This window comes from Scyliorhinus canicula, chromosome 4 (assembly GCF_902713615.1).
Source record: "Scyliorhinus canicula chromosome 4, sScyCan1.1, whole genome shotgun sequence".
Lineage (NCBI taxonomy): Eukaryota > Metazoa > Chordata > Chondrichthyes > Carcharhiniformes > Scyliorhinidae > Scyliorhinus > Scyliorhinus canicula.
The window spans coordinates 185,935,118-186,079,296 of record NC_052149.1 but is presented as its reverse complement, the minus strand read 5'-3'; the positions used below and the strand labels follow the sequence as shown (position 1 = coordinate 186,079,296).

Below are 144,179 nucleotides of genomic sequence, written 5' to 3'. Positions count from 1 at the left end.
TCCATGTGGGCCTCGTGAAGGTTATTACACACCTCTCTGCCGCCCACCCCCCCCCGGCCCCCGCCCCCCTCAAGTCCAGAAGTTTCTCTCCAGTGGCCAGTTGAGAGGGGCCTTCTTCGCTGCTTTTCGCATGGTTGCACCTCTGCCAGTGCTGAGGCTGGGTTGGGGGGTGTGTATCGACTCGTTAGCGGCGAATGACAGAGGGTCACTGCTGGGAGCTCAGTCCCAGTCGCAATGCTGTCCATAAGTGCGGATGCTTCTCTGTCCATTTCTGAGGTTCAGTCATTGTCGTGCTGTCAGTCTGCATGCTAGTTCACGGTAAGTTGTGCCTCTTGACTGTGTGGTGGTAGCAAAGGTGAAGGAGGCACTGATGTGCCTGACATGGCTTCTTCTGAAGTAAGTTCCATGCCCTTGAGGTGGTTTGTATGTTGCCATGGGTTCTGACCTTGCACGAAATGGGCCTTGTTTTTTCCTACACGACTCCAGGGGCCCAAATGGATGGCGTCACCAAACCTCCGGATGCACATGACGACTCCGGGTTTAAAGCCTCTCCCAGCCATCCGGTGGTCGTGGTACTTCCTTTAACTGTCCTGCTTTGACTCTACTCTCCTGCCTGACATGGGAATGTCTTGCTGAGGCGGATTTGGAGGGGCGGCTCATTGATATCTCCACTGGTGTTACCCCTGTTGTAACATGAGGCATAGTCCTGTAATGGAACGGGAACCTTCTCAGCCTCATATCAATGGAGCCCATAGTCTGTTTCTGCATGCCTTGTTTGAATGTTTGAACTACCTGCTCTTCCAAACCATTCAAGAACGGTTGGTACATGGCAGTACAGATGTGCCTTAACACATGGGTATGTAGAGATACTTGGAACTCCTTACTGGTAAACAGGGTTCCGTTGTCTGTGACCAATACTTCTGGTATCCTGTGGGTACTAAAGGAGTGGCGTAATTTCTCCCTGGTAGTTCTCGAGCTGGTGGTGGGCATCCTGTGCACATCTAGCCACTTGGCGTCTATGAGGACCAGGAACATGAACCCCATGAAAGGCCCTGCAAAGTGGCGTGCAACTGGATTCAGGGGTGGCCTGGCCATTCCTCGGGATGGAGCGAGGCCAGCGAAGGGAGCTTCTAGTGTTCCTGGCATGCTGGGCACTATTTTATCACCCTCTCAATGTCGCTATCAATTCCAGATCACAACACATAGTTCCTTGCAGGGATCTTCATCTTTGAGGCAATAGGCTGTCCACTATGCAGGTCCAGCAGGAACGTCTCTTGATCCGGCCATGGGATGCCCACGCAAGCTCTCCAAGGAGGATACTATGCTCCACACTAAGTTCCTGCTGCTTCATGATGTTGGGCACTGCCATGGGGGCTTCTCTGTAACCCACCGTGCAGGATCTTGTGGCGTAATCTCATCTGGGTCCATGCACAAATCTGGGTCCAAGTACAATCTGCGCAGCCATCACTGACAGAGTATCCACGAAGTTCAGCATTGTCACATCCTCGTCCATTATTGGTGGAGAGGAGGGTCTCACAGGCAGAGGGAGTTGACTGAGAGTGTTAACGTTGCTATCTGTACACCCGGGCGATGCTCAAACCTATACCCATATGCCGCTAAATAACAAGGTCCAGCGCTGGATCCAGGCTGAAATTGTGGGGGTTTCCCCTTGTCTCCCTTGAGGAGGCCCAGCAGGGGCTTATGGTCAGTGATGATGAAGAGGTGGCGCCAGCAAACGAACTGATGAAAAATTTCCACCACTGCTATGGCCAACCGTTCTTTCTCTATCTGGGCTTACTGGCGCTCCGCTTCTACCAGGGTCCTAGAAGCTTACGCTGTTGAGCGTTGCGTGCTATCATCCCAGTCATGGGACAGCACTACTCTGATGCCGTATGGAGGGGTGTCACACATGAGAATGAGCTGTCTTCAAGGATCGTAATGTGTCTACAGCTGAGAAGACAGTAGCTGCCTCTTTACCCTAGCAAATTCTTCCTGTTGTGGCACACCCCATACCTACCTTTTATTCTTCTCCAGCAGCACATGAAAAGGTGCCACAGTAGCTCAATTTGGGATAAGCCTCCTACAATAGTTAACAAGCCCCAAAATTACCTCAGTTCGGTCGTATCTTCAGGTGTCGGAGCTCCCTTTCTGGCCTCGACTTTTTCCTGCACTGGATGCAAGTCATCCTGTCCATGCGGTATCCCAGATATGTGGCCGCCTTCGACGGAAACACACACTTGCCTCACTTCAGGTGGAGGCCCGCTTGGGAGAACTGCCTGACAACTTCTTCCGAAGTATCCAAGTGTCTCTTCGCGGTGTACCCCGTCATGAGCACGTCATCCAGGTATATCACCACTTTGAATAGCCACTGGAGGGTGCCTTCCATCACTCTCTGGAATATCGCACACTCAGATGAGACACCAATGGGGAGCCGAGTATTATCGTACAAACCCCTGTGGGTATTGATGCTCACATACTTTCGAGATGCTGTGTCTAGCTCTAGTTAGTGATATGCGTGGCTCATGTCTAGTTTTGTGAATGAATGGCCCCCAGCTCGCTTCACGTACAATCCTCCACATGTGGAAAGGGATATCGGTCCTGTTCACTGACAATTTATAATTGCCGCAGCGGCGAACCGACTTATCCAGTTTCAACACTGGGACCACTTGTTAAGCCCACTCTGCAAATCAGACGTTGGATTCCCAAGTTTTCTAAGGCCGTAATTCGGTTTCCACCTTCGTGAGCAAGGTGTAGGGGACCAGTTGTGCTCTGAGGTGTTTGGGCTGGGCCTCCAAGTCGACTCATTTCTTACCCTGGCCCCTTTTATTTCACCTCCGACTCCTGGAAACCTCTGGATAATTCCCGACGACTTCGGACAGGCTGCCGGTTCTCATCCAGAAGATTTGCTGACAATCCAAATGAAATGTTCGCAGCCAATCACAGCCCAGCAAGTTGGGTTCCGGCCCTGTGCCACTATTACTGGCAGCCTGACTGTCTGCTACCCATTGGTGCTTGGGGTCACGGTGGTCCCTATAATGTTCAGCAGCTTCCCAATATATGTCACTAACCGGCTTTGGTATCGCCTGAGCTCAAGGGCAGATGCCCACGCAAAAACAAAGGAAGATTTGTTGACCGATGATGGAGACGACAACCCTCGTGTTGATCTCCATTACTAGGCGCCGACCATTGACTTGAAATTTATCCAAATCAGTCCCACTTTCAGGTCCGTGATGCAATTCAGCTGCTTCAGGTAATCTTCCTCAGGTTGGGACATGTGCAAAGCACTGGCTTTATGCAACCTTGCCATTTGCCTAGGACGGTGCATTCTTTGCCGATTCTGGCAGCCTTGTTTGCCACGCGTTCTGTGGTTGCTGACCTGGCAATGTCACTGGCACTCCTCGCCATCCTCCAGGGAGGTGTCACATTGTCTGTGGTGGCCGTTGACCATTGGGTCCGGATGCAACATTGTGTAGTTGGTTGGCAATCTGGTCATGCAAGCACTGCCCAGAGGGTGCACTGCACTTCTGTATGGGGGTGTCCAATGCTATGGATGTTGTAGTCAACGGAACCCTGGAGTTTCTGAATCCCCTTTCCAATAAAGGGGCAATTTAGCATGGCCAATCCACCTGCACATTTTTGAGTTGTGGGTTTCAGACCCACACAGACATGGGAGAATGTGCAAACTCCACACGAAAAGTGACCCGAGGCGGGATCGAACCTGGGTCCTCGGTGCCGTGAGGCAGCAGGACTAACCACTGTCACCCTAATCTTCCATCGATTTTCTCCACTGAATCTTTTCGCCTGGCTGAAGCACCGCATTCGCTCAGCGTATTGGCCCCATCCCTCCAGGCCTGCATCGAAGGCCTCTCATTTCCCAAAGAGCTGCATTTTCAAACTCTATCGAACACGTTGCTCCGTGGAATTATCCCAATACAGCGGAGATGTCCAGAAATGTAATTTCTGCGTTAACCTCGTCACCAGTATGAAGACCCAGGAGGCCCGAGTAGGTAAGTAAACAGTAGTTCATTTAGATCAAAGGAAATATCTTCTACGGCAGCATACACACGTAATAAGTCCCCGTCGGAACTACCAGAATGCCAGTCCCTGTTTGGGCCCGATTTTATATAGTCTAATAACGAGCCCCAGCTGGGTGGGCCTCTGAGATGACTTCCAGCTAATGTCTTTCTGAAGTTCAGATTTTCATTTTGGTATTTCTTCCTTCTAGGCTTGAGATGGTTTTCTCTGGCAAGGTTGTCTGCTTTCTCTAGATTCAGGATCATTTCAGTTCACAGTAAAGATGTGCCAGGCACTTGATGTGTTGGGTATGTTGGGTCTGCGAGGACTACGTTCACCAGAGCAGTGAGAGAGACAGGTGACCAACACTTGTAGAAGTAAACTCTATTTTATTTAACTATGAGCTGTCAAACATACTTGTACTGTGGGTTGACACTATGTTAGGTTGACTGGAGACCTGAGGCTAACCTGACCAGACTATACTGCTAGCACATGGTAGATGTTTGTGTGGCTGACTACGGGCTCTGGCTGTCTCAGAGGCTGCATCCCGAAAGAGCGGGAAAACTAGTGCCCTCTGGCTTTATTGTGGCCGTGTCCTGTCTGGTGATTGGCTGCTGTGTTCTGTGTGTTGATTGGTCTTTCAGTGTGTCAGTCAGTGTCTGTCTATGCACCATCACATACTTGAAAAAAAGTATGTGTACGTGGCAATAAATAGTGTGGTATGTGAATGTGCCTGACAATGTGGAGAGCATGTGAGCATATTTACATGACTATATACAAAAATTCTATCATATCTACAAGGGACGGTGTCTAGTGCAGATAGATAGTATGTAACAAAACAGATATAAATAACAGTATGTACAAACGAGTGAACGAAGAACCAGGGTAACAAAACAATCAGTCCATGAATTTAGTCAGTTCATAAATTCAGGCAGTTCATAAATTCAGTCTCTGTGGTGGGCGACGAATTCTGGTTGACCGCCTCAAGGGTGGGTCGGGGGCCGCCTGCTCCGGAACGGGAGGGATTCTGTCAGTCGCAGAGGGTGGCAACAGAAGAGGTAGATCTGCGAGCTCTTGGAAGGGCATGTCCTGAGGGTGAGGCAGGGCATCACGATCTGGCAGCGAGCGTGGAAGCAGCCGCAGTGCCCACCTATTACGGCGTAGAAAAGAGCCATCCTGCATACGAACCAGAAACGACCTGGGGGCCACTTGCTTGATTACCACAGCGGCGGCAGACCAGCCACCTTCAGGAAGCTGAACATGAACGTGGTCATCAGGGATGAGAGCAGGGAGATCTGTGGTGCGGGTGTCACACGCCGACTTGTGGTGGGCCCAAGACAGTTGCATTCTTCGCAGGACCGGAAGGTTGTTCAGGTCTGGGAAGTGTATTGCAGGCACCGTCGTCCTCAATGCGCGATTCATTAACAATTGTGCTGGTGACAGGCCAGTGGACAAAGGAGTTGACCTGTAGGCAAGTAGCATGATGTAAAAGTCGGATCCCGCATCAGCCGCTTTGCACAGGAGTTGTTTGACAATGTGCACCCCCTTTTCAGCTTTGCCATTCGACTGGGGGTAGTGGGGACTTGAGGTGACATGCGTGAAATTATACCGCTGGGCAAAGTTGGACCACTCCTGACTAGCAAACCACGGGCCATTATCGGACATGACCGTGAGTGGAATGCCAATGCAAGCAAAAGTCTCCTTGCACACACGGATGACCGCTTTCGATGTGAGGTCATGCAGCCTAACTACCTCTGGGTATTTAGAGAAGTAATCCACAATGAGGACATAGTCCCGGCCGAGTGCATGGAAAAGATCAATGCCAACCTTGGTCCATGGGGACGACACCAGTTCATGTGGCTGCAAGGTCTCTTTTGGGTGAGCTGGCTGGAACCGTTGGCATGTCGGGCAGTTGGAATGGCGTTGGCGATGTCCTGGTTGATGCCAGGCCAGTACACTGCCTCATGGGCCCGCCGTCAGCACTTTTCCACCCCCAGGTGACCCTCATGGAGCTGCTCAAGGACGAGCTCCCGCATGCTGTGCGGAATGACAATCCTGTCCAACTTTAACAGAATTCCATCTACCACTGCCAGGTCATCCTTGATGTTGTAGAATTGCGGGCATTAGCCCTTGAGCCATCCGTCTGTAAGATGGCGCATGACGCGTTGGAGCAAAGGATCCTTCGCTGTTTCACGACAAATCTGGATGAGTCGTTCGTCCGTGGCGGGCAAGTTAGATGCGCAGAACTCAACATGAGCGTCAATTTGGCATACGAAGCCGGACGGTTCGCAGGGCGTAGTGACGGAACGGGAGAGTGCATCGGCGACGATGAGCTCCTTACCCAGGGTGTAAACCAATTCAAAGTCATACCGCCTGAGCTTAAGGAGGATGCGTTGCAGGCGCGGCGTCATATCGTTGAGGTCCTTCTGTATAATGTTGACCAGTGGCCTGTGGTCTGTTTCGACCGTAAATTTGGGGACTCCATATACGTAGTCATGGAATTTGACAATTCTTGTGAGAAGGCCCAGGCACGCTTTTTCGATTTGCGCATAGCGTTGCTCGGTGGGCGTGATTGCACGAGATGCATATGCGACTGGAGCCCATGAGGAGGAGTCGTCGCGTTGAAGGAGCACTGCTCCAATGCTGGACTGGCTCGCATCAGTGGAGATCTTCGTCTCCTTGGCAGGGTCGAAGAATGCCAATACCGGGGCCTTGGTGAGTTTCGCCCTGAATTCACGCCATTCTTGCTGGTGAGCGGGGAGCCACTGGAATTTGTTGGTTTTCTTCACTAGATCGCGGAGAGCCGTGGTGTGAGATGCGAGGTTGGGAATAAACTTCCCCAGGAAGTTGACCATTCCCAGGAAGCGGAGGACCGCCTTTTTTGTCCTCCGGTGTCTTCATGGCATTGATTGCCGACGCCTTGTCAGCATCCGGCTGCACACCAAACTGTGATATGTGGTCGCCGAGGAATTTTATGGCTGTTTGACCAAAGGAGCATTTGGCTCTGTTGAGGCGGAGGCCATGCTCGTGGATTCTCCGGAAGACGCGTTGGAGGCGATCAATGTGTTCCTGAGGGGTGGTACATTTGCTCCATTATTCGGTGGAACACCTCCGAGGCTGAGATAATGCCAAACGGCATCCGGTTGTAACAATACCGGCCAAATGGGGTGTTAAAGGTGCAGAGCTTCTGACTGAATGTGTCAAGTTGTATCTGCCAGAACCCTTTGGAGGCGTCCAGCTTTGTTCAAAATTTAGCGCAAGCCATCTCGCAGGTGAGTTCTTCGCGCTTTGAGATAGGGTAGTGTTCCCTCATAATGTTGCGGTTCAGATCTTTGGGGTCGATGCAAATGCGTAGTTCTCCTGATGGTTTCTTAACACACACCATGGAGCTGACCCAGTCGGTTGGTTCCGTTACTTTAGATATGTCGCCCTGGTCCTGGAGGTCCTGCAGCTGCTGCGTGAAGCGGTCCTTGAGGGGCGCCGTCACCCGGTGGGGTGCATGAACCACAGGCGTGGCATTTGGTTTTAAAATAATTTTGTACGTGTATGGGAGTGTGCCCATGCCCTGGAAAACGCTGTGGTATCGAGTAATGATGTTCTCCAGTTGTATCTGAAAGTTGGCGTCCGGCGACGCTGAAGGTTCAGCGGGTGATATGGAGTGAACCCTTTGCACGCCTGAGCACCGAGCAGGGAAGCTTTGGTGGACCCTACAATTTTGAAGGGCAGGGTGGCCTTTAAGGAACAGTGCGACACCACAAGCTGGCATGAGCCGCTGGCAGCAATGACATTGCCATTGTAGTTGAGAAGCTGGCAGGCAGATGGAAGGATGGTCGGCTTAACGTGGAGGCTGTCCAGGTCACGCGCTATGAGGTTGGCTGAAGCGCCGGTGTCCAGCCTGAATGAGATGCAAGATTTGTTGACCATAAGGGTGGCACACCACTCATCGTCCGGATCAATGCTCATCACTGGGAAGGACTTGGCCTTTTTCTTTTGAAGCACCGTGTGCTTGGTGATGATGCCCACCCGGTATGGGGATTTGAGATCCTCGGTGTCAGGGTGTGGAACCATGTCGGAGTCGGAATCTGTGACCTGTTGTTGGACGGTTCGGACGTCCCTGCGCTGCTGGTGGGAGCGACGGGAGGCAGGTGTTTGAGCAGACCTGCACAGGGCTGTGTAGTGGCCAAGCTTGCCACACTGGAGACAGCGTCAAGATTTCACGGGACATTGCCGCTTTAAGTGGGAGGAGCCATAGTTGTTGCACATCGTGACGTCAGAACGCTCAGTGCGCCACCACGCATGCGCGGTGCGGTTGTAGGTAGTGCACACCTGCGCAGTTCGGTCTTCGGCCTTGCCATCCCCTCGGTCATTGTGCGCATGCGCGGGAGCCCGGGAAAAGCGCACAAAATGGCTGCCCTCATCCAGGCTCAGGCCCTGGAGCTGTTTTACGGCCTGCACCCCGCTCCGCATCGTGGGGGCCTTGCCGCGCCATCTCTGCCGCTTAAATGTGCGAGTATCGGTGAGTGGCGTGCTCATGCAGAACGCAGGTGTCGATGGCTGTCGCGAGAGTGAGCTGTTTCGCGTTGAGGAGCTGCTGGCGTAGGGGCTCCGAGTGCACACCGAAAACGATCTGGTCGCGGATCATTGAATCGGAGGTGGAGCCATAATTGCTGGATTGCGCGAGGATGCGAAGATGGGTTAGGAAAGATTGAAAAGGTTCATCCTTACCCTGCAGACGCTGTTGAAAGACGTAGCGTTCAAAACTTTTGTTGACTTCAATGTCACAGTGACTGTCGAATTTGAGCAGGACTGTCTTGAACTTGGACCTGTCCTCACCCTCAGCGAATGTGAGGGAGTTAAAAATGTGGATGGCGTGGTCCCCGACCGTGGAGAGAAAGAGAGCAATCTTTCTGGCATCTGAGGCAGCTTCCAGGTCAGTGGCTTCAAGGTACAGTTGAAACTTCTGTTTAAAAATCTTCCAGTAACCGAGATTGCCGGTGATGCGGAGCGGCGGGGGAGGGCGGATGCTGTCCATACTACCGGATGGCTGATTGCTGGTCAAAGGCAGATTATCTCAGGGTAGGTCCATCAAACTCTAATATCACGTACTGGTACTATGATGTGTTGGGTATGCTGGGTCTGTGAGGACTGCATTTACCAGAGCAGTGAGAGAGACAGGCTACCAACACTTGTAAAAGTACAACTCTATTTTATTTAACTATGTGCTGCTAAACATACTTGCACTGTGTGTTGACACTATGTTAGGTTGACTGGAGACCTGAGACTAACCTGACCAGACTATACTGCTAGCACATGGTAGATGTTCGTGTTGCTGACTACGGGCTCTGGCTGTCTCAGCGGCTGCATCCTGAGAGAGTGGGAAAACTAGTGCCCTCTGGCTTTATAGTGGCCGTGTCCTGTCTGGTGATTGGCTGCTGTGTTCTGTGTGTTGATTGGTCCTTCAGTGTGTCAGTCAGTGTATGTCTATGCACCATCACATACTTGTGTGTATATTATGACAGCACTCACTGGTTTTCGAACAATAAAGTAGTTCTTTACTTCAGCAGTGAGAAAGAGAGAAACCTCTCCATTTCCTTCCAAGGTTTAAACACTTCCCAGTTCTCTCTGAAAGCATCATGTAGGAATACCTCACTGACTGTTGTCAGGCAGAACAACGTCTCGGGCCAACCCATCTGTTGCCAGTTAACCAATTGAATCAACTTCTTCCAAAACCGGTTCCTAAGATTCACTCGGTGCCAAAGAGTCTGGGGCGAAATTCTCCGACCCCCAGCAGGGTCGGAGAATCGCCTGGGACCGCCGAAAATCCGGCCCCCACCGTAGCAGAGATTCTGCGCCACCCGGGAAGTGGCGGTGGCAGGAATCACGCCACTCCGATCGGTGTGGCCCCTGCGGCGAGTCTCCGGCCCGGATGGACCGAAGTCCCGCCGTTGGGAGGCTTCTCCCGCCGCCGAGGTTTGAACCACCTCCGGTGGCGGTGGGATCGGCGGCGCGAGCAGACCCCCGGTGCATGCGCTGACCGGCGAAAGCCTTTCAACCAGCCCCGCTGCCGGGGGCGCCGGTTTGTTGCGCCAGTCTTCTGGTGCCAACCGCTCCGGCGCGGGGCTAGCCCCCAAAGGTGCGGAGAATTCCCCACCTTTGGGGAGGCCCGACCCCGGAGTGGTTGGCGCCACTCCCCTACGCCGGGACCCCCCGTCACGCCGGGTAGGGGAGGATCCCGCCCCTGATTTCTCTTCTCCAAAATACAAAACCTGGGAACGCACTGTCCTGGCAAGCACTCTTCTGCAGATTCTGATTATGGGTCCTGTCATAATATACACCAGTATATCATGGTGCAGACACACACTGATGGACATACACTAGGACAAATCAACATGCACAAACACCACAGCCAATCACCAGTTAGAACACACGCACTATAAAGGCAGAGGGCATCACTTTTCCCGCTCATTCTGGATGCTGCCTCTCAGAAGCACAAGAGCTCATCAAGTTTAGCACAGACTCAGACCACGTGCTGAGAGATTCAACTGGTTCGGACAGGCACAGGTCTCTAGTTTAACGAGCATCGTTTAAACCCACAGTTATAGTATGTCTAGCATTTTATAAGAGTTAATAAAATAGTGTTAAACCATCTTCAGTGTTGGTGGCATATGTCTGCTTCACGAGTCCATAGTGCCCAACATTTCAGGTCCATGGACCAAAAATAGGAAAATAAAAGAAATGGAAACAAAGGAAATAAACAGGAAAAACTCTTGCATTGTAAAAGGCTGGGCGGTATTCTCTCCCCCCCCCCCCCCCCCCCCCGCTGGGTGGGAGAATCGCTGGGGCGCCACGTGAATCGCGCCACGCCGCCCCAACCCCCGCAAACGATTCTCCCACCCCACCGACACCAGCGGCGCGCAAATCGCACCAGGCCGCTCGCAGAATTGCCGCGAACGGCGATTCTCCAGCTCAGATGGGCCGAGTGGCCGCTCTGACACGACAGGGTCCCGCCGGCGCCCGTCCACCCCTGGTTGCTGCCGGCGGGAACACAGGGGGGGGCGGCCTGTGGGGGGGCTTCTTCACTGAGGGGGGGGGGGGGGCCTCCGAAGGGGTCTGGCCCACGATCAGGGCCCACCGATGGGCAGGCTGGCCTCTCCCCCCCCCGAACGCGCCGGCCCCTGAACACCCGCGCCAAATTGCGTCAGGGCCGGCGCGCATAAGAAGTTCCCTGCGCATGTGTGGCTTGGCACAGCGCCCATTTGGCACCACGTACAGAGGCTGGAGCGGCGTGAACCACTCCAGCGCCATGCTGGCCCTCTTATGAGGTGAGGTGTGGTGGCAGGGGAGTGGGGGAGGATTCGATGATCCCCTTATTGATGAGTTGAAGTGTTCAGTGATCCGGAGGCTGCAGCGGGGGTGGCAGGGCGGGGTGGGGGGGGGGGGGGGGGTGGGGCGGGAGGAAGCGGGGGGGGGGGCAGCGATCAGGGTGCCATTTTAAAATGAGAAATGGAATTAAATGCAGCCTCGGAGGGGCATTCATCGCCAAGGCCCAGAAATGAAGCTGGGCCGCTGTTTTTTCCAGGATAGAAGCGACCAGTCGTGTCTTTTAAAAACACAAATTCTTCCAGAATGGCTGTAGTCCTTGAAGATTAACCATTTTCCATGATTAAAGCATTTGTGACAGAATGCAGGTGAAAGCAGCAAGGCACTACAGCAATTTCCATGCGCCCAGCTGAGGTAGTGATGGAAATAGTCCAGGCAATTTCAGTGTAGCTTTAAACTATCCTGACTACAGAAAATGGGGCAGGTAATGAATGGTGATGTTGGTTCCACCGAAGATCTACGGCATTGCAGTGACGAGTAAAATCCAAATCAGTGTCCTTTTGGTTGATTGAAAATAACTTGTTTAAATGAGGGAGCTTTATTTTCTAGATAAGCCACACCTTCCTTCCACCCCCATTTACAGCAAATCTCAGTGGTCCCATATTCAAGATAAATTAATGTTAATATGTCTAACTTTCCATACTCTATTAAATATCAATTGAAGCAGACTAATATTAAACTGCCTTTTGTTTTTCCACTCTTGTCCTCCCCTCTCATGAAGGCAGCAACTGATGCTGGAGTACGGCTCCACAGGTGCTGACAGCCTTCCAGTATCACCCACGAGACTATTCTTAATGCATGAGCTTAGAGACTGATTGCTGCGATGGTCATTCAAGCATGGAGCATCTCAGCTGAAGCTTAATCATTCATTGCCAACACACAGACACACAAACTTTCCAGCAGGAATCACCTGATAACAATCAGGAGTGGCAATCCCGACGAATATTTTTCCTCCCTCGTCACAGAGAAGCTGGTGCTATTTGTTCCCATTGCTGACTGTTTCAAATCAGTCCACAGTATAGACCAGGTGGATATGAGATTAGGACCTTATTGTTCCACATCAGGTTTGTATTTGTCTCTGGAATTATGACAGTTTAAAAACAAAAATCACGCAGCTAATCAGTAAATCTGTGTTTATTGTCACATTATGAATTCACAGACATAATAATATTTAAAATGTAAAACAGAATTTTAAAAACCAGAATGATTTATGGTCACTAAAGTAAGGGGCGTGATTTAGCCGGGTGTTTCTTCTGCTTCATTTCTGGGCCTTGGCAATTAATGCCCATCCAAGGCTGCACTTAGTTTCATTTCCTATTTTTAAATGGCGCCCTGATCGCTAGACCCCCGCTTCCTCTCCCCCCCACAACCCCACTGCAGCCTCCGGATCCACTGAGCACCTCAACTTATCAATAAGGGGATCATCGAGTCCCCCCCACTCCCCCGCCACCGCACTCATAAGGGCAGGGCACCTTCGGGCCTGATTCCCAGCATGGGCATGACGCCACGGGCACCTTGGAACTTCCATCCTGGCACCCTGACAGTGCCACTGCCATTCTGGCAGTACCCACTTGGGCACCCTGACACTGCCAAGGTGGTGCCCAGCAGCACTGCCAGGATGCAGGAATGACACTGCCAGGGTGGTGCCCAGCAGCACTGCCAGGATGCAGGAGTGACACTGCCAGGGTGGTGCCCAGCAGCACTGCCAGGATGCAGGAGTGACACTGCCAGGGTGGTGCCCAGCAGCACTGCCAGGATGCAGGAGTGACACTGCCAGGGTGGTGCCCAGCAGCACTGCCAGGATGCAGGAGTGACACTGCCAGGGTGGTGCCCAGCAGCACTGCCAGGATGCAGGAGTGACACTGCCAAGGTGGTGCCCAGCAGCACTGCCAGGATGCAGGAGTGGCACTGCCAGGGTGCCAGGCTGGCAGCCTCACAGTGCCCAGGTGGCATTGGGGGTGCTAGGTACCACCCTGCCCAGAGCTCAACTCCCCAGGGGCCCCCAATCGTTGAAAGACCCCACTAAGTGCCGGTACACCAGCTCCATGTTTGTGGAAACCAATGCTCAACAGCGTCTGCACGGGGTCTCCAGGGTGAGGTCGTTAGGTCCCGGGGACTGGATAGATTTAACATAGACATATTCAAGTGAGACGATCTTGAATATGTAAATCTGGGTCCTGACCTCAATTGGTGGGATCCAGATCATGATGCTTCGTGAGATCTAATGAGACGTCTTGCAAGATTTAACGGCCCTGTTACATCTCGAGTTGGGTGTGGCAAGGCCGATAGATCATGCCCAAGGTTTCAATGCTCCTCTACTCAGTTGGTAACATGCTTGCCTTTGAGTCACAAGGTTGTGTGTTCCAATCCCACACCAGGGCTTGAGCACAAAATCTAAACTTACATTCAAGTGCAGCACCTCGGGAATACTGTCTGTCAGAGATGCTGACATTTGCTGAAAAATTATCCCTGGTCTCGTCTTCCCTCTCAGTTGAACAAAAATATTCCACATCACTATATTGGTGAAAAGCAGTACCATGGACGATATTTATCCCTCAATTAATATCACAAAAACAGACTACCTGTTTTATCACATTGTTATCTGTGGGAAGTTGCTATGTATCCTACTTTAAAACAGTGCCTATCCAGAGCATTGTTGCTTTTATCTTCTTAGATTCAGGGACTGCTTGTTAACCGGATGAGACTGCGCTATATTTATCTCTTCCCTCGGGTCAAGTTGGTCCTTTCTCATGAGATGGGTCTCCTTTTCTGACTGTTTTCATTGCTGCCGGAACTTTACTGAGGACAATAGTGGCCCTGAATATCACTTATTGGATGGTAGTTCTGTGATCTGGCTGGGTATTGCCTATCCCCCCTCTTCTTCTCTCTCCCATATGAGGTGTGTGGTGTTGGTTCCGGTGTTGGCTCGGCCTAGTGGAGTGATGGGGAGGGTGCCTGTTAGTGTCAGGGGGATGGCACTGGCCCTCCATCCCAGAGTGACCACAATGTGGGTGTCTTGACAGTTCATTTTCCTTGGTTCTGGCATTCCCCAGTGGTTAGGGCCATTTTATACATCCCTTCTTCCTGGGTGGGGGGAGAAGTGCCTTGTCCTGATTAGGACTGGGCCGGTGCAACCTCGATGGGGGTGTAAGGGTTAGGATTATGTGGAGGTTCCTGGGGTCAGATTCTCTTGAGTCTTTTGTGATGGTGCTGGGCTAGGCCGGGCCTGGCATTGTGTATCCTGTTGTCCCCAAGGTAATGGGGATATCCTCCATCAGGGTGCCCATAACTGCAGCCCAATGTGGCTGATCTGTCAGTGAGGTGAGCAATGACTTTGGGACAGATTGAGTTTTGTACCCAAGGGCTATCCTTTTTTTCTTTTTCCCCAGGGTAGAAGTGAGTTCAATTAGTTGCCTCTTATCCATGTTTGAATGAATTGGGCATTAGCTTGGGCAGCTCTGCCATCTGAATGACTCGTTCTGATGTTTATTGCTCTTTCTCTTTCTATTTTTCTTCCCAGGGTTGCTCAGTGTTCCCCCTTTCCAGCTGGGATCTGTATATTTTCTTCTTGGCCTCAAGCATTCTGGCTATTCTGGTGCACCCTGAGGGGATGTGTCCAGTGGTCCAGTGGCACAGTAGTTAGCACTGCTGCCTCAAAACGCCAGGGACCTGGGTTCGATTCCAACTTCGGGCGACTGTCTGTTTGGAGTTTGCACTTTCTCCCTGTGTCAGCGTGGGTTTCCTCCGGGTGCTCCGGTTTCTTCCCACATTCCAAAGATGTGCACGTTTGGTGGATTGGCCCTTAGAGTGGGGTTACAGGAATAGGGTAGGGTTTGAACCTAGGTAGGGCGGTCTTTCAAAGGGTTGGTGCAGTCTCGATGGACCAAATGGCCTCCTTCTGCACTGTAAGGATTCTATGATATGATCTATGATTTGACCTATTCCTTCCTTGAATCTGAGACCGGTGGATGGGGTTGTAAGAAGACCCAGAACGCCGAGTAGTTGAGTAAATGGTGATTTATTCAAGGTCAAAGGAAATGGCTGCTACAGTGGCATGGACACACAGTTGGGACTATCAGGATGCCAGTCCCTGTCCAGGCCAGCTTTTATACAATCTAATTTGAACCCCAGCTGGACAGGCCTCCGCCCACCAGCAGCGAAGCTAACATTCCACGTGTCCCACAGAGAAACTGATGTGTATATCCTCATGGACATGATGAATGTTATTACACACCCCTCCACAGTTTGAAGGTTCCCCTCCAGTGGCCAGCTGAGGGGGTCTTCTTTGCCACGTTGTACATGGTTCTGCTTATGCTTGTGGTAGGGCTTGGTTGGGGAAGTGTAGCAACTCGTTGATCGCTTTTTTCATGACGAGTGACAGAAGGACACTGCTAGGGGTTCAGCTCCAGGCGCGGAGCCATCCATAAGTGCAGATGCTTCCATGTCCATATCTGAGGCCAAGTTGTCGTTATCCTGACGTTGTGCCTCTTGACTATGTGCTGGTACCAGAGGCAGTGGAGGTACCAATGTGCGTGGCACGGCTTCCTCCGAGGCGCGCTGTCTGCCCTCGAGGTGGTCCTCATATTTCTGCACCGTCTTCTCTCAGATTCTGAGCTAGTACGATCCGGGCCCTGTTTTCTCCAACACGACCCGAGAGAGCCAATGGGCGCCATCACCAAAATTCCAGACATATATGGCATCACCCGATTTTAAAGCTTCTTCCAAGCATCCAGTGGTCCTGGTATTTCTTTTGAATGTCCTGCTTTGATCTATATTCACAGTGTAAATATTTTTTTTGTTTTTAATATTTGACGTTGATGATAGTTCTATCAATGTACAAATGATTAAGCATTTCCAATGACTCGTTATGAAATATTCAGCATGTATTAAATGTATTTAACCTCATTCATGGGGTCATGGTTAGTGAACAAGCCTGATTTCAATCTTGCGGCCCACAGTGCTGAAGGAGGACCTCTCAAGCTGCTCACTCACGAGCCTAGGTTGCCCATCACTGTGTTATACAAATGCAATTCTTTGTTTTTACTGCCCCAAATTGAATAGTCTTGCAGACAAAAATGTAGAAAAGTCAGGCAGGTAGGCCATCTTCACATACTTTCTCCCTTACCAAAGAGAGCTTTGCTGCCCAAACCCATGTAGTCCCATTGCCAGATAAGTGCCAGATATCAGCAGCATGGACACTCTCGGAGCATTGTTCATTGAAATGAATCTCACTATGGTAAACTGGACCAATCAGGATCACAGTTCTGAGCTGGTAGAAAAAGGAAAGCAGCCCAATCAATAGTCAACAACACCGACAGAGCAAGTAATTGCAAACAGTGAACAACATTCAGTCATGTTTTGGATGGCAACCTTGAACAGATTTAATATGTTTTATAAATCAACATATTTAGCAATCACCCTGAAATAAAAGTACCAATTGGAACTGGTAATACATAAACCCAGACCAAAAGCAAAATACTGTATGTACAGAAAATCTGGTAATATGGTTTGGCATATTGTTGTTATTTTGCCAAGAGTTTTAACAACATTTTTTCACAGGATGTGGGCATTGCTGGCTAGGCCAACATTTATTGCCCATCACAAATGTAATTGTTCTTTAGAGAATGGTGATAACTCGCCTTCTTGTACTGCTGTAGTCTATGTGATCTAGATACACTCACAGTGCTATTAAGAAGGAGTTCCAGGATTTTGATCCAGCAACAGTGAATGGAAAGTAATAGAGTTCCAAGTCAACATGGTGCGTAGCTTGGAGGGCGAATATTTAGGTGGTGGTGTTCCCATGCATCTGCTATCCTCTGGGTGTTAGAGGTTGCGGATTTTGAAGGTGCTGTTGAAGGAGCCTTGCTGAATCGCCAAGACATTGTGTAAGCAGCACCACCCCCCCCCCCCCCCACCCCCCTCCCCGAAACCAGGCCCCAAGTAAACTTCTACCCTGACTCTTCTAACAACCTGAACTTTTGCTTTTGCATACAACTGCATGTTAAATAAAAGTGCAACATTATATTTTATCTCTGCTTGGATGTGAAAGTTATGCAGAAGTGTTACTCAATCATATGGATTCCATTGCCCATATCTCTGGAGAACCAACATTCCATCACATATTTTCCTAAATAGAACTCTTATCATATTTGACTTCAGAATGTCATGATACACATCGAGATTGTTAATGTTTAAAGAGAAATTCAAATTTCCAGTTAATGGCTGAAAAAGATGATGTAGCAAGATATCACAATTTAAGATTTTTACTGTAACAAATGGCTAAAACACTACCAACTAAACATGATTTTTGTAGACAATTTGTACTTGAAACTACAGAAAGGTATAAACCCCTTTTGTAGTTATTACGTATTACGCTCTCCATGGAATTACAGTCTTATTGCAAACAGTTCGCATTGCTCCCAACTTCCAATGGTTTCACCTTTTCTTGTGTCGCCAAATAGTAACTTCAAGTGATGACCTCTGGGAGCTTCCCTTCGTTTTTAGAAAGTTTCCTAAATCCACCACCAGCAGTAACTTTGTCCCCATTGTTCTTACCCTCAGGCCACGCCAAGCCAAATATCCCAAATCTTTAGATGACTACAGGATGCAAATCTTTGACTGTCATGTCTGGCTGTGGTAAGCAAAGATAAAGAGCCTTTTCTCTCTGCTGACCACATGAAGTTGCTTCCGGTGATATTTATTGATTTGTAGGAAAGCATGTAACCTGATCTCAAAAATGGCTTCCTCTGAACTCTTCCCAACATATCAGACCTGTATCCACATAGAAATGCTGATGAGTTATTCTTGACCCCAATGATCTTTCATCTTAAAAATGAAGGGAAAGTTCACAATATAACTGTTTCAACACCTTTCTGGGACTTTGAGAGATGTCAAAATCTACCTGTTGTGAACTCAGAGACTGTAAGATTGGGTGACCCTGCCTGCAGGATCAATGGTAGGAAGGGGTAGGGGGGAGTGGAGAATTCAGCAGGAGGCTCAAAACCAGTTACAAGCTGGTGCTAATTTGCAGCAAAGTCTTTCGATGGTGTCCACATGGTGGCTGGTGTGAAACCAATTTGCATCCCACTAATGAGATTGTTACGGCCCCATTACCATCCGCAACCATACCAAAAGAACAAATACAAAACAGATGTACCCACATTGTCAGCTCGCACAGAATAGATGAAGGAAGTCAATCAGTTGATAATAGTCATGCTCGTCAAGAAAGTTGAGAGGGGAAAAAGATAGCATAGGAACCCAGAGAGAGATTGAGCAGATTTAGGAGACAAAACCTGGATAAAGTTAAGAACAGAAAACAGATAGGGGGCAAAACAACAAACAAAAACTTGGGTGCATTGAACCAACCTCTACGAGGCTGTCAGATTAGGATACATCTGATCAAACAAGGCAAAACTAATCTGAAAAATATATGCACCCCTGGGGGCCAGCCGCTTCTTCTTTGGTGACAGACGTCGAGGTTGAAGGGGGTCACAGGTCAAGGAGTTTTGGCGGGAGTGTACAACTTCTGAGAGTCCTGTGTGAATGAGCCAGGGGTGTGCAGCTGTTTCTCCTTCCTTCGGGTGCTTGAGGGTCCCAGCACAACTTATTCAGGGACAGTAGCACCTAGAGAAACATCGAGACATATTATAAATGTGGCACCCAGATATGATTGTGGGACGCGTGCCATCAGGCCTTCAAAGATGGCGTGATGCATAATTAATTACATTGGGGCGAGAAGATATGGCTAGGCTTTCCTGTTGGCCTCTGCAGCAGGAAACACTTCCCGTCTCCATCCTCATCACGGGACTTACTCCTGGATGGGATGATTCCACATTGTCTCAAACTGTGAACACCGTACATCATTGTCGCAGTAACTCACTCTTGGCCTCTCTTTAAGCCTTGAACTACCCCAGGCCTGTAGCTGTGCAGACCACACAACCCTGTCTGTTTTATCTTAAACTACAGTTCCAAACATAACAATATGATGAACCTCAGAAATGTAACAAGAATGAAAACATCAGGCTCAGTCCTGCAAACCATATATTGATACATATGATTTTCCGTCAGTGGTTGCATACTATTTGCCTGCTGATGGATAAATATTTCACTCCTACCTCGGAATGGTGCAGAATTTCTGGTAGGTCCATGAATAGTTACATCATACAATCATACAATCAATAACATCCTGTTCTTTGTGAAAATCATCACTAATTGTATCTTGGCACATCTACAGCAAAAAAGGATTTCTGTTGTGCTCTTAATGCAGTAATGGAGAATACAATGACTGATTCCTGCAATATCCTTGTGGATGCCTGACAGGTCCCTCTTAGATAAATGTTACCAGCAGTGGTGACTTTCACTAGATTGCTCAAAATTGGTAGTCGGCTGGTCCTGTACGTTTCATAGACCAAGTGCACACTTCTGTCACAGCCTCCTCGTTTCAACTCTATTAAGCAATGCTCCTCCATAATAGTCTTTGATGGGTAGCTATACCGCTGCTTGTGGTATTTGATTTGGCGAGTTATGTGTCACCTATTTCTGACCAGGGTGAAGACAACGGGATAGGGGGGTGGAGCTTGGGTGGGGAGCAAAGGAAGACTGGAAATGGGTGGGAGCGATGAGACAGAAGGTGAGACAGGGGACTGGTGTCTGGGGTGACGATTCAGGAATGTGGAGAGGAAAATTAATAATCATGGAAGCTTGGGAAAGAGATAGGGAGACTGGAGAAGGAACCCAATATTTCCTACAGAACTGGAAGCCCCAACCATAATGTGGTGAATGAGAACAGTGTAGACAGTGGAGCCATTAAATGGGTGATTGAAACCTGGGGATGTTACCTGCAAATAAGGGATGGTGACTGAGAATTCTCAATGGACGGACGAGAAAGGAAGGAATAAGGATGGGTTCTGCACTGAGCACACTTATGGGATGCTAACCGCAAGTGGCTATTGGGGCAGAGATTAGAATGCTATCTAAAAAGGAGGGGATAAGTATTTGAAATGGATCAATATAACTAAATCTGGGAGAAAATGGACTTACAGGAGAGTGATTTTGAAATGTTGGTACTTGGCAGAGTTTAGGGTGATGTGCCCTGGAGAGGTTGGCCAAACACAAACGTCCCCAGTCCTTTGTGTGATCTTTCAGCTTATTTTTGGTGGGTCTGTGTCTGCTGGTTTTGATGTATGAAGTTCAAATATGGATGGATTCTGATTGATTCCCAGTTCAGACTCATCACCTTCACATGGAACTTCAGTCCAAGCCAGAGTCCGAGGTGACAAGGAGAAAGATCAGGCCTGTTAAAAGTTGCATGGACTGGGGAGCATAACTGAACCTTGTGCAGTACAGGGAGATTCTGGCTGTAGCTTCAGGGTTAATATTCACGTGTTATAGAATTACTGCTAGTTACAAGTAGGATGTCAAGGTTTTACAACTATTGCTATCAATTACAAATGATCAATGAGTTCATAGAATGAGCACAGAAGGAGAGCATTAAGCGCATCTTTGGTTGGGCTATCCAAATAGTCCCACTCTTCCACACTTTCCGCATAGTCCTGCAACGTTTTCCCTTTAGTATTTACCTAATTCTCTTTAGAAAGTTATGACTGAACCTGCTTCCACCTCTTTTCAGGAAGTATATTTCAGATCATAAAAACTTGCTGTGAAAAAAAAATGTATCCTCATGCCGCTCTTGATCTTTTGCCAATCAACATAAATCTGTGTCTTCTGGTTACCATCCATTCTGCACCTGGAAACACTTTCTCTTTACTTCTTGCATCAAAATCCTTTATGAATTTTACACTCTACTAAATCTCGTCTTAACCTTTTTATCTCCAGGAAGAACGCTAGCTTCCCACATAACTGAATCCCCTTATCCCTCTCACCATTTTAGTATATTTCTTCTATCTCTTCTCCAAAGCCTTAACATCTTGCTTAAAGTGTGATGTCCGGAATTTAACACAATATCCAGCCGAGGCTCAAGCAGTGTTTTATAAAGGTTCAGCAATTGTCCTTTGGTTTTCTTGGCTTGCCCCAATATAACCCCATCCCTCCCACACAGGACCACCTGTCCCTTGTTTTTGAGTGTTGCTTCTGTTGAGCGCTGACCTTTGATCTCCTATTACCACATTCAGAGTGAATTCAGTGCGAATGAAAAACTGGTGTGAGAATGGAAGAAGAAATCTAACACGAAGAAGATGCCCAAAGCTGAATGTGCCACTGATCTGATCTTGAGAAACATGTACCAAAATGGGTCCTTGAAAATTGATCAATGAATCATTGCTAGAAATGAAATGCGTATATGCACATTTAAGTGGGCTAAATCAAACCCTGAATCCAGCAAATACTTCAGAGAAACAGTTGGTGTAGGCACTTTATGGAACGAAAATATCTCGTCTTGTGGCAGATGAACACCATCACTCAGCTATACTAGCAAAAGACCTCAATGCCAAAATTTGACGTTTTTATTTTAGTAACATTTTGATTATGGTTAACGGTATGGTTGTAAAACAAATTCATTCAATAAAACATGTCACATTGATGCAATTTGAACTAATGGTGTTTTAAAAAAAATCATATTTCAAATTGGCAACCAAGTACATCAACACTGGCATAAAAGTTGGCCCCCACCTTTGTGAAGGATTTTTTGATGCTTCAAAGGTCATCTTATGCTCAATGATCTATGGTATCTGTCATCATCCTACTTTTTCCGTCTTATCTTAATCACCGTATCCTTTTCCATACAGGAAACTTTAGCTTTGAATGCTCTTTATTTCCCCCTAGTGGGAATTTGTCTATTCTGTATCCAAACCATTATTGTTTTGAAGGCCTCCAATTGTTAATAACTGTTTTGTCTCCTAATTTTTGATTCCAGTTCCTGAGCCGGATCTCTTTTTAATCATTAATGTTTGCCCTTCTCCAATGTTTATACTTGTTTGTCCCTTGTTCCTTTCCCTAACTATTCTAAATCTGTATAATGTGATCACTGTTTCCCAAATGCTCCCCCATTGTATCATGTTTCACTTAATTCCCCAAAACCACATCCAACATTTCTTCCTTTCTTCCTATGAAAACACAATGGGCTGGATTCTCCGATTTTCAGGCTATGTCCTGACACCGGAGTGGGAACAGTGGTGTTTTACAACCGAAAAATCAGCGTCAAACTGCTACCGATCCTCTGTTTGGTGGGGGGGGGGGGGGGCTAGCAGGCAGGCAGCGTAGACCACCCGGTTCTAGCTGCCGATACAGCTGGAGAATTTCCAAGTCTATTGCTGCACATGCACATGGCGGCAGCCTGCAGTGGCTGCGTCGTGTAACATGGCGCCTGCCGCACACGGACCCAGCCTGCCAAATAGTGCCCCCCCCTTTGGCCAGGCTCGCGATCCCTGGACAACCCCCCAATAGTGCCCCTAGCTCCTGCCAAAGCCTCCCATGCCCGCACTTCGGCTCTCCCTCAAGTGTGGCACTACTGGACTGAGCCACAGCCACCATGCCGGACGTTCCCAACAAAAAGTAGCAAATGCGACCGACGCCGTCAGAAACTCGGCTCGTCGGGGATGGATCATCAAGGGGAGGGTATCAGGTAACGTCCTGAGGCCATCGATATGGCGAGTGGCATACTGCTAGAGTATGCTGCTTTGGAGGGGGCTGAGCATTGCGAAAGTGGCGCCGCCCCCGATTTCATCACAAACGGGGCTTTTCCGGCCGATCGGCGAACACGATTTCAGCATTGGAGACTGGAGAATCCCGCCCAATGAATCAAAGACGTCCTTGGCTGGAATTCTCTGGCCATTCACTAGTGGCGGGATTCTCTGGTTGCGCCGGCAGAACACCCCCACCCGTGGTTTTTCCAGTGGTGCGGGGTGACTTCAATGGGAACTCCCATTGACAGCGGCAGGAGCAGAATATCCTGCCACCGGCAAATGGCACTCCGCCTCCTGCCACCGAGAAACACACAGCTGGGAGGTCGGAGAATCCCGCCCACTGTGTACAGACATGAAGGGCCAAATGTCCTTTAATCATTCTATGATTTGCAGATGTCATGTGATCAAATGCCTCATAGTTGCATCATCATCATGGTCAGAATGTTACATGATAAGGCCTCCAGCCAGAGTTGGCAACTCAAAGTCACCATTTGCCACAGATCTGTGCTACTGGTGCCCCGAGTGGATCTGGCCCCCAAAAGCAAACCTTTGCTCACGCATGTTGTAACACAAGCTCATGTTCTGCTGAACTCAGCTATTGGAGGTGCTTCCTCTCTGCTTGGTAGAATTCAATGTAGATGACATTGCCTGAGGATTCACACGATAAAGGTCACACCAATGTGAAACTGTAATTGACTTTTGCCAGTAGAAATTGTGTATTGTAATTGGTATGCCAAACTAACACTTGACTGGATATTGCGAATGGGATGGTGATCACTGATAATTATTGCAATGTTTCAGATATAATTTATTGAGATGCTAGTGTACAGGACAACCATTCTGATATTCCCTCTTTAAAAAAGATCAGATAATATAAGATGCTGTCAAGCTCTCTTATCCTTTCACTGTCCTGAGGGCTTAGTTCTCCCATTTTCTGCTGATCTCATGCATCACAAAATCAAACCTATCCATAAACCTTGGATTTGCATTTTCACTTACATTAAGTCCTTTACACCCCAGTCCCACTGGTTCCCGTATCCTGGAAAAGTGACTTCAAGATTCTTATCCTTGCCAAATCCTTCTCCAGCCTTCCTCTCTGCTATCACAGCATTTTTAGTGCACCTCATGTAGGCACTTTTCACTGATTTAGTAGTCACTCCTTGCACCCTCCATCTGACATTGGAACTGTTCTTTCAGTCACTCAGGAAACTATAGGTCATTTAGCTTGATGTCTGTTGGGGTAAGGTATTAATATTGATCATTAAGAAGGCTATAGCTGGGCACCTAGGAAAACTGAAGGTAATCGGGATGGTTTTGTGAAAAGGAAATCATGATTTATTAGAATTCTTTGACGGGGTAACATGCGCTGTGGATAAAGTGGAGCCTGTAGACATACTGTACATGGAAAACAAGAAGACATTTGATAAGGTGCCACCTCAAAGATAATTGTGGAAAATAAAAGCGCATAATGTGGGGGGAAGCATATAAGAATGGATAGAAGACTTGGCTGGTTGGCAGAAAACAAAGAGTAGGCACAAATGGGTATTTTTCTGATCATCAGGATGTGATGAGTGGAGTCCCACAGGGGTCTGTGCTGGGGCATCAATGTTAGATTTAGATGTGATGAGTGAAGACATGGTAGCTAAATTGGCAGATGACGCAAAGATAGATAGGAAGGTATGTTGGGAAGAGGAAATAAGCAGGTTGCAGACGGATATAGATAGTTTGAGTTCACGTGCAAAAATCTGGCAGATAGCGTATAATTTAGGAAATTGGGAAGTTATTCACTTTGTTTGGAATAAAAAAAAAGCAGAGTATTACTTAAATGGAGAATGACTGCAAAATTCCGAGGTACTGAGGACCCAGGTGTTCTCTGCCAAAGAAGGCAGTGGCGACAGGATCATTGAATACTTTTAAGAGGGGGGTATATAGATTTGTGTTAGACAAGGGAATCAAAGGCTATCAGGGATAGAAGGGAATGTGGAATTCAAAACACAAACAAATCACCAATTATCTTATTGATGGTGGAGTAGGCTTGAGGGGCAGAATTGCCTACTTCTGCTCCAATTTTTTATGTTTGTATTTTCATATGTTCAGCCTTTCAATCCAAAGATGTGAAGGTTAGTGGTTAATGGTTAGCATTATTAGTGATTAGCATTGATGCTTCGCGGTGCCAGGAACTCGTGTCCAATTTAGACCTTGGGTAACAGTGTGGAGTTTGCACATTCTCCCCGTGTTTGTATGGGTTTCCTCCGGGTGTTCCAGTTTCCTCCCACAGTCCAAAGGTGTGCAGATTAGGTGGATTGGCCAGGCTAAATTACCTCTTAGTTTCCATAGGCTGGGTGGGGTTACAGGGATAGGTCGGGGGTGTGGGCCTTGGTAGGGTGCTCTTTCAGAGGATTGATGCAGACTCGATGGGTTAAATCGCCTCCTTCTGCACTGTAGGGGTTGTATTCTATTCAGGTTCGGGGAGTGGCCATGCTAAAGTGCCCCTAAGTGTCCAAAAGGTTAAATGAAGTTACTGAGTTACGAAGATAGGATGGGGGAAGTGCATGTCGGTAGGATGCTCTTTCAGAGCGTCAATGCAGACTCGATGGGCTCAATGGCCCCCTTCTGCACTGTTGGGATTCTTGTCTTTGTGTGCTCTTTCAAAACTGCTCCAACTTCCCAGCTCCCTTTCTGCCTTGAAAAACGACCGAAATATTGTTTCAACTTTAATTATGCCAGCAACATTGTGTACCTCATGTTTTTCCCATTTCCAATTCCCATATTTCATAACGTGCCTTTATAGAACATAGAACAGTACAGCACAGAACAGGCCCTTCGGCCCTCGATGTTGTGCTGAACAATGATCACCCCACTTAAACCCACGTAACCCGTATACCCGTAACCCAACAATTTAGCATGGCAATTTAGCATGGCCAATCCACCTAACCCGCACATCTTTGGACTTTCTATAGGACTCATAATAAAAATTCTCATAGAGAGTTTAACTTAGGGCAAAAAAGTGGAAACTGAAATAACCTGGTAGGGACTAGGGGGATAACTGAGTTTTTGTAATAAAATTCTTAGTTAATCTGGATTTCTCACTGAAAGTCAAAGATTTTTGAATTGAGTTTACTGTACAAACCAACTGTATTTCTAGCATTTCTCTTGGCTCACAGTAGCAGCAGTGTGTACCATCTACAAGGTGCACTGCAGGAACGCACCAAGGCTCCTTAGACAGCAGCTTCCAACCCCACACCCATTACTGAATAGAAGGTCAAGGGTAGCAGCTATCTGGGAACACCACCATCTAGAAGCCACCCTGACTTGAAAATATACTGTTGTTCCTTCACTGCCGCTGGGTAAAATCCTGGAACGCCCTGCCGAACAGCACAGAGGGTGTACCTGCACCATATGGATGGCAGCGGTTCAAGGGGGTTACTCACCACCACCTTCTCAAGGGCAATTAGGGATGGGCAATAAATGTTGGCCGAGCCAGCGAGGCCCACATCCGGTGAATAAATAAACTAAATGAGAGGTCAATTTTTTGAACACCCCTGGATAATGAGTGTTGGTAGGTATTCAACTACAATGAGTTGGGAGACTGAACTAGCCACAGCCCAACAATGATCACTAGATAAGAGCTCAAGGCGCAAATCGGCAGTAGGACCCTGCAACCTGTGAAATTCCGCAAGGCCCTGCAAACGGATTCTGTAAATCTTTTGTATTGCCCAGTAAAATAAAGAGATCCCAAACCAAACCTGTGCACGTGGGGCCCCACAAAGGAAACTCCAACCTGATCCCATGTATAAATTTCGTAAATAGAGATCCAGTAAAAATGATTGTCTGGGGAGATTTCAGCCCAGTGATGGAAGCAGTTCATACATTCCTGACCAGGAATTCAGTTAACAAAACTAATCACATCCTAGTTGCACAGTGGCTAGTAGCCCTAAGGAAATTTAAAGCAGTTCACAATGAAAAGACAGTGCACTGAATCATTCTGACAGGCCTGTCAAAACTATCTTAGCAATAAACTGAGACAAACACAGTGAAAAAGCAAGGAGGCTGTTCTCACAACAGGAACCTGTTTTACTCATGGGCAGAATGGCATTCAATAAAGAAAATCTGCTTTTAGAAATAAAGATTAAAATGTAGAAGCAAGTATTACAGATCCAAGTTTATCACATACTTGTAAGTCAAAGGAGGTGACAATTCTGTATGTTGGTGCCAAGCAATTTTGTACAAAACCTATCAGGCTATAAATGGGAGCGGGAGGGCAGGATCTTTCATTTCATGTTGGGATCTTGACGTTAGGGGCATATGCAGGTCTGGAAACTACATCACGTCCAGAAAAGTAACCCAAAATTGATTTTTGCAGGATTGACGAAGTAGTGGCTATAGTACACTCATCAGCCAATTACGAAGCTCTCCAGAATTGAAGGAGGCTTTGGCGTAGTGGTCTAGTGTCGCTGGACTAGTGACCTTGGGTAATGCACTGGGGGCTCAGGTTCAAATCCCATCAGACAGTCGGTAAAATTTTAATTCGTTAAATAAAACACCTGGAATTACAGGTATTGACAGGCAGAGGGATATGGTCAAGAAAACATACGGAATGCTTGTCTTCATCAGGTAGGGCATTGAGTATAAAAATTGCTGCAGGTGGTAGAAGCTAGTACAATAGTGACGTTTAAGGGACGTCTTGACAAAGACATGAATAGGATGGGACTAGAGGGACACAGACCCCAAAAGTTTAGAAGGTCTTAGGTTAGACAGACAGCATGGTTGGTGCAGGCTTGGAGGGCTATAGGGCCTGTTCCTGTGCTGCACTTTTCTTTGTTCTTTGTACAGCATGATGAGCATTAAACCATTGTCAGAAAACCATCTGGTTCACTAATGCCCTTTAAGGAAGGAAATATGCCAGAGCTTACCTTGTATGGCCTACACGTGACTCCATACCCACATTGGTCAACTCTTCCACTCCGACAGACCCGGGCTGTAACTATCTTTGATAACATACACCTGGTCCAGGACCAATCCACTGATGTGTTGGGTACTCTGGATCCGTGGAGACTGCGTCTACCTCAGCAGTAACACATACAGGCTACCAACACTTGAAATAGTACAACACTATTTTGTTAAGCTAAAAACTGTTGAATATACTTTCACTGTGGGTCGACACTATGTTAGATTAAACTAAAGACCTATGCCTATCCTAACCAGTCTATGCACTCAGCACATGGTGAAGATCTGTGCTATAAGCTGTAAGCTCAGTCCTTCTGAGAGGCTGCATCCCGAATGAGCGGGAAAACTGATGCCCTCTGTCTTTATAGTGAGTGCTCTAACTGGTGATTGGCTGCGGTGTTGTGTGTGTTAATTGGTCTTGCTGTCTGTCAATCAGTGTGTGTGTCTGCACCATGATATACTGGTGTATATTATGACATCCACCACTCCCAGAGGGCTGGTCTGTTGAGCAACTTCCTGTCCCCTAACCAAGAAGAGGCATTCAACAGGATGAATCACAAATACCTATTCGAAACTCTGCAGGCATTCGGGTTCAGGAAGCACTTTGTTGCCCAGATCCGACTTCTGTACGTCATTTCAGAGGTAAGTTTACCGGGTCCCTGGTGGCGGCCCTTTGCTTTGGAAGAGGCGGGGAGGATGGAGGACTGTGTCCCTGGGGTGGTGGCAGAAGATCAAACAGGCTTTGTGAAGGGCAGGCAGCTCGCGAGTAATATAAGACAGCTGTTGAATGTGGTGATGAATCCATCGAGGGCTCTGGTACCAGAGGTGGTGGCGTCCATGGACGTGGAGAAGGCATTTGATCAGGTGGAGTGGCGGTACTTGTTCGAGGTGTTGGGAAAGTTTGGGTTTGGGCCACGATTTGTAGCATGGTTGCTGACCTAGGGAGAGAGTGAGGATGAATGATATGCGCTCATGAAGCTTTGGCTTACACAGGGGTACGAGGCAGGAGTGTCCGCTGTCACCGCTGCTGTTTGTGCTGGCCATAGAGCTATTGGCGATCAGTCTCAGGGGGTCGGCAGAGTGGCGAGGGATTATGAGGGGACAGAAGGAGCATCGTGTGTCGCTCTATGCCAATGACCTCTTTCTGTATGTTTCGGATCCGTCGGAGAGTATGGGGAGGTTTGGAGGGTTCTCAGGGTACAAGCTGAATGTAGGAAAAAGCGAGGTATTCCCGGTGAATGAGCTGGCACAGTGGGCTAATTTAGGGGATGCCATTTACAGTGGCGAGTGATAGATTTAGGTATTTGGGGGTTCAAGTAGCCAGGGAATTGATGGGGCTCCATAAGTGGAATTTAATGAAGCTGTTGGAGGAGGTCAGGGAGGATCTTAAGGGCTGGAATACTATACACTTAATGCTGGCGGGGAAGGTCCAAGTGGTGAAAATGAATATTCTGCCGAGGTTCTTATTTATCTTTCAAGCTCTCCCGATCTTTATACCAAAGGCCTTTTTTCGGAAGTGGACACAATCATTTCTAACTTTGTATGGGCGGGGAAGATGCTGAGGGTGGGGAGGACCCTGCTACAGAGGCAGAGGCAGCAGGGGGTGGTTGGCGTTGCCGAACTTGCTTCATTATTATTGGGCGGCGAATGTGGACAAGGTGCGGTGGTGGTGGGAAGGAGGAGTAGAGTAGATTAGGATGGAGGAGGAATCTTGTAAGGGGTCTAGTTTGAGGGCTATGGTGAAGGCAGTATTGCTGATGGCTCCGAGTAGGTATTCAAGGAGCCCGGTGGTGCAGTGAAGATGTGGAATCAGTTGAGGAGGCATTTTAGGGTGGAAAGGAAGTCAGTGCTAATGCCGCTGTGCGCGAATCATAGGTTTGAGCTGGGGGGATGGATAGTGCATACAGGAGGTGAAGGGAAGTGGGGCTGGTCAAGCTGAGTGATCTGTATTTGGAGGAAGGGGCCGCCAGTCTGGAGGAGCTAAGGGAGAGAGTAGAGCTGCCGAGGGGGAGTGAGTTTGAGTATCTGCAGATTAGGGACTTTGCACAAAAGGTCTGGAGGGGGTTCCCTCAGTTACTGGGATACACCCTGCTGGAGCAACTGCTGCTTCCGGATGTGGAAGGGGAGGGAACAATTGGGAATAGATACAAGTGGTTGGGGTAGCAGGGAGGTGAGCGGGTGGTGAAGATCAAGGAGAAATTGGAGAAATTTGGGCAGCACGGTAGCACAAGTGGATAGCATTGTGGCTTCACAGTGCGAGGGTTCCAGATTCTATTCCCCACTGGGTCACTGTCTGAGCGGAGTCTGCACGTTCACCCCGTGGCTGCGTGGGTTTCCTCCGGGTGCTCCGGTTTCCTCCCACACTCCAAAGATGTGCAGGTTAGGTGGATTGGCCATGATAAATTGCCCTTAGTGACCAAAAAAAGGTTAGGAGGGTTATTGGGTTATGGAGATCGGGTGGAAGGGAGGGCTTAAGTGGATCGGTGCAGACTCGATGGGCCGAATGGCCTCCTTCTGCACTGTATGTTCTGTGTTCTAAATGGGAAGTGGAGTTGGGAGGGGAGATCAATTGGAGAGTATGGAGTGAGGCACTGCGTAGGGTAAACTGGACCTCCTCTTATGCAAGGATGAGCCTAATACAGTTTAACGTGGAGCACAGGGTGCATATGACTCAGGCGAGAATGAATGGGTTCTTTCAGGGGATAGCAGATGAGTGTGAGAGGTTGGGGCGGGGGCCAGCGAATCACGTGCATATATTTTGGGGGGGTTGTGAAAAATTGGGGAGATTCTGGGCGGGAGTGTTCATGGTCTTAGCCAGGATAGTGGAGGAGGGAGTGGACCTGGACCCTTTGGTGGCGATATTTGGGATTTCAGAGAATCAAGAGCTCATGGAGAGGGGGAAGGCTGATGTCGTGGCCTTTGCCTCTATGATTACACGGTGGTGAATTTTGCTGGAATGGCGGTCAACATCACCACCAGGGGTAGCAGCTTGTTTGGGTGGCCTGAACGACTTCCTGCAATTAGAGAAGATACAGTATGAGTTAAGGGGCTCTTCAGGTGGGTTTGAGGAAAGGTGCGGGATGTTTGGAGTATGTGGAGTTGAATCAGAATGGGAAGGTATCAGTGGGCATTTTTTGAGAAGCACTGAAGGCAGTGGTCCGGGGGGAAATTATTTTGTGAAAGTCTCGTGCAGATAGGAAAAGGAGGGAGGAACATGACCGTCTAGTGAGCAAGATAGTGGAGATGGGCAGGGAACATTTGAGGGAGCCCACCGTGGAGGTATTGGCGAGGAGGAAAAAGTTGCAGGGGCAGTTTGACAGGTTGAGAACAGGGAGGACGGTAGGGCAACTGCATTGGGCAAGGAGGGTGCAATATGAGTATGGGGAGAAGGCGAGCCGCATGCTAGCACACCAGCTGCAGAGGCAGGCTGCATCCAGGGAAATATTGAAAATACAGACTGGGGCTAGGGATGTGGTGTCAGAGCCAGGCATGATAAATGAGGCATTTAGGGAGTACTACCATGGACTTTATGAGACAGACCCGGGAGGAGATGAGGGGACATGGGGTGGTTTCTGGACAAGCTGGAATTTCCCCAGCTGTTTAGCCCACAATGCTAAACCAGCCCTGGAACATGGTCACCTCACGCTGCAGGTATCCCCTGTCTGGAGTAGTGACTGTCATCAGGGAGTCACTATTCACGAATCCACACCTCCACCAAAATCATTTCCAGTGGCTGGTGGAGGGATGGGCTGTGGCTGCCAGAATGACTAGGATCGGCGACAGGTGGCAGAGGAGTGGGCTGGATAATACCTCACGAATTAACACATTGTGAGATTGTTTGTGTCCAACCCATGGCCAATGCCATCCATTACCTCAAAACAGCAAATGAGGATTTAAGGATGCCCTGGTGTGCGGTGGACTACTGCCTGAGTGCACCCCTGCTCGGACAGAATTTCACATGGGCCCTTATCTCTGAAACCTCTCTCGGGAACCAGTACCCCACAGTCCGAACTGTTCACAGAGGTGTCCACTGGTACTGTTGAGGCCTTCAATGCCCGGTCGTCACTGGGGACTGGGGTCTTTATTGACATCTTCATCATGTTTTGGTTTAATGTTTTAAGTTTCATTTGTGATTTGTTTTTTGGTTCAGGCAGTATCCCGTTAAGGGGCTGCCCTTTTAATTTGTCCCTCAGTTTGTTTGATTTATATTAATTGGTTATTTGATTTGCCATAAAATAGGGTAACAACACTGAACAAGTGATCCAGAGGCTCAGGTTTCAGGACACGGGTTCAAATGGTGGAATTTAAATTCAATTTATAAATCTGGAATTAAAAACTAACCTCAGTCTGCCGTCCTTACCTGGTCTAGTCTACATGTGACTGCAGACCCACAGCAATGTGGTTGACTCTCAAATGCCCTTGAAATGGCCTAGCAAGCTGCTCAATTGGGGCTCCAAAGTCTGAAATGAATGAAACCAGACAGACCACCCAACATCGACCTGGGTACACCGACAGGACATACACCAGAGGTGGCGGCACAGTGGTATATAGTTGGGAAGGAGTTGCCCTGGGAGTCCTTAACATCGACTCTGGACCCCATGAAGTCTCATGGCTTCAGGTTAAACATAGGCAAGGAAATCCCCTGCTGATTAAAACCTACTGTATCTCCTCAGCTGATGAATCAGTACTCCTCCATGTTAACAGCACTTGGAGGAAACACTGAGGATGGCAAAAGTGCAGAATGTACTCTGAGTGTGGGACTTCAATGTTCACTTCCAAGAGTGGCTCGGTAGAACCACTATTGACCGAGCACTAAAGGACATAACTGCTAGACTGGGTCTGTGGCAGGTGGTGAGGGAACCAGCAAGAGGGAAAAACCTACATGACTGCACCCTTGCAATCTTCCTTCCAAAGATGCAGCTGTCCGTGACAGTGTTGGTAGGAGTGACCACAGCATATTTGGTGTGAAGACAAAATCCCATCTGCACATTGAGAATAACCTTCCATCATGTGGTGTGGCACTAGGGGCGGGATTCTCCTCTACCTGGCGGGGCGGGATGTACCGGCGCAGAGGAGTGGCGTGAATCACTCCGGCGTCGGGCCGCCAGGAAGGTGCGGAGGATTCAGGGGCTAGGCCGGCGCCGGTGGGGTTGGTGCCACGCCAGCTGGCGCCGAAGCGTGAGTTGCCGCATGCGCGGGGGAATTCTTCTCCACGCCGGCCATGGCGGATGTTGACAGCAGCTGGCACGGAGGGAAAGAGTGCCCCCACGGCACAAGCCCACCGACCAATCGGTGGGCCCCGATCACGGGCCAGGCCACCGTGGGAGCACTCCCCGGGGCCTGATTCCACCTGCCCCCCCCCCGAGGACTCTGCAGGCCACCCGCGGGACCGGCCGAAAACGGGCAGCCGCTCGGCCCATCGCAGGGTGGAGAATCGCCGACCGGTGCGGTGCGATTCCCGCCCCCTCCAAAATCCTGGCGCCAGAGAATTCGGCAGCCGGCGTCGGGGCGGGATTCACACTGCCCCTCGGCGATTCTCTGGCCCAGTGGGGGGTCGGAGAATCACGTCCTAGTTTCGTGCTAAATGAAATAGTTCTTGAAAAGAACTAACAACTCATCCATGAGGCACTGTGTGCCATCAACAGCAGCAGAATTATACTCAATCACAAACTGTCACATCATGCACTGAATATCCTCCACTTACCATTATCATCTAGCCAGGATATGAACCGTGGTTCTGGAGGGCATGCCAGGAGTAGCATCAAAAGTAGTACTGAAAAATAAGGTGATAAACCTGTGGATCTACAACACAGGACTAATTGCATGCCAAATAGCAGAAGCAAAGTGATCCCACAACCAATGAATCAAGTCTAAGCTCTGCAGCCCTACCACCATCCCGTCGTGAATGGTGATGGACAGTTAAACAACTAACTGGAGGAGGAGGCTTTAGAAATATCCTTATTATCAATTATGGGGGGGGGGGGGGGGAGCCCAGCACATTAGTGCAAAGAACAAGGCTGAAGCATTTGCTTCATCCAGAAGTGCTGAGTGGATTATCCATCTTGGTCTCCTCCGGAGGTCCCCAGCATCACAGAGGTCAGTCTTCAGCCAATTCGATTCACCCCACATGATATCAAGAAATGGCTGAAGGCATTGGAGACTGTGAAGGCTATGGGCCCTAATATTATTCTGGCAATAGTACTGAAAAATAGTACTAGCTCCAGAACTAATTACAGCCCTAGCCAATCTGTTCCAGTACAGTTATAACACTGGCATCTACTCAAAAATGTGGAAAATTGTCCAGGTATGTCCTGTCCACAAAAAGCAGGACAAATTTAACACAGCCAGTTGCTGCCCCATATCAGCAAACTGATGGAAAATGTCATTGATAATGCTATCAAGTGCATTTACTCAGCAGTGATGTGCTCACTGCAGCACTGTTGCTAAAGGAACTGGAGAGCTACTTCATCCCTTCTATCGTAAGGTCAGAATTGGGGATGTTTGCAGATGATTGCCCAATCTTCAGCACCATTCCTGACTCCTCAGATAATGAAGCAGTCCATGTCCAAATGCAGCAAGACCTGGACGATATCTAGACTTGGGCTTACAAATGGCATTACGCCACACAAGTGCCAGGCAATTACCATCTCCTACAAGAAAGTATCTAACCATCGCCCCTTGACATTCAATGGCATTACCATCGCTGAATCCCCCACAATCAACATTGTGGGGGTTACCACTGATTAGAAACTGAACTAGGACTAGCCTTATTAATACTGTGGCAGGTCGAACGCCAGGAATTGCACGGCAGGGAGGCACGTGATGCAATGGTTAGCACTGGAACTACGACGCTGAGGACCCGAGTTCAAATCCCGGCCCTGGGTCACTGTCCGTGTGGATTTTGCACATTCTCCCCATGTCTGCGTGGGTTTCACTCCCCCAACCCAAAGATGTGCAGGGTAGGTGGATTGGCCACGCTAAGTTGCCCCTTAATTGAAAAAAATAATAATTGGGCACTATAGATTTATTTAAAAAAAGGAATCGCATGGTGAATAACTCACCTGCTGGCTCCCAGAGCCTGTTCACTATCTACAAGGCACAAGTCAGGAGTGTAATGGAATACTCTTCACTTGCCTGGATGAGTGCAGCTCCAACAACACTCAAGAAGCTTCACACCATCCACCACAAAGCAGCAGCTTGATTGCTCCCCCTTCCACAAAAATGCAAACCTTCCACCACCGATGAACAGTGGCAGCCATGTTTACCATCTACAGGATGCACTGCAGTAACTCACCAAGGTTCTTTGGGCAGAACCTTCCAAACCCATGACCATCTAGAAGGACAGGAGCAGCAGATACCTGGGAACCCCACCACCTGGATGTTACCCTCCAAGTCACTCACCACCTTGACTTGGAAATATATTCCTTCACTATTGCTGAGTGCCAATCCCGGGACTTCCTTCCTAATAGCACAGTGGGTGTACCTACACCCCATGGACCACAGCAGTTCAAGAAGGCAACTCACCACCACCTTCTGAAGGGCAACTAGGGATGGTTTAACCATCAACGCCCACATCCCGCAGATATTTAAAAAACATCTTCTACAAGTTAATTATGGATGTGCATGAAATTCAGGCCTAGCCAGCGATGCCCCATCCCATGAATGAAAATATTTTAAAAAACACCCTTGGAAGTGAGGGAGAGAGAGGGGTGCCTCCATCTTGAGGGACCCTCACAAAACTTTTAGCATATTTGAAATAAAAATGGCCACCAATGTGGAGGAGGAGGCCTTCAAATGGCAGTCTGTGGCTGCAGCTATAGCCAGGTAGCCAGCCAATCCTCTCCCAACCTCCCAACCCAGCCTCCAGGAAATGGCTGTGAATGTAGACCATGGCAGGGAACTAGCAAGCTGACAAGCATCAGAAAATTCCATACCATCCTACCTCCATTCCCACTCCCACATCAGGGCCAAAGTCCTGCCCCTCCCTGTCCCCCACTCCACCCCGGTAATATTTAAACTGCAGGTGTCAATTAAATCCCACCAGTTGACATCTGTCCTATTCCAAGGCACAAAGTGGCAGAAAATGACATGGCCTGGAAGATACCTATCAGTAGCAGATAATTGATGATATCAGATGTCGGGTCATGTCGTTTGACGGCGTGGGGGGGGGGGGGGGGGGGGGGGGTGGTGGTCACTATAACCTGGAAAGAGGAGAGGGCCATGCAAAGGAGGCCACAGTTCTGTGAGCACTCTCCTGTTCCTTTGACCTCGTAACTAAAAATAAATTGACTTCTTTGGATCTCTTTTGGATCCAATCCATTTGGTTGCTGGATTGCCCTGGAAGAAAGTTCCTGCTGCTTCTAGCTGAGAACACCGCATAAAAATTAGTGTGGTTGCAATGACATCCTCGGGACCCAATATGAAAACGCAAATAAAAAAAGGACTCACGAGCTTTGGTCGGGCTTTCTTGCTTTAGCAGCTTAATTTAACAGTTTAAAATTGAAGCTTGCAGCAGCTCCAGGTAGGTAAAGTTAAAATCACACCTTTGATTGGGTGCCCAGGAAGGTAAGAAGCATGTGATTTCAATGCACTTACCTCTCTCAAGGTAAGCATGTGATTGCATTGCAAATTGATTGGAATCCACTTATCTGTTTGATGTGGTTGATGTTTGTAAACATTTGAGTTTCAGCACTTATAGTGTCACTTACCCATGAAAGGAGATGAATGAATCAAGACTACAGCACTTTTGTGGAAGCTGTCAATCACAGCCCACTACTAGAAATGGCTCACAGCTACAGGATGAGGGGTTTAAACAGAGGTCAGAGCTGTTTTCTTTCCAGGAATGGACACATTCCAGGTGAGAATTACAACTAAATTCTATCCCTGTCTGGACTGCTCTCTAGCTTGTTTGTCGGGGGGGGGGGGGGGGGGGGGGGGGGGGCGTCCCTATTAAGGGGTTCCCTGTGGGGGAATCCCTCTGGTAGGGGGCCACCGGGTAGAGGAGGGCAGCTGGTCAGATCACCCCCATCAAAGACCTCATAGACAAGAAGAAGAAAGCTTGTCACGCCTTGCAAGGCAAGGAGGAGAACTCATCAAACAGCAAAGGCGGATATACAAAGAAGAATAAGGGAAATCAAGAACCAATGGCGACTGAGAAAGCTAAGGAGCTGCAACTCCTCACTGACATGCACAACACATGAGCCTTCTTCAGTGCCACCAAGTCAACTTATGGGCCAAACACACTAGGCCTCAAACCCGTGTAGAGTAAGGAATTCAAACTCTTGAGAGACAGAGAAAACATCAGCCTTTGATAGAGATAACACTTGAAAGAGCTCCTAAATCCCGATACAATCATAGATGTGCAGGTTAGAAGTACAGGTCCAAAGCTGTGCAGGTTAGGTGGATTGGCCATGCTAAATTGTCCCTTAGTGTCCAAAAGGTTAGGTGGGGTTACTGGGATAGGGTGGAAGCATGGGCCTAGATAGAGTGATCTTTCCAAGCATCAGTGCAGATTCAATGAGCCAAATGGCATCTTTCTCCACTGTAGGGATTCTATGAGATGAGGACACGTTCGAGGAAATTCCACAACCCCCCAGCAAAGATGATCTTGCACTCCCACCAAGCATGGATGAAGCATCAACTGTCAGTTCAGCGAGCGTGACCAGGGGGATTGGCACCCATTGTGTAAGATGATCAGTGACCTCCACCTGGCGGCACACGTGTGTTGGCACCAGATCCCTGAACCACCCCCATGAGAATGCACCTGGCATCGCCCCCGTCCCGTTCTGTTCCCCAGCCCACCATTGTCCAGCAATGCTGCCCACACTGCCCCCCCACAACCCATCCTACTTTCCATCTCCCCATACTCCCGCGCCCTCTATACTCCTAATTCCCCCCCCCCCATGCGGCCCATCTCCCCAACTTCCCCCAGCCGAAACCCTCCTCACCAGCTCCCCACCTCCCGCGATGAACGATGCACGCGGCTAACTGTGCACTCTCTGTGTCCCTGCAGGACAAGCTGGCCCAGATGGGCTTGGGGGAGGTTCCGAACATGAGAGTCCTCACCCCCTACAAGGAATGGTCCCTGGAGATCGCAGGTTGGCCAAGGACAGATCTGTAACCAACGTAGAGGTCAGTGTACAGCACAGGGGTGAGGGTCCACCGGCCACCACCCAGGTGAACTGTAACACGTGAATTGTTAATACCATGGAGAATGACCCACCCCTCCCACTGACCATGTGTCCATTCTTCCTCAGGATCCCCATCCGACAGTTCTGCCCATCTGGGGTTTTCCCTCTCACCCCCGCCTCACATCAGAACATCTTGGAGGAGAGCACTGAGGATACCACCGTCGATGCGTCACAGCTGTCATCCTCACCCTCTACTACTGCAGAGGCACACACACCGGTGAGCAACGTTAGTGGACAGACCTCTGGGACACATTCTGGTGAGCACCACACACTTGCTGATGCAAGGGAAGGCAGCAGTTGGAGGTCTGCTGGGTCCCATTCAGACGCTGATCCTCTGGACCACAGAGCTGGTGAGATTCAGGGGGGAATGTCAGCAATCCTCCAGCAGGCCCATAGCCGATTGGAGGAGTCCCAGAGGCTACGGACGCAGGAGATGGTGCCGGCAATGCATGACACTGAGGTGTCCATCGCAGTGGAGAGCCTGGTGTATGACGTTGGCAGCATGAGTGGAGATGTCAAAGTGTAGCTCAGTCGGTGATGGCCATGGCTGAGCACCTCAACAGCGTGTCCAAGTTGCTGGGGGATGTGGCCTAGTACCAGGCAGACCTTGATTAGGCATGTCCCAGTCTCAGGTGGGCATACCTGAACTGCTGCAGAGCATGCCCCGGTCACTGGGGGACATGTCCCAGTCACAGATGGGCATTGTCGGGGCACTCCAGAGCATGTCCCAGTCACTGAGAGCCTCGCTGAGGGCATCACCACTGTGCTGCATACATTGGGGAGTCCCCAGGGCTGGTAGAGCCAAATGATGCAGGAACCTCCAGGGTTCGATCCAGCTGCCCATCCGTGCCGAGGTGAATCCCAAGACCGACCGGGAGGTATCGCTGGGTGCCAACCTGGAGTCACCATATGGAGTGGCGGTGGTGGCTAACCGCACCCCCGAGACCTACCCCACTGACAAGGATGCATCACGAGTCAGCGCCCGGAACAAGGTGGCACGGCAAATGTGCTGGGACCCTCCGACCCCTCAGAGGACACCCGTCACGGGCACTGAAGGCTGCGGAAGCCGTAAGCAGGGGGCTGCCCACAGGTCTAATGTGCATCCTGGGGATTCACCTAGACGCAGCAGTAGAGCACAGAAGGCTAAGCAGGTGAAGGATCACTGAGAGGGCACTGGGGTGGCCGGGGGGGGGAGTGTCTGGGAGAGGTGGGGAGGGTGATGTGGCTCCATCGGGAGATTGGGGCAGTTGGGGGACACATGTAAATTATTAAAAATTGTTGACCTTGGCCTCTGTGATCCCATTCCCCATCTCCCCAGACATGGAGGTCCTGGATTCCTTCCCCCACCGTCACTGCGCCCCTTCCACCCCAGCACACCACATGCAGGTAATGGGGGTGAACGAGCACTCCGCAGACAGGCAGGAATCAGACTATGGCATGGAATAAGGAGCACAGGCGCTCAGCTCTCAGCGCGTTATCATCACCCACCCCCCCTGCCCTCGACAGAAACCTGTTGACAGTGCCGACACAGACCCATCAACCCGCAGTGATGTTACACAGACCTTGGAAGGGTGGGAACTGGTGGGGGTGGGAGGTAAGGATGAAGGGGGGGTGGAATGGGGAGGGGAGGGGGAAAGCTGAGGGACGGGAAGGGGGGAAAATGATAAACGAGGCCACGTCCTATGTGAAGCGGGTGAGGATGAGGGCTTCCCTGGCCTTCCGGGCTTGTTGGACCCTCAGTGCAGCTGTGGGTCCTCCCCGGGCTCGTCCTTCAGCCCCTCCTGGTCCAGCGCCTCCTTGGCCACATGTTCCTCACCTCCACATCGTCCCGCTGCTGTGCCAGGTTGTGGAGGACCCAGCACACCACCACAAAGCAGGTGACCCTCTGGGAGTGTACTGCAGTGCACTACCAAAGTGGTTGAGGAATCGGAACCACATCTTGAAGAGACCAAGGTACCGCTCAATGACAGCCTGGGTGGCCACATAGGTCTCATTGTATTGGGGCTCCGCTTCAGTCACCAGCCTCCATACTGGCATCATTAGCTTGTCCTAATTCCCCTTATTCCCAAGAGCAAACCGGCCATCCTAGGGTGGTCCTCGAAGAGGCTGGGGATATCCGATTGCCCCAGGACGTAGCTGTCGTGCACATACACCCTGGAATGCGTGCACACACATGCATGACCTTCATGTGGTGGTTGAACATGAGCTGGATGTTCAGGGAGTGGAACCCCTTCCTGTTGATGTAGGGCACTCCCAGACGACCCAGTGAGTGCAAGGCGACATGCGAGCCATCTATTAGCCCCTGGATCTGGGGGCATCCTGTCGATGGCAGATATTCCTGCTGCCCATGCATCGTGTTGGGCTTGTTCCATGTCAAATTTTCTGTAGTCGGTTGCCTGGAAAAACAGGGCATCCATGACTTCACAGGTGCACTTGTGGGCTATAGTTTGTGATATGCTACACAAATCCCTGCTAAAGCCCTGGAATGAGCCTGAGGCCTAGAAGTTCAGGGCTGCGGTGACCTTGATGGCCATAGGGACTGGGTATCCTCCTCCACATAGTGGCAAGTCTGTGAGGACATGGCACAAGTACCGCACCGTCCCCTTCTTGAGGCGGAGCCTCCTGCAGCTGTCTGTCATTTGTTCAAAAGACCAGTGACACCGGTACACCTTGGGCCGTTGCAGGCCTCCCCCTCGATGAGTCTCACCCAGACCTGTTGGGAGCCCACCCATGGTATAGGGCGGGGCTCTGCACATGGGCTGCCGCCTCGAGTCTCTGTTGACGCTGCTGCTGCCATCTTGTCTGCTGTCTGACTGCCTGGCCTGCCAGCACCATTAGGGCGGATTCCGCAGGGTCCAAGATATCGTCCATACCGTTTAATATCTGTACTGAATTGGGAGAGGGTGTGAGACTGACAAGCAGCGTGTCTTCCATCCTGGGATCCTCCAATCCCTCCACTGTTCCCCCCCCCCCCCCCACAACCCAGCATGCCCTATCCATGTACCCCCAACTGCAGCGGGCAAACTTGCTCACTGGACCCCAGGTCCTATACCCCAGCCACCCACATGTGACATCACCTGAACTGGGCACTGGTCCTCTCTCCGGTGCATACACCCACCCTCCAGTTGGGGAAATGTCCCTGGTGCTGGGGACCAGCCCCTGGGTGTTCAGATGTTGGTTGCTGCATCCGTGGTGTTGCTTCCTGCCGTGCTCAGGCACTGTGCTTAAGCATCACAATCTGACTTGGATGCTAGGCAATAACCCCCACATGCTTCATGGCACTCCTATTCAAGGGGATCCACTTGGGATTTGTGAAGTGCTCACTTAAATACGATTGCCAATTCCATATTAGCAGTAGCCTATAGCCGCATGGCCTGAGGCCTCCACGGTCAGTGGGAGTTATGGGTGGTCGGTGCGACAGCCGGGCTGGGGTTGCCCCCGGAACAGGACCACATGTCCAAGGGTTGGCCTGGAGGACCCACGGGTGCTGAGACACCCATTCCCTCCCCCATCTGCCAGCCCAGCCCAGGCTATGGGTGGCCACCATCCTTACTCCACAACGTCCAACCGAGGTTGGCCCCCCTAGTGGCTCCCACATGCTCCCACTGAGCACAGAGGCAGCAACTGCAGTGCCCCCGGGCTCTTTGCCTGTGAACAAAGATGGCTACTCACTTCCTCAGGTCCCCAAAACAGCCCTTCGCAGTTTCACGTTTTTAAAAAGTACTAATCGGCGACCACGTGACCATTTGCTGGGGAGGCCGTTAGATCATGGAGGGCCATAGATAGGGGGTCGCTCCTATTAATTGTATGGAGATTGGGCTTAAGTGGTGATTATTAATTTCCGCCATGCTACGACCAACAGAATTCACCACCAGAAACGGGCCGGATCAATCGCAAACAGATTGGCGCCCGGAGCGGTTCTCAATTTCGGCCTCTCCCATGATTTAACGGCCTCATCGTGCTCTCGCTTAAGCGCAATTAATTCGCGCCCAATATCTCCGTATGTGGCTTGGTGTCATATTTTGTTCTATCAGACCCCTGTGAAGTACTTTCGGATGTCTTGTCAAATATTCCCGTACCAGCCTCCCCGAACAGGTGCCGAAATGTGGCGACTAGGGGCTTTTCACAGTAACTTCATTTGAAGCCTACTTGTGACAATAAGCGATTTTCATTTCATTTCATATAAATTGCCAGATAAATAAGACATTGTGGTAAAAGTAATTATTTATGACAAACCTATTGTCATCTGTTTCAACAAAGTTCACCAAGTTACAACTTATAAATATATAAAGAAACATTTTTCAAGTAAAATTAGGTTTCAAAACACTGCCCAGTTAATTTACTTCACAACAGACCTTGCATTCAGTGGTACACAAGTGAGTTTGAATGGAAACTCAACAGGAAAAGAAAATACTTTAAAAGAGGTGAAATTGTGCCTTTAATTTTCAGCAGAATCAGCCAAGTGCAAACTCAAGAACATCCTAAAGAAAGAGAACTAGAGAGGGAGAGAAGTGTATGGAAGGAATTCTCGAGTTTAGCACTCAAACAATTGAAGGATCTGCTGCCAATGGCGAATCAATTAAAATTGGTGACACACAAGAGGCAGATTTGGGGGGTGCAGAGATGGATGGAAGGTTGGAAGTGTAACAGATATAGGGAGAGGTAAGGGCATGAACGAGTTTGAAAGCAAGGATGAGGATCCTGTAGTCATGTGGCCTGACCACGAGTCAGTGAGCACAGAAATAATGGGTGACAATCTAAAGTGAAAATTATCCCCACTGAAACTGCAGTTTGAAAGAAGTCAGAAAAGTATATTGGTTTTATTATAATCAATTATTCAAAGATTATTTGCTGTATAACTTTTGTTCAAGAATGGCAATTATATTGTTATCCATCTTTGACCACCAGAGAATAAAGTTATGTTTGTTGAGTAAGAAAATGACAGAAAGTAATGGCAATTGATCCTGTTGTATTAGAAGCCCTTATTTCAAATTTGAAAACGGATGTTTAATTGGAAACATTCATAACGTAAGACCTTTACAGAACTGCAAACAATATTTCATGCCTCAGGAGAACATAACTGTAGGAACAAACATCTCAGTCACCAGTTGCTCCCCAGAGTTGAAACAACCATAACAAGATCACTGCCAGACAGAAAATCGCAGCTATTTTCATGGACATGGCAGTTCATACTGAACTTGATGGTTATTTGTTACTTATTGCCAGTATTTGGCTCGTTCCCACTCTTAATATTCCATTCATATACTTTTAAGTGCTGAATTTAAAACAATATAAAAGCTAAAATGATTAAAAATGAGAAGCTTACATTTTACAGTACTTATTTTATTTGTATACAGAATCGCTACAGACAAGACACCATATTGCTGATGCATATAATTTGTTCCATTTTCTTCTGCTGTTTTTGCTTTAGACATACCAAACAAATCTTAAGACCAGTTTACAACACTGAAATGAATTACAGAATTGGAAAAAAAAACATATCCAAATATTCTGTGTGTTTCTTTGCAAATCATTTGCATTGTTATTTCACAATATCTGGAGGGCATTTTTTAGAATTAACAGAAAAAAGAAATCAGTGCTCAAGCTGAGACAGAACAGCCAAAGGCCCTAAAACAGTGATTATTTCAAAGTAGCTCAAATTCTGGCCATCTAGCTACAGATTCTTGCACAGTGTCATATGATTCACCCTGAACCAGTATTGACTCATACAAATCATTGAAAAACATGTACATTCTTTAGAATCTATGCATCATAACAGCCATTCTTTTCTTTTTTTTTTGTCTTGCTTATTTATGAGAACTTTAAAACATTTATGTTTTCGGGAAACAAAGAATTTTCACCATATTTTGGTGTCCAATATGATATAAAAGTAAAACGAAAGTAAACTCAGATGTGGCACAGCGACAGTACTGAAATCATCACATTAATTGTTTCTGGACCTTGGTTCTTCTCAAAACTAATTTTCACCAGTGCAGCTTAGCAGTCATTTGTAATGCCTGTCAGACAGAGATGTGTTTTTACTTTAAAAATATCAAACAAAGGTGACTAACGTCATCCATGTGGTCTCCCTGGGGATGCAATTTTTCTTGGGAGAGTGATCAAAATGGATGATGGCATATCTGTTTTACACTCTGCCTGATTTTAATTTCCAATCTATTTGCTATTGCCCACTTTGTGTTACTTTCCAAATGGATTTTCACCCCCCCCCCCCCCCCCCCCCCTCCCCCAACCAGTGTTTCAATAGAAGATGTTTACTGAGATCCATGCTTTTTCAAGAAGAAATTTTGGCTCTTTTGTTTTTAAATAGCACAAATGCATGCATTAAAGGGTGCGTTTACATCGTGCACACTTGTCCACAATTCCTGTTTACATTGCTTGGCTTCTGCCTGGCTGGAACTTCAACTGTCCTCTATAAGAGAGCTGTGCGTGTCTGAATAGACACATATCCAGAGTTCTTCCACAAGCACTAGTAATTTGAGTGCCAAGAAAGCAAGGAGGGGAAACTCTCTTTAACCTTTTTACTGAGGTAAAATAAGTTTACAAAGCACCCAGGCAATGGTGAATTTACACTCCATATGGTGTCAAGTGTGATACTGCCCAATCCACAGAATTTCGCTCCACCAGGTTGTACCGTCTCTGGATTTACACTTAAACAGGGCAGCGGTATGAAGCTTAAATCAGGTCACATGGTCCTACACTTCGGCAGAGTAAATACAGGTTAAACCATATCATCTAAAATTCCGTTTTATGCATGTGATTTTATTATATACTTTTGGGTGGAGAGGAATGATAATACATAGAGGTTCAGTGCTCAATTTGGTGAGATGCGAATAGCTGGCTACTATTATTACAGCCAGGGTGTGCATCATTTGTTTCAAAGTACTGCAGTTCTTTCTCATTTCCACAAAACTTATAGAAACATAAATACCCATTCTCTGCTTCATTAATAAATCAACAAATTTCAATTTATCTGGCAAGAAAAGTATTTGATTGCTGAAAAAAAATTCCTTCTCAAGTATGGAACCTTGATTCCTTGGTCACCTTCAAAGCATTTCCATAATATCCTGTGTCCCTAAAATGACATGCTTTTGTGATTCAACAGCTGTGAGGTTTCAAAGATTTCACAAACATGGGATTCTAGTGATCCATCATGCCTAGATATAACTGGGGCACTGATTTTCTTTTGCAGGTAATTAAAACAACTGTATTAAGTGTATCTTTATACCAGCAGCAACATAACGTTTGCTAGATTATGATGAAAAGCTAATCTCCCAAATTGGCATTTCCAGGAATCAGTTTGCCCATGACAAGAGATGCCAAGTTCCACATGCAAGGTTATGAGCTGCACATTGAAATTTGACAGACAGAAAAAAAACAAACACTAATTTTTTTACACAAAACAGCCAAAAACAGCCAAATCAATACAAAATGCACCATGCAATAGGTGTGAAGCTGGTGATTTTACATAAAAACCAGTGGCTTAATGACCACCACAGAAGTGATGTTACTTCAGCAATTTACAAAAATGATGTTTATAAACAAAATTATGAAAATTATATCCTAGTGTCTACTTAAGTGTCCAAGACTACAATGTCAAGAGGTGCCATGATACAACGATCAACCCAATGACAGCTGGGGAAATATGCAATAAAATATAGAATAAAGGTAGATTGGAAAAGGCATGTGATTTAACCATTGTGCTATGTCTAGAACAGTGTGTTCAGTCAACTAGTCTTAAAAGATATCTGTAAAATTAACTTCCTAAACACTCCTAGCACTTTCCAATATACGCAACAGACATTAACATCAAACAAATAAAATCTGATTGTCCATACTGTGCCCATTTTGTCTTGGTACTGCATTTTACAGATTTGTTGTAATAGCACTGACACATTGTACAATGACTAAAGATATTCATTCTTACAACATAAAATTCACCTCCATAAAAATTGGAATGAAAGTTGCAGAAAGAGAGTTTTGGTTCTAAGAAAACACAGGGTGCGTCCATTTACTTCAGCCGACAATGTTTGCCTGAGACAATACAAGCAAGCAGACACATTGCACTTAATGACACAACTCTGGGAATTGCGTGCTCACATCTATTGGAACCATCGAAATGCTGCTCCTGAAGGAAGAATCACCTTCTGAAAACAGAAAAAAAAGAAAACGATAATAATGGCTTAATACAAGAAATAAACAGTAATAACTGCCGACTCACAATATTCTTAGTGCTGCAAAGTGAAATCCTGCCATGTTCAATAGCTTAAGGACAAGTGGTTTTAAGAAAACTGGTCTGTGACGAAGCTACTTCTGAGTAACCACCCAGATTTCACATTAAAAAAATTAGTACATTGGATACTCTTACTCCAGAAGGAGCAGCAAAGAATAATCATTTACATTTTCAGTAGCTAATCCGCCATTGCCAAATAGATGGATTTCTTCCTTTGCATCACACTTTCACTTATTTTCCAAAGTTTGACCTCCACCACAATAAAAACAGATGCTAATTCTGCCCATTTTCCTTTCTGAGTTGTTGCTTAAAGTGCCTACTTGTTCATCAGTTGCACAATGATCAATTTCTATCTGGCCACTGCTAATGTCCCCCAGTGGGGACAGATCATGCATCAGCCCTTCCACCAACTTATACTTTATTGATAAGCATTCCTTCTTTCAAAACTCCCAAGGACTGGAGTGGGAGAAATAGGGCTAGATCTTCCATTCTGGAGACTCAGTGCTCCCACCACTCCTGGTGTATAATCACTCCTGGGCTAGATTCTCTATCGGCGGGATGCTCCGTTTTGCCGGCAGCCCAGGGTTTTCCCAACGGCGTGGGGCTGTCCGATAATGGGAAACCCCATTGACTAGCCGGCGTAACGGAGCATCCCACCGGTGGGGATAACAGAAATGTGGCAGGGAACGGCCGAGAATCCAGCCCCTGGTCTCCGCTGGATGGTGCCCAGGGGCGATACCCTCACCTTCTTCATGCAAATTTATTTCCTCACAAATCTTCACAATCAGCAGCTGTGTCTTATATCAGGGAGAGGTGCGTGTTTGATTGAAGAAGAGAAATCTACACCTTGTCAAAGTGGTGATTTTTCATGTAAGAGCTTAGTTTGTGGAGCAATCACACAGTTAACTCGCTGCCACCATCGCACCTTCCTGCTCCCGCACACTTGAATCCAGTAACCATTCTCCACCCGCCCCCTCCCCATACACACACACACACACTTCAATCCAAAATCACTGATAAGCAGACAAGAATCCAGGCTAATATTCCTGCCCATATTCTAGGGGTGCCAAGCTAACCACAGCAAAATGGCTAAATGAGCACAGTTCCACACAGAGCAACTATAACAGCTTCTTTAAAAATCAGGCGTGTAATAATAATAATAATAATCTATATTAGTGTCACAAATAGGCTTACATTAACACGACAATGAAGTTACTGTGAAAAGCCCCCCTAGTTGCCACATTCCGGCACCTGTTAGGTTACGCTGAGGGAGAATTCAGAATGTCCAATTCACCTAACAGCACGTCTTTCAGGACTTTTGGAAGGAAACCGGAGCACCCGGAGGAAACCCACGCAGACACGGGGAGAACCCATGAAGACTCCGCACAGTGACCCAAGCCGGGAATCGAACCCGGGTCCCTAGCACTGTGAAACAACAGTGCTAACCGCTGTGCTATCTATATAGGATATATATATATATGTATGCATGTTGTTTCATCTGTAGTTGGTTTCACCAATAATAATCCTCGTTGTTTGTAGTCTGCATGTTCAAGAAGTGATTTACCTATCTACGTCAGTCCTGAAAAATTGATATAAATTGTCTAACTATCAAACATGCTTCCAACCCAAATTAATGTTGTTCAATCTTAAATTCACCCAGGAACATAGAACAAATGTTTGACAGATCTTTATTTAAATATAAAAGAAGAAAAACAGTGAGTAACCCACTTCTCTTCTTCTACCGAGGTGTTCCCCGCATTTGAGGAGTGGCTATGGAACAACAAAATTGTACTTACCCAAGAGAAAACCTGTCATGGTGATCCCTCCATGGGGTGGGGGGGGGGGGGGGGGCACACATGTAAAGACATTTATCTTCTGCGGTGGGCACTAAATTCCAAAGCTAAATTGGTCCCAATCAGGAACTTTTGTTCAAATAGACCATTAAAAGCATGCTGAATAACTAGTGTTGCAGATTGCTGAGTGATACTAATATCACTTTGGTCAAGGACACAGCTAGGATTTTGGCAGGATAGCCTTCCATTGCCTCAATTGTGAATTTGTTCTTTAGACAACAGCAGAGTAATGAATATCAATAGTCATCTATAAACTGCGTGCTGAAATAGATTGGCCTATTTCTCCCTCTTTGTTGACGATGAATTGACTCCGAGATCGGAGTCCAGATTATCGATAAGCAGAAGAATAGAACTAACTCTAATATCAGGCTGTACTCGAGTTTTGTTTGGAACATTATACCCATTTTCTGTCATGCTGTGTCCTCAAACTACTGAATAAGCCTCAATTTAAAGCTGAAGAGTTAGTGATCTATATCCAGTGTGTTATAAAAATAATCTCTAATTAATTAATTCAGGCTTCAGCATCCCTCACTGTAAATGGAATCAGCTGATCCTGCTGGAGCCTGCATGGAAAACGTTCTCCATCTATAAAAAAGAGCCAGAATCACTATTTTCACCTCTAGCTCCTGGAACAGTCTATTGTGAAGTTACTATTAAACATTGCAAAGTTAGCCACAAAGGAAAGCTCTGTGGCTTGATTCTTCGTTCATGAAACTACGTGTTGACGCTGGGGCAGGATTCGTGGAGTTCCACGACAGCTAAACTGGCGCCGCACCTGGACCGATTCAGCTACTGTTAAGGAGCTAGCATTGGGACCACGTGGAACACAATCGATTCCAATGAGAAACTGTGTGGGATTCGCCGGTTTCACGATTGACACTCAGAAGGCTGACAAGCTGCAGCTGCAGATACACACTTCGCAGCCCACATAGACCATCCCAGCAAAAAGATGGCAGCCAGACGTGCGGCCCCATGATTCACCGACGCCGAGCTGGATACCCTCCTGGATGTCGTGGAGGAGAGGCGAGTCACCCTTGCAGTCGGCCCGGGAAGGGGGCTGCCAGCCGCCGCCATTCGCTGTCCCTGCAGGTGGCAGAGATGGTCAGAGTCACCAGCAACACCATCTGGACTGGCCTGCAGTGCCGTCAGCAACTGCACAACGTCCTCAGGGTAGCCAGGGTGAGTAGGCACCACTGTGGCCCTGGTACCTACCCCCCTCACACACCCATAGCCTCAACCCTCCCCCATCGCACCAGGACAGCCGAACCCCAACCGTGCAGCACTTGCCGGCACCATACCAGTCGCCATGGCTGAGTGCCCTGGCTGCTGAAGCCACCAGCTGCCCAACCCCTGGGCTGCATGTGTCAGACTGTCTAACGCCGCCCCCTGAAGGAGAAGGCCGCTCATAACTGCAGGGAGTGGGGGAAACCTGGAGGGGGACCACCAGACCTGCGGCCACTCATCGCGGCAGAGTACGGGCCCAGGACGTGGTCAATGGTCCCGAGGAAAGGGCGGTTGCCTGGGTGCAGATCGGCCTCGGATAAGGAACTGAGACCTGCTGTGTTTCGGTTCCCCGTGCTTTAGCACCCCCTCCAACACCACCCTCACCGCCCCACACCACCCTCACCTCCACCACCTTCCCGGTCCCACGACCCCCCCGGTCCGCGATCTAATCATGCATCTTGACTTGTGTTTTGCAGGACCCGGCGGTGGGGGAGCCGACCGTTCTGGTGTTCCCCAGCCACAGCCACAGCCCGAATCCCGGGAGACAAGTAGCGAAGACAACACTGACACGAGTTGACTTGTATGTCCGAAACCCAGGCCACCCCGGAGCTCGAGTCTGAGGACGATACGGATCACAGCTCTCTCCAACACCCTCCACCATCCAAAATCGCTCACCTCGGTTGGCACTTTAGCAAAGAGGCTCATGGGACACTATCTGGTGCGTACCACACAAAAAGATGGAAGTAGGAACACCCGAGGAGGCGGATAGTCGGAGGGCAGGCCGTCCCCAGTGACCAGCTGCCATCCAGATGGGTTTCGGGCTTCAGGAACGGACAGTCCCATCGATTGTGGAGTCGCAGAAACAGGGACAAGTTGAAGGGGATGTCGGCAAACATCCAGCACCTGCAGGTGGAGGAGTCCAACTGAGTGCAAGAGCAGGAGGTGGAGCCAGCCATGCGTGCCACCCAGGCTAACACCTCACAGGTGGCGTCCACGCTGGAGGCCTTGGGAGTGAGGGTCACAGCTATGCATCAGCATGCCCAAGGCCTGGGGCATTCTGTGCAGATGGTGGCCGTGGCTCGGGGCAGAGCTACCCTCTTAAAAGGCAGCCATGTGCCAGAGCTACTTCGACAATGCAGCGGCGCTCCTGAGCCTGGTCCAGTCACAGCGGGCCATGGCTGAGTGCGTTGGCAGTATTACCCAGGCACTGACCGACATGGCACAGACACAGAGAGAGGTGGCCCAGTGCCAGAGGGAGCTGGCGCAGTCACTGGTTGATGTGGCATAGATCCGGAAGGTGGTGGCACAGTCACAGCGTGATGTGACGCAGTCCTAGACGGAGGTTTTCCAGTCCTTGTGCTCCATGAGTACGAGTATGCAGACCCTGGCCAAGACAAGGACGGGCCTCCAGGACTTGCCGTGGCAGGAAAGCCTCAAGGGATAGCTCCGCTTGCACGTCCCTCCCTTGGAATAGCCAGGTGCCATCCGGGATAGGGGGGTGGGTGACGGTATCCGTGCCCCTGGCCAGTTCCTCCCCCATAGTCGGTGAATCTCGGGGCGATCGGACCGTCCCGTATGCATTGGCCCCATATCGTGTCCATCCTCCTCCTCCCCCGCATCCTCCTCATTGGAGGAGGCATCCGTTCATCCTCCTCCTCTAGCACATCATCCCTCTGCTGCGTGATGTTGTGGAGGACGCAGCAGGCCGCCACGATAGGGTCAATCCTCCCAGTGTCATATTGGAGAGCTCCTCCAGAGTGACCCAGGCACTCGAACTGCATCTTCAGGATGCCAAAGCACCACTCGATCATGTCCTGGTCGCAGCATGGGCATCGTTGTAGCTGATCTTCTTGTCGATCTGTAGCCATCAGATAGGTCATCAGTCATGACAGCAACGGATAACCACTGTCGCCCAGGAGCCAACCCCCCAGCCGGGGCTTCGCCTCAAAGAGACCGGGAATCGTTGACTGTACCAGGATGAAGGCGTCGTGCATACTGCCCGGGTATAGGGCGCAGACGTGCCTGATGCACATCTAATGGTCACATACCAGCTGCACGTTCAAGTGGAACCCCTTTCGGATTGTGTACATCGATCTGTAATCTGCAGGTGCTCGTAGGGCACCAGTAATCCTGTCAATCATCCCCTGGACCCGAGGCATGTTGGCGATGGTGGCAAACCCTGTTGCTCGGGCACCCATGTGGGCTCGGTCCACATTGAAATGGGATGTATTGTGTAATATGGGCGCAGATGCACCTGTGCACCGAGCTCTGTGAGATCCCGCACAGGTCCCCACTCGATGCCTGGAGGGAGCCCGTGGCATAAAGATTCAGGGCGACCATAACCTTGAGATGGCCACCGGGAGCAGGTGTCCTCTCCCATTCCCTCCCGGTGCCAGGTGAACCATGATCTGGCAAATACGTCGCACTGTCCCCCTGCTCAGCCGGAGTCTTCGACAGCATGTCCAGTCTGACAGGTCCTCGAATGTTCGACACAGCCGGTTCATGCAAGGCCTCATGCTGTGCCCCCTTTGCACCACCTGCTCCTTGGCCAGTTGGGTAGCCGGAACTCCATCCTCAGCGGCTGCCTCCTCCTGTTGTGGTGCTGCATGTTAGCTGCTGCTCGCTCTACTGCTGCAGCTTCCTCCTCCTCAAGAAGCTGCTGCTCGTATGACCACAGGGCATCCCACAGGACTGCGGCGACTAGGAGGAAGGCTGATATTGCTGGTTGAATTCCAAAATCCATTGTCTGCAAGGGGTGAAATACCGACATGTTAGCAGGTGCGTACCCCCGTGCCCAAGCAGGTCCAATAGGCTACATGGTGGCCCCGGTTGGCACTGCGGACTCTGCCCCAACATGTCCCCCACCCCACCCCCCATCTTCTGCGCACCCCTGACCCCACTGGTGCCCAGCACCGTGGGAGCCTCTGGCCCTGGCGCTCGACCCTGTTGCCAGGGGTAAAGTCAGCTGCAGCTGTCCTTGGCAGCAGTATGCTCCGCGACCTCCATCTGGCACCCCCTATAGGCAGTACTGTGGGCATTGTCCTTGGGTGGGTCACATGATACCCTGCCGGTGGGTTCCGGCTGGTCGGGGTTGTTGGCTGGAGGGTGGGGGCAGTGTGGTGAGGGCATCAATACGGCCGGTGTCACTCTGCAGAACCAGGGGCCAAGGTGGGTGGTCAGTGGGACGTGCAGGAAGGCTGCCTTGCAGGCCATGGCAATGACGGTCCATGCCTGGACAATGCCCCAGTGCCACGAGGATCACCCCGGCCCCATGGCCCTTCCCCCATCACCTCCCCACTGAGCCAGCACGGCCTGTGTAAAACCTGGCAGCCCACACTCACGCCTCTCCATGTTCTACCTCCCCTCTCTCCCTCATCAGACACGGTGCCAGTTGCATGATTTTTTAAAAGCACAAGTGAACCTCGCTGTCAGAATTTTCCCCGGTGGAGGCGGAGAATCGCGGAGTCCCCGGAAAATACCAGGTCAGGCCGGCTAACGGTATGCCAATGGCGTTTACTGTAGGTGCGGAGTAGAACGCATTGACACCGCTGTCATGGCACCGGAAAATTGTGATTTGGCGTTAAACCAGCGTCCGATTTCAGCTTCAAAACCAATTCTCTGCTCAATCGCATTTCCTGTTTCCAGTGTAAGCAACGGAGAATCCCAACCCTTATGTATTTGATATCTATGTTTGCTGCCTGTACTTCTAAAGTTTTCCTTATAATTGCAATGTAAAAGATAGTAAAGATGTAATAAACAATGCGATAAGGCTTTTGAGGCACGGATTGTCCCATACCATTGAAAAGGTTCCTCCCTGTGACAGTGGGCTGGATTCTTCACCGTCCGCAGCCGAGTTCTCGATGCGGCGGAGAATCCAGTATCCGGCAAAAAACGGGATTGGGGCCGTTCTGATACTCCGGTTCGCCCCTGGTGGTGATATCAAAATTTGTGCCCTGCACTAGCTGGTGGACTGGGCATGTGATTCTCCGGTCCTCTAGGCCGGGATTCACATGGGCGAGAATTGGTGCAGATATTCACCAGCATGGTCCTGACAGGGTGGGCCAAAGGGATAACTGTTAAAGGGAGTCCCCCCCCAAAGTCCATCGGAGGACCAGCCTCACCACAAAAAATGTAAATCCTGCCCACCCCATCCCCACCAGAAATACCCCCCATTACAGCTACCCCCACCAGAAACGCCCCCATAAGAGACCCCACCAGAAATCCCCCCATAAGGGAGATCCCTGCCTGGAAGCCTCCGATAAGATAGACTATCTATGATTGGCAGCTGTTGGACCAGTGAAAGCCAGTAAATTGCTCTCACTTCATATTTTTCTCTGCAGAAAGCACTCAATGGTCTCGCAATCCCAATCTTGCAATCCCAACAGAGTTTAGATTTCCTGTCTCTTACCCAAGGGTGTTGGGAGTTAACTGTAGTACACTCACGGACATCAGCTGAAGCTGACTCAGCACAGAATAAGGATTGTTCCCAGCTTCTTTGTGGTATTCTTTTACAGCCCTTCCTGCAGGTGGGATTTTCTGTCCTACCAAAGTCAATAGATATTTGAAAGGCTCATCACAGATTCTGGCCACCCCCCTGCCACAATGGGGCAATAAATATTCTGTCCTTTGTATCGTGTACCATCTGAGCCATTAGCAACAACAAAAGTACTAAAGTAAAGAAAATATGAAATGAGACTTGTCACGGCCAAAATACTCCCTCATTTAAAAAAAAATTTAGAGTAGTCAATTATTTTTATTTTCCAATTAAGGGGCAATATAGCATGGCCAATCCACCTACCCTGCACATCTCTGGGCTGTAGGGGTGAAACGCACGCAGACACGGGGAGAATGTGCAAACTCCACAGGGACAGTGACCCAGGGCCAGGATTCGAACCCGGGTCCTCAGCGCCGTAGGTAGCAATGCTAACCACTGCGCCACATGCCCCCCTCACTACCTCATTTATAGTTAACAAGAGGTAAAATTAGAGAGGGAAGGCTTTGTTTGTGGAAGTAATCTATTTTCTAAGAATGCATGATGCAATTTTCAATTTAGACATTTATTGGATAATATTCTTATTCTCATACAGAGCAGTATCATGAATTATTTGTAAATCATTGATAACATCCAGTTGCTGCATGTGACAATTGCTCTACTTTCTTATACATACTTTACAACAACCAAGTTTCACCATTCTTTAACATGTCAAGTAGGCTGGGTTCAATGACACAGTAACAATCATTCACTTTTGTTACCACAAGTACCATGGAGTATGAAACCGGGGCATACACACAGCTCTAAGTAAATATTTGCGGATTTGTCACAGCAATAGTCTATATAAATTGGTCAGTACTTCCCTTAAATCAAGTATAGCAGTGTCAGGGAAATTAATAAATATAATTGTCAGACTACTTTTGTTCAAAATTACGATAAAGTCCATTATAACCATTGCATTTAAACAGCTCATTTTAAATTTTGGTCTCAAAAATCTGGATGAACGTGTCATAACTATGCTAATCCATGGCTCCCACTAAATTTCCAGTGATCAGGACCTGGAGCTTCTTGTGATGCTGCCCCAACGGAATTCATCCAATCAACCAAAATAGTTCAAACATTATGGAACTTCAAACATAAATGATGTTAGGTGTAAATCAAATTCTGTGAACTTTTTGCGCTGGCTTAAAAAACACTGCGCCAGAGACCAGCCCTGCCCACAAAACCAGCACATCTCCAAGTTGAATTAATCGAGATTGGTAATTCCCACTAAATGCATATGTTTACGAACCTTTGAAGAGGCTTTTAAAAGTAAACTGGCAAGTGTTTGAATATATATCTTTAAAATTGACAAGGAAACTGACTACAGTACAGATTACAACTAGCAAATGATTCTGTCTAGTTTTCTTGAAAACCATTCTCACTTATTTAAAAACTGGTTGCTCAGAAGTTGTGACTAGACATTGATTAAAAATAATAATTATTATTCGTGGTGAGCACATATGCAGCTCTATCAAATCAACTTAACAAGTTACCACTTAAAAATATCAAGAAATGAAAGAAAATCACTTATTGTCACAAGTAGGCTTCAAATGAAGATACTGTGAAAAGCCCCTAGTCGCCACATTCCGGCGCCTGTTCGGGGAGGCTGGTACAGGAATCGAACCGTGCTGCTGGCCTGCCTTGGTCTGCTTTAAAAGCCAGCGATTTAGCCCAGTGCTAGTCTTAAAGCATTTTTAAAAATTAAATTCGGAATACTTCCTGACTGTGCGGATTGAAGGCAGATTTTACATTTGGTGATAAGCAAAATGAGCTTGAATGGAAATTGGAGGAAAAATAAACTTCTCTGAACTGGCACAAGTTTGAGCACAACTTTCACCCAGATCACCGATTGCAGCCAAACAGAGACCCTACCCCTAAATATTATTGTTTAATTGCAGTCAATATAATATATATGAATAATTTTCCTCAAACTCACTGAAAACAAAATAATTATATAGAATTTGATGCACAATGCAAAACAATGTTATGAACCAACATTTCTGTTCATATGAGTAAATATTAAAACATATACAGATTTGTTTACACTTCTATTTGTCACACTACATTGCTAACTGAATGCACGGGCACATGTATAATAATCAACTTCTGCACCTTTACTACTGTGGCAGTTCAATTTTCCCTTTCTGGCAATTCTGCTACATTTGATATCTCTACAGGTGGCCTGACTGAGATCACTATATGGGAGAATTATCAGGAATCCTTGTCCTAACACTGCAGTGTTGCATGCCATCACATCAATGTGTTGTGCCACCATGACCACACAGCACTAACATAAACCACAATATCATGTGCTTTCATTTCCTTGTACAAATTACCTTACTCCAGAAGCTATGCTAGTAAACTTGTGCAATAATATCTGCAAAAGAGTGAATATAAATTGGCAAATGCGGGGCGACGTGGTGGTGGTGCAGTGGTTAGCTCTGCTGCCTACAGCGCTGAGGACCTGGGTTCGATCCCGGCCCCAGGTCACTGCCTGTGTGGAGTTTGCACATTATCCCTGTGTCTGCATGTGTTTCATCCCCACAAACCAAAGATGTGCAGGTTAGGTGGATTGGCCACACTAAATTGCCCCTTAATTGGATAAAAATAATTGGGTACTCTAAATTTAAAAAAAAAATTTAATAAATAAATTGGCAAATGTACAACACATCCTACTTGTTCCAGGATCAAGGATCATGAACCAGGGCACTACATTTGTCTCTGAGAATGATCAGTTTCTTGGAGGCAGTATGATTTTTATTCATTCATAGAATCTGGGATTGGCTGGCAAGACCAGCATTAATTGTCCATCCTTAATTACCCTCAAGAAGGTGGTGGTTAGCCGCCTTCTTGTGTCGTGTAGTGAGTTCCAGAATTTTGATTCAGCAATGGTGAATGAACAAGGATATATTTCTAAGCCAACGTGGAGTGTAACTTGGAGAGGAGCACATAGGTGTTCCTTTGCATTCGCTGTTTTTATCTTTCTAGGTAGCAGGGGTCACCGATTTGGGAGATGTTGCAGGAGAAACTATGACAAATTGCTGCAGTGTTGTGGAGGGAAGGAGGGGATAAGGTGGTGGATTGGGTGTTGATCAAATAAGCTGCTTTGTCCTGGGTGACGTTTAATTTCTTGAGGGCTGCTGGAGCTTAACTCATCTAGGCAACTGGAGGGGATTGCATCACACTCAAGACTTATGCCTCTGGGGAAGGCTTTGGGGAGTCAGGTGGTGAGTTACTCACTGCAGAATTCCCAACCTTTGACCTGTTCTTGTGACCACTGACCTAAGTGGCAGGTCAAGTTATGTTTTAGTGGATGGTAACACCTGCAATATTGGTGGTGGGGAATTTAATAATGGCAATGCCACAGAATATAAAAGGAGAAGTGGCTTGACTCTCTCTTTTACTGGCTAAGATTGAAATTTACCCAGGTCTTGTTGCATGCCAACATCATAGATATCATAGAATTTACAGTGCAGAAGGAGGCCATTCGGCCCATCGAGTCTGCACCGGCTCTTGGAAAGAGCACCCTACCCAAGGTCAACACCTCCACCCTATCCCCACAACCCAGTAACCCCACCCAACACTAAAGGCAATTTTGGACACTAAGGGCAATTTATCATGGCCAATCCACCTAACCTGCACATCTTTGGACTGTGGGAGGAAACCGGAGCACCCGGAGGAAACCCACGCACACACGGGGAGGATGTGCAGACTCGACACAGACAGTGACCCAAGCCGGAATCAAACCTGGGACCCTGGAGCTGTGAAGCAATTGTGCTATCCACAATGCTACCGTGCTGCCTAGAAGTGCTTCATTGTTCATTGAGGTGTTTGCAATAGAACCAAACACTGTGCAGTCATCAACGAACCTTCAGATCGAATGGCAGAGGGAAGGTCAGTGTTGAAGAAATTGAAGGTGGTTGGATCCATGATAACAGCCTGAGGAACTCCTGCAGCAAGTCATTGGATTGAGTTGATTGGTCTCCAGCAACCTCAACCATCTTCCTTTGTGTTACTAGTGACTCCAAACATCTTCCCTAATTACTATTAACTTAAATTTTACTCAGGCTCCTTGACGCCACATTTGCCCAAATGCTACCTTGGTGTCAAGGGGAGTCACTCTCACATCATTGCTGGAATTCAGCTCTTTTGTCCACTTTTGGACTAAGTCTGTCATGAGATCTGGAGCTGAGTGGCCCTTGGCGGAAACCAAGCTGAGCATGAGTAAGCAGGCTGTTGGTAAATCAGTGTCACTTGATTGTCAATAATCCCTTCCATCACTTTGTTGATAATTGGAAATCGGCTAATGGAGTGGTAATTGGTAGGATTAGATTAGTCCTGTTTTTTGTTGGCAAGACAGCTGGGTAATCTTCTACTTTGTCAACAGGTAGATCCCAGTGTTGTAGCTGTACTGGAAAACCTTGGCTAGAGGCGTGGTTAGTTCTGGAGTTCATGACTTGAGCACTACAGCCAGGATCTATTCAAGGACCACAGCAGTTGATGTATCCAGTACACTCACCTATTTTCCTGTTTTCAGGTGGAGTGAATTGAATTGGTTGAAAACTGTTTTTTGTGAGGAGGAGGCAAAGTTAGATCATCCACTTGGCACTTATGGCTGAAGATAGTTGCAATCCCTTCAGTTTTGTCTTTTGCACTCACATGATGGGCTCCACCATCATTAAGGAATGTTCACAGAGTCTCCTCTTCCTGTTAATTGTTTAGTTGTTCACTACTCTTCACAACTAGTTGTGGCAGGATTTAGAGCTTTGATCTGATTCAACGGCTGGGAGATCACTTAGCTTAGTCTATGACATGCTGCTTCAGCTGTTTAGCGCATATGTAATTGTGCCTTGTACCTTCAGCAGATTGGCACCTCATCTTAAGGTATGGTAGGTGACATGTTATTTTACACTCCTTACTGATCTCCTAGCTTGATGATAATGGTAGGGCGAAGGATATGTTGGGCCATGTGGTTACAGATTGCAGTGTAACATAGTTGCCTCATGGCTATTATATCTGGTCTGCATCTATTATATTTTGCGTCGTGTTAGTGTCAAACAACACAATGGAGGGTGTCTTCAGTGTGAAAATAGGATTTGGTCTCCTACCAATACTGTTGTGGACAGATGCATCTGTGATGGGTAGGTGGGTGAGGATGAGGTGAAGTAGGTTTTTTCCCTCTGGTATTGGTTCACTCACAACTGCTGCAGGCCCCGTTTTTCCCTTCAAACCCAGCCAGTTTGGCCAGTAGTGGTGTACCAAGTACCAAGCTACTCTTGATAATGGACATTCTGTGCCCTTCCTGTCATCAGTGCTTCTTCCAAGTGGTTTGTAACATGGTGGAATATTGATGCATCAGCTGAGGGAAGGGAGTAATCAGCGAGTTTCCTTTCCCATGTTTGACCTGATGCATTGAAACCTCATAAGGTGTAGAGCTAAAGCTGGGGGCTCCCAGAGCGACACCCTCACGATGGTATGCCACCGTACCTTCAACTCTGGTGAGCCTGTCTTGCCGATGACACAGGACAGACCCAGAGATGGTCATGGAGGAGAAAGAGCATTGTGTGAGGCTGTCACACAGGAGATCTGACAGCATGTGAGGAGAGAGAAACGCAGAGTTAATGTTTTATTTCTATGACTTTTCATCATGAAAAGTCATTGACTTGAAAAATTAATTCTGTTTCTTTCTCCATAGATGCTACCTGATCTGCGTTTCTGAAGTATTTTCTGGGTTAAATTTTCAGATTTCCAGCACCCCCAGTACCTTGCTTTCGTCTGTCAAGCTTGATATATCTATGGGACAGCGCGCTCAATTTTGGCACAGATCCCCATATGTTAGTGAAGAGAACTTCATACGGTTGACTGGTTTGAGTAAAAGCAAATTACTGTGGATGCTGGATTCTGAAACCAAAAGAGAAAATGCTGGAAAATCTCAGCAGGTTTGGCAGCATCTGCAGGGAGAGAAAACAGCTAATGTTTCGAGTCCAGATGATCCTCTGTCCAATGGGTCATTCGGACTCAAAATGTTAGCTGTTTTCTCTCCCTGCAGATGCTGCTAGACCTGCTGAGATTTTCCAGCATTTTCTCTTTTGGTGACTGGTTTGAGTGTTCCATTGTTTTATCTGAATCAGATGCCCAGGGTGAAGTCTAATGATCTGTCCTGTTTTATTCATATTATGCTTTTCTGGTAGTGGTTTGGCACAACAAACTAACTTGTTGTGGCATTTCAGATGACAGTTAAGAGTCTAGCATAGTGCTGTGGCACAGGAGTCACATATAGGTTAGATTAGGCAAGGATGATTAAATATTAGTGGACCAGATAGCATTGAGTACCAGTGAAAAAGGGTGCTATTTGATTGGTCCCCCATTATACATCTCTCTCAGTTTTCAACTCCACTGACTTCAATCCTGACCAATGGATAATGGGCGGGATCCTCCCAAATCCGCGCGATGGCCTGATGCCGGCGTAAAAAGCGACGCGAATCACTCCGACGTCAGGCCGACCGGAAGTTGCGAAATCCTCCGCACGTCCGGGGGCTAGGCCGACACCAGAGGGGTTGGCGCCACGCCAACCGGCGGCGAAGGGCCGGTGCGGGTTAGCGCTTGCGCAGAACCAGCTGCCGTATTCTAGCGCATGCTCAGGGGGGTGACTTCTCCGCGCCGGCCTTGGCGGAGCCCTACAGAGGCCGGCGTGGAAGGAAGGAGTGCCCCCATGGCAGATGCCTGCCCGCAGATCGGTGGGCCCCGATCTCGGGCCAGGCCACTGTGGGCGTCCCCTGCCCCCCCCCCCCCCCGAGGACCGCACCAGTCGGCCGACCATTCAGGTCCCGCCATGTGGGACCATGTCCAATCCACGCCGGCGGGACTGGCCGGAAACTGATGGCTGCTCGGCCCATCGTGGCCCGGAGAATTGCCGGAGGGGCCCCCAACCGGCGTGATGTGATCCCCATCCCCGCACGAAAACCGGCGTTGGAGAATACGGCAGCCAGCGTCGGAGCGGCAGGACGGGATTCACGCCGCCCCCCCGGGGATTCTCCGACGAGGCGGGGGTTCGGAGAATCCTGCCCAGGATGTTACAATATCACTTGATAGACACCAAAGTTCAAATTATTCCATTGTGATTTGAAGCCAGATGAGAACATATCAGCAGAAGATACGAAATAAACATCAAAATATAAAGTTAGAGAATGTAACAGAAGCTTGAATTTAAAAAAAGGAAGGGTACAGGATCCTGTGTAGTAAGAGTGGTTACAAGACTGGAAGATAGGGGGCGGGATTCTCCCGTATTCAGCAGGGCGGAAGGTCCCGGCAGGACGGAGTGGCCTGCCCCGAAGTGGTTGGCGCCCCACCGGGCAGCGGGATAGGGGCTTGGCGCCACGCCAACTGGCGCCGAAGGGCCTCCGCCGGCTGGTGCGAGTCACCGCATGCGCGGGAGGGTTCGACTCCGCATCGGCCATCGCAGAGGACCACAGCGGCCGATGCAGAGAAGTGCCCCCACGGCACAGGCCCGCCCATGTATCAGTGGGCCCTAACCGCGGGCCACGCCACCGTGGGGGCACCTCCCGGGGCCATAACCCCCCGCGACTGCCCTGGAGCCCGCCCGCGCCGCCAGGTCCCTCCGGTAAGGTACCTACTCTGATTTAGGTCGGCGGGACCGGCTACAGACGGGCGGGACTTCGGCCCAAAGGGGGCCAGAGAATTTGGGCGGCCCCGACGCCCATTGAGTCTCGCCGGACCCCGCCATTCTCCGAGGCGCGCAGCGCGACCCACACCGGGCAGTTTTTGGGGGGGGGTGGGGGGGGGCAGGAGAATTGGGAGGATGGCGGGGGCGGGATTCACGCCGACCCCTGGCGATTCTCCCACCCGACGGGGGGGTCGGAGACTCCCACCCAGGGTTTGATAGCTGTTAACATTTTAAAAATCACTTGTGTGTATATTATAATTTTCTCAATAACAGGTGCCTTTCCCCCAACATGTGCATGGGTGCAATTTTCCCCAATGAAGACTAAGCGCACCCACAGCAGAAAAAAATGAGTGATTTCCGCTGGTGCTAGGTGAAAACCTGGGGCCGGGTGGGAGAATTGCGGGAGGGCCGCTCTGGCACCCCCCGTGATTCTCCCACCCCCCCCCCCCCCCCCCCAAATGTTTGCGACACGCTGCTCGGAGAATCGTGGGCCACCGTTTTTGACGGCGGCCCGCGATTCTCTGACCCAGATGGGCCGAGCGGCCTGCCGTTCCCAACCGGTTCATGCCGGCGGCAACCACACCTGGCCGCTGCCGGCGTGGGGGACGGAGAGGGGAGTGAGCACCACGATCGTGCTCGGGAGGGGCTGGCCCGCGATCGGTGCCCACCGATCGTCGGGCCGGCGTCTCAAAGGGACGCTCTCTATCCCCTCCGCCAGCCGGCAAGATCAAGCCGCCACGCATGCGCGGGTTTGAGCCTTCAGCCGGCGTGACATCAGCTGCGCATGCGTGGGTTGGAGCAGGCCAACCTGTGCATGCGCGGCTGACATCATTAGACGCGCTGGCTGCGTCATTCTCGGCGGCCGAGATTTACGGCACGGCCCTCCTAGCCCCCGGGGGGGGGGGGGGGGGGGGAAGAGAATGGGGGGGGCCAGGTGCGGCCTCCAATGCCGTCGTGAACCTCTCCGGGTTTCACGACGGCGTCGGGCCTTGCGGAGAATTCCGCCCCTGATGTGCCATTCAGTGGCACACAGGGGTTCTCGCTGGACATGAGAGGGGTGGGTCCTAATCTCGCTGACAAGTTCTGCTTCTATGAGACCGAGGTACCATTTCTAAAGGGCACCCCAATCTCAGAATGTTGCTGCAGATACCCCCGGATCACAGGCAAGGAACCCCCTTCAGCCACCCCCTCACCTCACCCAATCCCCCCTTCAGCCACCCCCATTCCCCCTTCAGCCTCACCAATCTCCTCCTTCAGCCCCCCTCAGATCCCCCCTTCAGCAGACCTCGAACCTTGCAGTCTGAGGGGTGGCAAAAGGCTGAGTACCCACCCTAATAATGCCTCCAGGGTGCGGAGGGGGTAGGGTTCAGGGGGTTTGTGCTGAGCTGGAAGGGTGTTTGGCTACTCTTCCCATCTGCAGCCTTTAAAACCTTTAAACAATCAGTCAGAATGCCATCTGCAAAGATCTAGGTGTTGAAGGCAAATTAATTCCCTTTAATGTGGTGGAAATCTTTGAAGTGTTTTTTTCACAGTCAATTTCATTGCCCTTTAAAATGTTCGTATGCGTAGACTGTTAAAAGCTTTGAACTACATTGTTTATATTCAATTTTATGGGCTATGACCTCTTAAAAGTTTTTTGATTGACACATTGAGCCAGTTTCAAAAAGGGAATTAAAATGATTTCTTTATATAGCTCTGTAGGGATCTATTAACTCGGGAGTGGGTGGTTTTCTAACCGCAGTTTTTTTTTAAAAAGAGGCTGTCTCTTTATTCTCAAATGCTTCCCAGAAAGAGCACTTGCACCTTGGCATACTGACAGGCTGTTTAAAATGTTCAGGTGTACAGATGGGAACACTTTCACTTTATTATGAGAGAATTACATTTTTAGATACAGACTGACTGTTTAAAGGGTTTAAGCTGCAGATGGGGAGAGCAGCAAGATGATCCCCATCCCCGCAAATAAATCCAATCGTAGCTCCTCCAGCCCAGCACAAGCCCCCCTGACCCTCACCTCCCATGAAGGACCCCCATCGGCACCCTGGAGGCATTTGTAGGGAGGGTACTCACCCCACTCAGACTGCAATCTGCCAGATCTCCGTTTCTCAGGACTTGCACTAATTTATGTCAACGGGACTCCCGGCTGTGGGGCTGGAGCATCCCAGGAGGCAGCTGAATTGGGCGTCTTGCCCATAAAGTACATGCAAAACAACTTGAACCAGCCATTTGCATGTTCCCACCGGGTCTGAGCGGGAACCTGGTTGGGGACGTCGAGTAGCTAGTCGGGGCCGATGAAGCAGGCTGGAAGACTGCCAACAGGTTTCACAGCCAGCGTGAAACAGGTTTTTGGCCCGACCCTGGGTTCAACAAGCGGTTCGGGTTCCCTCCACTGGCAGGCAGCCCCGGAGACACCTGGCCCATGTCTCTTCGATTCTTGGAATACATCTTTCCATTGTAATTAATGGACGCAACACTTGCCACGCGCCAAATTATTCTTTAGTTACACAATTTCAAATAAATAAATCTTGAAAATATAATACCTTCATTAAAAAAAACATTGCGGACTAAACAAAATGGAGATTTTATTCATTAACAAAATTGTTAATTAATGGCCCAGACTGCCATAACAGGCGAATGTCCGTTTACCGAATAAGGCAATAAGAAACATTCTAATAAACTGCAACTGTTTTATTGTGATACTATCATTCAGCACACATGCGCAGTGGTTTCTATTCAATCCTTCTGAATCCTCTCCCAGTCCAGAAGAAATCCCCCTCACTGGGGAAAACCCAGCTCTTAAATATAGGGAAAGATTCTCTGGCCTCCCATGTTTCTTGGCGGTGGGAGATTCCCCGCTGTTGGCCAGCAGTGGGATCTTCTGGCCTAGTTCCGCTGTTGTCAGTGGGATTTCCCATTGAATCACCCCACACTGCCGGAAAATCCACGGTGGGGATGTGCGGTCGGCGGTATCGGAAGATCCTGCTGGTATGAACAGCCGGAAGATCTTGCCCACAAGCTTCAATGAGCATCATCTGCTCTCAATTCACTCTGAAGCTAGTTCTGGTTTATCCTTTCTAACATTGACACAGTCTGTTCGTCTCAAAAGAAATAAGGTGGTTTTACAAAAGCTGCAAATAAATTCTGGAAACAGAACATCTTGACTTTTGCACAAATATATGAATTAATGAAGTTTTTACTTAAGGAGAACTTGTGCTCCTAAACTTTATGTACTGTAAAATAATTACAATTATGTAATTGTCAGAGATTTATGTAAGATACTTAGCACAATCCCAATATGCTGAGGGCTGCTTAAATCATTCAAGCATAACCATTAAAAAGCAGCATTTCACAATATTAAAATTATTTCTCATGGATGCATTTTGAACCGTTTTACCCTGATTTTCTCACTTTTGAAGGAAAAAAACTTTGAACAAAATTCTTGTAGAAGTTACCCTTACCTCCAATGCTGCTGTTGGTTTTTTTTTAAGTTCCTCACATTTTCGCAGTTTGCAAATTTGGTGGCCAGTTTTGCGATTTCTACAGCTACTGCATTCCTCACAATTTAATCTTCTTCTGCAGGGCTCACACATGCCACATCTCTTCCTCTTCTTTTTTCCAGAATGAATGGCTGAAGCAAGGTCATTCTGCAATGGATATTCCACCAGACCGGCCATCTGGAGGGCACTATCTGCCATGAATATTCCAGCAGGAGTCATAATAAAAACACCTGGATTCAATGGAATGCCACTCATGAAGGGTAAATCAACAGGACTGCTTATTGCTTCAGCAGCAGATACCACCTCCATGTCAGAAATGCCAGCTTCTCGCTCACTGGACAGGAAAATATGCTCAGGTTCCACCTGCTTTTGAAGATCTGAAGAAGCAATGTGTACTTCACTCTGTACTTCTGACGAGCTTTCCAGTGATTTGTCTAGCATGTGAGAGATTCTTTTATGCTTTGAGGTAGTACTGTTTTGAACAACTGTTGACTCTTTACCATATACTAAAATACTTCCATTCTGCAATTGTCCATTCATTGAGCTGGTACTGCCGAATGTAGAAAAGCGTGTTGATGAACGAGGTTTCTTTAGAACTTTACTTATTGGCTCATTTATTATGCCACTTCTCCTTTTTTCTAAGTCAGCAGTTAGCTCATCATCCTTCGGATTATCTTTTTCCAATGGATCTGTGCTCTGAGTGATTTGTTGCTCAGTAAGTTTGCTGGCATTAGACATCATTAAAGATTCTGAAGTATTTTGAAAATCAAAATTACGAAGAATCTATGTAAAGCAGCTCTCTGTTACCAATTTGAACTCGAAAAATCTTGCAAATCTTGACCAACTCAATAGCTGATAGGAAAACCTCTGTGTACCTTCTGTTTGGCACCTTCTGCAGTTACCCCAGGGACCAGGAGGCTCTTTAAATAAAGGAAATAAGAAATAGTTATCCCTGGCCTTGCTTTAGGAAATCTTAAAAATTAATTTGCTACTCTGTCATGCTGTGGGTGTGATAAAACACTACACCATGCAGTAATTTTCCACACATTTCACAACTTTGTAATTACAACATTCATAACTGAAATTCATGACTTTTTAATATCTATAAATCAATGTATTTCTCAAATAGTGACACATGTATCTATTTAAATTTTTCTACTTGGCAACAAACTGTATATGAAATGAGTTTAGAAGTGTAAAATACAAGTAACGATAACTGTAGTATGAAATTAATTCTCAATTCAAAAATTAAGATAGAACTTAATTTCTATGAAGATATTCACCTATTTGTCACAGATTGTTACCTCATGTAGCTACTGTAACATATCAAAAGAAAATTTACCCATATACACTATTTCATGCTGGGTAACTAATGAACCGTTGTTATTAGCTACTTGTTTTGTTTAAAATGCAGATTGTATAATAATACAGTATCTCAGACCAGCAATATATGGATTTACAACATTGGGGGATTTATTTTAATTCCTCACTCATGAGTTCTTAATTTCAGCTGTACTTGCTTTGTGAATAACAGGGAGACATCTGATTTTGGCCCACAGCACAGTTAGAGAAGAATGAAAACTGTCTTTAGGAAGTTCTTTATGAATATCCAGCAGGGACCTATTTGTTTGTCCCAGTGACCACAGTAGGAACGGGAAGAAATCATACCCTTCAGCTATTTTTTGAGATGTCCATGTTTAATTTCTGATTAAATTTCCCCGTTACCCCATTCCCACATAAAACAAAAATCTCATGGCGTTTGTGGACTAGGAAGTCATCAAACCTTAATGCAGAGAAAAAAAATAATAAACTTTGGGAGTATGAACAAGAATATTTTGCAGAAGGTACACCCTACGTGGTGATGAGTCACCTGCCCATTACACACCTGGTCCAATTTGAACACCACCCTATATGTCTCAATAAGGTCACCTCTCATTCTTCTAAACTAAAATGAGTAAAGGCCCAACCTACTCAACCTCATGTAGGCCTCACCCCCCCCCCCCCCCCGGCCTACATTCCGCCGCGGCCGGCCAGTGAACACCCACGCCATGTTGCGTCGGGGCCGGCGTGCCTAAGAAGTTCCCCGCACATGCGCAGGATGGTGCGGCCCAACTGCGCATGCACAGGATTGAGCTGCCCTAACTGCGCATGCGTGGGTTGGCACGGCGCCCAGAGGCTGGAGCGGCATGAACCGCTCCAGCGCCGTGCAGGCCCCATGGGGGTCAGAATAGGACGTGCCCGGGCCCTTCACGACGGCGTGGGCACTTGGTCCGCGGAGCGGAGAATCGCCCCCATAGGACATTCAGGGGGCTTGACAGGGTAGATGCTGAGAACATGTTTCCTCTTGTGGAAAAATTTAGGATCAGAGGGCATAATCAAAGAGTCAGAAGTTGGGAAGTTGTTCTCCTCCGTGGAAGAGAGCAAGGTTCCCAAGGACACCTGTGATTTAAGACCGAGAAGAGGAGGAAATTCTTCTCTCAGAGGGCGGTGAATCTGTGGAATTCTTTACTGCAGAGGGCTGTAGAGACTGGGTTGTTAAGTATGCTCAAGCACGTTGCACAGTGGTTAGCATTGCGGCCGAGGACGCTTTGGACTTGGGATCGATCCCGGCCCCAGGTCACTGTCTGTGTCGAGTTTGCACATTCTTCTCGTGTCTGTGTGGGTTTCACTCCCACAACCCAAAGATGTGCAGGTTAGGTTGATTGGTGAGGCTAAATTGCCCCTCAATTGGGAAAAAAAAATAATTGGGTACTCTGAATTTATAAAAGAAAAAGTATGTTCAGGGCTAAGATGGACAGATTTTTCATCAGTAAGGGAAACAAGGGTTATGGGGATGAGGCGGGAGAATGGAGTTGAGGGTTAATCTGATCAGCCATTATTTCATTGAATGGCGGAGCAAACTCAATGGGCCAAGTGGCCTACTTCTGCTGCTATGGCTTAAGGTTGGCAAATTTTCATGTCTATCAATTTTGGGTGAAAGCCAAAACAGGATCAACTGTCATATTCCCACATCATCTCAGTCTATAACCACTGACCTATAGAATGGTCATTTAAAGAACCAAGATGTGACAAGTAACCATGGGACCACACCCCAACCAAAGTTAATGGCTTTAACAGAGAAGATAAGAGGCTATCAAAAATTATGAAAAAGTACTTGACATCATTATCCCTTGTTCTTGAGTATCGTTCAATCACTTCATCCCACCAAAAGCAGCCATGCCGCCATCGGTCTATGATTTCAAATTTCCTCCTGAACCTGCTACTCTTTCTTCCTTTAGGACCTTCCTTAAAACCCATCTCTTTAACTGAGCGGTCTGTCACTTCCCTTAGAATCTCCCTCTTCTGTTACCGTCCACTTTTTTTTCTGATCACACTTCTGTGGAGTACCTTGGGATGCTGTTTCTGGTAAAGGCACTACATGTTACTGTTATAAACATGGGCATGGACAAACACGTACAAAGGAATGTGACTAAGAATCGTTTGATCTATGCTACATAGCATATAGCCCTGCTTCAATACCAGAGCGACCCTAAAGTTAATAAATTTGGACAGGATGTCGTAATTTCAATATAAATACAATGGGGTAGCATTTTTAATTGTTTGCCCAGAAGGAAATTTGGTAATCATCACAGGTAAACAAACTGATTAAAGTGGTCTTTAAGCTGGGAGGACAATGCTGCAATGCCCTATTGGAAAAGTACAAAATTATATCAGTAGACTAGAGTGTTTCTTCAAAGCGACCATCATGCATTCATATTGAGAGGTTCCCTGATGATCATTATTCTTTAGATTAAATAAGGTCTAGGAATGCTGAAAATGTTATTCAGTGAGTATTTGAATCCTAGCAATTTTAGGATTCCGTTTCAGAGCCTGAATTAGAAAAATTATTCTTTTTAACGTGAAATATAGACTGTTTTATTCAAACAATGAATGAGCAGTTAGTGAGAAAATGTTATTCGAAATAATTCAAGTTTCTTAAATGCCTTATCTTCTGATAATTTACAGATTAGTGATATTGTGACAAACATTTTCTCACAATCTATACAAGGTTTGAATAAAAACATTGCAGTAATATCTTCAACAAATTAAAACATTTTGGTGAAGATTTGATTATTGCCTTGGTAGTCACATGAGTTTCTGATGGCTATCCAGGCGTTTTTAAATAGGTCCAGTTCATGTCAAGAATAGATTTGTTTTAAAAGTGAGGCTGTGGATATACAGTGACTGTATAGAATTTATATTTAAAAATTCAGACATTTCACAGTTGTTTAAGACGGTACTGCATAATTATTTAAAAAATAATGATTAATACGATCTTGGATGGTTGCACAGTTTTTGAATATACTCCAAACATCTGCAAAACAAATTTTTATGTTGAAATGAAAAGCATTGAAAACCCAGTATCAAGTTATTAAAATCCACGGGCAGGATTTTTACGTACAGCTGAGGTGGGAATGAAGGTGGACATTGAAATGTACATACTGCCACTGACCAATGTGCTGGTTTCCTATCGCGGATGGGGGGGGGGGGGGGGGGGGGGCTTACTAAAGAGCTCATTCAGGGTAATGTTCAGCGTTTGGTGTGGGTGCATGACCTGCATGCGGGGTCTGGGACAGACTAGATGAATGGATGCAGATTCACAGTGGGGAGTCAGTCATGGCCAGCACAGGGAATCAAGTGACTCCATGAACGATGCACAGCTATACTCAGCCATTGGCACAGCACAGGTTGCAGGGAAAGTGATCATTAAGTGCTTGGGCAGTGCAGGTGGCAATCACCCTGCTGGCATCATATTGGGGCACAATAAAAAGCTTCCAAACTTCATTGATCGGCCAGCTGAGCAGAAGGAAGCAGCAGGGCGGGGTCAACAAGAGTGTCTTTCCGATTTTGCGTCCAATGGCATTGAGAAGCAACATCTTCCACAGAGAATTAAAGCCAAGGGCATCAGGCGAATAGATGAGAGTGACTCGGGGCTTAAGGCAATGGAGTCAATATCCTCCGCATAGAATTTGCCACCAAAGTCAGAGTTACTTGGGCATGAGTGAGAACCAGCGCTGCACGAGACAGGCAGATGACCACAGAGATTTGCAGAAGACCTCACACCTCACCATACTGCCCATAATGCCCTGCCAGTAGCCATCAAAGTTAGTGTCCTTCAGCATCTTCACCTCTGGCTCCATCCAATTATCAGCTGCTGTCCTTGTTGGTGTCTCGCAAACAACTGCACACCACTTTACCTTGCAGATCACCGATGCTCTTTTTTGAGAAAGCTGAGCAGTGTGTACAATTCCAGAGAGCTGACACCTGTCGTGCATGGAGGACATTGGGTTTTGACTCCATTGCTGAAATCCTCCAGGTGCAAGGCATTATCGATTACACCTATGTGGCCCTCAAGACACAAACTGAGCACCTAGTTAGATTTGTCAGTAGGACTTTCTTCCACTCACTCAACTTTCAAAAGGTCTACAAGCACAACAAGAGTTTCCTGCACGTGCGCGCTTATTTTTCTGGCAGCTGCCATGACTACTACATTCGCTAGCAATGTTGGGTATTCCAGCTTTTCAATTTGCCCCGCAAACTCAAGTGAATGGCGATGAGGGATATCTCTTGGAGAAATGATTACTCGACCCCCTCCAAGATCCCTAAACAGAAGTATCATTACCGAAGCCTTCACCTAGACCATCTGGCTTCTGAAGATATGTCATGGCCTGGATTCTTCGGTATCCAGCGGGCGGGCCATACCGGCACCAAAGAGTGGCGTGAACCACTCCGGCGTCGGGCCGCTCAGAAGGTGCGGAATCCTCCGGTGCCGGCGCTGGAGTGATAGGTGCGCGCCAACCAGCGCCGAAGGGTCTCTGCCAGCCGGCGCGAGTTGGTGCATGCGCAGGGGTTTCTTCTCCACAAGGCGCAGAGAGAAAGAGTGCCCCCATGGCACAGGCCCGCCCGCAGATCGGTGGGCCCCAATCGGGGGCCAGGCCACTGTGGGGGGGGCCACCCTCGGGGCCAAATCCCCCCTGCCCCCGAGGACTCCGCAGGCCACCCGGAGAGCCAGGTTCCGCCGGGAAAAACCTTGTATAATTAACGCTGGCTGGACTGGCCAAAAAAATGGGTAGCCGCTCGGCCGATCGTGGAGCGGAGAATCGGCGGGCGGGGGGGGGGGGGGTGCACTGCCAACGGCCCCCAACCGGTGCGGCGTAATTCCCGCCCCCGCCAAAAACCCGCCGGTGGAGAAATCGGCAGCCGGCGTCGGGCCGGCAGGGCGGGATAAACGCCGCCTCCCGGCGATTCTCCAGCCCGGCGGTGAACCCCGCCCCTTGTGCATAGTGGTGGTCTGCCATGCTCTCCATAGCATAGTCTTCCACAGAGGTGCGCACTTTGAAGAGGTTGAAGTGTTGGATGAAGTAGGAGAAAGAAGATGCGGATCATAGAGGTCCCTGCACAAGGAGGTGGGCAGAGCCAGTGCAGAGCTCGAGGATCTCATCAGGGTGTCGTTAACATCAGGGATCACCTGATCCAGTCACGTTTCAGCTGAACTCCTCTAGGCCAGGAGCAGCATGATGTAGAATCACTTTGTGAACACTTCCACTGGAAACACAGCATCAACTCTAACTGACAATGAAGGTTACACAGTTGCTCAGAACTTTAACTGTCACTATTCACAGACCTTTGTTCCACTTCATCTCTCTTTCACTGTACCATCATTAATTTAAAAAGGTTCAAGTCTGGCTTCAATATGTGTCAAATTTACATTGTGCTCAAAGAGGCACTGCATAGTGACCCGCTCTGTGAAGCATGGTGACCTCTGCTCTCAACCTGTTTGGTCTGGTGCTCTCCATTTGGCATTGGATCGGGTGGAGGCAGCTAGCTCATTTGTCATAGTACATGTGGCCGTCGCCCTCGTTGTGGAGGTACATCTCCAGAGGCTGCTCCACGGACATCATTGAACAGGTAGCTTCCATCATGCATGGGCCCTGCTGCATGGATGCTCCCTCAGAAAGAGGATCCCAGGAAGTTGATGATGTCCATCAAGGATGGCACCCTCATTCTCCCTAATGTGTCTCAGCCCTCGGCTGATACCCCAGATGGCTGGGAGGGGACCAGCTCAGGTGCAACTGGTGTTCCCTCCAAACATCTCTACGTCACCAGCACCACGGATCGATCATGGATTCAGTATGGCATACATCCTGTGAATGTCAGTGTGAAGTTCCTGCATGCACTCCAAGTGCTGCTGCACATAGCTCTCCATGAGATTGGTCACTCACTCAATGGGAGAGTTCATACATTCAGGTCCTTGAGCCATGTTAGCTCATATCTGCTGAATGGACTCCTTCATGCTCATCCCATGCCTCATGGAATTCCAACATGTGAAGCCACATCTGTTGCTGTTGATTTATGCAGAGCATCCTGTCCTCTGACTCCCAAGGCCCTGCATTTGCGCCCAGCTGATGTACTCTATGTTTGAGGGAGGGGAAATGCCCACAGCTGTCTCTCTTACCTCCTCCTGCTCATCCATGACATACTCACTCATCACCCAGTGCCATCCTATCTAATCTTGGACGAGGACCCACCGAAGATACTGTATCTGCGCTGATGCAGGGTGCGTTTGTAAGATGTGATGGTGCTTGGTCTGACCTCCACTCTGGCAGCAGTTTTTCTGGTGTTGGTGAAGGAATCTGTCATAGCACCTCAACGTTAGCACCTATGGGAGACACAAGAAGAGATCATGAGAGCTAGCCTTGAAGAGCAAAAGTTTCTGCAGAGCAGAGACTTCCCAATACAGCTGAGTCTTCGACATGCTGTCAGATGGACACCTTTTTTGAATGTAAATTTAGAGTAACTAATTCTTCTTTTTCCAATTAAGGGACAATTTAGTAAAGCCAATCCACCTACCCTGCATATCTTTGTTGGGGTGCAGCCCACGCAAACATAGGGAGAATGTACAAACCCTACATGGTTGGTGACCCAGGGTGGGATAGAACCCGGATCCTCAGCACCATGAGGCTGCAGTGCTAAACACTGCACCACCATGCCGTTCAAGTATCCTCTTAATTAGAATTAGAACAGTACAGCACAGTACAGGCCCTTCGTCCCTCGATGTTGTGCCGAGCAATGATCACCCTACTCAAGCCCACGTATCCACCCTATACCAGTAACCCAACAACCCCCATTAACCTTATTTTTTAGGACACTATGGGCAATTTAGCCTGGCCAATCCACCTACCCGCACATCTTTGGACTGTGGGAAGAAACCGGAGGACCCGGAGGAAACCCACGCACACACGGGGAGGACGTGCAGACTCCACACAGACAGTGACCCAGCCGGGAATCGAGCCTGGGACCCTGGAGCTGTGAAGCATTGATGCTAACCACCATGCTACCGTGCTGCCCCAAAAGTATTACAGTCTGCATTCACAATCTCTACCAGGAATGTCCTTTTCACCTTCCCCAACTTGCTCTTCATCAGCAACCCTAGCGAACTCCATGCCTCCTACTTCCTTGTGCAGGTAGGGAATCCCTGCCCCCGCCTAGGCCCTTTTGACAGCATTATGTGCCTGTTTTTATTCCCAGGACAGAAAAAAGAAATAGGACATTTCTGACCTCTGTGACCAATGCCAACAGCTCATATACATAGGAGACGGCATGTGTCAGTGCTGGCAGGCCCTCAGCAGCACCAAGCTTTGTTGCAGTATCAGTAACTACCCTAGGTACACATTACTCCCATGTTCAGGAGCAGGATTAAGCTCATTGAACCATTTCCTGCACCAGGCCCAGTTCCTGCGGACTAAACCCCGTTACTCACTGTTGCAACAATTTACATTCAGGCTTGCTTTGCCTGGGAAAGGATGGCCTCCTTTTACCATGCTCAGGGAAGGGAACCTCCTTTCTCTCCAAGGAGGACCCACGGGTCTCCTTCTGAAATGAGAGGCAGCCCTGCTGTGAGTTCCAGACATCTGCTGAAATGTTAGTCACAGGGCTAGCTGTCATGGTAGAAATTGTTCAATCAGGCCTGCATTCTTTCAGATCCACGCGCATTTCCTGCAGCTGCTAATTGGCCGCCCAATCTATCCTCTAGCCAATTAACAGTCCGCCTCTTATGAAAATTAGGGACTGTGATTATTTTCCCCAGAGGCAGGATTGGAACCCAGAAACAGTCCGGGATGCGCAAGCCAGTCGAAGGGGGGGACTATTTCACGGGCCTCCGTCATGAAGCACGGTGCGGCCGCTGCAGGCCACCACCGTGCGCATGCGCGGCCATGGATCCAGAAATTCTCCGCGGCGTATCGGCAGCTAGAGCCGGATGCTCTACGTTGTCTCCTACTAGCCCCCAGCAAAACAGCGAATCGGTGGCCATTTTGTGCCAGTTTTTCTGGCGTAAAATGCCACCATTCCCACGCTGGCGTGGGGACATAGCCCCAGAATCGGAAAATCCAGCCCTTATGTTCATTTCGCACCCCCAGAACGAAAATTATGCCCCATGAGTTTTACAGTTCATATTGGTCATTGCTGAACAAGGCATTTGTCCTTGTTTTACTATTCTTATTTTTCACGTATAAAGCATCATTTTCAATCCAATTCACCTGAGGTTTTGTTGCGCAAACTAAGCCAAGACTCAGCTCGAGCTCAAGTTCATTTTGGAAAGTTTCTATTTCTTCAAAGTTGTACAGGTCAATGTCCACCAATGTCTTGAATTGTTCCACTTGCCTGTTAAGTTGTGCCATAACAACATTTATTTCTCTGCTGTGCTCCCAAATTTGCCATTTCACATAATGGGGCTTTTTTTGTTGCCAATTTGGACAAGTATTCAACTTCTCTTTAATTGTTCTCCACAGATGAAGAACAAGAACCAGATTGAATTGTGAGTTATGATCATTCTACTCATACATATTAAAGTGGGCAGCACGGTGGCACAGTGGGTTAGCCCTGCTGCCTCATGGCGCCGAGGTCCCAAGTTCGATCCTGGCTCTGGGTCACTGTGTGGAGTTTGCACATTCACCCCGTGTTTATGTGGGTTTTGCCTCCAGAACCCAAATATGTGCAAGGTAGGTAGATTGAACATGCTAAATTGCCCCTTAATTGGAAAAAAATGAATTGGGTACACTAAATTTGAAAAAATATACATATTAAAACTACATCTTGCTTCTGATACATCGACTCTGGATCCCATGAAGTCTCATGATACCAGATCAAATATGCGCAAGGTAACCTCCTGCTGATTACCACCTAGTGCCCTCTGTCAGCTGATGAATCAGTACTCCTCCATGTTGAACACCACTTGATGGATGCTCTGAGGGTGTCAGGGGCACAGAATATTTTCTGTGTGCTGCTCTAAAGGACATAGCTACTTAACCATGGGTATGCGGCAGGTGGTGAGGGAACCAACAGGAGGAAAAACCTACATGACCTCATCCTTACCAATCTATCTGTTGCAGAGGTATATGTCTATGACAGTATCAGTAGGAGTGACCACCACAGTCTTGTGGTGATAAAGTCCTGCATTCACATTGAGGAATCCGTCCATCGTGTTGCGTGGCACTACCACTGTCCTAATTGATCATTTTGAACAGATCGCAACTCAAACCTGGGCAACCATGAAATATTGTAGGCCATCGGCAGCAGCAGAATTTCATTCAACCACCTCTGTATCCTCTTGCCCTGTCATATCTCCCACTTTACTATTACCAGCAAGCTGGGAGATCAATCCTGGTTCAACAAAGATTGCAGGTGGGCATGCCAGGAGCAACAGCAAGCATACCGAAAAATAAGATCTCAACTTGGTGAATCTACAACACTGGGCCACCTGCGTATCAAACAGCTGAAAGCAACATGCGATGAACAGAGCTAAGTGATCCCACAACCAAAGGATCAGATCTAAGCTCTGCAATCTTGCCACATCTAGTTGTGAGTAGTCATGGACAATTAAACTAACTGTAGGAGGAAGTTCCAGAAATATCCCCTCAATGATACAGGGCCCAGCACAGCAGTGCAAAAGAGAAGACTGAAGCATTTGCAACAATATTCAGCCAGAAGTGCTGAGTAGATGGTCCATCTCGGCCTTCTTCAGAGGTCCTCAGCATCACAGATGCCATCTTCAGCCAATCCAATTCACTCCATGTAATAGCACGAAACTGCTGATCGGCAAAGTCAATGGGCTCTGGCAACATCCCAGCAAGTGCTGAAGATTTGTGTTCCAGAACTAGCTGTAACCTGAGCTATAACACAGGCATCTACACAGCAATGTGCAAAACTGCCCAGGTATGTCCTATTGAGCGTCAATCATCTTAGTCTCAGGACATCACTGAAGGTAGTGTCCTAGGCCCAACTAACTTCAGCTGCTTTATCAATGACCTTCCGTCCATCATAAGGTCAGAAGTGGGGATGTTTGCAGATGATTGCATAATGTTCAGCACATCCGTGACACCTCTGATACTGAAGCAATACATGTCAATATGCAGCAAGACCTGGGCCACATGCTGGTTTGGGCTGAAAAGTGGCAAGTAACATTCAAGCCACATAAGTGCTAGGCAATGACCATCATCAACAAGAGAGAATCCAGACATCTCCCCTTTACATTCAATGGCATTAACCATTACTCAATCCCCCACCATCAATATTATGGAGCAGTGTTCTTCAAACTTTTTTTCCGGGGACCCATTTTTACCAACCGGCCAAATTTCGTGACCCAACCCGGCTGACCTTCACGACCCACGCTGGCCGACCTTTGCGACCCACGCCGGCCGACCTGCGTGACCCACCATTTTCTCTCACCTCGTTTGCTGCTGAGAAAAATGGAGGAAATGGTTTTGGGTCCCTTTGGCCCTCGTACACGCTCCTCCAATGGAACCTGTTGGATGAAGGTGAAGCCTTCCAGTGTCGGAAAGTATGGAGTCGCCACCTGTCCAAAGTTTTGAATTTTTTTTCCGGTAAAATTTTATCAAATAAACCCCACCACCCGCCGAACTTGTAAAAAAAATGAATGAAAAAAATAAAAATTAAATGAATAAAATAAATGAATAAAATCTCCCCGAACTTGTAAAACAAAAATCTGCGACTGTTTAAAAAAAAAAGTGGCCGCACTGCGCATGCGTGCCCGATCATCGGAGTGCATGCGCATAGCTTTGCGCATGTGGGCCGATGATCTGACAAGCATGCGCAGTGCGGCCGCATTTTTTTTAACATGTTTGCAGCCGTTTTGAAGGCCACTTGCAGCCAGCATTATTAACAGCCGGCTGCTGCGGTTGTTGCGTGCAGATTTGCGCGATCAGGAGCGCCGTGACGGACGGCTCCGCAACCCTCCCAACACCCACCCGTGGGTCGCGCCCGCGAGTTTGACAATGCCTGTTCTGGAGGTTACCATTGACCAGAAACTAAACTGGACCAGTCATATAAACACTGGGGCTACAAGAGCAGGTCAGTGGTTGGGAATTCTGTGGTGAGTAACTGGTCTCCTGACTCCCCAGAGCCTGTCCATCATCTACAAGGCACAAGTCGGGAATGTGATGGAATACTCTCCACTTGTCAGTATGTGTGTGGCTCCAACCATACTCAAGCTGAACACCATCAAGGACAAAGCAGCCCGAGGGATTAGTATCCCATTCACCACCCACGACATAACTCCCTGCACCACCAGCCCACAATAGCAGCCATGTGCACCATCTACAAGATGAACTACAGCAAAGCACCAAGGCTCCTCTGACAGCACCTTCCAAGCCATGATCTCTACCACCTGGAAGGACAATGGCAGCAGATGCATGGGTTTGAATTCATGGGTCATTGGCTCCAGTACTGGGGAAGGAGGGAGCTGTTCCACAGAGGGGGTTCAGTTGCAAGGAAAATTACAAAACCAAAGTTAAAGGAGATGGAGAGTAAAGTTTCCCGAACACGTAATAGAGCAGAGAGTACAGAAAGTGGCAGGAATACAACTTCAAGCACAGCAAAAAAGGGTACAACTATGCGAAGGGGGGCAGTCAATACAGGACTGAGGACATTTACCTAAATGCGCGCAGTATACAAAACAATGTAAATGAAATTGGTGGCTACTACGTTGTGGGCATCACAGAGGTGGCTGCAAGGGAATCAGGGCTGGGATCTAAATATCCAAGTGTATGTGTCCTATCGAAAGAAATGGCAGAGGAACTGAATAAATAGAGAGTTTCTTGATTAATAATGGAATCAGGGGTTATGGGGGGAAGATAGGAGAATGGGGAAGAGAAACATGTCAGCCATGATTGAATGGCACAGCAGACTCGATGGGTCAAATAGCTTAATTCTGCGTCAATGTTTTATGGTATTATGGAACATCGTCACCTACAAGTTCCCCTCCAAGCCACATGCCATCCTGACTTGGAACTATATCGCCTTTCCTTTACCGTCACTGGGTCAAAATCCTGGAACTCCATCCAAAGCAACACTGTGGATATACCTGCACCACATTGACTACACTGGTTCAAGAAAATGGCTCACCATCACCTTGTCAATGGCAATTACAGATGGGAAATACAAAGGCTGACCCAGCCAACCATGCCCATGAAAGAATCAAAAATAATTCTGTGCTTCTATCGTGAAGTTGGCACTGTTGAGTAAAACTTTAAAAGCAATGGTTTTCTTTATAAGCTCTAAATAAACATGGCTCCGACATCTAGAACATAGAACAGTACAGCACAGAACAGGCCCTTCGGCCCTCAATGTTGTGCCGAGCCATGATCACCCTACTCAAACCCACGTATCCACCCTATACCCATAACCCAACAACTCCCCCCCCCCCCCCCCCCCCCCCCCCCTTAACCTTACTTTAATTAGGACACTACGGGCAATTTTAGCATGGCCAATCCACCTAACCCGCACATCTTTGGACTGTGGGAGGAAACCGGAGCACCCGGAGGAAACCCACGCACACAGGGGGAGGACGTGGGGACCATCTCTGATGGTTAAATGTCAGGTTTGGTTGAGTTAGCTAATCCCCCACCTGAATAGTTATAGGAGGCATTAGAATTGGCTTTGGTAAATGAGAATAAAGTCAACTACTTGATCTTGGTTTCAGACAATGCTCGACACATAGAGAGCCAAAGGGCCTGTTCTGTGCTGTACTGTTCAATGTTCTATGTTCTATGTACATTCCTGCTCTTAGTTGCTGGCTTGTCTCTTATTGAAAAAGTGTGAATGTGGACGATGGTTGAGGGCAGATTCAGGCATGGTGCAATACCTCCACAATAAAATAGTTCCTGTCAACAATTACAACCTCGGCTTACAAATGGAAATAAACTCTTAGATAAGGTATTGGGCACACACCTGTAGAACCCAGCAGAGGTCATTGTGTTCAGGAGAAATTGTCTGCTGCCCATTACAAATACCAACAATAATTTAATATTGAATAAACAGATATCATGATGAATTAGCACAGCATTTAATTAGGTTTCCAGAAACATTCAGATCAGGATTATTGTATAATATTTAATTATTTCAGTTAGATCAAAAGAAACCCTCAAAACTAAGCACATTTTGCAGAAGACCTTGTGGCAACCATATACTCATGTACATAATTTTAGTTTTTTCTGACTTCAGACAAAACATTTTTTAAAAAGTGATCTTATGGGACAAGAAATGAAAATAAAATAATCAATGACCCGCAGGGTTGATCTTGAAAAAGAAACTGATGAACAAATCTCTTGAGTTAGTCTCTTGTGTCATGATTCAGCACAGAAATAATTTTGACTGAAGAAAACTGTTTAACAGCCACTGCCCTTTGCTTGGGTGTAGCTTTCTTCTCCTTCTTCCCAAAATTCTATTGCTTAAAGGAATTAAGCTCAAGCAATTGGCAAGCTTTCGTTTGTATCATAGAATTTACAGTGCAGGAAGCCATTCGGCCCATCGAGTCTGTACTGGCCCTTATAAAGAGCACCCTACTAAAGCCCACGTATGTACTCTATCTCCGGAACCCAGTAGCCCCCCCACTTAACATTTTTTGGACACTAAAGGCAATTTATCATGGCCAATCCACCTAACCTGCACATCTTTGGACTGTGGAAGGAAACAGGAGCACCCGGAGGAAGCCCACGCACACACAGGGAGAACATTCAGGCTCCGCACTGACAGTGACCCAAGCCGGGAATCGAACCTGGGACCCTGGAGCTGTGAAGCAACTGTGCTAACCACTGTGCTACCAAGCTGCCCAATCTTCATTGTTCATGTTCAACCAACGTTCAATTGCATGTTCAATGCAGAAAATCTAGAACTAAAATAGGCCATGTAACCGCATAACATAAGCAAGATACTGTGAATAGTGGAACTCTGAAATGAAAACACGAAATGCTGGAATACTCAGCAGGTCTGGCAGCTCCTTTGGAGGGAGAAAGAGAATTACTGTTTCAGGTCAAGGACCTGCGTTCAGAACCTGAAGAACTAAATTCTGAAGTAAGATCCTTGACCTGCAGCATTAATTCGTTTTCACTCTCCACGGATGCTGCCTGACCTGCTGAGTATTCCAGCATTTTCTGTTTTCATTTCCGTATAGTCTCATAATAATTACAGAGGTGATGACAAATAGCAATAATGTAGTATGTTTTGCATTTTAAAGCAGGTGGAGAACAGCTTCAGCATCAATACTTCAAACACTACTGGCTTGGTTCAGCAGAGGTGTAGCTGTGATTTTTGTTTTAATTTGTTCATGAGATGCGGGCCTCACTGGCTGGCCAGCAGTTATTGCCCATCCCTAATTGCCCTTGAGGGGGCAGTTAAGTGTCAACAACATTGCTGCGGGTCTGGAGTCACACGCAGACCAGACCAAGTAAGGATGGCAGATTTCCTTCTCTAAAGGACATTCGTGAACCAGATGGGCTTTTACGACAATCATTTAATGGTCATCGTTAGATGTTTTAATTTGTATTGAATTCAAATTTCACCATCTGCATAATGATAATCTTTATTGTCACACTGGGGCTGGTTTAGGCTGGTTCTTTCAAAACCTTTATGCATCCTTTCATATCAATTTTTGATGTTTTTGCTGGCTTTGAAAGCAGACCAAGGCAGGCCAGCGGCACGGTTCAATTCCCGTGCCAGCCACCCCGAACAGGCGCCGGAATGTGGCGACTAGGGGCTTTTCACAGTAACTTCATTTGAAGCCTACTTGTGACAATAAGCGATTTTCATTTCATTTCATTTCACAAGTAGGCTTACATTAACACTGAAATGAAGTTACTGTGAAAAGCCCCTAATCGCCACATTCCGGCGCCTGTTCGGGTACAGAGGGAGAATTCAGAATGTCTAAGTTACCTAACAGCACGGGCGCAATTCTCCGCACTCACGACGGTGCGGAGAATAACGGGGGTCGTAAATTTTTACGGCCACGCTAGTCCAACACCCTCCCGCTATTCTCCCCCCCCCCCCACACCCAACTCCCGACACGAATCGCTGCCGCCGTTTTTTTACGGCCAGCAGCGATTCTCAGCTGGCCGATGGGCCGAATTCCAAGCCCTTTACGGCCGTTTTTACGAACGGCAAACACACCTGGTCTGGCCGTTCGTAAAAACGGCCTTAAAGTCCCGATCTTGGCAACCATGGCACCGATTGGCACAGCAGTACCACGGCCGTGCCAAGGGTGCCATGGGCCCGCGATTGGTGGGCACCAATCGCGGGCAGCGGGTCCGATTCCCGCGCACTCTTTGTCCTTCCGCCGCCACGCTGTATCACTTCGCGGGGCGGCTGAGGGGCATCCCGGCCCGCGCATGCGCGGGTTTCGCGCAAATGCGCGATGACATCATCCGCGCATGCGCGGGTTGGAGTCTTCCAATCCGCGCATGCGTGGCTGACGTCATGTGACGCGTCAGCCGGCGCAAACTCTGGCAAGCGGGCTTAACGAAATTCGTTAAGCCCGCGATGCCGGAGTTCACGGCCGCGGCATACTAGCCCCGACCGGGGACCATAATCGGTTCCCGGTCGGGGAGGGGGAGGGTGGCGTCAAACCCGCCCGGTTTTGACGCCAGCCTTACGATTTCTCCCTGTCTGGGAGAATCGCGCCCAGCGTCTTTCGGGAATTGTGGGAGGAAACCGGAGGAAACCCACGCAGGCACAGGGAGAATGTGCAAACTCCACAGAGACAGTGACCCAAGCCGGGATTCGAACATGGGACCCTGGCGCGGTGTAGCAACAGTGCTAACCACTGTGTTACCACGCAATGGCAGGATTTGAACCCTGGTTCCCAGAGCATTATCCTGGGTTTCTGGTTTCTATCCAGTGAGTTACATATCCACATGTATTTCTTCATGTGAAAAGAACAATTAATTGATACATTCATCAATAATGCTTTCTTGCTGGCAGACTGCACTTACACTTTATTTAAAATAGATATTTTTACCAATTTAAAAAGTATCCCAATGTTGCCATGCTCAGTTATCCTTCAGATTATGTTTTGCTATTGCAACATGTTTGTTTCTGTAATAATATCTTTTATATTCATGACATGTAAAATTACATATCAATTAACAAGTACTAATTACCAAAAACATCTGACACATACACCAGTTTGACTATAAAACAAACTAATACCTGCAGGAGGACTATATTTACATTGCAATCACAAACCTTTGCAAATCAGTATTATATAGCTAAATATAAGCTTACAAATAATAGCCTAGAATTTCATAGAATCATAGATTTTACAGTGCAGAAGGAGACTATTCGGCCCATCGAGTCTGCACCGGCTCTTGGAAAGAGCACCCTACCAAGCCCACACCTCCACCCTATCCCCATAACCCAGTAATCCCACCCAACACAAAGGGAAATTTTGGACACTAAGGGCAATTTAGCATGGCCAATCCACCTAACCTGCACATATTTGGACTGTGGGAGGAAACCGGAGCACCCGGAGGAAACCCACGCACACAAGGGGAGAACGTGCCGACTCTGCACAGACTTATTTGCAACTTCTTCCTGCTTTATATCAGTACTTTAACTGATTTCTATGAATGATACAAAAACGTTGTCAGTTTTAAGAGCAACATTATCTGTAGTATTTGGAATATTGATACATTTCTCAACAAATTATATCCACTATTGAAAAATACTAATTTAAATTTTAAAATGTTGACAGGTAAATTGTTGTCAATGGGAATTTTTTTTAAAGTGGGCATAATTTATTGGATATATAAATAAGAATTTATGGTATCATTGTTACACAGTTGATAGTTTTACTATTCAATTAACCCAGGAACTGTCTTCTCTCCCCACCTTCAAACACTTTATGAGTGTATTTATAGATGGGTTTTAATGGAATCAAGAGTCACTGCTTTTCAAAGATTTTGCACCAATAAGAATTTTCTCTACTTTTACAAAAAGCATTATGACAAATAATTTTCTCAATTTAGAATAAAAATAAGAGGCATTTTAACAAAAGAAAAATCAAAAATAATTTCAAGCAGTGCCTGCATTTCAGAGTTAAAAATGGCGGTCTTCATTGATTGATGAATGAATACAGTTCAAATAAGGTCAAGGAGAAAAAAAACCCAACTCGCGCCGCTTCTTTTGGCACGATATTGGGTTTCAGACTGAAACAGTTACCACAGTCAGGGAGGAGCTATTACCATCCAGCAATGCAGAAGAACTATCAGGGAAGTGTACTATGTAATAATCTATTCCAGTGAAGATGTTCTTTCCTTTCATTCATTTTCTTAATCATATATTCCTCAAATATGCTTCACATATTTACCTACCTATGCCGCAAATATTTACCTACAACAATATAATCTGCTTGACATCTCTGCCCAAACAGCTTTTGTGATTCCTTATTTCCCTAAATATACTGATCTGAAACAGACCCACAAAAGTAGGGACACAAATGTTAAGTGGTAATAAAGTACCTCTTGTCACATAAAGCCCATAGATCTTTAGAAATTGAAGAAACCTCAGCCAGTATTAGCACTGAAGCACTAGAATCTTAAGCCCTGAGTCCTGCAAAAAACATGAGAGGTAAGAGCTCTCCTTTCATTCCCTCTGCTGCAGACAGAACTAATCAGTTGTGGAGGTCAGTACAAGCTGAATCACAGCCACTGGGAGAAATCTCTGTGCAGTCACAGCAACCCAAAGAGTGTAAGTACAGGCAGTGTATAAAATCAATGTAAAATTAAGAGACTACAGCAAAATACAGCAGATCCATAGTTAGTTTAATTAATTATACGTAGGAACAGAATGTAATTTTAATAGGTGAATTAATTGTACACATTGACCATCCGTTTGTCAATATAAAAAGTCAAGATTACATCACAATATTTTTACAAGTGACTAAACTTAACACTAGGTCATAACAAAATTACATTTTCAACCCAGGAAGCTAACAAGAGGCAGGTTTACTCATTCCAACGAGGCGTTACTTGGAACATTGCTATTTATTAAACCGTTCCTAAAGCAGGCTCACAGATCACATTATCATGCAGGCATTCAACAAGCATAGGCTTACACCAGCTACAGTGCCAGTTGGGTTCGCCAGACAATTTCCAAAGATTAAAATGGAATGTTTTTTTCAAATTTTTGCTGTCATTGAAAGGAACATGACATATTCAATCTTCATGGCAAAGAAATGGGTTTCACTATTTCTTTGCCATTACTGAAAAGTATTGTTGCCTAAAGATAATGGAAATCATTTTCAGTTGTGTTAGTGAAGGTGAAGTTGGCAGCAGTGGATCAGACTTCCCACCAAAAGTCCTTCCCAATTCTCCTTTCAGTTCAAGTCAACAGAAGGGACAATTGGATGGTGCATATATCATGTAGTTGATCCAACAATGGTACAGTTACTGCCCTTCCCAGAGTAAAGGTTGCACCTAGTGTTGCCATTCCTTTCATAGAACATACAGTGCAGAAGGAGGCCATTCGGGCCATCGCATCTGCACGGACCCACTTAAGCCTTCACTTCCACCCTATCACTGTAACCCAATAACCCCTCCTGACCTTGTTTGGTCACTAAGGGCAATTTATCATGGCCAATCCACCTAACCTGTACATCTTTGGACTGTGGAAGGAAACATGAGCACCCAGAGGAAACCCACGCACACACGGGGAGAACGTGCAGACTCCGCACAGACAGTGACCCAGTGGGGAATCGATCTTGGGACCCTGGCGCTGTGAAGCCACAGTGCTATCCACTGGTGCTACCGTGCTGCCCTACCTTAAACTCTTTTCTTTTACAAGCTATAGGATCACCAATGAGCCAAAGTAAAGACATTTACAAATAAGTAAGAATCTGAACTGTATTAGAATGCAACAACATTCAGTACAATTTGTCTCTAATTTTATTTCCTCCTGAAGGCAGTGAGTCACATTGCAGTGGGAGCACATGGGATCCAGCTGTCCTCTGAAACCTCACTCAAATTTAAACATTCGTCAATTGAGGGTTGATAGGCCACCCAACCACTGAGAAGGGAAAAGGATAATGTAACCAAGTCTGGTCCTGTACTCCCTCACCTAGCATACACACACACGTCCTTTATAAAAGACATATCTTTATAGTGATAACATTGGGATCTCCTTTTTTCCCTCTCTCCAGCCAAAAAGCAGAGGACAATAGCACTCCTACTCCTAGGCTAGTTGATAACCAAGCAGACCAACATTCCAATCATACCTTTCTAGTCTGCTTGCTCAGTATATGACATAAGCAACTTTTCACCCATTAAAAGGTTGTCAACATTAGTGCTTTTAAAAATGTTCCTTTGTTTGATGTTAACCATGTAATAACTAACAATAACGTTTCAGCACATCTTCATCATAATTATGAACTGGTTAAAACAACATCTAATGGCCCAACCAGCTTTCAGGTAACCTTCTTAAAACATAGAACACATCAAAATGTGTACTATTACCATAAGCACACAGGATCTCAATTTTGACTTTTGCACTTTTTGCTGTATGAACTAACAAAAATAAATTATTCATTCCATAACCGTATGTTTCCTACTCATAATCTGATAGCGCCTTTTACCAATTGTTCCCATCGAAAAACTGCTCCGATATCCACCTCATTACCTACCTGGCAAATATCATCAGCATTTTGTCAACCGTCCCCTCCTATCATTGCAGTGACATGATTCAGGAACCCAAAGAGCCACTGGAGCCAGTCAGAAATTCTGCCTATTTCTCTCTCAGGAATGAGGTGCAATATTAAAGAAAACCTTACTCGGAGGTGTAGCATAAATATCCATTATATTTCCACCCCTCTTTACTTATTTCAAGATGCGCTTTAAGTCTTTCATACAATTTAACTTCACATAATTGCTGCTATACCACTGGAGTACTTCTTGATCCACACAAAAGGTTATCCATTGAACGGTGGCATTTAACGTCTTGTCCAAGCGCTCGGGGGAAAACGCTGCTTTGATCCAACCCACTATTCCGGTTTAGCAAAACTACCAGCTAATTTATTTATCCTGTTGAACCGAACCACAACAGCGTTCCAACAACCAACACATACTAACTAGTTTCGGAAAGACACGAGTGATTGTGGGCTGAGAAAAAAATAAAACAATCACAGACACCGTTCTACGGTCGTTTTTTTTTTCTAACCGCAACTTCTCGATTGATAAATAAAACGTACATCCTTCCGAAAGAAAGGAAAAAACCTCGTTCAACAAAAGGTGGAGCTGGCAAACATTGCCCTCGATAAATTGTACAAGGGGGGTGGGGGTTGAGGGGAGAAAAAGAAAGATTTGAGTGATAAAGAAGCAGATGTTTACATGGTTTTTTAAAAGTCTGTAAACACGCCTTTGCCAATTTACAAACTACACAAGTTACAGGCTTGGCAGCATGGACTATTTGCCTCTACTATTTCACATCAAATACTTTTGTTTCATTTTTTTTCTTCTAATTTCCACCAATGAGCTGAAACCCGTATGTTCACAGCCGACCCAACACCACGGCACATTCACTATCCGCTCAAAAGCAACTACTTTCCTTTCCCACCGGCCATCCGAAAAATTGCAATTTTTTTTTTGTTGTGCCTCCGATCCACCACAGCACACTAAGATTTCAGCAATGATAACATCTGCATATTTGCAAACACACAGGCCCTTTCCCACCCCCCTCTTCCCGCACCTACCAAAAGGCAGATCCAACAGAGGGAGGGATGTGCCAGTCCAGCCGGTGACTAACAGCTGCAGTGCCGAGGATCAAACAAGCCCAGAGACACGGATCACAATCACACTTCACCAGCAGCAATAACAATCCCGTCCGAAACTCTGCAACAAGGTAACTGTGTGGCAAAAAAACTCACTCAATAACACAAAAGTGAGGGGGGACTACAACCTTCCGATTCCTGCAAGCCTTCCTCTACATCCCAGATCGCTCTGGAAGTACATGCAAATACATTTCATAGATTTTTGGAGCGCGCCACAAAAACCGAAGTGGATCTTCGTGAGCCGAAGACGCAACCTTTAGAACCAAACATTGAAATCAAGGCAAGACAACATTCCCCCTTCCTGCCATCCGCGCCTCTAAAACTCCAGGCTGGTATAAATGTTTAGAAATTGCGGTCAGAAGTTTGGCCAGGAATGTGCAAATCGTTTTTTTTTAATAATTTAAACGCACTAACATTCGCAATCTCTCACCCACTGACCAATCTGTATTGAACAGCGAGGCCAAGTAATATGTGGAGCACGTTCAAATGCCGCGAGTCTGTGTTCTGGAGAGCATTTGAAAACGTATCTGATCCTCAGTACAGATTACCAGTCCATCTTTTCCATGTGCTTCTCCTTGGGATTTGGCTGACTGCCAAGTGAAGTGTGTGGAAACGACACCGCCAGGGCGGCAGAGATTTTCCTTAATTTCATTTTTCCCTGTTCTGGCTAGCCGGAGACAGGCTGACATTGGTTGGAAAGTGGAGCAGGTCGTCAGGGACAATCAATGAGCATCGATCGGGCTGAGCCTCTGCAACGAGCAAACAACACATCAACACTGACTGCCTTAATCTTTCGTTTCACAGTCGGACTGTCGAAGCCCTTCCACACACACACCACCCCCCCCCCCCCCCCCAGACCCGCTCTTGCATTCTCACTTCAGGCAGTCTCCATATTTTCCCAGACGACCTCCAGTTGCACACAATGTGCACACGGTGTACTTTGAAATAACCCCCCCCAGCCCCCGTTATCCTGGGGTTTTTGTTGGCCTTGGTCACAAAATCTGAATGAACAGCCAATTCAGATTTTCAATCACGTGTAAAGAAGTGAATTAAGTCCATATTTCAGTCTCGTCCTGTTGATAAATGTGGGAAAATTGATTCAGCGAAGACTGAACATTGCTGTTAATATGAAAACTCATAATCATTAACTAAACTTTTAATGACTTCCATTGTACTTGGAAAAAATACTTTTCTCAACATCTTCACATTACTTTTTTTTAAACTATTGTCATTTTTCTGGGGAGTTGTCAGGGCAGCATTGATTTTCCCCATGGCATTCTTGATTTCCACTCCATTTCAAGCCAAATTAAGCTTAAATAATAATAATTTCTACCAGCATCACAAATGGGCTTAATAATTTCTACCAGCATCACAAATGGGCTTACATTAACACTGCAAGGAAGTTACTGTGAAAGCCCCTAGTCGCCACACTCCCGCGCCTGTTCGGGTACACAGAGGGGGAATTCAGAATGTCCTAACAACACATCCTTCGGGACTTGTGGGAGGAAACCGGAGCACCCGGAGGAAACCCATACAGGCACGGGGAGAACGTGCAGACTCCGCACAGACAGTGACCCAAGCCGGGAATCAAACCCAGGTCCCTGGCGCTGTGAAGTGACAGTGCTAACCACTGTGCTACTGTGACTTACCGTGATGGCTGGATCTGCAAGCGTGCTTTTGTCACTGGGCTAAGATCACTATCCATGCCAATGGGGTTTGCTCCCAGGAATTTCAGTTTAGAAGAAAAAAAACTGATGCCGTTTCTTTGTTTTCCATTTTTAGCCATTTGGATAATTGAATACTTGGTAGGGATGAGGAGAGGGCTAGTTGTTCCCACATGAGAAACTGAGGGATATGTATTAGGGAGCAGGTTAGCAAAATGTCATTTTATATACCTTTGATACAGAGTGACAAATATCTAAATATTTAAGGTGGTGTATTCTAAGAGCTTACAAAGCAGCTGCTTACTAATACTGCAGTTGGAATATATATGGATTGACGTTCAGTGCCGGTTTCACTGTTTTGTACTGGACGCTCTGAACGATGGGGTCCTGAAGTTTACCATGTGTTGTATCAGTCACAATGCACTGGAAAAATGTTTCCAGCACAGAGAACCTGTACACATAATGAGCAGTTAACTTTGTTAAGGCCTGAAGAAAATCGGTGCTGGATTTAACCTACCTGGAAGCACTTCAAATACACAGCAAGCTTAAACATTGGCACTGCAAGAAAAGACTATTCCATTATATTGGGTCTTTGTTCTAAGAGTAGATTTATTTTGAACTTGATACTTACTTTTCTGCTTTTTTGCTGTTCAGCTATTTTCGCCACATAAACAAGCTTACAGTTTCCTCAAGTGGAACACCATCTGCCAGTGCTGCCCATTTTCCGTGGGGTATATCATTGTATGCTATCCAAATGGGCATCCTTCTGGAGATCCTCCCATATTTGCAGATGTCGGAGGAAAAGCTGAACAAATGGATAGATTTGACATTCTAGGCAGGTGTTTTTTCACCTGAGACACACATTTAAGACTCATCTTTATGTCCCCAATATCTTGATGCAGCAGACCATTGGCATCCTGAAGTAAAGGTTCAGATTCTTGGAATGAACAGAGGACACGTCACAGTACATGTGTAGTGGGCTAAGGAATCGTACCTGTGTATGTTTGAAGACATTTGCAATGTCAAGACAATGATTACTCATCAAAACTGCCACTGCACTGTGCATAACCCTGCAGTCCATTGTGTAAACAAATTCCAGGACAAGGATGGCCATCAGCAGCTGAGAAGGAGGGATTTAAACGAGTTCAGCAGGGGGAGGAGACATAGAGCGTTTATGCAATTGGGACACAGCATGTTGAGTTTCAAGGGAATAAGGCGAGGCTGCATGGCCTCTACTTTAAAGCTAGGAGTATCATAGGTAAAACAGACGAGTTGAAAGTGTGTATTGACACATGGAGTTATGATGTTGTTGCCATCACAGAAGCATGGTTGAAGGAGGAACAGGAACTGGCAGCTCAACAATCCAGGGCACACGATCTTCATGCAGGACAGGGGAGGGTGTAAAAGAGGGGGGGTCTTCAAATGAGGCTTTGTGGGTAGAGTTTAGAAATAAAAAGGGGGCAGTCGCACTGTTAGGAGTGTATTACAGGCCACCAATAGTCAACGGGTAATAGAGGAGCAGATATGTAAACAATTTACTGAGGTGTGTAAAAACAATAATAGAGTAATTATATAGGGGATTTCAACTTTCCCAACATTAATTCGGATAGTGACTTTATAAAGGGTTTCAAGGGAGCAGATTTCTTGAAATGTATTCAAGAGAGATTTCATATCAACAGGTTCAACAAGGAATGGTGCAGTGTTGGACTTAGTTCTGGCGAACAAAGCCGGACAGATGTTCGAGGAAGCAGTGATGGAGCATTTTAGTGATCGCGACCACAACACTACGTTTTAAATTTGTCGTCGATAAGCAAAAAGGACAGAATCAATCTCCAGTTGGAGAGGCAAGGTTTGATCAGGGACAGTCAACATGGCTTTGTAAGAGGGAGATCACGCATAACAAATTTGATTGAAATTTTTGAGGAGGTGACCAGGTTTTGAATGGTTTATATGGATTTCATCAAAGTCTTTGACAAGGTCCCATATGGGAGACTGGTAAAGAAGGTAAAAGCACATTGGATCCAGGGTAACGTGATCCAAAATTGACTTAGTGATAGGAGACAGAGGGTGGTGGTGGCAGAAGGCTGTTATCATTGAATCACTTCCGGTTGCGGCTATGCCTGGGTAGGTCGCACGGTCGGCAGCTCCCACCGATAACGGACTTTTGGGCCCTTTTAAGGAGCCTCAGCAGCATTTGTTCGACGATTCCCGGTGTGGGAAGGTAGGAGTGAGGGTCCCCCTGCACTGTATGCAGTGGACCAGGAGCGGAGCAGTCAAAAAAGAAGCTTTAGAGCAGTGAGGAGAACGGGCGCAAAAAAATAAGATGGCGGCGGGCGGGGACCAGGCAGCGTGGGCCCAGTGGTCTCGGGAGCAGCAGGAGTTTTTAAAAAGCTGCTTTGCTGACTTGAAGGCGGAGATGCTGGCCCCTATGAAGGCGTCGATTGAAAGGTTGGTGGAGACCCAGAAGATGCAGGGGACGGCGATTAAGGAGGTGCAGCAGAAGGTCTCTGACAACAAGGACGAGATTCTAGGCCTGGCGGTTAAAGTTGAAGCGCACGAGGCGCTTCACAAAAAATGGCAGAAGCTGGAGGACCTGGAGAACACGTCGAGGAGGCAGAACCTGCGGATTCTGGGTCTCCCTGAAGGCGTGGAGGGGTCGGATGCTGGGGCGTATGTGACCACGATGCTGAGCATGCTGATGGGTGCGGGGGCCTTCCCGAGGCCCCTGGAGCTGGATGGAGCGCACAGAGTCCTGGCAAGGAGGCCGAGGGCGAACGAACCGCCGAGGGCGATGGTGCTGAGGTTTCACCATTTCACCGACAGGGAGTGTGTCCTGCGATGGGCGAAGAAGGAGCGGAGCAGCAGGTGAGAGAATACTGAGATCCGTATTTATCAGGACTGGAATGCAGAGCTAGCCAGGAAGCGGGCAGGATTCAACCGGGCTAAGGCGATCCTCCACGGGAAGGGGGTGAAGTTCGGGCTGTTACAGCCGGCGAGACTGTGGGTCACATACCAGGACCGACACCACTATTTTTTTTTTTAATATAATTTTTATTGGAATTTTTTACAGAAAATATAAAACATAACGACAAACAATGAAATGCAACAAAATAACCCATAATAACTGTGACACCCCCAGACCGTATCGGCGCATGTATCACATCCCCCCACCCCCCCAACCCTAATGAACAACAAAAGAACTTAAAAAATATTAAAATTAAATAAACAAACATAGTCATTGTCGGCCCCCCCCCTTTTCCCTCCCCTTTTCCCTCCCCGGGTTGCTGCTGCTGCTGTCCCCGTACCCTATCGTTGAGCCAGAAAGTCGAGAAAAGGCTGCCACCGCCTAAAGAACCCTTGTACCGACCCTCTCAGGGCGAATTTGACCTTCTCTAGCTTAATGAAACCCGCCATGTCATTGATCCAGGTCTCCACGCTTGGGGGCCTCGCATCCTTCCATTGTAGCAAGATCCTTCGCCGGGCTACTAGGGATGCAAAGGCCAGCACACCGGCCTCTTTCGCCTCCTGCACTCCCGGCTCCGCCCCAACCCCGACACCACTATTTTGATACGCCGGATGAGGCGTGGACTTTTATCAAAAACGAGAAGCTGGACTTGAATTAATGGTTTGCAGTATGTTATGTGGGATGCTGGTGAGGGAGAGGGGGCAATGCTTGTTTGGGTGGGGCTTTCTCCCCGCGTTTTCTTGGGACTGGGTGGGCCCGTAGCCCGAGTCCCTCGGGGACTTGGGTGAGGTTGCAGTTAAAAGGAATTGCACCACGGGGGCGGGGTTGGCCCAGGCAGGGAGTGTGGCTCTTTCCCGCGAAATGGTGGGGGCTGTACCTGAAGCGGGGGGTGGGCAGTGTACTGTGTACAATGTCCGCGTTGGTCTATATGGGGGGTGGGGGGACTTTCACTACTCCACTTTGGTGGGGGGAGGGCTGGTGATCTGGATGGGATATCCAAAAGCGTATTGGAGGCAGAGGCGGGAGCGGCCGGGGTCAGCATGAGTCAGCTGACTTACAGGGGTGTAATGGGAGAAACAGGGGGGTCGCAATCCACGCCTCATCCGGTTAATCAATTGCTTGGCCGGGGAAGGGGGGGGTGGGGGGGTTGGGAGGGGGGAACTGGGTTGCTGCTGTGCTGATTGAGGGGGAGTTGACGGTAAGAGGGAGAGTCGGGGCGGGGAGCTTCCGCCTGGGGGGCTGGAGTGTGCGGGAGTCGTGGGCACGTGGCTGGCCTAAAAAATGAGAGGGCTAGTCGGCAGGGTGGGAGGGCGGGTAGCCCCCCGATCCGGCTGATCACGTGGAAAGTGAGAGGCTTGAATGGGCCGGTTAAGAGGGCCCGGGTGTTTTCGCACTAAAAGGCGCTGAAGGCAGACGTAGCCATGCTACAGGAAACACACCTGAAGATCGCGAACCAAACTAGGCTGAGGAAAGGATGGGTGGGACAGGTTTTTCACTCAGGGCTGGATGCGAGAAACAGGGAGGTCGCAATCCTGTTGAGTAAGCGGGTGGCATTTCAGGCGATGGGTATTGTGGCGGATAAGGGGGGTCGATATGTTATGGTTAGTGGTAGGCTGCAGGGAGCTTGGGTGGTGCTGGTGGATGTGTATGCCCCAAACTGGGACGATGCAGGGTTCATGAAGCAGATGTTGAGTCGGATCCCGGATCTGGAGGCAGGTAGTTTGATAATGGGGGGGGGGGGGATTTCTATACGGTTCTGGACCCGACACTGGATCGGTCTAGATCGAGGTCGGGTAAGAGACCGGCAACGACTAAGGTTCTGAGGGGGTTCATGGACCAGATGGTGGGAGTGGATCTGTGGAGATTTGATAGGCCAAGGGCGAGGGAGTTTTCCTTCTTCTCCCATGTACACAAGGCTTCCTCGCGGATAGATTTTTTCGTGGTAAACTGGGCTCTAATCCCGAGAGTGGAGGGGGTGGAGTACTCGGCCATTGCGATCTCGGACCATGCCCCACACTGGGTGGACCTGAAGATAGGGGAGGAGAGAGGTCAGCGCCCGTTGTGGCGAATGGACGTGGGACTACTGGCGGACGAGGAGGTCTGGGGGCGTATCCAAAGATATGTGGAGTCCAATGATAATGGAGAGGTGTCGATGAGTGTGGTCTGGGAGGTGCTGAAGGCGGTGGTCAGGGGGGGGAGTTAATTTCAATCAGGGCCCACAGGGAGACGAGGGAGAGGATGGAGAGGGAGAGATTGGTGGGGGCGATACTGAGGGTGGATAGGAGATATACGGAATCCCCTGAGGAGGGGCTGTTGAAGGAGCGCCGGAGCCTCCAGATGGAGTTTGACTTGCTAACCAGGGGGAAGGCTGAGGCCCAGTTGAGGAAGCTACAAGGAGCAGTATATGAGTATAGGAGAAGGCAAGCCGGATGTTGGCACATCAGCTGCCGAAGAGGGAGGCGGCCAGGGAGATTGGGGGAATTAGGGTAAGGAGGGGAACATGGTGCGGAGTCCAGCTAAAATAAACGGGTTCTTTAAGGACTTTTATGGTGAATTACACGAGTCAGAACCCCCGGGGGGGGGGGGGGGGGGAGAGGGGATGCAACAGTTCCTGGACCAACTTATGTTTCCAAAGGTGGAGGAAGGGCTGTTAGAGGGATTGGGGGCTCCGATTGGGATGGAGGAGTTGGCTAAGGTGTTGGGGAGTATGCAGGCGGGCAAGGCCCCAGGGCCGGATGGATTCCCCGTTGAGTTCTACAGGAAGTTCGCGGAGCCGTTGGGCCCGCTGTTGCTGAGAACCTTCAACGAGGCTAAGGAAAAGGGAATCCTTCCCTCGACGATGTCGCAGGCTTTGATCTCGCTTATCCTCAAGCGTGATAAGGACCCGTTGCAATGCGGCTCCTATAGACCAATTTTGCTTCTTAATGTAGATGCCAAACTGTTGGCCAAGATCTGAGCCACTAGGATTGAGGATTGTGTCCTGGGAGTGATTCATGAGGATCAGACAGGGTTTGTGAAGGGCAGGCAGCTGAATATGAATGTGCGGAGGCTCCTGAATGTGATCATGATGCCCTCGGAGGGGTGGGATGCAGAAGTGGCAGCGGCAATAGACACGGAGAAAGCCTTTGATCGAGTGGCGTGGGAGTACTTGTGGGAGGTGTTAGGCACGTTTGGGTTTGGGGAGGAATTCATAGGATGGGTCAAATTGTTGTACCAGGCCCCGGTAGCGAGTGTTTCGACGTACCGGCTGTGGTCAGAGTACTTCAGGTTGTATCGTGGAACGAGGCAGGGGTGCCCTTTGTTCCCCCTACTGTTTGCACTGGCGATTGAGCCGCTGGCCATGGCATTGAGGGAGTCCAGAAACTGGAGGGGATTGGTCCGGTGGGGGGTGGGGAGTGTTTCACTGTATGCGGATGACCTGCTTTTGTACATTGCAGATCTGGTGGAGGAGATGGGGGAGGTTATGCAGATTCTTAGGAATTTTGGAAACTTCTTGGGATACAAGTTACACGTGGGGAAAAGCGAGCATTTTGTGGTGCATGCGAGGGGCCAGGAAAAGAGATTGGGGGAGCTACCGCTCAAGATGGTGGAGAGGAGCTTTCGGTCCTTGGGTATCCAGGTAGCCAAGAGTTGGGGGGTTTTGCACAAGTTCAATTTAGCGCGCCTGGTGGATCAGATGGAGGAGGACTTTTGAAGGTGGGATGTGTTGCCACTTTCCCTGGCGGGTAGGGTGCAGTCCGTAAAGATGACAGTTCTCCCTAATTTCCTGTTCGCCTTCCAGTTCCTGCCTATTCTCATCCCCAAGTCCTTCTTTAAGCGGGTAAATAGGAGTATTACGGGATTTGTGTGGGCAGATAAGACCCCGCGGGTTAAGAGACTGTTTTTGGTGCGCAGTTGTGAGGGGGGTGGGTTGGCACTGCCGAACCTGTGCAGCTATTACTGCGCAACGAATGTGTCTATGATTCGGAAGAGGGTAATGGAGGGAGAGGGGGCAGCATGGAAACGGCTAGAAGCGTCGTCCAGTATAGGCACTAGCTTGGGGGCACTGGCGACGGCACCATTGCCGCTTCCGCCGACGCGGTATACCACGAGCCCGGTGGTGGCGGTGTCACTGAGGGTCTGGGGGCAATGGAGATGGCATAGGGGGGAGGTGGGGGCCTCAGTTTGGACCCCGATACGGAACAATCATAGGTTCGTTCCAGGTAGGATAGATGGTGGGTTACTCAGCTGGCATAGGGCGGGAATCAAAAGAATGAAAAAAAAAATGAAAATCGCTTATTGTCACAAGTAGGCTTCAAATGAAGTTACTGTGAAAAGCCCCTAGTCGCCACATTCCGCCGCCTGTTTGGGGAGGCTGGCACGGGAATCGAACTGTGCTGCTGGCTTGCTTGGTCTGCTTTCAAAGCCAGCGATTTAGCCCTGTGCTAAACAGCCCAGGGGGTGCCTCCGATGTGGCCTGATTGGTGGGCCGGCCTCTCTGGCTGGGGGCCTCCTTTCTTCCGTGCCGGCCCCTGTAACCCTGCACCATGTTGCGTCGGAGCTGGCGCATTGAAGGAAGCCATTGCGCATGCGCGCATTGGTGCCGGTGCCACTGCACATTCATGGATCCCGCGGCGCCCAGTTGACGCCGGGATCAGCAGCTGGAGTGGCGTGAACCACTCCAGTGCCATGCTGGCCCCCTGTAGAGGCCAGAATTGCTGATCCTGAGGCCGTGCTGACGCCATCCAGAAACGCGACGGCGTCAACACTTGGCCTCAGTTTCACAGAATCCCGCCCCCAGTGTTCAGTTCTGGTCACCGCATTATAGGAAGGATGTGATTGCACTAGATAGGGTGCAGAGGAGATTCATCAGATGTTGCCTAAAATGGAGCATTTTAACTATGAAGAGAGGCTGGATAGGCTTGAGTTGTTTTATTTGGAGCAGAGAAGGCCGAGAGGGGACCTGATTGAGGTGTATATGATTGTGAGGGGCATGGACAGGGTGGATAGAAAGCAGCTGTTGCCCAGAGTTAAAAGGTCAATAGCAAGGGTTACATTTTAAGGTGAAAGGCAGGTGGTTCAGAGGGGATTTGAGGAAAATAATTTTCATCCAGAGGGTGGTGGGAATCTGGAATGCATTGCCTGCGATGGGTAGTTGAGGCAGGAAACCTCACAATCTTTAAAAAGTCGTTGGATGAAATGTCTGATAGAACCATCAATTCACCAGACATTGTTTTCCGATATGAATCTAGGCTTTAATCGACTCACTTCAGAGCCAGCCTGTTACCCATTGATGAACTCAAAGTGAACTCAGGCTGACTCTGGACAAGGGTATTTATACAGCTGCACTAGGGGGAGGAGTCATGGGCGGAGCCAAGGGTGGAGCCCAGTACAAGTTCCTGAGTGCTCCCAGCGCTACTCCCCCTAGTGGAAGGATGGCGCTACTGCGCTTACAACGACAGTGTGAATTAACATATATACATCTATATTACATTCACCACATTCACCCCCTGCAAAAAAATCAAGTCCGGCGGGGATGGTGGTCTATAAAGTCAGTCTGTCCGGTGGTCGAATTGTCCGCTGTGATCTGCGGAGCACCGGGGTTGCAGCATCTTGCGGTAGCTGGATGGGTGTTGTGTGCTGGGGTACAATGGCGGACTCCAGAGAGGGTTGTATCCGAGGTTCATACTCTCCTGGTTCGACCGGGGACTGGGGGCGCTGGGTGCTGGCCGGCGCGGGGGCGCGGAACTGGTGGAGTGAGCTCATGGGCTCGGGAGCGCAAGGGGGCGGCAGCATGGGGTGTAGGGTGAGAGGTCCTTCTGTGGGGGTAGAGGGGGCGCTGGATCCTGCGGGTGCCAGATCCCGGAGGGATACTGTGTCCTGACGGCCGTCAGGGAACTCAACGAATGTGTACTGGGGGTTGCAGTGGAGCAGGCGCACCTTTTCAACAAGGGGGTCGGTTTTGTGCGCCCTGACGTATTTTCCTCAGAAGATCGGGGCCCGGCGTCCTCAGCCATGCCGGAAGTGAGACCCCCGTGGTAGTGCCCCTGGAAAATATGAAGAGCCTCTCGTGAGGGGTCTGGTTGGTCGCCGTACACAAAAGGGACCTAATAGCGTGGAGCGCGTCTGGGAGGACTTCCTGCCACTGGGAGACTTGGAGCTTTCTAGACCGGAGGGTCAGGAGGACGGTCTTCCAGACCGTCGCGTTCTCCCTTTCCACCTGCCCGTTCCCCCTGGGGTTGTAGCTGGTAGTCCTGCTCGAGGCAATGCCCTTGTCGAGCAGGTACTGACGCAGCTCGTCGCTCATGAAGGACGAACCCCGGTCGCTGTGTACTTAGCTGGGGAAACCAAACAGGGTGAAGATGCTATGCAGGGCCCTAATGACTGTGTGTGAGGTCATGTCGGGGCACGGGATAGCGAATGGGAAACGGGAGAACCTGTCTACGACGTTTAAGAAGTAAACGTTCATGTTGGTTGAGGGGAGTGGCCCTTTGAAATCAATCGCGAGGCGTTCAAAGGGCCTTGATGCCTTGACCAGGTGGGCCCTGTCTGGTCTATAGAAGTGCGGTTTGCACTCTGCACAGATCGGGCAGTCCCTGGTGACCGCTTTTACCTCCTCGTTGGAGAAAGGCAGGTTTCGGGCCCTGATGTAGTGGGCGAGCCGGGTGACCCCCGGGTGGCAGAGGTCATTGTGGATGACTTTCAATCGGTCGATCTGCGCGCTGGCGCATGTCCCACGGGATAGGGCATCCGGAGGCTCGTTTAGCTTCCCGGGTCGATATTTGATATCGTAATTGTAGGTGGAGAGTTCGATCCTCCACCTCAGAATTTTGTCGTTTTTTATTTTGCCCCTTTGCGAGTTGTCGAACATGAAGGCAACTCATCTTTGGTCGGTGATGAGGGTGAACCTCCTACCTGCGAGGTACTGCCTCCAGTGACGGATAGCCTCCACAATGGCTTGTGCTTCTTTCTCGACTGAGGAGTGTCAGAGCTCTGAAGCGGAGAGGGTACGGGAGAAAAATGCAACTGGTCTCCCTGCCTGATTTAACGTGGCTGCAAGAGCTACCTCTGAGGCGTCGCTCTTTACCTGAAATGGGGTGGATTCATCCACCGCCCGCATAGCCACTTTGGCGATGTCCTCCTTGATACCGTCGAAGGCCTGGCGTGCCTCGGCTGACAGGGGAAATCGTGTGGTCCTAAAGAGTGGGCAGGCTTTGTGTGCATATTGAGGGACCCACTGGGCGGGGCGTAGTATGAAAAAAATCCCAAGCACCGTTTGAGGGCCTTGGGACAATGAGGGGGAGGGAGTTCTAAGAGGGGGCGCATACGGTCCGGGTCGGGGCCCAGGACTCCGTTTTCCACGACATAGCCGAGGATGGCTAGTCTGGTTGTGCGGAAAACGCATTTCTCCTTGTTGTACGTGAGGTTCAGTTTCTGTGCCGTCTGGAGAAAACGGTGGAGGTTGGCGTCGTTGTCCTGCTGGTCATAGCCACAGATGGTGACATTGTCCAAGTACGGAAACGTGGCCCGCAGCCCGTACTGCCATTCCACCATTCGGTCCATTGCTCGTTGGAACACCGAGACCCCATTAGTGACGCCGAAGGGAACCTGGAGGAAATGGAAGAAGCGGCCATCGGCCTCGAGTGCCGTGTAGTGGCGGTCCTCCGGGCGGATTGGGAGCTGGTGGTATGCAGACTTCAGATGCACTGTGGAAAAGAGCCGGTACTGGGCGATCTGGTTTACCATGTCTGCAATCCTGGGGAGGGGATACGCATTGAGGAGCGTAAATCTATACGGAATTTTTCCCCGGTCTTAACGACCACCACCTGAGCTCTCCAGGGACTATTGCTGGCCTCTATAATCCCCTCACTGAGTAGCCTTCGGATCTCTGCTCTGGCAAATACCCTATCCTGCAGGCTATACCACCTGCTACGAGTGGCTACGGGTTTACAGTCCTTAGTGAGATTGGCAAAGAGAGGATGGGGGGGGGATTCGCCGTGTAGTGAGGCTGCAGAACGTGAGTGGGGGTGAGGCTCTTGAGGTTGCATTGGAAGTCTAAGCCTAATAAGAGTGGCGTGCAGAGTTCGGGCAACAAGTAGAATTTAAATTTTGAGTAGCTGGCGCCTCGGATTGTGTGTCGCGGCGGTGCGCCCCTGGATCTGGACCGAGTGGGAGCCTGAAGCGAGCGAGATAGTTTGCTGCACGGGGAAAACTGGGAGCGAACAGCGTCTTACCAGGTCTGGATGTATGAAGCTCTCCGTGCTCCCGGAGTCGAAGAGGCATGGCGTTTTGTACCCGTTGATATGGACCTCTGCCATCGAGTTTCGTAGATTCTTTGGTCGCAATTGGTCCAGGGTGACCGCACTGAGTTGCGGGTAGTCGGCGGCTCGATCAGCTGTGCTGGAGTGGCCCCGTGATGACTGCCCTCTGAGTTCATAGTCGAATTCGAATTCTTCCGCAGAGTTGTCCGAGCGCGGAGATGCCAATCGGGCCCGTGGATCGCACGTGGCGGGCGGCGACGAAGATGGCATCCAAGATGGCGACCCCCATGTGTCGTACGTGGCCGGCCGCGTGGTGGAAGTTTTCCAAGATGGCGGCCCCCATGGATCGCACGTGGCTGGAGGGGGCCGAATCTGGGCATAGGCCACAGCATTCCGGGCCCCGCGGGCCTGCGAGTGAGGGGAGCGATTACTGCGAGTCGCTGGGGAGTTGGAAGTTGGGGTCCTTTTTGCGAGGCACACTCGTGCATAATGGCCTTTCCGCCCGCAGCTGCTGCAGGTCGCGTTGCGGGCCGGGCAGTGCTGCCGCGGGTGCTGGTTCTGGCCACAGAAATGGCAGGCTGGAGCAGCGTAGTGGCTGGCTTGGGCAGCATAGTGGCTGGCTGCTGGAGCGGCATGGTGGCTGGGCGGCCGCATAGCACAGGCCTGGGGGAGTCGCTGGTCGGGGCCCCATGATTGGGTCGCGGGGTCCGCGGGGAACGAGTTCAGACTGCGGAAGGAAACGTCCATCGTGGTAGCTGCTTCCACAGTCGTTTCTAACTCCTGGGCCCCCTTTTCCAGCAGTTGTTGGCGCACATAGTTAGACCTGAGGCCCGCTACGAAAACATTGCATACCGCCAATTCCCTGTGTTCAGCTGCGGTAACCACTTGGTAATTACAGTCATTAGACAAATTATTAAGTTCTCTTAGAAATTCAGCGAGTGATTCTGTAGGCCGCTGGCAGCGAGTCGTTAACACATGGCGAGCGTAAACTTGGTTAACAGGCCATACATAAATTTTATCGAGAACTGCTAGCGCTGCAGTATATGAACTGGCCGAGTTTAGTTGCGTAGAGATTCTATGGCTCACCCTCGCGTGCAGTAGACTTAGCTTCTGTTCCTCTGTCGTTTTGGCAGTGCTTGCTTCGGCCAGGTAGGCCTTGAAACACCGCAATTAGTGGGAGAAGATTTCTTTAGCCTCTGCATCCTGCGGGTCGAGTTCCAGGTGTCCAGGCTTGAGGGCTGATTCCATAATCAATCTTTGCTGTTCTTAAGTCGATTAAATTGATGGAACCATCAATTCACCAGACACGTGTTTCCGATATGAATCTAGGCTTTAATCGACTTACTTCAGAGCCAGCCTGTTACCTGTTGATGAACTCAAAGTGAACTCAGGCTGACTCTGGACAAGGGTGTTTATACAGCTGCACTAGGAGGAGGAGTCATGGGCGGAGCTAAGGGTGGAGCCCAGTACAAATTCCTGAGTGCTCCCAGCGCTACTCCCCCTAGTGGTTGGATGGCGCTACTGCGCTTACAATGACACTGTGAATTAACATATATACATCTATATTACATTTACCACAATGTCATAACTTTCAAGGCGATGGGCCAAGTTCTGGAAAGTGGGATTAGTGTAGATTAGAGTAGTTTTATTTTGTGCAGGATTGATGGGCCGAAGGGCCTCTTCTGTACTATAAGATTCAAAGATAACAACTTCACCAAACCTTTATACCTTTGTAGCCTTTAAAGCAGCATTTGAGCATTTCTGCACAATCTTCTAAGCTGCAGTAGTACAGATTTGCATCACTCAGGTACAGATTCTTTAGGGGGTGGTTAAACTTGATAAAATGAGAGTACAATGGGAAACCAGTTTGAACCAGCAACCTTCACTTTTAACTTGAGCTATTGGGTTGCTTGCACATGACCGCCGTGGAAGAGGCGGGTTATTCATTAACATAAATGCTCAATAGAGTGATATTTCAACTCAGTTTGAAGTTTAACCTAGCATCCATAAGTTTTCCAGGCGCCCCAAAACTCCCTACTGAAGACAAGGTGAGAGCACTATGGCAAATGGGGGGGGGGGGGGGGGAGGGGGGGGGGGAGGGGAGGGGGAGATTGGGGGGGGGGGGGATTGGGGGCTTGGGGGGGGGGGGTGGGGGGGAGGACTCAATCAATCATAGAGAAATATGACACTTCATGCAAAGTACTCCCAATTGTTTTTTAACCTGATAGTCGGAAGGAGTTTGTCCAATTAAGACGTTATTAATAAGGATTCAACCAAGACTTGCAGGGCTATGGAATAGAGCGGAGGAATAGGACTGATTGCTTGCCCTTCAGAAAGCAGGGAGGGGCTCAATGGGCTGAATGGCCTCCTGTGCCATAACGGTTCTATAATTACCTTAATTAATGAGGAAAGCTGTTACCCGAATCTTAATGGAATAGATCATTGGTATCCCAAAAGCAAAGGTTTAGATTCTTGGAATGAACAGGGGCACGTCAGAGTACAGGTTGACCAGTGTTCAAAATGATTGTTATGTATTGCTGTAAGGAGGGTCCTGTCATGAAATAATTCGGAAAAGAAAAGCAGAAGCAGCCAGAGGCAGGAGGCAACTAAGACAGACAGGGGAGGGACAGAGGATGAGAGAGGAGAGTAGCAAGCGAGGGGGGAGAAGGAGCAGAGAATGTCCTCTTCCACTGTCATCCCCAAACTTATTGAAAACTCAGAATTTCTGATTCTGACCGACCAACTTGTGGGCAAGGCTGTGACCTCAAAAGCTCAGGGGTCAACAGCTGCTGAAGCCCTTAAGCTAAATCTCCGGTCAAAAGTTTCACCTTTTGATTCCACTCTCAGTTACTTTAACACTTGCAACACACCAACTACTTCCCCCTCCCCAACTGAAGATAATCAGGAGGTGCAATGTGGCACTTCATTGATGCTCTCTATTTGGCTCATCCCCTCCTTTATGGTACTGGGAGGAACAGAGAATCTGTTTCAGAATACCAGTAGTAAACCATCATTTCAAACATAACATTATGTAGCAGATCATTCTTTCTGTTAGGTTGTGATATTGCAGTTTATATTTGTATGTTAATGAGTGAATGAGTAAGTGAATAAAGAAATAAAGAATGAAAATCAAAGAAGGACAATAACCACAGTTCTGAAGGAGGGTTCCAATTCTCTTTGGCTCCAATTCTATTGCCTGAATTGCCAGGAATCTTTCTCAGAAGGAGACAGGGGCTTTGGCTTGGATACATTTACCTACTGTGCACATTCACTGGTGCTGGATATGACTGCCTGCAAATGGAATGATACATCTGTTGGTACAAGATTATGTGTGTATTCCATGTGCCTCGATCAGCAATACACATTCTCCACTTTATGTAAATGTGTTTATGTGGCATTCAGGTGTGCTGTTCAGTCAGAATGTTTGCCAAATTTCATGAGCCACCCTTTGTATTTTCAGATGCAGTCAGAGGCTGATAAATAGAATTCTACATGTGTGCTTATGTGTGCTTACTGATTAGTGACTGGTGCACAAGAGCAATGTAACTTGGTCTTCTGCTCACACGGCTGACAAACAGGTTCTCCTCTGCATAGATTAGTTGGGACATATCTAAGTTTTGCTCATTGATAAACTTCTTTTTGGTAATGAAAGATGACTTGTGGAACAATTGGCATACCACCAGAATGATTCGTTTTATGTGTTCCTTCTCTCTTGCAGTGAGTTGAATCAGAATTGAGTTTCCCTGACAGCTAACAGGTTGATGATAATGCCAGGTGTGGCAGCACACAACAGGAAGTCTCATTTTTCATTCCCGCATCTCAACCAGGTTAATAGCTGGAGCATTACGATTGACCTTTGTGAACCTGGATTCAGAAGGGAAAAGTCAGATCATGATAGGAAGTGATAGGGAAGTGCATATGTGTGAATGCCAAGTGAGAATAGAACCATGCTTTGATGCAAAAGGGTCTATGATGAGTTCGGTTTCTAGCATTAATTGTCAAGATATGTAATATATGGCTACTTTGGTAAAATTCTGTACATATGAATATACGAACAAGGAGCAGGAGTAGACTATTTGGCCCCATGAGCCTGCTCCGCCTTATAATAAGATCATGGCGATCTGAGTGTAATTTAATATTCACTTTCCACCTACCACAGATAACCTAGCAGTCCCTTGCTTACAAAGAATCTATCTACTTCTGCCTTAAAAATATTTAGACTTTGCTTCCACCACCTTTTCAGGAAGAGTGTTTCAAAGACACACGACCCTCTGAGAGAAATAATTTTGCCTCAATTCTGTTTTAAATGGATAACTTCTTATTTTTAAACAGTAGCCCCTCATTTTGATTCCCCCCCCAAGAGGAAACATCCTCGCCACATCCACTACAACTTACTTTCCTATCTCTCTTTGTGTCATTATAACGTTGGCAACCACCCCATTCATCCCTTCATCCAAGTCATTTATAGAAATTGTAAACAGTTGTGGTCCAGGCACTGATCTCTGGGCACACCACTTGTTACATTTTGGCAACCTGAAAAAGACTCATCCGTACCCCTGCTTCATGTTAGCCAGTCAATCTTCAATCCATGCCAATATGTTACCTCCTATACCATGAGCTTTTATTTTCCATAATAACCTTTGATGTGGCACTTTATCAAATGTCTTCTGGAAATCTAAGTACAGTACATCCACTGGTTCCCCTTTAACCACAGCACATGTTACTTCCTCAAAGAACTGACACCATCTGCCTCGCAACTCAAGCTCCCGACTTAGACACCTTGGACCAGACCCTAAACGAGGACCTGTCAAATCTTGAAAAATACTGCAACACATGATGACTCAAGCCAAGCTCTGCCTAAAGAGTATCCAGCTTATTCCATTTTTACAATGCAAAAGCCAATAAAGAGCTTAACATCCAAATGAATGGCTACAAATTAAACCACCCAACACCAACATACCTTGAAGTGACCTTAGGTAGGACACTGACCTTCTGGGGATACCTAAAAACAGATGCAGCCAAGTGCAGAAACAACTTGATTGCCAAACTAGCCGACTCAACATAACCGAACCTCAGCACTCACACTCTCATACTCATACTGTGCCCCTGTTAGGTCAGGTTCAACACACACACATACACACACACACACAAGTTTAACAACCAGCTGACTGCTATCATGCATATCATTACTGGAACACTGCCCTCAACACCATTACCTTGGCTCCCTGTCCTGGCAAACACCACTGCTCCACATAATAATAACTTTATTGTCACATATATGAACTTACTGTGAAAAGCCCCTAGTTGCCACACTCCGGCGCCTGTTCGGGTAAGCTGGTACGGGAATTGAACCCGCGCTGCTGGCCTTGTTCTGCATCACAAACCAGCTGTCTAGCCCACTGAGCTAAGCAATACGTAGCCTTACAACAACCCACAAAATGGTGGAAAAAATTTCAAATGCCCCCTACATTCCACTTCATACTAATCTATTCAGCCCATCCAAGATATGATTCCCATCAGGAAGATCGATCTGGATATATGCTCCCACACAGGACCTCAACATAAATTCCATCTGGATAACTGAATTGGAATCATTAGACATGACAAACAAGTACCTGGTCTCAAACCTAACCCAAGGGCTGCCTGATTTCAGTAAAAGTTTTTACAAATATATAAGACAAAAAAGAGTGGCTAAGGTAAATATTGGTCCTTTAGAGGATGAGAAGGGAGTTTTAATAATGGGAAATGAGGAAATGGCTGAGGAACTGAACAGGTTTTTTGGGTCGGTCTTCACAGTGGAAGACACAAATAACATGCCAGCGACTGATAGAAATGAGGCTATGACAGGTGAGGACCTTGAGAGGATTGTTATCACTAAGGAGGGAGTGATGGGCAAGCTAATGGGGCTAAAGGTAGACAAGTCTCCTGGCCCTGATGGAATGCATCCCAGAGTGCTAAAAGAGATGGCTAGGGAAATTGCAGATGCACTAGTGATAATTTACCGAAATTCACTAGACTCTGGGGTGGTCCCGGTGGATTGGAAATTAGCAAACGTGACGCCACTGTTTAAAAAAGGAGGTAGGCAGAAAGCAGGAAATTATAGGCCAGTGAGTTTAACTTCGGTAATAGGGAAGATGCTGGAATCTATCATCAAGGAAGAAATTGCGAGGCAGCTGGATAGAAATTGTCCCATTGGGCAGACGCAGCATGGGTTCGTAAAAGGCAGGTCGTGCCTAACTAATTTAGTGGAATTTTTTGAGGACATTACCAGTGCAGTAGATAACGGGGAGCCGATGGATGTGGTATATCTGGATTTCCAGAAAGCCTTTGACAAGGTGCCACACAAAAGGTTGCTGCATAAGATAAAGATGCATGGCATTAAGGGTAAAGTAGTAGCATGGATAGAGGATTGGTTAATTAATAGAAAGCAAAGAGTTGGGATAAATGGGTGTTTCTCTGGTTGGCAATCAATAGCTAGTGGTGTCCCTCAGGGATCCGTGTTGGGCCCACAATTGTTCACAATTTACATTGATGATTTGGAGTTGGGGACCAAGGGCAATGTGTCCAAGTTTGCAGATGACACTAAGATGAGTGGTAAAGCGAAAAGTGCAGAGGATACTGGAAGTCTGCAGAGGGATTTGGATAGGTTAAGTGAATGGGCTCGGGTCTGGCAGATGGAATACAATGTTGACAAATGTGAGGTTATCCATTTTGGTAGGAATAACAGCAAACGGGATTATTATTTAAACGATAAAATATTAAAGCATGCCGCTGTTCAGAGAGACTTGGGTGTGCTAGTGCATGAGTCACAGAAGGTTGGTTTACAAGTGCAACAGGTGATTAAGAAGGCAAATGGAATTTTGTCCTTCATTGCTAGAGGGATGGAGTTTAAGACTAGGGAGGTTATGTTGCAATTGTATAAGGTGTTAGTGCGGCCACACCTGGAGTATTGTGTTCAGTTTTGGTCTCCTTACTTGAGAAAGGACGTACTGGCGCTGGAGGGTGTGCAGAGGAGATTCACTAGGTTAATCCCAGAGCTGAAGGGGTTGGATTATGAGGAGAGGTTGAGTAGACTGGGACTGTACTCGTTGGAATTTAGAAGGATGAGGGGGGATCTTATAGAAACATTTAAAATTATGAAGGGAATAGATAGGATAGATGCGGGCAGGTTGTTTCCACTGGCGGGTGACAGCAGAACTAGGGGGCATAGCCTCAAAATAAGGGGAAGTAGATTTAGGACTGAGTTTAGGAGGAACTTCTTCACCCAAAGGGTTGTGAATCTATGGAATTCCTTGCCCAGTGAAGCAGTTGAGGCTCCTTCATTACATGTTTTTAAGGTAAAGATAGATAGTTTTTTGAAGAATAAAGGGATTAAGGGTTATGGTGTTCGGGCCGGAAAGTGGAGCTGAGTCCACAAAAGATCAGCCATGATCTAATTGAATGGCGGAGCAGGCTCGAGGGGCCAGATGGCCTACTCCTGCTCCTAGTTCTTATGTTCTTCTGTTCCAAGCAAAGAGTGGTCCACCCTTAACAGGTTCATGACCAGCCACGGCCCCTGTTTGGCCAACCTCCACAATGGGGCATTAGTGCCATCCCCCTATGCATCTGTGGGAGACAGCAAACTATGCACCACATCTTGAAAGAATGTCCAATCCACAGACTCCGCAGAGGCTATTCAAACGCAACACAAAAGAATTGGAAGCTTAGGGACTTTGCATTCGCTAAAAAAATAAATAAAGTCTGCATTGAACGGTACTCCAGTCCAAGTAAATGTCTTCGGAAGTAAAACACACCAAAGAAAAAACATTGCAATGAAAGAAAAATATGGTGGATGCTGGAAATCTGAAATAAAAACAAAAGATGCTGGAAAAAGTCAGGAAAAGGTCAGCAGGACAGGCAGCATCTGTGGAGAGAGAAACAGAGTTAACGACTGACTGAAGGAGATATGTTGGATCACGGCAAACCTGGGAGGGCTCATGGGGGACTGAGGGAGGAAACTGGACTGCACAGGAGCCCTAACCCTAATAAATACAGATTGGAGGTAAGGCATGATTGCTAGGAGATCTAGGGTTTTAGAGTGAAGGTTAATGGTAAGGTCCTGAGAGTCAAGGGTGACAGAGAGTAAGGCAAATGTGATGAAGGGAGGTTTTCTGATGATGGGATCGCCGGTCAAAAGTAATGGAGAGTGAATGTTTGTGCAAGGGATGCCAATCAAGCGGGGAGTTATGAGATGAGTTAGTAATCCTAGGATTCCTAGCCCATGACCTGGTCTTGCAGCTACAGTATTTATTTGACACCAAGCCACATAAAAATATATTAGGACAAGTAACCAAAATCTTGGTCAAAGAGGCAGGTATCGAGGAATGATCTGAAGGATGAGATTAAGATATAGAAATTTAGGAAGGGAACTTCGGAGCCTCTGAGAAAACTGAAAGGAAAGGTAGCAATGGTGGATCAAAGGAAACTAGTGATGCACAAGAGACCAGATTTGGAGAAACATAGAGCTCTCAGAGGGTGCAGGAATAATAGAAATTTCAGAGATCGGGAGGAGTAAGGTCATGGAGGGATATGAATATAAGGACGAGAATGTTAAATTTAAGGCATGGCTCAAATAATTGACAATATAAGTCACTGACCACTAGGGTCATGGGTGAACAGGATTTGCTGCTATTTAGATAAATGCAGCAGAGTTTTGGATCAGCTCAAATGTATGGAGGTTGGCCATGAGAGCATTTGAATAGTTACGTTTAGATGTAATAAAACATAGGGGAGAATTTCAGAAGTAGATAAGCTAGGTCACTGACAGAGACAGGCTATGATACAGAGGTGGAAGTTGGAAATCTTGGTGATGATCAGAAGTTCAGCTCAGGCTCGAATAGGATGCTGAGTTTGTGAATAGCTTGGTTCGGACAGTTGCTGGGAAGGAGGGTGGAATCTCAAAATTGTTACAGCGGAGAAGGAGACCATTTGACCAATTGCATCTGCACCGGCCATTCCATTGACTTGTCGATGTCCTTTTGAGTTTCTACACTGTCTTCTACGCAGTTTACAATACTTCCAAGTTTTATATCATCTGAAAACTTTGAAAGTGTTCCTTTACACCAAGATCCAGATCACCAATATATATCAGGAAGAGCAAGAGTCCTAATACCAACCCCTGGGGAGCTCCACTACAAACCTTTCTCCAGCCTGAAAGACATCCATTGACCTTCTGCTTCCCACGATTCAGCCAATTTTGCATCCAAGTTGCTGCTGTTTCTTTTATTCCATAAGTTATAACTTTTCTCATAAACCTGTTTTGTGGCACTACATCAAATGCTTTCTGAAGGTCCATGTACACCACATCAAAAACATTACCCACTTTGACCCTTTCTGTTACCTCCTCAAACAACTCCAGCAAAGTTAGTTAAGCAAGATTTCCCCATAAGAAATTGATGCTGGCTCTTCCTAATCAATCTACATTTTTCCATGTGACTACTAATCCTATCCCAAATAATTGTTTCTGGAGCTTGCCCACTACTGATGTTAAACTGACTGGCTTATAATTGCTGGGACTATGCTTACAACATGTTTTGAACAAGAGCATAACATTTGCATTTCCGCACCTTCCCTGAGTCTCGAGAAGATTGCAATATTATGGCCAGTGCCCCTGCAATTTCCATTCTCACTTCCTTCAATATCCTTGGATGCATCATATCCAGTCCCAGTGCCTTGTCAGCTTTCACTAGCTACAGTCCATTCAACACTTCCTCCTTATAAATTTTGAACCCTTCTAGGGACAGAATTTCCTCACCTGTCACCATGTCCTGGGTTGCATCTATCTCCTTGGTAAAGATGGATGCAAAGTATTCACTTAATACCCCAGCCATGCTCCCAGCCTCCATGTGTAAATTCCATTTTAGGTTCCTAAACAGCCCTGCTCCTTCTTCATACCCTTTTACTATTTATAGAGAACTAATGGTGGACTGAGAAAGCTAAGGAGCTGCAGCACCCAGGGATTTTTCAGTGCCACCAGGGCAATGTATGGTCCTAACATCGTAGGCGTCAAACCAGTGTGAAGTAAATGCGGAACCCTCTTGAGAGACAGAGAAAACACTTCAAAGAATTCCTAAACCATGATGATAGATGAGGATACGTTCAAGGAAATCTCCCAACTACTCATCGAAGATTAACTTGGACTCCCTCCAAGTGTGGATGAAGTTCAAGCTGCCATTAAACAGGTGAAGCATGGAAAAGTTGCAGGAGTGGATGGAATTCCTGCAGAGATTTTCAAACTTGGAGAAGAAGAGGTCATCTGTCAGCTCCATCAGCTGCTCCTGAAAATCTAGGAACTCAGGGATGCCGTCATCACCACCATCTTAAAAAGGAGACAAAGTGGACTGTGGAAACTACTGAGGAATCTCCGTGTTCTCCATCACCGGGAAGATCATTGCCTGAATCCGTGCTAGCCGCCTTCTAGTTTCTGAAGAAATCCTTCCAGAAACTCACTACTCGGAAAGACTTGCCAAGTGTGTAGTTGAAGATGTGGCTCTAGGATTTGGTTCATCAGTCATGCAAGGATCCACAGAACACATAACCAGTAACACAGAGTTTCTCAGGTGAACAATCATACTTGTCAGTGAGTGATCGCCGAAGAAGATGACTTTTTATATGCCTATTATATGCCTATATAAGACTCTGGGACTCACCTTTATGTTGGCTGCCAGTCTTTTCTCATAATCCTTCTTCACTTCTCTAATGAGCTTTTTCATCTCCCCTCTGGCTCTCAATTGTACTTTCTACGTGACACCTGTCATCAACACACTTTTTCTTCCTCATCTTAATTTCTATCTCCTTTTTCATCCAGATAGCTCTGGATTTGTTTGCTCTACATTTCCCCTTTTCAGGGACTGTACCTTGACTGTATCCAGACCATTTCTGTTTTGAAGTAGTCATAGATTATCATAGAATTTACAGTGCAGAAGGAGGCCACTCAGCCCATCGAGTCTGCACCGGCTCTTGGAAAGAGCACCCTACCCGAGGTCAACACCTCCACCCTATCCCCATAACCCAGTAACCCCACCCAACGCTAAGGGCAATTTTGGACACTAAGGGCAATTTATCATGGCCAATCCACCTAACCTGCATCTTTGGACTGTGGGAGGAAACCAGAGCACCCGGAGGAAACCCACGCACACACGGGGAGGATGTGCAGACTCCGCACAGACAGTGACCCAAGCCGGAACCGAACCTGGGACCCTGGAGCTGTGAAGCAATTGTGCTATCCACAATGCTACCGTGCTGCCCATTGTTCAGCTACTGGTTTTCCCTCCAACCTTTCATTCCAGTCCATCTAGCCCAGCTCCATTCTTCCCCCATTGAAGTCGGCTCTCCCCCAGGTAATTATTTTTACTCTGGATTGCATATTTTCCGTTCCTAGCATTATCCTTACAATACAATTTTCACTGTCTCCTAAATGTTCTCCCACGTCACCTCATTTCCGAGAACCCGGTCCAACAATGCATCTTTTCTTGTTGGACTGGACACATAATGCTGCAGAAAATTTTCCTGAACACAATCCCTCACGGGAACTTTTGCACCTCTCCACCCTTTACACTACCACTGTTCCAGTCAATATTCGGTAATTAAAGTCCCCTATTAAAACTACTTTATCTCTCTGTAATTTCCCTGCACATTTGACCTTCTACATCCTTCTCTGTAGGTAGTCTATAGACTACACCAAACAATGTAATTGCACCCTTTCTGTTCCTTAGCTCTAGCCGAATTGATTTTGTCTTTGAATCCTCTGGGACATCCTCTTTCTCCAGCACTACAACACTCTCCTTAACCAATGCCAACACCCTTCCTTGTTTGCTTCCTCTCCTTTCTTTTCTGAACAGCTTGTACCCAGGAATATTTAACACACAGTCTTGCCCATCCTTAAGCAAGGTCTTTGTTATCGCCACAATATCGTATTTCCACAATGCAATCGGCTCCTGTAACTTCCCCAGTCTTATTTACTATACATTGAACATTCACATACATGCACAGGTCGCTGATTTAGTCATCATTACTTTCTCCCTTACACTGGCTTCACATATTAACTTGCTATTTTCTATAATAGTGCTTTCTGTCGCTCCCAGTATTTCGTGCATCCCGGTATTCCTCTCTAATATTTCCTCTTGGTTCCCACACTCCTACTGAGTTAGTTTAAAGCCCTCCTAACAGCAGTAGCAAAACTTCAGTTTTGCTGTATTTTGCTGGAACTCAGTCCCACCTCTGTTCAGGTGCAACCCATCCATCTTGTACAGGTGCCGTCTACCCCAGAGCCAGTCCCAGTATCCCAGGAATCCAAAGCCCTCCCTCCTGTACCAACGTTCCAGCCACTCATTCATCTGCCTTATCCTCCTACTTCTGTATTCTTTCACGTGGCACTGGGAGTAATCCAGAGATTACTACATTTAAGGTCCTGCTTGCTAAAATGACAGGGGAATGGAATTTGTAGCAGATGCTCCGCTTCAGTCTTCTAATATTTAACTGGAGAAAATCTCTGCTAATCCAATACTAGATATTGGACAAGCAGTGTGACATTAAATAGCAAAGAAACTAAACAAATATTTTTTATATTCACAGAGGAAGATATAAAACAATTCTCATGAATAAGAGACAACCATGGGACTAACAGAATTATAAACTGAAATAAATTAGTATTAGTAAAATGTAGCACTAGAGAAATGAATGGCATGAAAGCTGATAAATTACCTTTGACTTGATGACTTGCATCCCAAAGTGTTGAAAGAGATTTCTGCAGTCATCGTGGATGTATCGGTGGTCATCTTCCAAAATTCCACAGATTCTGGGAAGGTTCCTATAGATTGGAAGATAGAAAATGCAACCCCATGATTTAAAAAAAGAGGGAGTGAGAAAACGGGGAACAATAGACCTGTTAGCCTGATATCAGTAATTGGGAAAGTGCTAGAATCTATTATAAAGGATGTGATAACTGGACACTTGGAAAATAATGAAAGGATTGGACAGAATCAACATAAATTTATGAAATGGAAATCATGTTTGACAAACTTTTTTTTTTCAAGATGTAACTGGCAGAATAGATGAGGGAGAATCAGTGGATGTGATGTATTTGAATTTTGAGGAGGCTTTTGATAAAGTCCCTCATAGGAGGTTAGTATGCAAAATTAGAGCACAAAGGGCGCAATTCTCCGCACTCACGACGGTGCGGAGAATAGCGGGGCTCGTAAAATTTTACGGCCACGCTAGTCTGACGCTCTCCAGCTATTCTCCCCCCCCCCCCCCCCCCCCACGCCCGAATCCCGATACGAATCGCCGCCGCCGTTTTTTTACGGCCAGCAGCGATTCACAGCTGGCCGATGGGCCGAGTTCCAAGCCCTTTACGGCTGTTTTTACGAACGGCAAACACACCTGGTCTGGCCGTTCGTAAAAACGGCCGTAAAGTGCCGATTTTTAAAACCATGGCACCGATTGGCACGGCAGTACCACGGCCGTGCCAAGGGTGCCATGGGCCCGCGATCAGTGGGCACTGATCGCGGGCAGCGGGTCCGATACCCGCGCACTCTTTGTCCCTCCGCCGCCCCGCTGTATCACTTCGCGGGGCGGCTGAGGGGCATCCCGGCCCGCGCATGCGCGGGTTTCGCGCAAATGCGCGATGACGTCATCCGCGCATGCGCGGGTTGGAGTCTTCCAATCCGCGCATGCGCGGCTGACGTCATATGACGCGTCAGCCGGCGCAAACTCTGGCAAGCGGGCTTAATGAAATTCGTTAAGCCCGTGATGCCGGAGTTCACGGCTGCGGCGTACTAGCCCCGACCGGGGACCAGAATCGGTTCCCGGTCGGGGAGGGGGGGGCTGGCGTCAAACCCGCCCGGATTTGACGCCAGCCTTACGATTTCTCCCTCTCTGGGAGAATCGCGCCCAAAGGATTTGAGGTAATATAGTGGCATGGACTGAGAATTGGTGGACTAGGAGCAGGAATAAACTGTTTTTTTCTCTGGTTGGCAGGCTGTGACTAGTGGGGTCCTGCAAGGATCAGGACTTGGGCCCCAGCTATTCACAATCTATATCAATGACTTGCATGTGGGGATGACACAAAACTATGTGGGAATGCAAATTGTGAGGATAATGCAAAGCGACTTCAAGGGAATTTAGACAGACTGAGGGAGTGGGCAAGAACATAGCAGATGGAATGTAATGTGGAAAAGTATGAAGTTAACCACTTTAGCAGGAAAAACAGAAATGCAGAGTATTTCTTAAATGGTGTGAATTTGGGAACTATTGATGTCTTAAGGGACCTAGGTGTAGTTGTTCAGAAGTCATTGCATGCAGGTGCAGCAAGCAATTAGCAAGGCAAATGGTATGTTAGTCTTCATTGTAAGAGGATTTGAGATTGAGTAGAGAAGACCCGCTGCCTGCCCTGCGGAGGGTGCAACACAGGTTCACCAGACTGATCCCTGGGATGGCTGGATTGTCCAATGAGGAGAGATTCAGGAGATGGGCCTATATTCGCTCGAGCTGAGAAGAAGAGTTTAGATCTCACTGAAACTTACATTTTTAAGTGGGTTAGAGGTGAGGCGGATGGATAAAACAATGTTTCCCCTGACTGGGGATCTCTAGAACCCGGGGACACAGACTCAGAATAAGGGGCAAGCCATTTAAGACTGAGATGCTTAGGAATTTCCTCATTCATAGGGTGGTGAATCTTCAGAATTCTGAACCCCAGAGCACTGTAGAGGCTCAGTCAATTAATATATTCAAGACTGAGATTGATAGATTCCTAGATATTAAAGATTTCAAGGGAAATAGGGATAGTGCGGGAACATGGCATTGAGGTAGAAGATCAACCATGATCCATGAGAAAGCTTGAGGGGCTGAATGGCCCACTCCTGCTCCTATTTCCTTAATCATAGCCAGTGAGGGTTCTGAGAGAGGTGGTGGTCAGGTAGAAATATGGATATTGTCAGCCCGCTATTATATCTTTTAAAAACTTACTATTCGAAAAAAGGTACTGATCTCATGTTGAATTGTTTTTGAAATATTATTTAAGGGACAAGGGGCAAAATTAAATTGTATCCACCAGGTAATAATGGAGTGGAATTACTCCACTAGGTTTCCATGCTGCCTGTCGACATGTGATTGCTTTAGGAAACAGAATTGTAATGGACATACAGCTGTTGTAGGTGACTGCCAGCTGCACCTTCTGATGGCAACAGATAGGAGCAGCGGGGCTTCTCTTGAATCTGGATGAGGACTTTAATGAAGGATTGGCCCTACCCTGGTTCTGGCCTTCTGTCAGCTGTTGTGTCCCATCTTGTCCTGCAGAAAGAATTTAACCAAGTAAGTGTATGATTCTTTTTAAGAGTTTTACAGATGTGTGAGGGAGAAAGGGCAAACTGTGAATCGGTTAGGGAGGCGGTAATGTGCACAAAAGTGGTTTCACTGTGAAATCTGAAAGCAATCAGCAAAGGAGTGACATTCTTTGCCGTAGCTACGAGGTAGGTACAGAATTCTAGTCATGTCTGTTGTGAGGGCAGCAGCAATAGGCAAGTGTGTGATTGAAATGAGAAGGAAAGATGATGCAGCATTCCCTTGAGGTGCAACAGTACACCAGGGTTCTGCACCTTTTGGCTCTGCCTGTCATGACAGCTGGGCAAGCTGATGAGTTTGAGGAGAGAGTGATGCATGTGTTTTGGAGAACTGAAGAGGATCATTTTGGTTTTTTTACTGCACTGGCTCATCTGGAATCAACAGTGGATGAGTAATGGGAGAAATAACAATAGCTTTGAGACTGATGATCAAGATGGAAAGGGAGAGCTGAACATCATTACGTTTCATGGAAACTGATCTTAAAGCTCCAGATGATGTTATAAGTGGTGAAATGTAAATGAGGAGGAGGAGGAGCCAGGGATGGTGTAAAGAAGCTGCTGGCAGCAATCCCACATAAAAAAAGGTTTTTGCATTGATATAGCAGTTCACATAATCCCAGGCTGTCCCACAGTGTTTTGCAGTCAATGAAGTAATTATAAACTGTAGTCCCTGTTGTAATGTAGAAATTCATCAGCCAATTTGCACACTGTAAACTCGCACAAACAACAATGAGATAATGTCCAGATAATCTGTACTTGTGATGTTGATTGAGAGATGATTACTGGCCAAGAGACCAGAGATAGCTCTCCTGCTCTTCTTCAAAATATCTTATACAGCCGCTTGAGGTAGCAAGTTTAATATTTCATACGAAAGACAGCCACTCCAACACTGCAGCACTCCCTCAGTAATTGAATGGAGCGTCAACCACAACTTGAACTCATAACCATCTGACTCAGAGGCGAGAGTGTTACTATTCACACCGTGGTTGAAAATACTCTGATCTAAGATGGTACGAATGGAACAGGCAGTTCCATAGTGATGGGTTGTTGGATATTTTGTTCTCAGTGATTATAAGAATAAAAAGTTAAGCATCAGAGATTGCAAATACCACCTCAGTCAGCAAAAGACGAACATATGAAAAATGTTAAAATGAACGTGGACAGATGAAGTGATAAAACCTTTTTAGGGACTGGTTTAGCACAGGGTTAAAGAGCTGGCTTTTAAAGCAGACCAAGGCAGGCCAGCAGCATGGTTCAATTCCCGTACCAGCCTCCCCGAGCAGGCGCCGGAATGCGGCGACTAGGGGCTTTTCACAGTAACATCATTTGAAGCCTACTTGTTACAATAAACGATTTTCATTTCATTTTGTTTCATTTTCATGGTGCACATTCTTCTATTCATCAAAATTAGTTTAAAAGCATGTGCTTTGGCCATTTTAAGAAACAGTAAACTTTTAATGGGAGTATTTAGCTGACTCTGATAAATGTGATTTCCTTCGTGACAAAAAGAAAGTAGCAGTCAATTAGGAACACCCTGAAATGATTATCTTCTCATGCATCTGTAGTGGCTAATAAGCCACTTGATCTGTATAATCTTAAAATGTGTGAGGGTGAGAAATCTGACTCCTTAGCACCTGTTTTTCAGGCACTATATGTGCCCTTAGATTCCAAAATGCTGTCTGTAGCACACGCATTCTTGGGATGAATTACAGCATAACCATACTACTGCAGGTGTTAGTGTGTGCACAGTACAGAAGTTTACAGAGTAAGCAGATCAATGCGATGCTGATTTGACACCAGAGGTGCCATTTGAAGCTCAATGCTCCAGCTAACACCCTCTTTTAATCTTGCACAGCCGAACGCATCTTCAGTTGCAGGAAGGAACCCCACCAGTGCTATTTAAAGGAATCGTCAACAATGTTCTCTTTAACCTTTCTTTGTTATATGCGACCTGTTTATTGCATTGAGCGGTTCCTTTGCAGATCGTTGCATGATTACGCATCTTAAAGGGAATTTTGGTTGCACACGGCCTGTTTGTTGTGCGCAGTGTGTTCCAGATTGCTGCATGGCTGTGCACCCGCACAGTTCAGAGAGAACATTTATCATCAACTATTTACCAGTAAGCTGTTGGTCGATTTGTTCTGGCTGTTGCTATGGTCCCACAGTGTTTACTGCTTTCTATCAATTTTTCAAGTTGCAGAAGTGGTGTAGATGCTGACTTCAAGGTTTATGGGTAAACCAGCTGCTTCTCGGCATGCATGCACTGGTTAATATTTCCCTTGGAACATGGTATGACTTGGAAAGTGCACAGGTCTTATGCAAAGCAGATCAAGCTGCTGGAAGAGGGAGAAGGAGGAGAGCTCTAAACAGGAGGTCATGTTCACGCAGGGTGTTCAGGGAGCAATTCTTCCACCTGAATTTTAGCGAGGAATAATGAGATGTCTCCACTTCAGTAACGACTTCCTCACTGAAATTTGCTGTCTGCTGCAACCACATTTGCAACTTGAGTGTAGGGCAACCATCGCAAAGGTGACCATGGTGATGTTCTCATATGTATCTGGCTCCTCCCACACTGGAGCTGAAAGATATTTACAGCATCTCTTATTTGAAGTCCACAGTTATATAAGGGAAGTCACGGAGATTTTCTATTCAATGAAAGCTAGATACATTACATTCTCTGTTGTCAGACAAAAGCAGGCAGAGTGAGCAATTGACTTTGCTCGGATTGCAGGCTTCCCCATGGCACAAGGTGCCATTGACTGTAAGCATACCATGGGAGACACATGACAACGCTCTCAGGTACTGGAACTGAGAGAGATTCCTGGCCCTCAGCATCCTGACGTAACCATATATAGAGAATCATGTAGTTTAATGCCTGGTATTCTGGCTTCAGGCATCCTGGGTGGGATTCTCCGTTGGCCAAGTCCGAAATGGGGGTGTGCGATTGGGCATTGAATAGCTCCTGATGCTGAAATTGCGGCAGATGCCGGTTTGACGCTGAATCGCAATGCTCCACCTCCCCGAAAATGGCGTCAATGTGACGCACGGCATGCATAGTTGCAACACCGTTCGCATATCATTAGTAGGCCCACCCATGATTCACCGCATCTGATGGGCCGAGTTCCCGATGGCGTGATCCACGTGTGCTCTCACAAATTGTGAAACTGGCTGCTGAAAGAGAGAAGGTGTATCGACAGTGTCCAGCTGAGCCATACTTCACTTACAGTGTGCCGCGAGTCGGGGGGCTTCTGCCTGGGCCGAGCGGTGTAGTGGGGGGTGGGCAGGAGGTGGGTTGTGGGGTCGGGGTGGAAGGGTACACAACACCATTACCGCAGCCAGCAAGGCAGCCATGCAGCTGCGCATGCCGCTTACAGCCCACTTTAAACCTGGTGCCCTGGATCGTATAGGTGACCCCCCCAGGGCACTGCCCTGGGTGCCCTCTGGCCGGCCCCCAGCCAACCCATCAACTTTATGGGCATGCTACAGCGCAACCTGTCCCATCTTTTCGGCTGCTATCAGTGTGCGTGTGGGGTGCATAGTTTAAGTGTGGCTGCAGCTTGTCAGCCCTGCAAATGTCCATCATGGACCCGGCGAATCCCGTACCCTTTTACGTGGGTTTTGATGGTGTTCCACGCGGCGCCGGTGCCATCCCCTCACCAGTAGCAGAATTGGTGCAGGTGTGACGGCGATTTTTCTGACGTGGAACTCCACGGATTCTCCATTGGCATCAGCTAGACTCAGAAACGGAGAATCCAGCCCGATGCGTCAGTTCATAGTACCAGCTGTACTGAGCCAAGATGACAAACCAAAGGGTGGCTACTGGGTGAAAAGGACTGATGACATAGTTGATGACTTCAGCGCACAACCCAGGCAGACATGCGAGGCAGGTACATTGTAGAAGTGCTGGGTTCCCAAAGACCGACAACCAAGGACTTATAAGAAACAGTTTATTCAGTAGTCTGAGCAGCTCTTACATGCTTGTCCTGCGCTCCAGGTGGAACTCCCACATTTGCAACACGTGACTTCTCAAGTAACCACGGCATCACGTGACCACTCGGTCTACAAATTCCCCGTTTAAGTTGGGACAACTGGTGGTACTGAGATGTAACAGTGTGCATAAACAGTAACTGTGTGCAAACATTTTATAACATACAGATTGTACAGGCTAACAGTAGCTAACTATTTACATAGGGTGAAACACAAATTGAGCTGTTATAGCTGGTGCATAGACCACCATTTTGGTTTTAATTCCCCCCCCCCGTTTTGGTGTTTCATGGAAGAGGGCGGCAGTTGTCGACTAGCTCATTACGCAATCGGGAATCTTTGTGTTTGGTTTGGTCATTCACCCTGCGTGTGTGATTGTGCCAGTTGGCTATGCTCTAGATGTTCATGGGCTGGTGTCCTCAACATGGACAAACTGGAGCGCTCCATCAATGTCCCCAATTGTGCAGGGCATATTGCATAGGCTGAGGAGTGCAGCATAGTAATCTGTGTGATCCTGGGCACATTTCTCTGGAAGATGCTTAGAATACTGCCCATTCCAACAGGCCACTGGACTATGGACATAGGGAGCTCCTTGTGATAAGTTCAAAGTCCCATGTGTGTGCAAAGTTTCCAAGTTCAGTGGAGATGAACTGGCAAGCATTGTCTGTCATGGGTCTCTGAGGCCATGTGTGACGAAGTCTCTTAAGCTTGATGATGACTTTTACTAGTCATTTTTGCAGGTCGTTCATTCAAACCACTCTGACTATGAGTTGACAAAGGCCACATGTTGTTTAACATTCCATTTGAAAATGTCAGCTGCTGTGAAAGACAATGGGAGGTCCAGGACCTCATGCAAGTGCAGTGGTACCTATGCTTTATGCGGCTTTAGAGCATTGCATGGTACACATCTGGAGACTTCCCTCTCCATGTCTGCGTACATGGATGGCCATAATAATGATGCCTTGACCCTGAATCCAGTTGCTTCCAACCCAAGTTGCCCCTGGTGATGTTGCTGGGTGCATTACTGAAGAGAAGCAGGGATGATGAATCAGTAGCCATGCAATATCAGTCCATCTTGTATGGTAATGTTCACCTCTGATGGCAAAGAATGTGTGGACCTCGTGGGGAAGCTTCCTCACGATCTGCCTGGTCTGCAGTGTGTTGGAAGGCTTTAGAAATGGCGTCAGCCGAGTACAGCTCCTTACTATGTTTGTAGAAGATGCTGAGATTGTAGCATTGTAGTTTTAGTATCATGTACTGCAGTCATGAAGACAAATTGTGAAGAGGCCTTTTTTGGACACTTTTGAGTGGCTGATGATCAGTTTAAACACTTTCAGGATGCCCAGATGTGAAGTCATGAAGGTGTTGGCAGGCAAAGACAAGAGAAAGGAGTTCCTGTTCGATTTGAGCACAATGAATCTCAGGGTCATCCCTTGCTGCAAAGTCTATTGGTTTGTTGAAGACTGCTGGATGATCCTGCCAACACCATTCAACATCTCGATGAAGAAGCTGTTGAAAAGGCCAATGACCTCAATGTAATAAGGAATGAACTGAGAAAGGTAATTTGCCATACCAACGAAGCGCAGTAAAGCGTGCTTGTCCACGGGATGACCATTTGTGGTACATCCCTTGTCTGGATCTGACTACACACATCATTTGTCAGTAAGGGACCCACATAGGGAATTAGTTGTCCCTGAGTCAGCATTTAGCAGGGTTAAAAGTCAGCTGTATGGGCCAGATTCCGTTGAGGATGAGATGGAGATGTGCATCATATTCTTGCACAGTACGACCCCAGACCAGGATGTCATCAATAATGATTTCACAGGGTTGGCCTGCAAAGAGTTGCTTCAAACTCCATTGGATGACCTCCAACTGCAATCCAATAGGGCATTGAAGAAAACTGGAGACATGAATATTGTAACTTTAGAAGTTTCTTCATCTCATATTATCTGCCAGAATCTGCATTTCGCATCCAGGATGCTGGAAACCTTGGCAGAAGGCATGTCTGCTATTACCTATTTCTTGTTTAAGTGAGCTGTGTCAATGCATATTCTAGCATCTTTCTTTACTGTGACCACCATAGCTGAAACCCATTCTGTGGCTTTGTCTGTGGGTGATATGGCACCCAGTGTTATCATCCAATGCAGCTCATTGACTATATTGTGCTTCATGGCAATTGGTACACTTCTCAGAGAAAAAAATGTTCATGGTACCGAGCCATCTAGTCTCAAGTGGTACATTACTGGTAGCTTGCCAGTTACATCGCAGTTGAAGAGATCTTTCTGCTCTCTCATTTATGGGTCCTGCTGTTGTCGAGCATGTACCTCTGGACCATGTTGGAAGAACCCCTGTGTGATGCTGTCCTGAAGACCCAGTAGTAGCCTTACGTTCTGGTCAACTATATGAAACTTGAAGCTGCCCTGAGTCCAATGGAGAGTCGCCACACCTTGAGCGGATGGTTTGCCTGCCAAAGGCCATGAGGTCCACCTGAGCATTGGGGTCCTGTGATGCATATGGATCCAGTTCCCGTAGCATTTGGCTGGGCAATACGTTACACTTTCCTCCGGTCTCTGTCTTTACCTTTAATTTTGCGCTGTTGCGAATCATTTTCACAATGGTGAAGATCTTACCTTTTTCTGTGACATCGTCGACTGTGTCACAGTCAGGCGTTGTTGGAGGCTCAATGGTTTGGTTGCTGTGGCTGAGCTCCAGTTCATTCACCTTGCTGGCACTCCTAACCTTGGAGGACTGACAGTTGCAATGTGACTCTTGTCAAAAGGAAAAGTGCTGTGATTTTGATCTGTATCATTTTGCAAAGTGATTCAATTTTCCATATTTGTTGCAGCATATACCACATGCCAAACACACTGCTCGGTTTTGGGGCCGATGACCACCACAGTTGGCACAGGCATGCCCAGTCCTGTGAAGACATTTGTTTCTCACCTAAACTGCTTACTGCTTTTTTCAGACTGTTCATTTAGGATGCAAATACTAATGGCTGTTTGTAGTGTTAAGTCTTTCTCTCACAGCAATTGCTTGTGGACTAGGTTACTATCCCACAGACTATTCAATCGCTGAATAACTGATTGGTAAGGGTATCAAATGCACATTTTTTTCACCAAGGTTTTCAAAGTTGCCATGTATGATTGTATTGATTTGTCAGATCTTTGGTTTGTCGGGTTAACCACGTGCCTGTGAAGTATTATGTTCTTCACTGGCAGACAAACATTTTCGAACTTTAAAAATATTACTTTGGTGTCCTATTTCTCCTCTTCCATTTGAAAGGTAAACTATTCAAACTTTTCGGCGACCTCGGAGCCCACTAGATATATTAAGGTGTAAGCTTGCACCTTTTCGATTTATCCGATAATCCCACTCACGCAATATATAGGCCAGTCTTTTTGAAATTTGGCCCAGTTGTCTACAATGTTTTCATTGAATATCAGAGGGTTGATACGGTGAAGTCCTTGTGCCATACTGCATACACATCATGTAGAAGTGCTGGGTTCCCAAAGACTGGCGACCAAGAACTTATAACAAACAATAGTTTATTCACAAGTCTGAGCAGCTCTTACATGCTTATACTCTGCCCGCGCTCCAAGGGGGATTCCTGAGCTTATGTCACATGAAACCACATCATCACACATTCCCAACACCTATCATATATAATGAAAACCATACTGTCACATGAAATGTGATGGAATGAATAATTACCGCGTTGAAACAATGCATCTGCTGCTTGGGCCGTTCTAGAAGTGCCCTACACTACTTGCCAAAAGAGTCGAGGTGGTCTGCTGCATCCGGGGACAGCCTTTATCAACAGTATATGACATGCAGCTGAGAATCGGCAGCGAGAAGAGCAGGAATATTACTGGGCAGATGTTGACATTCTTGATATATGCACTGGGTGTTTCCTCAGGGCCCCCATGTTTAGCCACTTAATGGAAAACCCAGATAGGTGCATAAGTAGGTTTCTGCTAATTTTGTACCATAATCTCTGATGGTCCCTTGAAGAATCACCTCTATCATCAGAGAAGTAAAATAACAACAAAATTGATAACTTTTGCCACTACTTGTTCAGAGCAAAATCCAACCACCGCTCTGAAAGGGTGAGGCGTCTTTTTAATTTAATTTGTTGTTTGATTAAAGTTTTTATTTTTTTGTATGTTTGAGGATGCTCTGATTAGCACAACTCTTTGTCCCTCTTTTCAAAAACCACCACAAACTGTCAGTGGTTTATTAATGATACGTTATTACAGGCTTTGGCCTTCTCATCTATCTAGATTAGATTTGCAACTTTCCTCAGTGTCTTTTTAGACACAAAGGTTTTCCTGCAAAATACAGACATTCACATAGTTATGAAAATATGCATACAGCTCCTCTGCTGGGAAGATGAGTGAGTCAGTCACTGTTCTAGTTCTGCATGAATGCTGCTCATTGCGAATGAGCAGGGGCTGGCTGCAATTTGTTCCCTCACTTATTTTCCAGAGTAAGTACCTGACATCTCCCCAACAACTCTTCCTGGCAGACTAATTGAGACCAGGCACCTGCTGTGAGGGAAATCAGTGTTCAAACTGAAATCTTGCCACTCTGTGAAACAGCTCGCCTGCACGTTAACATACTGCACCACCAGGATCAATTATATTTATTATGTGGCACCGTTTAGTGCAATTGATTATTAATAATTACAGGAATTGCTTCTATGTGAAAAATAGAACATTGCTGAAACCATTCCTTATATGGTAGAAAGCAAATTTTATTTTCTGCACACAAGCTGCTCTAACTTACCTTATCAGCGATTTGGCAGCTATGCTGGCAACATTGGTTTTTGCGTGTCAAAATCAATAAGCTTTCAGTATCCTATCTATATATGATTCAGTCCTGAGTATTAGAGCTGAGACTGCACAGTAGGGTCCACACACCATGTGAAGACAGATTCCAATCAGTATGCCTGAGTTTAGAGATAACCTCTCCTCCCCATCTGTTCCACCTTCCCCTCTCCCCCACCCCCCCCCCCCCCCCACCCCCCATAATTGTATTTGGAATATTGTGCAATATATACTTTAAGCATACAACTGTTCAGATTTTTGAGTTTTGGTGCAATTTGAATTTTACTACATTATTGTCACTCAGATTTCTAAAATCTGGATTCCTTGTACTCTCTTCTACGGGCTTGGAAATAGAAAATGTGTTTCCTGCATTCAGTTTTTTTAAACTACATTTTTCCTTATCGTGCAAATCAATTCTGTTTTCCTTTACCACATAATGGCCAGCCACTAATTGATCTCTGTCTCATTTCCCTCAGCTTTATCTGTCCTCTTTCACTGCTGTTAACCAATGCACTGAACTAATGAAACAGTGTATATTTATAAGCAGGTTACATCCTGGGCTCCACTGTTCACTACAACAGGATAGTATGGGTCAAGCCTCTTTGCTGTTTCAGGCTGTCTGATGGAGCATTATAATAAACCTCCCAATGGATCTACCTGTGCATGAACAATATTATTTAAAAGGGGCCACTATTATTTAAAGGGCATGGAATATTTGCACTGCTGCCTTGATCTGTGAAGAAAGAGCTCAGGCTTGAATTCCAAACATGACGGTTTCTTAATTTCATTTGGGGGAAGTGCAGATCAGGTACTTATTCACTGGGAGGAAGTGAAAATCTGGAGATCTGCACCACTGTTCTGCACCTCCAGGCATCTGATTGCAAACAGCTCTTGGGAACAGCTCTTGGCTGAGGGAGGCAGACTAGGAAAATAAAATAAATGAAGACTCAAAGCATGGATATTTATCAGATGTAAATTAATGAGATTGGTCATATAATAGTTTTCTAATTGTATCACTAAGAATCAATCATATAAAGATTACAGATAAAAATATATTCATAGAAGTGGAGGCGCATTGTGTAGCTATTCGTGGAGATGGGCAGGCTGCAGTAGACTGCAGCTGTGCCTTTCCACCCACCTGCAGACTGACCCCATTCCCAGACACTGTGCAGTGCAGTAAGCGATATGATAGGCAAGTGTGCTACTTCACTTTGTATTCACAGAAACAAATATATATGTATAAAATATATTAATTGCACAATTCTTCTTCTCAAATTGTTGTTACAGAGCCATAACAAATTAATGCATGAAGCTTCTATAGGTTCTCCTCACTAGCTTGCAGTAATTGACTGTTGCCATCCAGTAAACTTTCATTATTTTAAGGGAAACTAGATTCTGAAATATTTAATTGTAATAAAGCAAACGTGTTCAATGTCTGGTCCCTGTACCAGTTTAATTCATCATTCCATCTACTTTGTAAGAAACAAATAAATCAAAATGCTAGTTTTCCATTTAACCAAAATAGATATAACAGCGTTGAAACATTTGCTAAAAGCCCTATGTCACCAGATGGTGCGACACACTGTATGTTACTGGTAACTAAAGCATAAAGGAACTATAAACATTAGGAACAGGGACTATTTTATTTGCTAGTCCATGAGAGGGGGAAAATAAGTTAGATCCATTTTCAGACATGGTGGTCATGATGAACAATTACCACAAATCTGATTCTGTTGAGGTAAGCAGCATGCAAATTTCATGCTACCTCCTTATTTCAATGACTGCAGTGTGTGCTGGCTGCATGCATGGAAGAGGGCCCAGTTGTGTGCTTGGCCAATGTGTATTTCAGTAAGCCTGAACATTCAGCTTGCCCCTCTTAAAGGGGATCTGCACTCGTTATACATAAACTGCTGCTGATTGTGGAGGAAATTATTACAAGTAAAAGTAAACCCATGGGGCAGCAGAGAGAGAGAGAGAAACCTCCCAGGTGTAGTAGTAACATGTTAGGATAGGAGCTGGAAAGAAGGAGCATGGGGCCGGGAGACCTCAAGACACAGGCCCTGAGAAGGAAATAGATGCAAGTAACCAGGGAGTTCGTGAGTTTGACCTTGAGGGTCTAGGTGTAGGTTGAAAGAGCTTCAATCGAGGGTGATCAAGGTCAGTGAATGCATCTTCAAAGGACATTTTATATTCACCCACCACCAATCCCTCACACTGCTCCTTGCATCACAGCATCATCACTCACCATCAACAATCAGGATTTGTGCCAAATATTCAGAGATTCTACCTGATCCTCACTCTCACAGTAATAATGTCAGCCTCACACCATCTTTCATTGCTTTTGAATACTTCCAGACAGTCACTGCTGGCACATCACCCAAACACTTTGAAATTCTATTGCTAACATTCTTCCCTCTCTTTTGCAGGACAAGATTGCTCATAACAGGCAGCAGCAGAGCAGAGGCTGAGGGGAACAGACACCACCTCTGGAGGAGATGGTGCTCAGTTTCACAATAAAAGCTGTGTTACATTCGGCCAAGAATACTTAGGATCAAGGAATGTCCTGCCTTTTGTTCCACCTCAAATCTCACCTCATCAGGCATGAAATGCAAGCTGCAGATAGTGTGATTGTGGTCCTTGTGCTTTCCAATCCATTCTTTAACCCTCCTCCTCTGCACTTAATTTTCAGGTGCCTAAAATATGTCACCTGGTCTCACGAGGAAGGGCAAGAACTACACCAGACCATTGGTGAAGAACCACATCACTTAAACAGGCAATATCAGCAACAGCTCAGATGATGGTGCTGTGCATACTTTAGAGGGTAGTTCAGCTTCAAGATCTGCTTGTGGTGAATTACTGATCATGAGTGGTCTGCAGACATGCTCAGTAATAAGCTTCTTGAAAGACAATGGTCACAGACTTGTTTGGTTGCAGGGTACTCAGGGAAAGATTAGGATGGAGACGTGTACAGGAGAACACTGACAGGCATGCACACCAAGATGCTTGGTGCACCAGCTAGCCTACCAGACAGCCTGTTGTCACTGTCAAGGAGCATGGAAGCGTCCAGCTGCAAATTGGCACAGGACTTGGTCCAAGGATTGGTGCCCATTCTTTCCTGTATAGAAAACCAACATCATGGCTGTACTTGCAGACCCACCTGTGAAGCAGCATCTGGTGGTGAAGGTTTTTGCTTCCATTGTAGCACAAGTAGAAGTCACCCAATGTCTCAGTGCTGAAAAGGAAGCTCAGACTGAGGTTGTGAGATCCATGCAGGTTCAGTCTCTGCCATCATGATTGTGGATCTTAGTGCTCAAAGGGGCTTGCAGGGTGTCATAGCAACCCAGCACTCTGTGCGCCATCAGATTATTACTGAGGCTGATGAAGGTACGCAAATCTGCAGTCCTCTCTCAGGACAACCTTATTTGTGCTGCCACCACTGGGACTCCACCAGTGCACTTGTTGTTGCCTGTCAGCTAGCCAGTCCAGGCTGCTACAGTCAGAGCCAAGCCCTCAAAGCCCAGATCATCTCAAAGTCATTCTGCAATGCAATTTGCATCCCCAATTGAAGGTAGTTATGTTCCACCAACCATGATGCAGTGACTGGGTTCCACTGAGTGGGGGAAATAGAAGAGGCAAAGGCAGGACAGGCATGCATAAGGCAGAATGGTAGCACAGTGGTTAGCACTGCTGCCTCATAGCACCAGGGACCCAGGTTTGATTCCTGCCTTGGGTGATTGTATGGAGTTTGCACGTTCTCCATGTGTCAGGGTTTCCTCTGGGTGCTCTGGTTTCCTCCCACAGTTCAAAGATGTGCAGGTGAGGTGGATTGGCCATGATCATTGCCCATGGTTATAGGGATAGGGTGGGGGAGTGGGCCTAGATGGGGTGCTCTTTGGCAGCATTGATGCAGACTCAATGGGCCGAAAGGTCTCCTTCAGCACTGTAGGAATTCTATGGATGAATAGTTCAGTTTGGTATGTTTTATTGGATATGCTGTAAGATAAAGGAATATGGAATGGTTATGGTTGGGGGCCCTTATTGCAGAATCTTGGCCAAGTGGGCACCGTGATGTTTGTAGAAGATGGATTGGCATGTGGGGAATTCTGGAGTAATGGTGATAATTGGATGGCGCCTTAACATAACTGGAGTCTCGATATCCATGCATTACCAACTGTCTGGAGTGAAGGAAGGGGACCTGGATGCTTCCTCTTTGCCACTTCCTCCTCCTCTAACCTCCTCCCAAGGAAGCCTCCAAATAACTGGTGGCAATGGCTGTGCCCTCATGATAGCCAGACTGTGGAGGACACAGCAGACCACCACAAACTTAGCCACAGACTCTGGTGAGTTTGAAAGCACTCACCCTGAGTGATCTGGACAGTGAAACCTTTGCTTCAGAACAATAATTTGTTGAACCATGTACTTTGTAGCTGCATGGTTCTTGTTATAGGTGTGATTTATCATGTGGTCAACTGGCATGGAAATCCTACGCCACATGTATAGCAAGTATCCTTGTCATCAAACTGCCAGCCTCTGATATGTCATGGTGGTCCATAGATGGCAGGTATAGCTAATGAAGTCTTTGTCGCTACTGTCAGGAGAGTAGACATTCACTGATTTGATGCTTTGGTCATGCTTGCACACCAACTACACATTAATGGACTGGTAACCTTGCAGCTCCAGTATATCTCCCTGTTTATATGTGGGATCCGCAGAGACATGGGCAGGCAGTTGGTGGTTTCCGATCATAGATCATTGAATTTACAGTGCTGAAGGAGGCCATTTAGCCCATTGAATCTGCACTGGCCCTTGGAAAGAGCACCCCACTTATGCCCACATCTCCACCCCATCCCTGTAACCCAGTAACCCCACCTAACCTTTGGACACTAAGTGGCAATTTAGCATAGCTAATCCACCTAACCTGCACATCTTTGGACTGTGGGAGCAAATCGGAGCACCCGGAGGAAACCCACGCAGGCACGGGGAGAACGTGCAGACTCCACACAGACAGTCACCCAAGGGCGGAATTGAACCTGAGACCCTGGAACTATGAGGCAGCAGTGCTAACCACTCTGCCACCATGCCGTCCTTTATTCTTTTGTGGGATGTCAACATGGCTGGCAAGGCCTGCATTTGTTACTCTCTCCTAATTGCCCTTGAACGGAATGGCTTGCTGGGCCATTTTAGAGGGCAGTTAAGAGTCAACCACACTGCTGTGGATCTGGAGTCACATGTAAGCCAGACCGGGTAAGTACGGCAAATCTTCTTCCCTAAAGGACATTAGTGAACCAGATAGGTTTTTACGACAACTGATGATAGTTATCATGGTCATTATTACTGAGAGGAGCTTTATTTTTCAGATTTATTGATTGAATTTATATTTCACTGGCTGCCATGGCATCTTGTACTAGCAGAATCCCAGTATCCTGGCAAAGCTACACGCCTACACCTCCTGTTTCTTCCTTGTAAGAGGGAAGACAGATAAGTCCCCACTTCTGGCACACAGAGGGCGGGTTTCTCCATCTTGCTGCACCAGATTTCTGGTGCACACACCATTGGGATTCTCCATTTTGCCAGCTGTTAATGGGGTTTCCCATTGTGGGGCAGCCCCACTCCATCGGGAAACCTCGTGCTGCCGGCATAACAGAGAATCCTGATGGTGGAGAATTCAGCCCAGGATCTCTGTCAGCTCCCTCACGCAGGAATGGAGGATGAATGTGAAAAATTGCTAATGTCATCTACCCCGGAAGGACCTTCTTGCATAGAAATCGAGGGCTATGGTGACCCAGATGCTGCCCCTTCCCCGCTGTGCAGCTGTGGGGACTGTTAGAGGAAGTGGCACAGTTTCAATGACCACCCTCTTAGTGAGGTCACCTCAGGCTCTTTCCTGGCTGAGGTGGAGATGAATTCTTCCTGAAGACAGTTGGTGTGTTTGGCCTCATTGAGAACCTTCCTTTTCCCTCTGCATGCATCTGCCCCCCTCTGCAGCCTGTGCACCATGTGCTTGTCATGTTGTAGTGCAAGAGGGACTGCAACTATAGCCCTGTAAGTCACCATAGCTTCAGTAGGCTCTCTGTACACAGGCAGAGAGTTCCTTGCCTTCTTGTAAGGATGGCAGCAGCAGTACCTTTGAAAGTCCAACAAATCATCAAACTTTTTTCCAAGAACACAACGCTGTGAAAAGTAGGTCAATAGCACGTCATCTACAAGTTCAGGCCTGGTCCTTTAAAACTGTACTAGTCAAGATGTCCTTCATACAGCTGAACACATGTTCCTCTGGGGGGCGATAATGAGAAGGCATTAAACATAACTGCACAGTCCAAATTGGTACATTGTGCAACAGGTCTGTCTGGGAGGCTGTATAACATCACAATCAGCCCATCTTGCATGCTTTTGGCACAGCCAAGCTAGAGGCCTTACCAGCATGGCCCACCATGCCAGATGTGGCTATAGATTTTGTGCCTGCCTCTTTTAGCTATTCCTACTTCCTGAACTCCTATTTGAGTAAGTCCAAAAATGTGCAGGTTAGGTGGATTGGCCATTCTAAATTTCTCGTAGTGTTCAAAGGTTAGGTTGCGGGGGTGTGGGCTTAAGTGGGGTGCTCTTTCAGGGGCTGGTGTAGACTCGATGGGTCGAATGGCCTCCTTCTGCACAGTAAATTCTATGATCTAAGATGAGTCACATCATGAATTGATGAAGAGCATTTGTTCTTGGTCACAATCAGTGGCTGCCCTCTGCAAATGAAAATCAATCACTTTAAAACTTGTTTCTGCCAGGTGTAATCTTAGACGTTAAATTATTGTTAAGAATTAGATTTTGGAGAAGTGCATATTAATTTTAAGTTGCCTGGAGCCTAGAGATTTACTTTGAAGTCTCAACTTTGCCGAACCATAAATTAGGCTCTTATTCAGCTGTAAGTGGGCTGTTGATTTTGCCAGCAACACCTAAAGGATGAAAAGAACACTTCCAACATGGATTTACTTCTATATATGATAAAATCACACCAATCCTCGAAGCATTATGGCTTAAAGTTTTTTTTAAATTAAAATGAAAAGTTCAGCTTGGTAGTGCTTGCAGTCTCATAGAAACATTGAAAATTTACTCACTGGAGACCATTCTGCCAACACATTTGTACTGGCTGTTCATCTGCAGCCCCGTTGGTTACAACATTTTAAATGCATAATCAAATATGTTTCTAAATGTGTAAGGTTTCTGCCCCTGCCATCCGTTCAGGCGACAGTGTAGCCATGCTGGCCACGCAAAATGGACACTGAGCCAAACTAAAATGGAAGACTGCTGGGAAACAGACAGTTTAGCCAGAACAGCAGTCTGCAAAGAGCAGTTTGCATTCTGCAGCAGCAGAAACCAGTTTGGGCTCAGGTGAAAAGACCTTAGCTAGGTGCAAATGGCAAAACGCTTTGCATGCTAATGAGGCCATCAGACTTGAACACCCACACAATAGATACATTTGGTTCTGAATGGACACATTCTAATCAAGACCCAGACATCGAGGCACCAGAAACCTCCAAACAAAAGGACATAAGAAACGCCCCCTCCATCACGGAGACCCCCTCGCATTGGGGAATTAATCCAGTATCGATAAGAAATTGATCCAATAGGTAGAGCCCGCCCGAGAAGAGGGAAGGACAATGGAACCCCTATAAAAGATAGGGACCTCGTGTTGTCCGGTCTGTTAAACCCGTGCTCCGGCTCCGACTGACATCGCGCATCCTGACTCCAGCCGTTGAGCACCAGCCGCCGAAACCGTAAGTTCAACGCTCGCTACGCGATCCAAGCCCACTAGACTCCCAAGTACCAGAACGCTTGCTGAAGGCTGCAGACAAAACCAGGACGAAGGCCTCGTTCTCTGACCTTGCCTGTTCCTGTTAGATAAGTATTCTGTTTGCTTAAGTTTAGTTATAGCTTAGTCTCTTAGTGTGCATGAGTATTTATTATAACTGTATAATAAATATTGATCGTTTGAACTTTACTAATCGGTGTATTACTTTGAACTTGACCTTGGAATACTTGTGACGTTGCCTATACGGCAACTGGCGACTCCAGAGCTAAACAATTACATAGAACAGAGCCTAGCAGTGTTAAGCACACGTCGAACTCGGAGGCGTGTTAATACACTCCAATAAACGCGTTTTACGCCCATAGTAAAACGTGCAACATTTAGTGGCGACATCCGCCGGGACCCTGTTGTAAGTGGAAACACCACAGTGTCCAGGACCCTGAAATTTGAATTAGAACTCCAAATTGCAGAGAAAGAAAGAGATCACAAGTATTCAAGGTGTTCAAAATAATAAGCGTAATTCGGAAGTGTGTTTTACTGCATGCGTACTAACAGGGCTGTAAGGTAAAACTGAAAGCTTTTTGTTGCGACAAACTTTCGGTAGTTTTGTGATCGGAAAATAGCGTAAGCCGTACCCTTTTCTCGAAACACCACCCCAGCAACCCCCTGTTCCAAATTATAAAAAGAGAGTCAGAGGAAATGGCCATGCAGGCAATGGAACGTCTGATGGATCCAGCAAAGTTTGTGGTCGCAGCGACCAGCAGCAGTAGCAGAGTAGGCCAGTGTCCCACGTGGGAGCTGGAACTCCGCAAATATTTACAAGGAAAGGGATGGCCCCTTTGGAAAGAGTTTTGTGCAAATGAGGAGACAGGTCCCGGAAGTATAGGTCATACTTGGTGGGAGAACCTCTCTCAAATACACAAAAAGAGTTTAGGTAAAGCACGCAAGCCGATGGCGATTGTGTCCTGCTTGGCACAGTTGCGAGGCGCAGAGGAGGTCATCAGGACGCTCCGGGCAGATTTAGAGGAAAGGAACCGAATGAGTAAGGTCGATGTCAGGGACATCGAGAAAGAAAACCTGGAATTAAAAGGGAAGTTGGCAGAGAAGGGTAGAGAGGTGGATGATGCCAAGAGGGCTCACCAGTCTTGTCTAGCTCATCTGAACAGTTCCCAGACCCAGTATGAGAAAGCCTATCAGGACGTGCAACGTGCCGTTCTGATAAGACAGGAATCGGAAAAGCAGGTGGAGGCATTGCAGAGGCAATGTTCCGATCTCAAAGCAGCTTTGAGAGCACTCCATGCTGCAACGACCGAACAAAGACAAAGCACAGTTGACCACGCGAAATGCAGGAAACAGATTGCGGAACTGCAATCTCTGCTTTCGGTGCAGAATGGCTTCCAAAGCACCTTTGGAGCACAGTTAGATGGAGAAAACGCCCCAGATTGGCAGGAATTAAGCGAGACAGCGCAGCGTTATGTTCAGGGAACATGTGCGCCCGCAGCTCAGCAGAAACGACAGGCACCCCAACCCCCCACAGCTCAGATCATAACCGCACCCATGAATCCCGTAACCACACAGAGGAAAGCCGAATCAGAAGGCGCCCCAGACATAACTTACACCACCCCTTTAACAGTAACCCAGCTAAGGGACGCTTGTGAAAAGATCACTCCGTTCCTCCCCACCGCAGACCCCCACCAGTTCTTTGCTAAAGTAAAGCAGCAGGCTACCATGTACGGCCTGGATGAGAGAGAGCAGGTTAAGCTCACCGTGCTGAGCTTAGACCAGAGTGTAGTAGCAGCCCTCCCCGACCCACAGAACGTGGCAGGAGGCAGCCTAGAGGAGATGCACACTGCCATTTTAGATGCCATCGGGTACAATAGAGGTGACCCCGTAGAAGGATTGAATAAGTGCAGGCAGAAGAGATCCGAACACCCCACAGCATTCGCAGGAAGGCTGTGGATTCATTTCAGCGCAGTTTTCGGACAGCTAGATAGAGCGCATTTAACCCGTGAAAACATGGTTAAGTGGACGCGCACAATTATCTCACACGCAACAGAAGCAGGACAGAGCGCTTGCAATAGTTACGACCCCTCAGAAGAGGCCCATAACGAAAAATGGGTCCTGAAACGATTGTCCCGCGCTTGGGAGCAATCGCTTCAGGCAAAAGGAAAGGTTAGATCCCCAGAAGAGGCTCAGGCTGCTGCAGATATCCAAGCAGTCAGAGAGCACCAGAAGCCCGCATGGGTAAATGAAGGCAAGAGCAGCCCACAACAGAAAGGACAGGAATGCTATAACTGTGGACAGTTAGGGCATTGGGCAAAAGAGTGTAATGCACCCCAGCGATCTCAGAGAGGCCAGCAGACAGGCACTCTGAACCGCAACAAAGCAAAACCCATCCACAATGTAGTAGTACAGTCAGGACCCACCAATGTGGACGAGACGAACTGACGGTGTTCGGGCTCCCCCACTTGGGTCTGTGACACACTATGGGACTCATCAGGGAGGCCCGTAGTCACGGCGAAAGTAAAAGGGAAGCCCATAGAGTTACTGTGGGACACAGGAGGATCCCGCACCACCATTAACTCCACAACCACGGCACACTCAGACACGTGGCCGACCACCTCCACCATCACACTTAGCGGGTTCACCGGACACTCGCAGCAGGGACATATCACAGCACCCGTAGCGATCCAGCTAGGGAACATTAGCACAAGGCACCCCGTAGTTTTAGTAAATCTTCCCAGGACAGCAGAGCACATCCTGGGGATAGATTTTATGAACACACACAGCTTGTCGTTCGACCCAGTGAACCAGTGTGTCTGGCGAATGGCGAGATCAGACAGAGCCCCAGCCACCCTCACAGTAGGAGACTACGCTAATCGGATTAGCGCAGTGGGAGAGTACTCATTCGACCTGACTACACTCCACACCGACCGACAAATTAAGGCCCTACTAAACAAACACAGGACAGCATTTGCAAGTCACCGTCATGACTGTGGCAGAATGACTGGACAAGTTCATGTTACCGGACAGGACCCCCGACCGCAAAAGCAGTATAGATTTCCCCTTGAAGCAGAGGTGGAAATAGAAAAGGTTATAGGTAGCTTGTTGGACCAAGGTGTACTGAGAACGGTAGCCTCCACCAACAATGCCCCTATTTGGCCAGTGAGGAAGCCCGATGGATCATGGCGTCTGACCATCGATTATCGGGAACTCAACAAAGTAACCCCCGCAGTAGCCCCAACGGTAGCTACTAGTCCCGAGACCATGCTCAAGCAGGGTCTCAACGCCAAGTACTTCACGGTATTGGACATCAGTAATGGATTCTGGTCAATACCATTGGCAAAAGCGTGCCAATACAAATTCGCATTCACTTTTAAGACTCAGCAGTACACGTGGACATGCCTCCCACAAGGATTCCACAATTCACCCTCCATTTTCCACCGACAGCTGGCAAGTGGATTAGAGAAATTTTCCCGACCCGAATGTCTGGTACAGTATGTAGACGACCTACTACTGCAGACAGACACAAAGGCAGAGCACATTTCGCTTCTGGCCGAACTCCTGGAACTCTTAACTGAAATTGGCTGTAAAGTTAACCCGAAAAAGGCCCAAATATTGGAAAGTAAAGTGATGTATTTGGGAACAGTCATCACGCACGGCAAACGCGAGATCGAATTCAAAAGAATTGATTCGATTGTCAAATTGCCCCTTCCCCAAAATGTATCAGCCCTCCGGTCGTTTTTAGGACTGGTTGGCTATTGTCGGAACCACATAGACGGATTCGCGACAAAAGCCGCCCCACTTTCAGACCTCCTTAAGAAAGGAGCCCCCTGGGAATGGCTTCCGCAGCATACAGGCGCTGTGGAAGAGTTGAAACGAGCCCTTAGTGCAGCACCCGCGCTGCTAGTCCCCGACCAACTTTCACCGTACGCAATAGAGGTAGCGAGCACCGATCTGACCCTCTCGGCCGTGTTACTTCAGGAACGGCACGAGCAGCTAAGACCAGTGGCTTATGCCTCCCGACTGCTAGACCCAGTAGAACAAGGATTTTCAGCCTGTGAGAGGCACCTCCTTGCTGTCTTCTGGGCAGTGCAGTATTTCTCATACATCACCGGACTAAACCCCATCACCATTCTAACCGAACATACACCCACACAGCTACTACTAGACGGTCGACTGAAGGACGGTTCAGTTAGCCAGATTAGGGCAGCTAGGTGGACCCTACTTTTACAAGGACGGGACATTACAGTGAAACGGACACGCACACACACATACTTAGCAGACAACCTCCAATACCCCGGACAGCCCCATGACTGTGAAATTGTAGCTCCCCTGCATAACACAGGACCCTTTTTAGCAAAAACACCCCCCAGGAAGATAGGGAACCCGAAACAAAGCCCCCAGCCCACAGACACGTGTGGACCCTTAAGGATTTATGTAGACGGTTCCTCCACAGTTTTAAATGGTGAGCGTATCACAGGATGCGGCATCTATGTCGAGGACGCGCAGGGGCGCGCTCTCGAAGAGATAGCTCTTAAGTTACCAGGTCACTTAGGCGCGCAGGCAGCAGAGCTAGCAGCCATAGCGTACATAGTGGACCACCCCGATTCTTTCCCCAGCCCAGCAGACATATATTCAGACAGCTTATATGTCTGCAATAGCCTAACAGATTTTCTGCCCCTGTGGAGGACACGAGGTTTTGTCTCCGCAGACGGAAAACCCCTTCCATCAGCCCCTTTACTCCAGCATATCCTAGAGAAAGCGAAGGACAGGACCTTCGGCATCATAAAAGTTCGCAGCCACCATAGGTCATCACCCCCTGGGAATGTAAAAGCCGACGCATTGGCTAAGGCAGGTTCCAGGAGAGGACACTTATGGACCCCCCCAGCTAGCGCACCAGCTAGCGCCCCTGTGAGCGCAGTACAAGTCTCACAAACAGAGGTTAAAGATCTCGTGGCAGCACAGCAACAGGACGGAGACCTCAGGGAGGTTTTCAAGGGAAACTATGTGCCTGCGTACGAGCACTTTAAACACACACTGACCACACATGAGGGTGTGATCATTAAGGATCAACTCTATGTGGTCCCACAGCAGGACAGGAATCAGATGATTGCCTTGTTCCATGACGGACACGGGCATCAGGGAATTGATGCAACAACGAGGCACCTCAGGCAACTCTGTTGGTGGCCTAATCTCAGGACTGATGTCACACATTACATTGAGAATTGCCTGATTTGTGCTCAGAATAACCCGGAGCGGTATTCTAAGAAAGCACAACTTCGGCATACTCGCCCAGTTAACGGCCCTTGGACAAACCTCCAGATCGATTTTATAGGTCCATTGCCCCCTTGTCGGAATGGCTATAAATACGTTCTGGTGGTGATAGATACCTTTACCAAATGGGTAGAGGCATTTCCCTCACGAACAAACACAGCTAAGACAGCTGCAAAGATCCTGACCCACCACATCTTCACGAGATGGGGTTTACCCCGAAGTATCGATTCGGACCAGGGATCTCACTTTACAGGACGGGTCATGAGGAACGTCCTGACAATATTCGGAATCAAATAGAACTTCCACATTGCGTATCATCCACAGTCCAGCGGGATTGTGGAGCGCATGAATCGGACCCTAAAAACTACCCTTAGGAAAATGGTCCAAGAGAATAATTCCACATGGGATTCAGTGCTCCCATTTGCACTTATGTTCATAAGGAACACTGTCTCCACATCGACAGGATACACACCACACACACTCATGACCGGACGCCCTATGAAAGGTACAGAATTCCTTTTAGGACTGGACATGACAAGCCCCGAAGTGACGGCCCTCACACATGAAAAGGCAGTTAAAGATCTAGTTGAGACTGTGAGGTCTGCACAGATCGCAGCCGCAGTCCAGCTAGGGAAACGCCGACAGCAACGTACTGCCTGTTTCAATAAGACCGTCCACACCACAGAATTCCAGGTTGGGCAACAGGTAATGTTATCTGTTTATAACCCCAGCAGTTTTTTGGCTCCAAAATATTCCGGTCCCTACTCAATTTCGGACAAAATTAGCCCCTCCGTTTACAGGATCAAATATCCTAATGGGAAGACCGCGTGGTTCCATATCAACCAGTTAAAGGCATATGGAACACAGGCCAACCATGCTCACCATGTCCTGCTAGATGCAGCAGAACACTTCACCCCGCCCACCAGAGACACTTTTCCACCATCCCCCTCACAGACCAGTTCATCAACGGACTCGCCCACGACTCCGCCCACAGACCACTACAGACCACGCCCCGACACGCCCACAAGCTGCCACAGCAGAGACAGTAGGACAGACACTGACTCTGAAGACAGCGACACCACACAGCCATACAGCCCACACTGCACCAACTACGACCCCGACTCCAGTGACCCCATGGAAGTCACTTACCTCAAATATCCAGAACCACCACCCGACCCCGACTACCCCGACAACACACTCGACGCCACACAATGGCACAGGGACAATTCCTACAGACTTGTCCGCAATGATGAAAGTGACCCCCGGTCACACAACTCCAAAATAGCATGCCTGATCCACACAAGGGTGTGGGATCCGGGAGAGCAGGACGACACGGTGTCTGAATCCCGACACGGCAACCCCTTTGTGACCCTGTTCACAGAGGCAGAATCAAAGTGAGGTGTCCAGATGATGTAAGATAGGAATCGTTTGAGGGAAACGATGTCCTTTCTGATGGAACCTGCACGTATGTTTGTCTTCGTTTTATGTTTGTTTGTTTTCAGGAATGTAAATGTTTCAGTTGGAGGATGGACATCTTCTTTTCAGCTGAAAAGATTGTGACCACCTCACATACACGTTAGCTTGTCTGCCGAAACTTTTGAGAACGTCGGTTTGATTGGAGATCTTTTCCAAAGTTGTAAGGCCACACGCCAAATAGCTTGTCCGCAGATATCTCTGAGAACTTCAGTGATGTCCTCAGTTGGAGCATCTTGGCTCCCTTGGTTTTTTAGGTGCCCCTCTATTCGGCGAAATAGAGGCTGCAAGTCATGGTAAACACATTCGTACCCGTTTCTTTCCAGGTTACTCAGGCAGTGGACAAACGGCACTGAGGACCCGCCCTGTCTGAGAACCAACCCTTGGTCAGCCAAGCTCGGGTATGGCACAGCACGCCCTACCCGGGGATCCCATCCAACTCGTACCCGTCGCGGCCCATACGCAACTCATTCGGATGTTTATTTCCAAGTTTGTTTTCATTTTAGGTTAGGTAGCCCTTCGGCCACCATCCCACATGCTATTTACATCCGGGAACATTCGGATGGTAAATCAGCAAAGCCTGAGAGACGGCTCGCAGAAGGAAGGATTGTTAGGTGTATGCTGGTCTTTAAATTCGCTTTTTGAAAAAAAAAATGAGGGGAGTCACAGGGTGTGACTTAGCCAGTCATTTTAAAGGGTCAATTGGGTTTTGAAAGACAGATGCACTAACAAGTAAAGGTCTTAAACTGTGTATTGACAGATACTGTGCTTGATCCCAAAGGTTTCAAAGGACGAGACAGAGGTCGAAGCCAGGATTGTCAATACCGGAGGAAGAAGGAAGAGAAAGAAGAAGAACAACAAAAGATGATGGAAGCCCACTTATTACTGTTTAATGTCATATGTATATGTGTGGAAACAAGACACGTTTCCCCCACAACCCCCACCGTAAATGTTTCAATTACAGCAAACCCCCAGTGCTCAGCTCTGATCAGCGAGGTTCAGACCTGGTGTACTAAATTCATGACGTGGTACTCCATGTCCTACATAATCGAATCACTGTTGGTGATCGCGATCCTCATCATCCTAGTGCAGACCCTCAGGTTGAGGAAATGGAAGAGGAGAGCCTCTCGTTCCAGCACCTCACCCATCTATAGAGTGCAATCCCCCATCTTCGGATTCCACCAAACCCCTCAACCCCTCACTGATTACAACACTCTGTAAATAAAATTCAGCCATGTATTATATTGTTCCATACTCGACTGCCGAGTTGGGAAGTGTGATGTTGTGGTGTGAATGGTTAAGATTTTAGAGTGATTAAATGTTTAAGTTAAGGTTAAGGTTAATAGTGATAGGTAGAGGTTCCCAATTGTAGTAATGCATGTCCCTTTTGACATAGGGCCAAGTAGAGATGTTAGTTAAAAATTTTTTTCTCTTCTTCCCATAGTTTAGAACAGAGTAGAACAGGAACTGGCAAGAGGTCAGAACACAAGGAGGCAAAGTACATAGGTGATCCTTCACAATAGTATGATTGTGAGGATCACAAGGAGGGAATGTAGCCATGCTGGCCACGCAAAATGGACACTGAGCCAAACTAAAATGGAAGACTGCTGGGAAACAGACAGTTTAGCCAGAACAGCAGTCTGCAAAGAGCAGTTTGCATTCTGCAGCAGCAGAAACCAGTTTGGGCTCAGGTGAAAAGACCTTAGCTAGGTGCAAATGGCAAAACGCTTTGCATGCTAATGAGGCCATCAGACTTGAACACCCACACAATAGATACATTTGGTTCTGAATGGACACATTCTAATCAAGACCCAGACATCGAGGCACCAGAAACCTCCAAACAAAAGGACATAAGAAACGCCCCCTCCATCACGGAGACCCCCTCGCATTGGGGAATTAATCCAGTATCGATAAGAAATTGATCCAATAGGTAGAGCCCGCCCGAGAAGAGGGAAGGACAATGGAACCCCTATAAAAGATAGGGACCTCGTGTTGTCCGGTCTGTTAAACCCGTGCTCCGGCTCCGACTGACATCGCGCATCCTGACTCCAGCCGTTGAGCACCAGCCGCCGAAACCGTAAGTTCAACGCTCGCTACGCGATCCAAGCCCACTAGACTCCCAAGTACCAGAACGCTTGCTGAAGGCTGCAGACAAAACCAGGACGAAGGCCTCGTTCTCTGACCTTGCCTGTTCCTGTTAGATAAGTATTCTGTTTGCTTAAGTTTAGTTATAGCTTAGTCTCTTAGTGTGCATGAGTATTTATTATAACTGTATAATAAATATTGATCGTTTGAACTTTACTAATCGGTGTATCGTCTTTATTACTTTGAACTTGACCTTGGAATACTTGTGACGTTGCCTATACGGCAACTGGCGACTCCAGAGCTAAACAATTACATAGAACAGAGCCTAGCAGTGTTAAGCACACGTCGAACTCGGAGGCGTGTTAATACACTCCAATAAACGCGTTTTACGCCCATAGTAAAACGTGCAACAACAGGTTTGAGACCCCCACCAACCTCCAGGTGAAGAATATACTCAATTCCTCTTTATTCCCTCGACTGATTAATTTACATTTATGCTCCTTCATCATTGACATCCCTGCTAAGGGAAACAAATCCTTCATACCCATTGCTATCTACACTCCTCATCATTTTATATACCTCAATTAAATTTCCCTCAGCCAGTTCTAAAGAAAATAACCCCAGCCTGTCCAATCTTTCCTCAGAACTAAAGTTTTCCTGCTAATGTACTTCTCAATCTCTTCTGTGTGGAGAGTGGTTAGCTCAGATGGCGAGATGGTGATGGGGAATGATGCCAGCCGCATCTGTTCAGTCCCCATACCAGCTGTATTGATTCATGGAGGCCGTGCCACCTCAGCATGCCCCACACTTGTAGAGTGTTGTTCTTCCAACTACGGTGTGCTAAATTATCCCTCTTTAATGGAAAGATATGCTTTTAGTACTATGGCTAGATGATAGTGATGAAATCTCTTCTGTACCTTCTCTAATACAATTGCATCCTTCATGTAAAATGATGACCAGAACTGTCAGCAATATTTTAACTGCAGTCCAACTAGTGTTTTTGTACAACTCCAGCATAACCTTCATAAAGGGCAGGTCGTGCCTAACTAATTTAGTGGAATTTTTTGAGGACATTACCAGTGCAGTAGATAACAGGGAGCCAATGGATATGGTATATCTGGATTTCCAGAAACCCTTTGACAAGGTGCCACACAAAAGGTTGCTGCATAAGATAAAGATGCATGGCACTAAGGGTAAAGTAGTAGCATGGATAGAGGAATGGTTAATTAATAGAAAGCAAAGAGTGGGGATTGATGGGTGTTTCTCTGGTTGGCAATCAGTAGCTAGTGGTGTCCCTCAGGGATCCGTGTTGGGCCCACAATTGTTCACAATTTACATAGATGATTTGGAGTTGGGGACCAAGGGCAATGTGTCCAAGTTTGCAGATGACACTAAGATGATAGGTAAAGCGAAAAGTGCAGAGGATACTGGAAGTCTGCAGAGGGATTTGGATAGGTTAAGTGAATGGGCTAGGGTCTGGCAGATGGAATACAATGTTGACAAATGTGAGGTTATCCACTTTGGTAGGAATAACAGCAAACGGGATTATTATTTAAACGATAAAATATTAAAGCATGCTGCTGTGCAGAGAGACCTGGGTGTACTAGTGCTTGAGTCACAGAAAGTTGGTTTACAGGTGCAACAGGTGATTAAGAAGGCAAATAGAATTTTGTCCTTCATTGCTAGAGGGATGGAGTTTAAGACGAGGGAGGTTATGCTGCAATTGTATAAGGTGTTAGTGAGGCCACACCTGGAGTATTGTGTTCAGTTTTGGTCTCCTTACTTGAGAAAGGACGTACTGGCACTGGAGGGTGTGCAGAGGAGATTCACTAGGTTAATCCCAGAGCTGAAGGGGTTGGATTATGAGGAAAGGTTGAGCAGACTGGGACTGTACTCGTTGGAATTTAGAAGGATGAGGGGGGATCTTATAGAAACATATAAAATTATGAAGGGAATAGATAGGATAGATGCGGGCAGGTTGTTTCCACTGGCAGGTGAAAGCAGAACTAGGGGGCATAGCCTCAAAATAAGGGGAAATAGATTTAGGACTGAGTTTAGGAGGAACTTCTTCACCCAAAGGGTTGTGAATCTATGGAATTCCTTGCCCAGTGAAGCAGTTGAGGCTCCTTCATTAAATGTTTTTAAGGTAAAGATAGATAGTTTTTTGAAGAATAAAGGGATTAAGGGTTATGGTGTTCGGGCTGGAAAGTGGAGCTGAGTCCATGAAAGATCAGCCATGATCTAATTGAATGGCGGAGCAGGCTCGAGGGGCCAGATAGCCTACTCCTGCTCCTAGTTCTTATGTTCTTAGGTTCTTATAACCTACGTGCTCTTATATTGCAAATCATAGAATCATAGAATTCCTACAGTGCAGAAGGAGGCCATTCAGCCCATCGAGTCTACACCAATGCTCTGAAAGAGTACCCTACCTAGGCCCAATCCTTTGCTCTATCCCTGTCACCCCATAATCCCACCTAACCTATTGGACACTAAGGGGCAATTCAGAATGGCCAATTCACCTAACCTGCACAGTTTTGGATTGTGGGAGGAAACCAGAGCACCCGGAGGAAACCCACTCAGCCACGGGGAGAACGCACAAACTCCACACAGACAGTGACCGAAGGCCAGAATTGAACGCAGTTCCCTGGTGCTGTGAGGCTGCAGTGCTAACCACTATGCCACTGTGACGCCCCAATCTTGGCTAATGGATCCAAAATAGTGGGCACATATTTCCAGCAAGGCCAATGCTGAATGCCATTTTGGGGAGGTCATTAGCTTGGGTGTTAGGAACATGTGCCACAGTATGCAGAGTATGTAGATTCTGATTTTTGTCGGTGTATATGCTGATTTGACACCTCACTGCCATTTTCAACTACACAGCTGCAGTTAATGCCCCCTCTTTAACAAAGTTGCACATGTGTTCAGCAGCAGAAATGTTCCCCACCAGTGCTATTTAAAGTGATCATTGAATACTTTGAGATAAGTTGCTATTCATTGCTACTTGGTCCTGCATGAGTTTGTCGAAATGCTCATAATTTACTCATGTTATTACAGGGAGTAGTGCTGCACATGGCGACAGCCATGGTTCTGATTTTAAAGGTTCTGGCCAGACTACCTGCTCCCAGTCTGA

At 47.5% G+C, this 144,179-nt stretch overlaps 1 protein-coding gene across 13 annotated transcripts; it reads right to left on the bottom strand.

The window, feature by feature from the left end:
* Positions 1–45,576: 45,576 nt before the first annotated feature.
* LOC119965224 (CXXC-type zinc finger protein 5-like) lies at positions 45,577–88,156 on the bottom strand. Of its 13 annotated transcripts, none has more exons than XM_038795678.1 (4): positions 87,775–87,846; positions 72,706–72,909; positions 65,172–66,130; positions 45,577–46,335 (listed from the first exon to the last, which is right to left on the bottom strand). In XM_038795678.1, exons 3-4 carry the CDS (start codon positions 65,949–65,951, stop codon positions 46,291–46,293), a joined length of 825 nt encoding a protein of 274 aa, XP_038651606.1. In that variant the 5' UTR covers positions 65,952–66,130; positions 72,706–72,909; positions 87,775–87,846; the 3' UTR covers positions 45,577–46,290. The 13 variants fall into 13 exon arrangements, with proteins under 13 accessions (XP_038651606.1, XP_038651603.1, XP_038651609.1 ...); XM_038795675.1 differs by lacking the exon at positions 87,775–87,846 and adding an exon at positions 87,283–87,618; XM_038795681.1 differs by lacking the exon at positions 87,775–87,846 and adding an exon at positions 87,283–87,618 and having other exon boundaries at positions 72,843–72,909.
* Positions 88,157–144,179: the final 56,023 nt, after the last annotated feature.

Coding starts and splice junctions, on each gene's coding strand:
- LOC119965224 (XM_038795686.1), bottom strand. CDS start 65,951: ATGATGTCTAATGCCAGCAAACTTACTGAGCAACAAATCACTCAGAGC. Junction 46,336..65,171: donor AACCAACAGCAGCATTGGAG/GTAAGGGTAACT, acceptor TTCTGTTTTCAG/AAGGTGATTCTTCCTTCAGG.